Raw genomic sequence first — 110,336 nt, 5'->3', positions numbered from 1 at the left:
GTACCATTTCAAACGCATCAGTCTCTAGCTGTGTCAAAATCTTGGAGCCAGATTCTCTGTCACTTCCACTGGTTTTACATGCTTGCCACTCCATTGACTGGAGCAACAGAGAGAAGCATTGAGTCTTTGGAGGCTTGAATAAGTCAAATGGTGACTTGGTAACCACCTTGCAAAAAACCTGACAACCCTACAGATCCAAACCCCTGCACAATGCTTTCCTTACGGGAAAGCAAAAATGGCTCACACTTTTAACCTGGAGGCACTTAACACTAAAACATGTCTTCATTCTGTGTGCAGAAAATTAAGAGGATAAGAATTAATCTGACCCTCATAGGACAGGCAGCTGCCCAGTGCTGTTAGAGGTCGTTGTTCATAGCGAGTCCCTGACTAATGCTGCTCAAAAGTCACTGAAACCCATCCACAACATCTGGCTGTGGAGATGTTTGTTAGGGTCTGTTTGGCAGTTTATTGTGTATTAGCCAGGTAGCTCAGGCGGTGGGGTGCATCCTGGAGCTCCGTAGCTGCTGAGACTTCTGGCCCCAGTTTCAAATCTCTTGCCTAGTTTCTCTTTGATTATCTGTATCCAGGAGACACATTTATCCTTAGCCAACAGGTGAGCATGAATGGGCCATCTGGGGCTTTTATCAGTATATTGCAAGGCAGCAATCCTAGACTATACTGAAAACATACTCTAACCTCCAGTCACATTTGGTACCAGCCACTGGGCTGCTGGGGGCATCCAGCCAGGTAGTTTGGCAGAGACAACACTAAAGAAAAAGCTGGGGGGGGAGGGACCCCACACAACCTGATGGAAAAATGTCCCCTTCAGTTCTCTTGTGGAATTAAACCACATGTATATGTTAAAAATATAGCAGAAAGAAACAACTCTCCGGCACATGTTTGAAAACAGAGTCTTATTTCAGAGATTTCAGAAATTAGTGGCTGAATGCTGAAACAATATAGCCCTTAGACAAGGGCATTTGGAAGTGATTAACGAGCATGAACTCATACATTCAAAATAAAAGTTGTTACCAGCGTGAGGCACTCACCGTCAGGGACTGAAAATCGGAGCGAGTAAACAAATCGGTCAGCTGGGCAGGGAGAGACGGAGGTGGGAGGGCTGAGGTGCGTGAATGACATGAGAAAGCCCCCCACCCCCTGGCCTCAGTGCTCACAGTTGCCAGGAGACCCCCTTCCACAGTCCACACAGAGTAAGGCTATGGCTGGGGGGGCGGAGGGCATTATTCACAGGGGACCTGGATCGAGCAGGCTACATTTGGCCCAGCAGGGGTGGATCTAGCTCTGCCACAGCCAGATATTTGCAGTGATCGTCCCAGTCCTGACACAGGGAGAGGAACCCAGTTGGGTCAGTGACCACCTACAACAGACACTCGCGCTCTCCTTCACTCCACATAGGAGGCTGCCTAGGAGTGGCAGGGGGCTCCCAATACTGCAGGGGATTGGTACGACCTTCACCAGCTGCTGTAAAATGGTTCTGAGCATGCAGAGCTTTTCACCCACATTGGGGCCAGCTGGCCCCAACCACCCGGTTCTATCTGAAGCCCTATGCTGCTCTCCCTGCCCCACCTCCCCCAACCACTGGCCCTTTCCCGTGACACTCTTTCATTGTGCAGGGAGCTGCACACATATGTGTGAATGGACTCTCCCCTTCAGCCTCTGTGTAGTTCAGCAGAGAAGAGCACGGTGCCCGCTCTTCTCCTACTTAGATTAGGGTCTGAGGGAAGGAAGATCTAGTGGTTAGGGTGCTCCCCTAGGGTGCAGGAGATGTGAATGCAATTCTTTGTTCAGACACTGCTACAATGGAGGCCATAGAAGTACCTTGGACAGACAGTAGGTCGGGCTGACTCCACTGAAGTCAGCAGACTTGCACCAGCATAGGAACAGCATCAAAGGAGGATCTGCCCCCACCCCGGGCACGGAGACCTGCTGGGGAATATCATCACCCCCCGAGGAGGCCTTACTACCTCAAGCACATTCTTCGATTAGCATTGGTGTGGTAGAGCCCAAAGGTCCCAACCCAGCTCAGTGCTCCACTATGTATGTACTCAGAGAAGGCGAGAGACAGCCCATGCACTGAGGAGCTGAGTCTAAACAGAAAAAGATGGGAGACAAAAGGCGAAAAGCCAAGGTGACACAGCAGAGGTAGGCATTGAATTCAGGTCAAAGTCCCGGTTCATTGCCTTAACTATCCTACACAGCCTCCCATTCTTCTCTTGCACTTTATTCTCACCGTCTTGTTTGCTCTTATCTGAACAGGTGATTTCAAGCTTCTTCTGGAAAGCAGGTTTGCTTAAGGAACATCAACAAGAGCCTACAAGCCAGTTTTCAGAGTAGCAGCCGTGTTAGTCTGTATTCGCAAAAAGAAAAGGAGGACTTGTGGCACCTTAGAGACTAACCAATTTATTTGAGCAAATAAATTTGTTAGTCTCTAAGGTGCCACAAGTCCTCCTTTTCTTTTTACAAGCCAATGTGTGCAGTTCTAATGCTTATTCCAAAACGAAACCTTTCCCAGGTTACTGGCTGGACTGACAAGTGCAAGAAACTGTTACGATGTATTTAATGTAAAACACTATAGGAAGTCACAAGCCACAGGGACACAAGCTGTCTTGACACCCTCCACCCTCACACACACACAGACCATTCAAGGTTATCACTAACTCGCACCCAAGTGGCCTTAACTCTGCCCCTGTTACGAACCACTTGACAGTTGCAAAGTGCAAATGGAGATTTATTACTATCTTTTTTAGAATGAGCTTTCTGTGTAAAACACCCTGTTCTCCAAGTGGGTGGATGTAAGAGATTTGAAACTCTCAAATATTTTCTGTGTTGAGAAAAAGGGGAGCACAGGATCAAGAGGTGGCATGTTGACAATTAAACCTGGCTAACTGGAGACTAAGCACCAAATGAATGAGTCGATCTTCTAGTTTCCAAATTCCCACTAAAGATTCTTCTCCTGCTTTAATGCCACGAATTAGCCAACCAATTTCTTCCTTCAGTCAAAAGCCAAAGTGGGCAGAAAACAATGGAAGGTCTGGATTTCACTATGGAGTCACTACCATGCCCTCTTATTAGGTCATGCTGTTGAACTCTGAAGGGGATATTGGAAGCAGCTCTTAGGTCATACGCTCCTCCACATGACCCTAAAGGTGCCTCGTGAATGCTGGCAGGCTGTGAGAAGCAGAGTGATGCTGCCAGGACACACTGGCACAGAAGCAGAGGCCTGGCAGGTCTCCTAGTGTGTTTAATAAAAGGGCATATGACCTCATTCTAGCGCTGCATCCTGCAGAAGACGAGTCAATGGGCGTCACCTGCATGGGGGGTGGGGAGAACAGGTCTCTGGGAGCCACAGCCCATAGCAGCAGGTTAGGGGTTGTTCAGCCATGTTGGGCTGGAGTTTTCAGGGAATTTGCACCTTCTCTTTCAACTATTTTCACGTCTTTATGTGATAGTAAAAAATGAAAATCTGCCCTAACGTGACTCGCTTGGTGGCCCAGGATAAGTCCTGCCAGCTGCACACAAAGGCCCAGAGGATGTGGTAAAGTGCCCCTGACCTTCTGAACACCACAGCGCCGCGCTCTGTCTCTTGGGGACTTCACAGCTTTGCTGTGAGAACAGGGGAATGATTCGCAGCTGCGTTGGTGGTATCAAAATCAAAGAATCCACTAAGCCTCAGTGGAACAGAATTTGACATCTAAACCTGCCAGCTCTGAGCTCCTTTCAGCTGCTGATTGTGCCCAGAAGCTCTGAACTGATAAGAGTTAGGAACGGCTCTCGGCTCTGGGAGCCGGCCCGAAGAGTGACTTATATCAGCCAACCGAACCAGGAATGAGGCGAGTGATGCCGAAGGCAGGCATTAGAAAGCACTGCCTGGGCAGGTATGATGAGAACAGCTCTTCTCCCTCCTCGCCTGCAGCATTTCCTGCTCTTGCAGCCTTAGTCGCAACCTCACCGCCGCCCTAGTTCTGCCAGTGCACCTCAGTTCCGAGATGCAGCCCCTCTGCACCTGCATCCCACCCTCATCCCCCAAGCTCTGAGCCTATGGCTCAGCCCCCGACCATTTCTCATCAGGGACATCCAGCAATCGCACTTAGACAGGAGATCAATTCCAACCACGGCCCTGTGAAATGCAGCCACAGGACCCGCTCACGCCAACCCCTCTCCTGGTGGGTCAGCTTTAGGTTCTGACGAGCCTCTTGGACAAAAAACAAGGAAAACCCTCCAGCCAGCGCTGTACTTTTGTTTCCTTTCTCTCATCTCACTCCTCCCACCCCCCCCCCCATCATTACTCGGTTATTACAGGACTGCCAGCAACGAGAGAGACTATCCCTGCCCTAGAAAGCTTACCCGCTGCGTGTGTGAACCAGAGCCTGTCATGGATACAGCCTTACCTCACTCTCATGGGGAGCTGCTCTCCCAGATGGCTGTCCCCTGCTCCGGATGTATCCATATGTAGATGAGCCCAACCAACACTCACGGTTATTCTGACTCACTGCTCTTGTCCAAGTCCCTCAGTAGACAGGTGCTAGCAGCAGCAGCTGGGGAAGGTGAGCTCTGCGACTAGGCTTGGCAAGTGGGAACAATTTGGATGCACAACCTGAGCTCAGGTGAGGTTTGTTAGCGAAGGGAGGGGGAGCAGCTCAGGCTACAAACACACATGGAAATGTCACGGCTGCTCCTTGAAAAGAGGGTGCATTTCCTTTATACACATAAGCAAGCCAGAGCAGCAGCCTCAGCTGTCAGGGTGTATTTAGTCTTTTAATTCACTCACGCAGCACCCTTCCCCTAGGTGCCCAAGGCTGCTCAGTGGATCAGTGGCAGAGCTCAGAACAGGAGCACCCGAGAATCAGGCTCAGAGAGCTTGATTCACCCCGCCTTGTCTCGTCATTTACACCTGTGCAAAGTGGGAGTCAAATGAGACCAGCTCTGGATGGCAGTGCTTTGCACCACCTGGGTGTTGAGCCTTGCCATAGGGAGCCAGTGCATGGCTACAAGTTTCATCAGTCCTACAACATACAGCAACTAGGGCGCATATTCCTGAGCACCATCTACTGGCATCTTACCCATGAACTATTTACCTATACACAGACAGGGAGCATTCCTGTAACACTGTGCACAGACTAAACTTTCTAGGGCAGGGCCTGCCGCAGTGAAGGCCTGACCTCAGCTGAGGTCACTAGATTCTACGGGCATACATCATGAAACGATATAACCCACAAAGGAAACCTGCGGTCGAATACTTATGGAAACTAATTGCTCATTAATAATCAGCAGACAAGCCCAGGAAAACAACTCTGAATTTCCATCACTCCACACAGCTGGGCTGGCAGTTTATCAGCACATTCATGTGTGTGAAATCTAATGAACTGGTTTTGGCCTGGGTTTGCATGAACCTCTCGGTGCAGCATCCAGGGGCATTTCCTGGCTCCAGCCTTGCTACCTGAAAATGCCACATCCCTGTACAGAGACAAAAGCAGTTCGAGTTTCTTTGCAAAGCCTGCCCGAGCTGAGTCTCTGCTCAGACTAAAATTAAATCTCGGTTTTGTCTCCAAGTGGTGTGAGAAGTTATTTTTCCCGTCACTCCACAGAGCTGCATCAGGCCAAGCAGGGATTGGCCAAACGGCTGGGGGTGCCTGTTGGGAACCCTCAGAAAAGCATGGAAAGACTGTTCACATTAATCCCATTCAGACAGGAGAACGTTATGAGCTTCATCTCTCCTTTGTCATGATCAAAGATAATGGGAAACAAAGATTCTAAATCGCCCTGGAAATAGGTTTCTTATAAAAGTCTCATGTAACCACCAATGTCAGGAACCCACTGCAGCCTGGTCTGGGCCTGGGCATCCTCAGGCTGCATCATGTTCTGGTGAATCAAATTATTTCACAGTGGCTCTGGCCCTTCATCTGACCCCAGATCCCAGGCTTGGCTTAGTGCTTCCTGTCCTCTTGCACCATTGGGGTTCTCTCTCTCTCCCTGGGATTCAGGGTGCCAGAATCACAGGGGAAAAATACATCATTTCTCCAGTGATGCGCAGCAGAAAGAACGTTGTGGCATCGGACCGGAGTCACCAGTGAGTGCCAAGCACATGCTGCCACACAACTCTGCTCCCATTCCCTCCTGCTGCTCCTCTAACTGCTGCTCCCTTTGTACCATCTCCTAGTCTCTTTTCTGCCTTTCCCCCGCCCCCATTCAGCTCCCTCCCACCCACCCTCATTTCATTCACATCTCACCTCTTCCAGTCAGCCCACCAGAGCTAACGCTGCTATGCAGGAGTCACTCTCACAAACGCATCATGGTGCCAGACAGACCTCTCCTGCCATTCACCCCAGGCACAGCGTGTCTGAATCATTGGGGCTGGTTAGTCAGGCTTCATGCTCCTGGGGGCAGGGGCCACATCTTCCTCTGCTCAACAGTATTTATCATTGTACTTCAGTGGCACCTAGCTGTCTGTGAGCTGGGCCCCCTTGCACCAGGCACTGCACTGACATGCGCATTCCCTGCCCAAGGTGTCACAGCCCCCCTCAGGGGGTCTCCTGGGAAGGCAGATCAGCTCTGCATGTTGCAAACGAACGCTGTTGCAAGCATCGCAATGTATTTTGGGGAGGGTCAAAGGTGTGAGTGTGGAGTGAAAGATTTCTTTGCAGGCTGGGAGAGGCCAAAGAAGGAGGGAGAGAGCAGAGAACGAGTTAACTCAACACTTCACCTAGCTCAGTCCGAAGATAAGATGCTGGCTCCAGCTCAAGGAGCTTACAGGCCCCAGAAATGACTGGTGAGAGGCAGTGCTACCATCCCCCTTTTACACAAGCTTGTCGTGTACATGGACTGAACGCACCGCTTGCTCTAGACCTAGATACACAGCCCGGAGCTGCCCAGGCATACATGGGGATGGCCAGTTCTCCAGAGAGATGGGCTATCCCAGGTGAATCTCTGGCACCCTTATTCTATAGCCCCAGCCCTTGCTTCACAGTGCTGCACAGGAGTTGGAAGACAGGCGGATGTGAACTTCTCTATGGGGCTCAAGTCTGAGACTTTAAAAAAAATTCTTTTATGTTTTGAATTTGCTTTGGTAACAATAAATGTTTTCAACGTGACCAACAGCTGTGGTGTTTTAAATGAAGCCAGAACATTCCTTCTCCTTTAGGAACAAACATCTTCAGCGTGGGGAGCCCAGCGGTCCCGTCCCACGCACCCACCCCCAACAAACCAACAGGGCTGAGCAGCAAGCGGCCTGCCAGCCACCTACGTCACAGCTGGAGTGAGTCACACATTACCTGTACCAAAGAAAGCCACAGTCCCTTTCATAGTACATATGTGAACTGCCCACCACAGCACACGGGGGCATGAAAATTATCCCTGGAGCAGGAATTGCCACCATTTCTCCATCTTGCAGAACAGTAATGATGGTAGATTTGGTCACAGAAAGCACATGGTCACTTTTCCCTGTGCCTGGTTCTCCTTCCCACTGACTCCAGGTCCTTTACACTCATCCCCAGAGCCCCGCACCTGCACTGGGAGCAGGCCAGCTCAGTCCAGCGTTCAGTGTTGATTAATTACCCAGGCCCATACACACCTCTACAGGCAGGTATATGGGGTAAGCAATGCACGGTGTGTTTTGCTACACCTTCATCACGTACCATTTGCTGTGAAGGTAATTAGTACAACATTCATGTGCATGCAAGCAGGTTTCTGGTGGAACATCTATACAGGTCTTCATGGTAGCATTGTTAGCTCCTGGGTGGTACAGAAGCAGATGATGTAAGGTTTCCATGTGCCACTACGACTTGGAAAGTAGGAACAATTTGGAGACAGGGTTATCTTGCAGGATGAATGATACGCTAATGCAGTCCTTGCAGCTAGTATGATGAACAATATCATTCTTCATCGTGAGGAGGGTTTGCAGGGACAGGTGCCTCTCAGAGTATAACAGAGCAGGTGCTAAGAGATTCCTAGCCTGTCTCAGCAGGAGCTGAGGACCTGTGGGGAGGCCCAGATGCTGGATGGGTGCTAGGATCGCTCTGTTCGTGATCCCAGGCTCCAGGGGAAGCGTGGTTACTTTCCTCTGGATTCCTCTCTGCGATGGAGAAGTGGGGAAGGGTTGGATGCTCTGGAGACTGATCTATGGGGCTCTGGAATTCTGCTGCTCAGCTCCCTTGCAATGTATCTGTTTCAGCAGCACTCAAAGCGGCCTGGAGCTTGGCAATTAGTCCAGGACTTTTGCCCCTTTAATGTCTCTGTCCCCCTCTCCAGTATGTTTGGGTATGTGGCTTCTCCAGGGTGGGAGGTGATTGTCTGGAGTTTGTTACAGCATTTGTGGTGGTGCTAGAGTGACCCGATGTCCCGACTTTAGATAAGAAAAAGCCCCAAATATTGGGACTGTTCCTATAGCGGCCTATTACCCCCCACCCCCATCCCGATTTTTCACACTTGCTATCTGATCACCCTAGGTGGTGCTGGCATTAGCTGAGGGGTCCAGAGCAGGTTTACAACCTGAGAGTGGACTGGTGCTTTGGCAAAGCAATGATATCCACTCACTCAACCAGATGCTGGCATGTGCATCCTAAAAATCCCACATTTTCCAGGAGAGAGTGGCCCCTATTTTCTAGAACTTCCTTACTGAATCCCAGAGCAGATTTCTAAGCCTGACACATTGTTCTCTGACCAAACTCCCTCCAGCTTTGCAGCCTTTGCACCAGCAGAGGGGCTTCTGTAAGATCTCTTCCCCTTTCTCTCTGCCAGGAAGAGAAGCTGCTTCTCCCCCAGCCCTCGCTGCAGAGAGTTTCCTCTTCTCTTTGAGAAGCAGGATTCTTGTTCCCCTTCCCCTGGATGGTAACCCGCTGGGAGCGGATCCAAGCAGCCCACCGAAAAGGGGAATGCATTGAGATGAGCGGTGCTTACTGAGCGCAGAGCAGAGCGGAGCCGCACAGATGAGCTCTGTAGTCAGGTAGCTGCAGCAGCCCACAACGTGCCCAGCATTTCAGAGCTTTGAAAACAAGGTGAATTCTCTGCAGTGCTGTAGTTTGCAGCACAGGAAGCTAAAAGGTTTTTATAACCAATCCTATAAGAAGGGTCTGCATAGCCCATTCCCCCTATGACCTTTTGTTTGAGCTATGGAAAAATATGACCAGACAGTGCGCTACCAAATGCCCCCTGCTTTTAGCTAAGATGCAGTTTGTATTATTCTGGGCTGGTGACCTCTGCATGCTACACGCGCCTTTCACATAGGGAATCCATCCCCAGACCCCTGAGAGGAGGAGCTTATAACCCATAACAGTCAGAAACCCAGGGCTCTGTGCTCAAACTGGGCAAAGATTTGCTTTACAGCATGGCTGCAGTATCGGTGCTCACAGATTTAGAATGCAACTTTATCTGTTTATGCACGTGGTCCCAAGTGTCTGACTTTAGCCTTTCACGTGGCTTCCTTAGCATACCTGTCTCCTGCAGACATGAAACAGGGGAAACATTATTTTTAACAGCCGAATGCTGCATTCCTTTGCCTCTCTTTGTAAGCACGGCAAGCTTGGTCTCTAGCTCTCACAGGCAACCTGAGTCCGCTCCCCAGGGAGACGCAGTCACTCAGCAATAGCAGCAATCACATACACATGGCCCAATCCAACACACCTTGACTTTCCCTTCTAGCTAGAACTGAGGAGGCCCCCCAGCAGACCACCACGCATAACGTTTAAGGACTGGACCAACTAACCACTTTGGAGAAGGAGGCTCCAAAACGTGGAGTCAAATGTTGAGCTTTGCCATGATGTAGGAATCGGGAGAGTACCCTCAAAAGTACCCTCAAGAACCACTAAGAGCAAGACCCTGGCAGGCAACAGAAATTCCTTCTTTTGACTAAGGAATGAAAGCAGCAGTGCAGAGAATTGTCTAGGAAAAAGGCCAGGATAGTATTTCTGGCCTATAGCAGCATTAGACAGAAAGTCCCTGCTGAACACATCTGAGCCACCACGGCCCCTGTGGCCCCATGTCCCTCAAGTTAATTCTCTTTGTTCTAACTGACTTGTGGGAAGCAGTCAGATACTATAGAGCAAACTTGCAAGGCAGCCTGCAGCCAGCCACGAATGGCCTTCAAAGAGCCAGAGGAGAGCTGGCGGAATAGGGAGGGAGCGTATGCAGTCTTTTACTCAGCCTGTCTCAAGAGCTCCCCACACCTCCTAGAAATGGGGTGGGGGTGAAGGAGACTAACCAGGAGAGTGAGCTTCCCCTTGGCCCAGTGGGTGAGTCTCCCCTTTGCATGACCTGCAGAGGGGAGGAATACAGCTGGGCGCATCACTGTTTTGAGCGAGCCAACAGTTCTGAAAATCACTTTGGGAGAGCCTGAAACCCAACCTCTGCCAGAATTCTGGCGACTTGAGAAGTCTGATCCAAAACGAGTTTTTTCCAAACATAACATTCTGTTTGATTTCAGGCATTTTAACCCTTCTGGGTTTTAGTAAAAAGGAAATTAAATTGTGAACCAAAGGTTGAGATTCACAGAGCTCGGGAGGAGGTGGTGGTGGTGATCCCTTCTACCCAATAGCCCCGTGGTTAGGGCATTCAGCTGGGAGGGGGGAGTCCTGGGTTTGATCTGCATGTTGGAGTGGGAGCTTGAACCCAGCTCACCCACTTGCAGGTGAATGCCCTAACCACCAGGCTATTGGCTAACCCAGGGGATCTCTCTCAGCCTCTCCTGTTGAAGCTGTTCCACTTTGTAGAACAGACGAGAGCCAGGGGCCAGAGAGAGAATGACTCTCTAGCCTGGCAGCGAGGGCACTCCTCTGGGCCGGAGGACCCAGATCCCAGACCTGCCCACTAGGCAGACAGACAGCTGTGCCCTCCATTGCTTCCTAATGGCTCAGTAACTGTGTGGTGGGTCTCAGACCCCACGGACTGGTGCCCGCACCACACAACCCACCCATTGCAACCAGCACAGGCTAGCCATGCTCTGAAAGCACCGTGGAGACTGAGCTCTCCTCTCATCAAGAGAGATGGATCCCTGAGAAGCAGGGGGGAGGGGATGGGAATCTCGCACTGCTGTTGCCTGTTCCCAGGGGGCAGGGTGAGCTGTCCATCTGGCACCTTTCTCCAACACCCATTTTTAATCACTGGGGGGAAAGAAAGACAAAAACTCCGTCTCTCAAAACCCCAGGCGCATCCTGCTTTAAAAACACACTTGTTTCCTGAAGGCCAGCCTGGTTCTGGCCACTGGCCCAATCTGCCAGGCACCACTCTGCCCTTTGGTTCACTCCCATGTGCACCAGGATGAGGTGTCGGCAGGTTGGAGCAGTTCTCAGGCCCGCATCTCTGCTTTGCATCTTGAAGATTCCTGATGCATTTGGCATTGACCCTCTGCTAGGGAGCAGGGCTTTAAAGGGCGCTGTACGAAACCAAAAACTATCAGAAAACATTTCCCAAGCCACTGCTGCAGCCCTTTGACAGAGACAGCATGACTCCTCCTCTGAGAGCACAGGGCATTCTCTCTGGATATTAATCTCATGGCGCATTCCTTAATTTTGTAAAAAAGATGAATTATTTCAAATGAAATATATTCCTCTGTATGACACGAGGAGTTATGAATTGATAAAGGTTTCCTATCATTTTATAAAATCTGCCATGCTGATCCTTCAACTCGGCCGTACCCATAATTGCAAACAGATGGCTTTTCCTGCTGACATGTTAAATAGAAGCAGAAAGACCCACTGCTATCTTCCATCATCAATTTGCACTAAAGCAGAGAACAGAACTGCTGGAGGAGCAGGGAGATTAAATTCCTATAGAACCAGGCATCTAAACATTATGGCAAAACAAGGCATCTTAGGAAAATAATGAACTCTGCAAAAGGCCTTAATCCCAAACTAACCAAAAGCTTTTGTGAAGTAAAATTAATTTGCTGAAATTAATACGGCCGGGGCCTGTGGAAAACTTTGGAACTGAGGTAATGCACTGGGAAGGTTAGGTTATCTGGCTGACATCTTTTTAGCATTAACTCTCTCTCTGTGTATATATTGTATAAGCACTGTTGGCTTTCAGATGTCTATATTAGCATGTGTAAAAGCAGGACAAGTCTCCCTGCACAGGAACAAGAGATGTGCAGGAGGTGGATCAGCCCCTAGCCCCAGGGAGCCTGCCATGCTCAGCAGTGGCCTCTCATCCTGTGTAACTGAGGGATTGTCAAAAGCCCCTGGGTCCCACTCTAACAAAGACTGCTAAAGAGCCTTGCAGCTAGCAGGAAATGCAGAGCAGCCAGGCCATTCAGAGTCAGCCAGCCAGCAAAAATGAGCAGCAGAACCCATTCTCCTCCCAGCTCCCCCAGGATTAGTCATTGTGAACCGTTTATTGTGACAGAACTTGTCCATGTAACAGACATGGTGAATTGTCTTGGTGACTCCTTTGTAGCTAGAATCTCCACTGCATTTACCCGCTCCCCAGAGAAAGACATCTGGGCTTCTGCTGCCCCCCCACCCCCCGCCGTTTGGGAGGTAGGTGATCCACATTCTACTGCCATTCAAACTAGCTTCAGACTCGGGACCCCTCCTGGACCTCGAGCCTGCCCGCCCTGGAGAAGTGGCTCCTTCAGAAGCTAGTGCATCGCCAGGCACCCAGGAGGTGCCAGTTCTACACTGCAGCATGTTCGCTTGGAGTGTCAGGTCAGTTCCCACCAGGTCCTCTTGCTCCCGTGGCATTCTCGGGTGCTCCACAACCAACAGAGATGGGGGGAGGGGGGTAATTTTCCTTTAACAGAACATTAAAAACCATAGGAAAAAAACCCAGCCCTGAATTAACAGACTAAGTCTCTCATGAAAGCTCAGCAAGTTTAGGACACATCTCCCTGACGTTGTATAACCACCCACTTGGACACCAGCAGAATACTTAGCTTATATTAAACACAAAGCAGAAACTCCAAAGAGGGAGGGATGGAAAGAACCAGCTAACCTTCTTTACGAGTCAGCAGTCTTCTCCCTCATGGTCTCTGGGGATGGCTAGAGCATGAGCTGGGATCACAGTTTCGTCCATGCCCAAGCACTTCTCACCAACAGTAGCGTAGCAGGTATCTGACCACAGCCCTTAGTTGCTGGTTTCAATTATAACACAAAGTCTGACCTCAGGTTCATTCTAGCTCATTTTTGTGCGCACTGAAGCTCCGAGCAGTGTCCCAGCCCCCTGATGCTGGCAGAGCCATGGCCCCATTCCCATGGCAGGCTGTCCCCCTTCGGGTGCAAAACGCCCAGACCTGTTGACCTTCTGGGCACAGTGCAGAGCCCACCCACCTGAGCAGCACTGCAGGGGGCTGTGGCCATTGAGAAGGCCAGCTGGCTTTGCTAGCTGCTGATTGGTGGGCAATATGGGGAAGAACAGAGATAGGTGGCTGCTTTGGCTGATTTCTGATTTGTAACTCCCCTGCTCGGTAGCTTTAGATCAGTGCTAGGGTGCTCAGAAGGCTGGCTGGGTGCCTTCGGGGTCGATAAATAAATGGAATCTCTCCCCTGCATACAAGAGACACAGCAGGAAGAAACAAATGTGCTGTGATAACAGCTCTACATCCCACCCTTGTCTCCTCGCTGCCCTGGGTGATCCAGCCGACTGCTGCCTAGCACAGTTCACGAGAGATCAGCTGGGCAGCAGGGAAAACCATCCAGTGTGACAGCGGTGGAGACTGCTGCAATAATGGAGTGCCCCTGAGGCTCCGAGCTGAGCCCGGAGGAATTCTGCAGTGCATGCTTGAATAAAAAATCTAGCAGTGGGAATATATTACCTCACTTGCCGGAGACTGTGAAATGTTCAGGGAGATGAGAGGTTCCAAAAGCAGAAAACCCAATAATAATGGCAGATTTCAGCTATCCTTATATTGACGAGGTACACATCACCTCAGGGCAGGATGCAGAGATAAACTAGACACCATTAATGATTGCTTCTTGGAGCAGCTAGTCCTGGAACCCACAAAGGGAGAAGCAAGTCCTGATTTAGTCCTAAGTGATGCATAGGATCTGGTCCAGGAGGTAAATAGAGCTGAACCATTCAGTAATAGCAACAATAATGTAATTGAATTTAACATCCTTGTACGAGGGGAAATACCATAGAAACCAAACACAGTAGCGTTTATCTTCTGAAAGGGGAACTACACAAAAGTGAGGAGGCTAGTTAAATGGAAATTAAAATGAACAGTCACAAGAATGAAATGCCTGCAAGTTGTATGAAAACATCTTAAAGACACTGTAATAGAGGATCAAACTATACATGCACCCCAAATAAGCAAACAGCAAGAGGACCAAACAAATGCCACCATGGCTAAACAGAGTAAAAGAGGTGGTTAGAGATAAAAAGGCATCTTTTAAAAATTGGAGGCCAAATCCTATTGAAAAAAATAGAAAAAAGGAGCATAAACTCTGGCAAGTCAATTGTAAAAGAATAATTAGGCAGGCCAACAAAGAATCTGAAGAGCAACTAGCAAAAGACACAAAAACTAACAACAGTTTTTTAAAGTACATCGGAAGCAAGAAACCTGCTCAACAATCAATCAGCGAGGCCACTAGGCAACAAAGATGCTAAGGGAGCACTCATAGAAGACAGGGCTGTTGTCAGGGTGGATTTGATTTAAATGATTTAAATCACTAGTCACGAAGACTCAATTTAACCATGGATTTCTACATAAAAGTGCATTCTTGTTGGTTGTTTTAACCTTAATACATATTCTTTACAACTCGGAGATAGACATAGGTTCCATTTTTAGAAGGTACACACTATACAGTTTTAAAGTGATTTATTTGAAAACTTTTCAGATTCATTTTCTGATATGGCTGTAAAACTAATGATTGGTTATTTCAGTTACCAAAGGTAATTGAAGCAGATATTTATGAAGAAGTCATTGGGAGGTGAACTATCTCCAATTCAACAGGTTAATCATTAACATTTGGGGGATTTTCTTGCCATGCTGTATTAGGAGGAGAATGTCACCAGACAGACATTTAAATTGTTTTATTTAACTAAAACAACAACGTTATGTATTCTGGATTTTTTTCTCAACAGCAAACACATAATATTTTAACAAAACAAGCATGTGAATTTTTGAATTTAGTTAAACATTCAAGTTTTTCAAAATCAGGTTTGTTTTTCTTAAAATTGTTAACTAAAATAGTTCAATGAAATATTTTTTTAAAAACAAAAACAAAAGTTAAATCGACTCTTGTCAGCCAGGTCAACATGAGAAATTTAAAATATTGGTTTCTGCAGCTAACTCAGTCGTCTTCACCTTCATTTTCCTGTTTGTTCATAATTTGGGATAGAAAAACAAGCTTTCCTGCTTTTTCAGGTCCCAAACGATTTCTCAATTTGGAATGAATTAGTCCAAAGGAAGAAAATATTCTTTCTACACCAGCAGAAGAAGCTACTGCTGTTAAAAGGGAGATTATCACTTCAACAGTCTCTAAATCCAAGTGCTTAAGTGACTTCTACCAGTTCACTGCTGTGACTTTCTTTAAAACATCAATCAGCAAACATATATTTCTTGAATGGTTCACCCTTAGCTCTGAAGTTTATTATAGTGGCATTATGGAGGGAAGATTGCTGGATGTCCATGTCATAGCCAACTCCTCTTCTTCAGCAGTTAAGGTTTGACCCTGGTACTGAGTATTCAGAATATTTGCAAGAAAATGAGCTGGAGATAGTGCTTGTCCCATTTGTTGTTTTTTTTAAAATGTTTGTAATTTAACTCTTTTGCAGCCTGCTGCCATTATAGGTTTCCCCTTCTAGTGAGAGAATGGTATGGTAGATCTCAAATAATGAAGGCTACACTCAGAAAAACTTCAAGACTTCTGGAATATGCTGCTCAAAGTTTCACTTTTGTTTCTACTGCTTGTCCCTCCCTTCTCACATTTATCTCCAAATCACTTCTCCTTGTCCAGATCTATTCCATCCCCAACAATTTTCTATTCATTGAACTTTTTGAAACTTTGCCCTTTTAGAGAGAGGTAAGGGATTGACTCTGTGTACACAAATTTGCAGAGGGACAATAGGGTTGAGGTCTGTTATTTCTCACCTCTATATATTATTCATTTTAAAAAAATTTTGCTGTTAACAAGCATGTTGTTATCTCTGGAGACACAAATCCACAGTTTGAGAACTGCAAAACTAAGCATCTCTGACGGTATCTTCTAGACTGAGCATTGAGTCCCATTGGGTAGATAGAAAGATTAACCTAAATAATCTATACAGACGCCCCTGGAACCCCATAAGATTGAATCCCTAATCCATGAACTATTGGAACTCATTTACAAAACTTTTCTTAAACATTCCATGAGTATATTGTCTCATACTATAGAACTAGAATATGTAATCCTTATTGCATGATGAGATATCTTTGAGCTATAATGTATCTTTAGATAAAAGAAAAGGAGGACTTGTGGCACCTTAGAGACTAACCAATTTATTTGAGCATGAGCTTTCGTGAGCTACAGCTCACTTCATCGGATCCGGTGAAGTGAGCTGTAGCTCACGAAAGCTCATGCTCAAATAAATTGGTTAGTCTCTAAGGTGCCACAAGTCCTCCTTTTCTTTTTGCGAATACAGACTAACACGGCTGTTACTCTGAAACCTATCTTTAGATAGTATCAGAGGGGTAGCCATGTTAGTCCGGATCTGTAAAAGCAGCAAAGAACTCTTTGCCTATCTTTAGATAGGTTTTTTCCTCAAAAATAAAATTTAAATTAAAAAAAATCCAATTTTTATTTTAAAATCATTGATTTTTATCCACCATAGCTGTTGTGCAGAATTCTTTGCATCGGTCTTCACTGCAGAGGATGTGGAGGGAGATTCCCAAACCTGAGCCATTCCTTGTAGGGGACAGATGTGAGGAACTGTCCCAGGCTGAAGTGTCAATAGAGGAGGTTTTAGAACTAAGTGATAAATTAAACAGTAATAAGTCACCAGGGCCGGACGGTGTTCACCAAAGAGTTCTGAAGGAACTTAGTTAGGAAATTGCAGCTATTAAGCGTGGTATGTAGCACAGGTTCTGGAACTCAGGGTGCTCCTGCACCCTCTGGCTTGAAGTGGTTCCCATCACACACAGGGTTCACAGTTTGGTTCAATGGCTCTCAGCCCCCCCACGGTACACATTGTTCCAGCCCCCCCGGTCTGTAACCTGTCAGTTAAGTCAGCTTCTGTAGAAAATGACTGGTGGATAGCTTATGTAACGCCAATTTTATTTATTTATTTATTTTAAAGGCTCCATAGACGATCCTGGAAATTACAGGCCGGTGAGCCCAACTTCAGTATCAGGCAAATTGGTTGAAACTATAGTAAAGAACAATGGAATTATCAGACACGTAGATGAATATGATATGTTGGGGACAAGTCAATACGTCTTTGTTGAGGCAGGATTTCCCTTTACAAATCTGTTAGAATTCTTTGAGGGGGTCAACAACCGTATGGACAAGGGAGATCCAGTCGATATAGTGTATTTGGACTTTCAGAAGGCCTTTGACAAGATCCCTCACCAAAGGCTCTAAAACAAAGTAAGCTGTCATGGGCTAAGAGGAAAGATCCTCTGATGGATCAGTAGCTGGTTAAACATGGGAAAAGGGTAGGAATAAATGGTCAGTTTTCACAGTGGAGAGAGGTAAATAGCGGGGACCCTGAAGAATCTGTACCAGTGCTGTTCAACACACTCATAAATTACCTGGGAAAAGGGGTAAACAGTGAGGTGGCAAAGTTTGCAGATGATACAAAATTACACAAGATAGCTAAGTCCAAAGCAGACTGTGAAGAGTTACAAATGGATCTCACAAAACTGGGTGACTGGGCAACAAAATGGCAGATGAAATTCAAGGTTGATAAATGCAAAGTAATGCACATTGGCAAACATAATCCCAGCTATACATACAAAAAGATGGGGTCTAAATTAGCTGTTACCACTCTCAAGAAATATCTTTGAGTCTTTGCAGAGAGTTCTCTGAAAACATCTGCTCAATATGCAGCAGTAATCAAAAAAAACTAACAATGTTAGGAACTGCTAAGAAACAGAGAAAATATCATAATGCCACTATATAAACCCAAAGTGCACCCATACCTTGAATGTGGCATGAAGTCTGGTTGTCCCATCTTTAAAAAGATACATTAGAAAAGGAAAAAAATTACAGAGAAGCGCAACAAAAATTATGAGGGGCGTGGAACAGTTTTCATATGAGGATAAATTAAAAAGACTGGCACTGGTGAACTTAGAAAAGACAACTCAGGGGGGATATGATAAAGGTCTACGAAATGATAACTGGTGTGGAGAAAGAAGAAGGAAGTGTTATTTACCCCTTCATATAACACAAGGGCCAGGGGTCACCCAATGAAATTATATGCAGCCGGTTTAAAACGAACATAAGGGAGTACTTCTTCACACAACACAGAGTCAACCTGTGGCACTCATTGCTAGAGGATGTTGTGAAGGCAAAAAGTATAGATAAGTTCGTGGGGGATAAGTCCATCAATGATTATTAGTTAAGATGGTCAGAGCTGCAACTCCATGCTCTGGGTGTCCATACACCTCTGTTTGCCAGAAGCTGGGAATGGGCAACAGGGGATGGATCACTTGATGATTCCCTGTTCTGTTCCTTCCCTCTGGGGCACCTGGCATTGGCCACTGTCGGAAGACAGGACACTGGGCTAGATGGACCATTGGCCCGACCATGTATGGCCGTTCGTTTGAACTTTGCTTTGGTTTTTGAGACAGTGCAAGCTGAGTGATTGACTGTGCTTTATTGTTCATGACAGTGACGGTGCCGAAGAGTGACTCACCACTGGAGCATCCACATGTGGCTGGGCATGGCAGCTGTCTCCGCTCTAGCATCCCCTGCTGAGAGTCGCTCTGGTCCCATGGTGGGCCTGCCTCTTCTGGCCAAGTCTTCCAGCCAGGTCCTGTTTTAGGCCCAGGTACCTTTTCAAGGTAACAGAGCCCAGCACAATAAAAGATTCTTCTGTTGCCCTTCGGCTGTTCCTCAGCCCATCTTTCAGCCCCACCCAGGCTTTAACAGTCCTTATGCAGGGTCTATGGGGAACCCAGGCCTGGTCTGTTCTCTGGGGTCTGGCCCCCATATTAACCATCTAGGTTTGCTCCTGTAGACACACTGCAGTTTGCCTGGGCCAGTTCTGACCTCCAAGCCCCTTGTGCTGCTTCCCTGTGGACTGTGCTTAACACAACCTCTCCTCTGGTGCCCCGGCCCAGCTTCTCCCTAGGCCCGCCGGGCTCCCCTTTTCTTTGCTGAAGGCCAACCCCTCAGGACTGCCTTTTTGTACCTGGCCTCCTCTCCAGAGCCCCCCACAGGGGGTTAATTCCATCCCTGAGGCCTTCTTCTAACTGCCTTCCCAGAGAGCCCCTTCCTCCTCTCTCCTGGCTACCCCCTGCAGCTCTCCCTCCCTCCTCAGCAGGGTCTAATCACAAATCAAGCCTGAGTCACCCTCCAGGTGCAGCTAGGTGGGCTAATTAAGAACTCAGACTCTTGTTAACCCTTTATTCACCTGTGTGGAGTAGACAGCCCTTCACAGAAGGTCTGAGAGTGCAGGCTGGAGCTAGGCAGTGCAGTACAATGCAAGTGCCCCAAGTGCTCATGCAGGTCTGGGCTGCCACGGTTCTGGGGCCTCCACAGAGTCTGGCCAATGCCTCTCACTCCTGCCGAGCTGCCGCCCCTCCATAGCCGGCCCTGCGCTCAGCTGGGGCAGTGGTCCAGTGGATAGGAAGCGTGGTGCTGGCTCTAGCCATCGGCCCCAGGGGCCTTAGACGATCGCACACTGAGCACTAAACTGACTCCTCATCCTGAGTCAGGGCTCCCAGCTGCACCACTGCAAGCTTTTTAGGCCTGGCCCGAAATGCCCCATCAGCTGTACTGATGGGCCGTGGGCTCTTTGCAGCCAGACAGTGGAACAGCATTGCAGCTCACCCACAGGCCAGCTCCCAGCCGCTCCATGCCACCCTGCTGGCCAGCTCACCCCTCCAAAGGGAGTGAAGATCACAGCCCAGCCACAGGCAGCAAGGACCCTTTGCTCCCACACTTACCTCTGAATCCTTAGTGACAGCTGTCCCAATGCTACTGCTGTAGCCACCTAACAGGGGCCTCTCAGCTGTCTGGGGACTGACTGCGCCCAGGGCAGAAATGAGGGTGAAATCATGGGGCAGGTGGGCTGCGGGTGGTGGGGTAAGGGGAGGCAGTCAGATAGGGAGTGGGAGCCAAATGCCAGTCCGTGAAGGACATCTGTACACCAGGACCAGTGCACTCCTTTCTGAATGCCATGCCTAAGCATGGGGCCCGGCTCCATGGCCAGAACAAGGACCCTGTAGCATCATGCACTAGGGTCACGGGATCAGCCAATCACACACACACACAAGTTCCCAGCTAAAACTGGCATGCAGAGTTTAAACCAAGTGTCTTAGAGCTGTTAATCCAGGGCTGATTTGGCATCTTTAAGCCTCCCCATTAATTTTGTCCTTCATGACTGACCTGGGGGCTCCCGAGGCCGGGTGGATGGAGCTAACTGCTCTGCAGCAGGCAACGTTCCCATCTCTCTCTCAAGGGCTTTCAGACAGAACATAAAGCCTCGGCTATTCTGCAGCAGCCCGGGAATTATCACTAGAAGTGGAAGTGACAGGGTGTTTAGCAAACATTAAACCTAGGAAGCTTAAAAGGTCTTTCAGGATTATTAAATAAACATTTAGGATGAGTGAGAGGAAAAGATATGAAATAGCAAAGAACTTGTAAACACTCTGGGCCGGGTGGTTAGGGGTTGTACTAATGCAAAGGGGCAGCAGGGCATTTAATAATTAAATAAGGATCACCAGTAATTACATCTGCAATCTCTGGCAAGTATTAATAGAGGGGGAAAGACTCTTATAAACATTTAGCTTGATATTAACATTTTATTAAGTTCATTTAACAAGAAACTTTAAACATGTCATCTCAGCCTCGCTGGAACTGCAGCATGCTGGCTTTTTAAACTAAGAATCATGGGGAGGCCTCAGCGGGGCCTGTCTCCTCCAGACCTCTGAAGCAGGGAGCACAGCCGTTAAACCTGCAGTTGGATCTAACAGTTATGCAGTTAGCGCCATAAGAGAAGGGACCACAAGAATCATCTAGTCTAACCCCCTGCCAAGATGCAGGATTTCTAACCCCCTGGCAGGATGCAGGACTGACATCAAAGCTAGAAGCACAGTGGTGCTTGGAAGGGTAGGAGCCCATTTCAGCTGCCCCAGGAAGCATGTTGTCTTTGAAAGGAGGGATCAGGCCCACAGAATTCTCTCAGCTGCAGTTAGTTCAAAGACCACGTGAGCAAAATAAGCCAGATCAGCATGCGAGCTGCACACTGCGGCCCTGCAGTGCTGGAGAAGCAGATGGAAGGCCACGCTTTCTGGGTGGCTGGGGATGAGTCTGAATTATTTGCTACAGATATTGGGAGGGCATCACCCACTGGCTGATTCATTCAGTGCTCACAGCGCTAACGCTCCTGTCGCAAGCATCACAACATGGGGCAGGGTAACTTTCAAGGAGCACGGCCGAGTGGGTGCACACTGAATGCACGGGCTGAAATTGTGGAAAAGCAGCGTCACTTGCCCCATAACCTCAGCCGTGCGGAACACAATGCCATCCACAGCCTCAGGAACAACTCTGACATCAGAATCAAAAAGGCTGACAAAGGAGGTGCTGTCGTCATCATGAATAGGTCAGAATATGAACAAGGCTGCTCGGCAGCTCTCCAACACCACTTTCTACAAGCCATTACCCTCTGATCCCGCTGAGGGTTACCGAAAGAAACGACACCATCTGCTCAAGAAACTCCCTGAAAAAGCACAAGCACAAATCCGCACAGACACACCCCTGGAACCCTGACCTGGGGTATTCTATCTGCTACCCAAGATCCATAAACCTGGAAATCCTGGGCGCCCTATCATCTCAGGCATTGGCACCCTGACAGCAGGATTGTCTGGCTACGTGGACTTCCTCCTCAGGCCCAGCACTCCCAGCTATCTTCAAGACACCACTGACTTCGTGAGGAAACTACAATCCATCAGTGATCTTCCTGAAAACCCCATCCTAGCCACTATGGATGTAGAAGTCCTCTACACCAACATTCCACACAAAGATGGACTACAAGCCATCAGGAACAGTATCCCCGATAATGTCATGGCAAACCTGGTGGCTGAACTTTGTGACTTTGTCTTCACTCACAACTATTTCACATTTGGGGACAATGTATACCTTCAAGTCAGCGGCACTGCTGTGGGTACCCGCATGGCCCCTCAGTATGCCAACATTTTTATGGCTGACTTAGAACAATGCTTCCTCAGCTCTCGTCCCCTAAGGCCCCTACTCTACTTGCGCTACATTGATGACATCTTCATCATCTGGACCCATGGAAAAGAAGCCCTTGAGGAATTCCGCCATGATTTCAACAATTTCCATCCCACCCTCAACCTCAGCCTGGACCAGTCCACACAAGAGATCCACTTCCTGGACACTACGGTGCTAATAAGTGATGATCACATAAACACCGCCCTATACCGGAAACCTACTGACCGCTAGATTTATCTACATGCTTCCAGCTTTCATCCAAACCACATCACACGATGGGGGGGAGGGATAGCTCAGTGGTTTGAGCATTGGCCTGCTAAACCCAGGGTTGTGAGTTCAATCCTTGAGGGGGCCATTTAGGGATCTGGGGCAAATATTGGGGATGGGCCCTGCTTTCAGCAGCGGGTTGGACTAGATGACCTCCTGAGGTCCCTTCCAACCCTGATATTCTATGATTCGTTGTCTACAGTCAAGCTCTAAGATACAACCGCATTTGCTCCTCAGACAGAGACAAACACCTACAGGATCTCTATCAAGCATTCTTAAAAATTACAATACCCACCTACAGAAGTGAGGAAACAGATTGACAGAGCCAGAAGAGTATCCAGAAGTCACCAGCTATCGGACAGGCCCAACAAAGAAAGTAACAGAACGCCCCTAACCATCACCTTCAGCTCCCAACTAAAACCTCTCCAGTGCAACATCAAGGATCTACAACCTATCCTGAAGGACAATCCCTCACTCTCACAGATCTTGGGAGACAGGCCAGTCCTCACTTACAGACAGCCCTACAACCTGAAGCAAATACTCACCAGCAATCACACAACAAAAACACTAACCTAGGAACCTATCCTTGCAACAAAGCCTGTTGCCAACTCTGTCCACATATCTATTCAAGGGACACCATCATAGGACCTCATCACATCAGCCACATCATCAGGGACTCGTTCACCTGCACACCTACCAATGTGATATGTGCCATCATGTGCCAGCAATGCCCCTCTGCCATGTACATTGGCCAAACTGGACAGTCTCTACACAAAAGAATAAATGGACACAAATAAGACATCAAGAATTATAACATTCAAAAACCAGTCAGAGAACACTTCAACCTCCCTGGATACTCAATTACAGACCTAAAAGTCACAATCCTTCAACAAAAAAACTTCAAAAACAGACTCCAACAAGAAACTGCAGAACTGGAATTAATTTGCAAACTGGACACCATTAAATTAGACTTGAATTAAGACTGGGAGTTGATGAGTCATTACACAAACTAAAAACTATTTCCCCATGCAAATTTTTCCCCTACTGTTACTCACACCTTCTTGTCAACTGTTTGAAATGGGCCAACCTGATTATCACTACAAAAGTTTTTTTTTCTCCTGCTGATAATAGCTCACCTTAATTGATGAGTCTCGTTAGAGTTGGTACCGCAACACCCATTGTTTCATGTTCTCTGTGTGTATATATATATATATATATATATATATATATATATATATATATCTTCCTACTGTATTTTTCACTGCATGAAACCAATGAAGTGGGTTTTAGCCCACAAAGGCTTATGCCCTAATAAATTTGTTAGTCTCTAAAGTGCCACAAGTACTCCTCCTTCTTTTTACTGAATGCTGAGTACTTGAGAAAAATCTAGCATATCTAGAGCTTCAAAGGGAAAATCTGCGCCCCTGAGGCTGCTTGCCACCCTGGACAGGCTGTCACATTATGCTGCCCAATGATTAGATCTTTAGCCTCTTCTAAGAGGTCTTCAGGGGCTTCTATTATCTCCCTTCCAGTCACCCATATACCAAGAACACATAGAAAGCTCACAGGTTTCAGAGTAACAGCCGTGTTAGTCTGTATTCGCAAAAAGAAAAGGAGGACTTGTGGCACCTTAGAGACTAACCAATTTATTTGAGCATAAGCTTTCGTGAGCTACAGCTCACTTCATCGGATGCATGCTGTGGAAAGTTTAGAAGATCTTATTATATACACACAAAGCTTTGTGTGTATATTCATCCCAGTTTCACAATGACTTCTGCTCTGAACTAAGCCTTTGTCTAATGTCTGTTCTGGCTGAACTAAACTCCCATTTAAACCCATACCTCATTACACGTTGAAATAGTTAGCAGCTTCCAAAAAACAAGATTCAATCCTCTCCAAATCAAAGCTATTTTCATACTTGTTAAATGACAATGACTAAAGAGAACATTTGGTCTTTGTATGTTTACCCACCCTTGAAGATGGCTGTGTGAAGGCATCACATATGTGTTTGGTTATAACACTATAGTTCATAACTTGTTTTGGTTTCATAAAATTATGAATATCAGACACAAGATGCTATGGTATGCTTTCCAAAGGATTTTAGAAGAAAGATTTGCCTAGAGTTGTCATCACTTCCTAGATATCAGCAAAGTGGCAGTCAGATGAGATATTCACTTCCCTTTATCCTTCTGGGGCAATTACTTATTGATAACCAACACTGGAACTCCTAGTAAATTACCCTCACTGCCACATTAATAACCCAAGAGCTTGGGGAGAGTCAGGCTAAGATAATGAACTGTGAAAGCAATGGCTTGCTCACAATATCATGACTGCCTAGTTGAACTAAGAAGATGGAAGAGGAAAAGGCTTTAATCTTAGTAACTGTCAAAGAGTACCATTCAAACTCCAGATTCCTGAAGGGGAAGTAGGAACAGGAAAAAGAACAGGAGACAGGAAAGTTTGCAAACAAGCCCAGATGAGCCCAGATCTAAATATAGATTCATAGATTCCAAGGCAAGAAGGCACCATTGTGATCGTCTAGCCTGACCTGTATAACACAGGCCTTGGAACTTCCCCCAAATAGTTCCTATCGCCAAGAATCCAGACTATTCCAGGAAAAAGAGAGCGTTATAATGAGACGGATAAAGATGATACTGCAGTATCTAGTCTATGGCCTATGTTCTGAATTTCTCTGGCCTGTGCAGTATGCAGAAGGTCAGAATAAATCATCTTAATTCTGGCCTTCCTTGTCCACTCTGGCATTACAAAAAAACTCAAGTAATCTAGATTTGTATGGATAGGCCCCCAAAGCAGTGAGTTAGAAGATCAACTCTGCAAAGCATGATGTGGGTCTGGCATGGAGCAGGGGTGGGTAGGAATAGGGTTATGCCGTTTCAGCATTCATTACTGTTCTGTATCCTGAGGATAACATTTTTCAAGTGACCGATCTGCATTGGGAGAGGTATTTCCTGCACTGAGCAGCAGACATTTTCAGCTTCCTGGTTATCACTTAGGAAATAGGCACTTTATGGTGCATGTCCACAGTTAGTGCCTTGCACACACTCATTGGCGGAGATCATCTTTCCGGTCCATGCTACGGGCTCTCTCACTAGGCAATTGGAATAGGCGGCTGCGGGCACCTGAGATATCTTTTCAAGTTACCTCCTTCTTCCACAACACAAAGGACTGCAGCAGGACATGTGGAGAACCCCCGTAAATGTACCGTTTGTACTCACCCCCACAACCCCAGGGGCGAACCCAGCCTATTACGCCAGGCAGGCTCCCACACCATGTGGCGAGGCGCCAGGGCATTGTTAGGGTTGGGCAAAGGACCAGCATGCAGGTATACAAAGCGAGCCCCAAAGGGTCTAAAGTGCAGCAGTTTTCTGCATCTCCACTATGAAGGAGCAACCTATGGCCCCAACGACTAACACCATACACACACTGGCTGCTCCTGCCAATGGCCCTTCCCATCTGTGCCTTGGCTTTCCCTAACCTCCATGCTAATGAAATGATGTGACAAGTATCTTCGCCTTGTTACAGACACGAGGGGCTACCCGGGCTGTGCACATTCATGCCAAGAAGTGCCGCTATCTGCAGATTGCACGTGGCCCTCAGGACCTGGCAAGCTCTGAGCAGTGCACTGTGCTGCTTGGAGAAGCCAGATTCATCGCTCGGAATGCATGGTTAGGAGACAGGCCCAAGCCTCCTAATGGTGCCCGTGGTCTCTGGCACATCCTGCACATAAACTGCAGGGATGTAACAGACTGTGCTTTCCTAATGAAGACAACATTCCTGTGGCACTAAGCTCGTCCAGAAGAGATTCCACTTTCCCTTGAGAAGGGTCTTGGAACAAGACTCTTATTTTCCAAGCATTGGGTGGGTCTTGTTGTGAAGCAAGCTCCCCTGGCAGGTTGATTTACATGGCACTGCTCACGGATCTATGGGTTGCGGCTTTGCCTCTGGAATCCCTTTGCTGCGGATTCTCTGAAACCGACATGTGCGTCTGCTTTGTAACACATGCAAGAGCTCTGACAGCAATGGTAACCCAGCCACAGAGGCAGCAGACTTACCCCTGCCCTGTTCAAGATGTACATTCCAGCCTGAGTTGGACATCCAGGGCCAATCAAGAAGGAACAGGTTAGCAAGCCTCTTGCTTTCTCAAATGGAGCTCAGTGAAAAAAATAACGAGGAAATATTACGGGGTCACAATCTATGGTGACTGGCGCCTTATAAAACACAGAGAGAGAGAGAGAGAGAGAGAGAGAGAGATTAAATCCACTTGCTGGTGATACAAGGATATTTTTTTTTCACTTGATCTAATGAATGTCTCTCCATACAGCTGGCCCTAGGAGGGTACATACCCAGTGCAGCTGCCTATGAGAGACTTGGCTTCCCAGTTCTCAAATATAGCTGAAGTACCAGAAACCCTAACTCAAGTGGCAATGGTTTCTAAACTCCACCACCGGCTGGGACTGGAGTTTGGCTTTATCGTGTGCGTCCTTCTCGGGAGGATTCGACGCGGCACAGCGAGTGGGTTAGAAGCAATCAATACAAGACAAGGAGTGGTGGTCCTTTGGAGCAGAGAAGAGATCCAGCACTCCCTTAAGGAAAGGTCGCCTCTCTTCCTTCCAAGCTCATCTCCAACATAGACAGTATCCTTCGTGATGCAGCAATGGGATTCCTCTCTTACTCTCTCAGACAGCACTGTCCATTTCTCACACTGACAGAGTAACAAGCACCTGACCTGCATTTCCGTCTGTAGGCAACAGGAAGGAGCCTCGTTAATGCTCATTATTTGCTCCCTGCTGTGGATGTAGTGTTCCACTTGTTGGGTTTACTGGGGCATTTTTATTGCCCCAGAAGCTAGGATGCCTGTTTGTGGAAAGAGAAAAGCTGACTAATGAGAACACTGCGCATAATGCCTGACACCAAAATGACGACTCCAGGCCCAGCTGCTTGCAAACTGATCAAAAATCCATGCCAAGGGCCAAAACCCGAGCACACTATGCATAGGACTAACAGACATCATGGGGGCTTCTCATAACAAGCATTTCTGTTCATTCGCAGAGCTGGCTTTCCCCTTTAATTTACCACCTTCCCTCCAGGTCAGAGGGTTTGCAGCCATTGTTCTTGCTGATGCTGCCCTCTGAAATTCACTCATCCCGCAAATCCTTCATCACCAAAAGAGCCACTTCGTTGTCACATGGCTACTGGCTCCACGTGCCTGTTCCATCTGTGCCCACAAGCCCTCACACAGTGTATTGCTGCTTAGCTGTTATACAGGGCTAAAACTCTTGCTAACCCGAAGGAGCCAGGTCTCCCCTGCTTACTGTTCTCCATCGCCTCAGTGCCCTGGGGGGCTCTCTCTTCCTATTCCCCAGGGCAAGTGTCCCACCGTTCAAACTGTGTGTGAGCATGCGGGAGGGAGTGCGCTGCCTCTTTGCAGGATTGTCTCCCCTCCCTCACGCACAGACAGCCCTTCCACCGGCACTAAAACAAACGCACAAAACGGACCCTGATCAGCAGCATTTATAAAACGTTATTTCTTCAGGGCGCTCGCTGCCTCGCCCTCGCAGCTGCTCTGCCTGCTGGGACGTGCACCAGGCGTGTTTCTTGCCTATCTGCTGTCACATGACACAGACAAGTGGGATGGGCTGCTTTGGAAAGCTCACATTTGAAAAAAGAGAAGAAACTTGCCCCCTCTTATTTCAGCCTCCAATGACGTCCCCCCAAACCTGACCCGTGGAGGATCTGTCCATGGAAAGGGAGATTCTAGCACTTAAATACCTGCTGATTCTTCGATCCCATGCTTAGGGGCCTTTGAAGTCACATGCTTAAAGTTAAAGCACTTTCTTGAATTAGAACCTCAGTTCCCCACCCACCCACCCCCATCTGAAAAACGAAGGTAATAATCCTGTCCTCCTGGGTGTGTGGTGAGACGAGATCATGTCTCCAAAGCAATTGAAACATGAAAAGTGCTATCTAGGTGCTCCTTATTATGATGCTAAATAGATTAGCAAACGGTTGACTTCCAAAGCAAAGCATCGCATGACACAAGCACTGCATCCCAATACCTATACAGCACCAGATCTTTGTTTCGGGAAAAAAGTGTTCATTTGGTTTTCATAGTTTAAAACTCCATTAACATTTCCTAATAGGGCCGCTGCTCGATCAGCAAACTACAGTAGCCAAGATCAGAAAGCTGTCTTCCTGGCTACCATTTCTCTGTTACTCACTAGGATAGAGACTCCTCTTTTCAGCACTTCCTGGGTACCTTGTTCAGCACTGCTCAGTGCTCTGGGACCTCGAGCCTTGACACAAAGCCTTTGATTGTACAAGCAGCCAAATGACTTTTGTCCCTGCAGCCCCGTGTGTTTCTGAGTAGCTGAGGTTTGGCTGACTTTCCATGCATGTTTCCTCTGCTGCTGGTGCACCCGTGTGTGTGGGATGGAACATGGCAAGCTGTAGCATTTACGCAGGTTGTCACTGAACTCTGCTGCCTGCATCTCTAGTGCAAGCACCAGGAGATCAGGGGCAGACCATGGTTGTTTGCTGAGTCACCCCAGGGCTCAGAGTACCCCCCATTTTAGGAAAGGAACTCCAAAGAGGAGCTAACCAAATACGCTCTTGCTGCTTTGTTCTTTTTCCTTATCGAGGGAGGGGTGGAAGCTGGATATGCAGAGTGGCGTGAAATCCCACGGAGAGCTGTTTCCTCCTTTTGGTAGGTTGGGGGTCACCTTTTCTTTAAGGAGGTTTATGAAGAGGCTGCAGGTTTCTCAGCCAGGCCAAAGTGCTGCACTACGTTGTCATTTTGGGAGCGTTCAAAAGGGAATAGAAACATTTGGCAAAATGTTCACCAAATGACTGCAGCATTGACAAGTGGGTGAAATCACAAGGAATTCCAGGGAACAACAATGCTCCTGCTTTGGGGAGATCAACTCATAAATACCTTGGCATCTCCTTCCCTTGCCAGCTCCCCTCGTAATGTACCCCAACAGTGAGTGTGTCCCTCTCCACTGGGGCATGCGGTGCACTTTCACTGGAGAAGAAGCCACGGATCATTGCTAACGGGCTGCCCTTAGCAGCTTGGGGGGCTTAATACTGCACCATTATCACTCCACTTGACGTCAGCACAATGCAAAGGACGAATTTCAGTCATTCAGAAAATGACAGCAATGTGAAGTTACTGATTTGCTGCTACATGAAGGATTAAGCAATGGAGTGAGTTTAGAACACTCTGAACAGTGCTCCAAGCACCGTGATTTCTCTTTCAGGTCCCTAGGTCAGCTGCATTATGGCAGTTTTTCCAAGGTCATCAAATCACCAGTGAATTTAATCGCTGCACATCTACAGACTTCCAATGGCACTAAATGCATCAGAATCCATGGACGTTGTGCAGTGCTGCCCTGTGGAAATTCACCATCTGACTGCAGTGCTCAATTCAGATGTCTGGGGTACCAGACCAGCATGTGCTTATGTGTTATTCAGAATCTCCTGACTGGTGTGATTCTGTCTCCGCTGGCTCTTTCCTTCCCTCCAGGGTTACATGGACAGCTTTTCTTCACTGTTTTTTAACTAGACAGTCTTTTATCATGCCTGATGATTTGAGACACTCTCTCTGCCCTGCTCCCTCGGCATTTGAATCAAACACTCTCCATTCCCCTGCTGAGAATGATGAGGGCCCCTGCTGTTCACACCTGACAGAGCGCAGGAAGATTCATGAGCGATCACAGGGGTAGCGTTTGAATCACTGAGCCCATGAGTGATGAGGACTCTAATGTAGATGCCACTTCTCTAACCAGGTGCAGATGGGCACTTCTCAGCCCTTATCTCAGCACTCGGACAGAGCCTTAGAGGCCAGGGTGGAAGCTGTCAGTGCGGATGAGCCCTCACGTTTAATCCCAGGGGGATGAGGTGAAGCAAGCTGGGCTTTTGGGGCTCAGGAGAAGGGCCAGCAGCTCTGCTGCCCCTTGAGCGGTTGCAGATAGGACATGCAATTAAAGCATTTTACAGCACCAGGCTAGCGGCGTAAAGGCATTGCAGCCTGCACTGTGGATTCCCAGGGATGTGCCAGGTGCTACAAAATGGCAAATGGTTTCAGTGTGAAATAATATGAACCACTGCAGAGAAGCCATCTCAGTCATCCCCCAGGGCAAGGGTCCTTCTGCTCACAGCCCCCCCATCCAGAGCAGGTCTGAAGACTGAGTAATCTATCCTTCCGCCCCCTGTAATAACGCTGCTGAGAGGTAGCTGGGACTGGAGCATCAGTTCTGGGGCACCAGTTCTGGGGCAGGGCTTAGACACATCATTCCAGAGCAGGCAAGGGCTGAGGTTTCTCTGGATACTAAGGAACAATTTCATGTTCCCAGTACTCAGATCTTAAGTTGGTGATATCTAGAAAAGAAAGAGGCAGGTCCCTGCCCCCTCCTTCCCATCCCACCCAAGGCAGAGCCACCGTCCCCCCTGCACTCTCCCACACTCCTCTGCAGGCCTGACTTTCTCTTTCTGGCCATGCTGTGAGTTCCGCTGGTTACAGGCCCCCTGAGAGTAGGAGCAAGGACGACAGCTCTGCTACAGCTCCTTGTCCTGCAAACTATTTGCTGACTTCCTCAGCAGCTGTCTGTCCTGGCAGGGTCCCAAAAAGACCCAGTGGCTGGCTGGCAGACTGGTGTTCTGCACTCCCCAGGAGGAGAAACCTTCCCCTTGATTCGTCCGCTCTTCCGAGTCCCCACTTTTCCCAGCAAGGGTCAAGGCAGAATGCAAATTGCCAGCGATGTGGAAAATTAACTGAGGGCTGGAAGAGGACTTTTGTCTAGCGTGAAAGGAAATGTTGTTTGTTTATAACTCTGCTACAGACTGAAGGCCAGAAACTCAATTAAGAGATGAGACGCAGCAGAAGGAATGCTGGAGGAAACAAAAAATTAAACATTATTGGGGAGGATCAACTGAGTCACAAAGTGATGGCTCTTTATTATGTGCAATAATTCATACCTAGAAGATCCACATGGCGGGCAGCTCCCAAGCTTGAAAGGCCTCTCTTCCCATCGTTTAGCTGCTGCGACCCACACATAAATCAGCACTGGCTTCCCAGTCAGGACAGTGCAATGTCTCTGCTCCAGCTCCGTACAGCTGCTGAGGAATGTGAGGGGGATAGAAAGCCTGAAGTGGAGTTTCCAATTAAAAATGTGGTGGTCTTGACCTTTAAAATGGGAACCAGCTCTGGCCTGTGGTGATGAGTGCTGTGGGGCACAGGATCCATTGCTCCACCAGTCTTTCTCCCTTCTGGTCTCACTTGCAGCATTCTGCTGGGACTCGGTTTGCCAAGGGCTGAAAGACAAAATAAAGTCGTTTTCACCGTTGCCCCCAGGGACTTGCCCAACGCCTGAGATTGCACTGTCAGAAGGCATACAGGACCTGGCTTGCCAAGCCTGGCTATACGCCACCAAGTCTCTTGATTGCTTCATGCTCAATAGAAATTAAGTACTTGATGGCGTTTCTCTTTAAAATGCCCAGTCTCGACTCCTCTGGGTTACAGTTAGCCAGTCAGTCATCCCACAGCAAGGCTTTGCAAATAAGTGATACACTCTCACCACCACCACGCAAGCTGATCTCCAGAAACCAGCTCCCAACCTGCTGCAGCATCTGAAAGTCATCCAGTTTCCCTCTCTCTGTACCAGTCTGTGTTGAAAACTTTGCGGCTGAAGATCCTGCCATACCCACATGGCCAGCCAAGAAGCTGCATCCAGAGAGAGGGAGTCCAGTACCGTGGGATTTGCAGCCCAGAGAAATGACTTGTTTTGAACCCAAATCACCTGCAGTGTATCAAGCAGCTCCCGATGCAGATGTGTTTGTGCTCCCCGTGGGTGCAATCCACCCCAGCGCAGAGGGGCCGGCACAAGTCCCACTGGAGGCTTATTTTCAGCCTTCACACAGTTAATGTTTTCTAGACAAAATCCCTCGGGAAGATCAATCAATTTCCAGTTAATATAATTTCTTTCTAAACATGGAGTGTTTTGGGCTCCTGCTGTGCACGTAGCCGGCTAAGCAGGGGAGGACCAATTTAGACTCCCGTTTAGCAAAGAACTTAAGCGCATGCTTAACATTAAGCCTGTATTTGAGTCTCATTGATCTCAGTGGGATGCAAGCATGTGCTTAAGTGCTTTGCAGAGAACCAGAACTTCAAAGACAATTGGCGGAACGCCCTGGAATCGTGGACGTGGGCAGAGATTGCCCAGACTAAGCAAATTGCACCAATGCAACGGGCATGGTCACTTTGCATTTGCACTATGTGATTGAATTGAGAGAAGGTCAAAAAACTCTCCATGATGATTTTACACCAGATCTCTCAAGACTCATTGGAGTATATAAATGATGAAAGAACAAGGAGACTACATCACAAAAACAGTATATTCCTGTCCCTCAAATGACTCCATTGTCCACATGTGAACAATAAGAGGGAAGCTGTCTCCCAGCACAATAAGGCATTAGTTTAAACTGAGCATATGTGCAGACACAGCCTTTTAAATCTATTTTATTTCAATTTAGGATTTAAACCTGAGATTACAATTAAAATGTAAAAATATGCAAGACAGTTGCATATGATCTGGCATTTCAGCCCCCAGCCTGTTCCAGTTTAGCAGAGCCCTACAGATTTTCTGATTTAACAGTTTCTCATGCTTTCAAATGTCAGCATGTCTATTTGTTTGATCCCTACATGACCTGATATCTCCATGTAACTTTTTCTCACAGCATATTTCCCCCATCGTTTACATTCATTGGGGGTTTCACGTTTCAGTAACTTTTTCTTTCAAGAGAATCTAAGAGAAATATCTCCCATGTCTACCAATATGGCACAGCATGGGCTCTCTGTTTGGCTATTTTAATCCAATAACCCAGAAGCGCACTCTAATTTGGTACCCCACACTTCTGACCAGATGCCACCAAAGCCCTCAGATGAAAAGAGCTGGTCAACACATTTTGAGTTTCAGAACTTTCAGTGAAAAAGGGGCACATTATCTGAGAAAACGTTCCCTTGTCTTAAACTGCTCTGCAAACATACCTGTGACGTTCACTGACATGCCACCCCGATTTGGTAATTCTCTCTTTAAGTAGCAGCTTAAGAAAATCTAACCCTGAAAAACTTAGTTGCAGAGCATGTGATAAACTATTAAAATCCCCAAATTTAAGCAATCCCAGATGCCAACTCTTAATTGTCCTATGAGCAGAGATAAGATAAAACTTCAAAGCCCTTCAAAGCAATAGGCCAGGAATTCTGACCCTTAGCTTTAACTTGCCATAATTTTGATATAGTGTCAGTTCCAGTCTTTCTTGCCAGAAATACTCTATAAGCAGCTCTCTCTGATTTCACTGGGATATCAAAAGCATTGTACATCTGATGCGCACCACCTGTGAACCATCACCATCTGCAGCACGTTCAGATCAATTGACCGTTTCTCTTTAGTGATGGGGAAATAATTAGTTTAATCAAAATGGCCTGAGAGTAGAAGCCTAGATTGAGTTGGGGGGAGGATATGGGGGCATTTTTTTTTGAAAGTTGCCTGCTTTCATTACTGCTAACAAAACAGGACACTCACTGTCTCTAGGAAATTCACTGGCATAGAAGAAGTTTTCCAGATGACACTGTTTGCTACCAAAAGGGCTAGTTGCTTTCTGGCCTTCACATCAGAATATTCAAAAACCAGAGAATTCAGTAAGACTAGGAAGACTATGGTGGCATGAGTGACCAATGCTGAAATGAGGATGTATTTCAAGGTACTCTAAATAAAACCACAGAGGGGTCCTCTCTGCAAAAAAAACTGAAGAAATTTTTATAGGAAGCTTGTGGCTCGTGTTAACAGCTCCAAGTATCCAGCTCTGCAGTGTGTTAATCCCCTGGCACCCACAACACAAATGAGATTTAACACAGTTGTGGCAAAGTAACTCACCAGGCAGAGCGTCCCAGGTTGAGAGGGGTCAGCAAGCCCATCTCTTCTTACTGGTGTCTCCTGCCTAGCGGTTAGTGGGAAGAAGTCTGTCCACCTCCCAGGGCTGGGCCCTTTGGAACTGGGCTTCTCCCGTTCAAGGCTCCTCCTCCAAGATCGTCATGCCTTGCAGGTGTGGCAGGGCAGAGCTTCCTGAGCCCCCAGCAGCTCACCCACTGCAGGGTTTGTACATCCCCTCCCAATGCTCACATACAGTACTTTTCAGTTAAAAAAAAATTAAAGAAGTTTTAACTTCTTAAAGCAAGAAATACAAGCTGTCTAATGGTATAAACAAAAACATTCATATTCAAATGCTCTGAACATGCCTTTTTTTCTTCATTGTCCATGTTTAAAAAGTAAAGCTATAAAAGGCACCTTTTGTGTTTGCAATACGCATAAAATTATGTGTTTAACCCACCTTGTCCAAGTGTGCCAAGCACCTGTGCACTAAACATGCTCTGGAAGCAATGACCCACTGCTATTCTGGGGGCACCTCTCCCCAGAACGTGAGTGGGTACAAGATATCCAGTAGCATTAAGCAGAGTTTCTTTATTGCAGGCTACTGCAGACCATCACTTCATTGTTCTGTTCTGTACTCTTATCCCCACACAACCTTGTCTCTAGTTGTGTAATGCCTTCTTGTTTAGCTAGTGGCTGTTGGCCAAGCCTAGATGATGCTTCTGATTCTCTAATACTTATACTTACCAGATAACATTTCCTAAACTGAATGCTGAATTCCTATGGAAAAACAAATACTAACCACATAAATATCACCGAAGATAATCTTCTAATACTGTCTCCTGATGGAAGTGCAGGAATCTCCATGTAACAGAAAGGATTGCACAAGAACCAACACAGTAAGAGACACCGATATGGAAAAGTGTGTAAGCAATTGCACCGAGACAAATGTGCCACTAGTGAGTCATAATTATATGAACACATCAGTGATTAGGAAGCAATAGCAGCAAATTAAGACATTGATCATTTTACCTCTTGTAAAGAATGTGCAGCCTACTGACGCGGCTTGGGCCTTATCTGGATCAACCGAGCGACTGTGCCTGGGGGCCGTTAAACATGTTGATTTAATTTGTGTAAATTCATATTCTGCCGTTTCTCTGCATGAAGCAAATCACAAAATTCAAATACAGGCTGGCTCCTTTTCTTAACGGCAGCCACATTTCCGACTGGTGGAGAAGACCGGTTCCAAGGGAGAAAATGCCGGGCTGAAGCTTAGGGGTGGAGTATACTGTCAGAGTGGGTAATGCACAGAGAGGCCAATAGCAGGACTGGGAAGAGAACCCACATCTCCTGACTTCCAGCTAGTGCCCTCTCCACTGGGTCATGGTGCCGCACCCGGTTGTGGGTGCTCTGGTATTACTCCAGTCCCCACACATGAAAGCAATGCGGTCCTGTACGATGCTGAACACCCTCAGCTCCCAAGGTGACTCATTCCCTCATAGGACCAGGCTCCTTACTAGGGGCTGCACAAACCGTGTGAGTCCCCTGTCCTGATGCCCTCCCTCTGGCAGGCTGTGCCTGAGAACATGATCTCTGGCCTGCCCTTGGCCAACAACACTATAGAAAGGTTTGGGGCAGCCCCAGGCTGCCAGGGAAGGAGATGAATTGGGAGTGCAGAATTGGAGCTAGTCCAACAGGCCTGGGCTTTGCAAACCCAAACTGGGGAAGATTTGATTCCCGTGAGGGGGCCCTGTTTTATCTGCCCCACCAGAGCTCAGGGATAATAGGTTCTGGCCTCAGTAGCAGGACGTGTGGGGCTTTGCTCTCTGATGAGTCTGATTCCTCCCATGTTATCCACGCTGCATGTACATTACAAACACCCCGAGCACCAAATCTATGAGCTTCTTAGGGGTAACACTTGGGAGTTTGGTGAGGTTAACAGGCACTGTTTGCAATTAACAGCTCACCAGGAGACGCCTCTGCCAGCTGGCAGCTAATTGGCTTTAGCTTTCTCGCTCCATTCACAAATGGGTGAAACACCATGAAAAAACAAGTGCAGTCCATCCCCTGGTATACACACAATGCCCAAAGCCCTGCCTATGCCTGAGGCTCCGAATTGATTGGACAGTTTGTTCTGTTTGGGGATTTTTTCTCCATATTTATTTATTTTCTGGATGGAGGGTAGAACCAGAAACTCTGAAATCCTTCCCCTCAGAAAGGGGTTCCCATGCACAAGCAGCAGCAATGTCCCATGGAAGCACGTTCTTTAGTCTCCCAACGAAGTTTGCAGACTGAGATTTGGACAGGTGAGCTACGTTTCAAATGAGCATCCACACAAATGGATCATCTAAAGGCAGCTTGCCCGCCTCGGACACTGAGAATAAATAATTATTTAATATCAATCCTCTCAATAGTCTTTTCCATCCCCAATGTCTGTGATTTTGTGATCTAAACTTTTATCTGAACTACATTCTGAACTTTCATTTCATCCATCACTGAACAGCAGGGTAGACATGCTACATCTCAAAAGAAAACGGACAATATGATTATTCCACATGAAGCTAACATCTGAAGGCATGGGAAATACCGTCTATGTGGAAAAAGTTATAATAAAGATTGATTTGGTTTCTTTTACATTTGTTTTATGGAGGGTGTTTTGTACCATTGCAGAAGAGAGAAAAGCAAAGCTCAGAAGTTTATATACTGGCTAAAAATAACAACAACAAAAAACAAAGAGGTCCAGATTGTCTCATCAAAATGTACCATTAGAGAACTGAGCAGTACTCTGCCACAGGCATTGTATCTATTGTGACAGGGCAAGGCCAGATGGCTATAGAAAAGTAGTGAGAGAGAGATATATTAGCTCTAGACTAAACAAATCCCTGGTACCAGGATAAGTGAAGTGGCAGCTGCTCCATGTCAATTAAGACACCTGGGGCCAATTAAGAACTTTCCAGAAGGCAGAGAGAACGCTAGGTTGATTGGGACACCTGAAGCCAATCAGGGTCTGGCTGAAACTAGTTAAAAGCCTCCCAGTCAGTCAGGTGGGGGTGCATGTCAGGAGCCGTGGGAGGAAGTTGTGCTGTTGGAGAGGCTGAGTAGTACACACCATATCAGGCATAAGGAAGGAGACCCTGAGGTAAGGGTGAAGTGGAGCTTGAGGAAGTGAGGGCTGCTGTTGGGGAAGTAGGCCAGGAAATTGTACATGTCATGTTTCTAAAAGGTCAGCTACCATAGCTGATACTATTAGGGTCCCTGGGCTGGAGCCCGGAGTAGAGGGTGGGCCCGGGCTCCTGCCCCGCCACCTTTGCCTCCTGATTAATCACGGAGACTGGGAGACAACAGAGACTGTGCAAGGAAGGATAACTTCTCCTCACCTCCCTTGCTGGCTTATGATGAAAATGGCTCACTAGACTGTGACCCTTGTCCCTAGAGAAAGAAGGGTTACGTGGAGGGTCACAATGAGCCTCTGAGGCTAGCGAAATCCACCAGGAAACGCAGGACCCACGGAGGCAAGAACAGAGCTTTGTCACACTATGTATCTTATTTATACCCCAGGTCCCTGACATTGGTCTGGTGGTTTACTTCCACATAAGGGCTCTTTACACAGCCAGGCAGAACAGAGCCGTAGTGCTAAGGAGAACGAGGGCCTATATGTTTTTGTGTCTCTTTCCCATGAAGTATGTCTTTGGGGTGCATTGCTCAGACAACGGACTCCATGTAGTTTGGGCTAATCTAAGATTTACTCATCTTAAAACTCAGAGATCAATGGAGGGACAGGCAGTCCTTAACCAAAGGAAATCTCTGCCAGGTACCAAGCTGACAAGAGCATCTCTCTCCTCTAGGACCTGTTTTAAGCTCAGTGTCAGTACAGAATTGCCTGGGCCCATGGCATAGAACAATTGCACAAAGCCTGAGATCCTTCTGGACATTCTAACCCTGGGCGATTTTACAACTGGCCACAAATTATTCTGCTCTGTGGTATCCAGACAAGTTTAGGTTCAAGGCAGCACATGCCATTCTTCACTCCCCCAGGCAGGAGCACACAGAAGATAACAAAGGCGGTAGTTTATTCAGGTGATGAGAGAAGAATGGCCCCCTCTCAGTTCCTGGGAAAAGCTGCCTCTCCAGACATACTTTGCTCCATTCTGCTTTTGGGAGAGGTTTGCAGTATAGCTAGCTGGGGGCGGAGCGGGGGGGGGAGGGATTATAAAGGACTTCAGTCAATATTCTTTCCTTTATTCCTCACAGATCAACACCCAGTACCACCTTGTTGTGCCTGCCCTGTCCCAGTGAAAAGACTCCAAATATACTTGGCTTATTATACTGTATTCTTCATGCAGATGAAAGTGAGAATGGGTCAGCTTACAGAGTCAGAAAATTACATTTCTCCGGGGATCACCCCCGGTGAAGCAGGGTGAGGTGGTAACTCGTCACTCAGGCTGGGGGAGTGCTGGGTCTGGTCTCCCTGGCTTTGCCTCAGTTTTGTCTGTGCATTTGCAAGGAGCAGAGATTGTGAGCTGGCGTCCATTATTTTTCCTCCAAACCAACGTTATACACTAGACACGCTGAGCTGTTCTCGTTGCTAAAGCAATCCAATGAGGATCCATGGAAGCTTGCAAATGTGGCCGTTTGCACAGTGCCGTACTGACTGTGTTCCCTCCCCACTCGTGCTTGTCGCCCTCTCTTTTAACATGTAGGTGAGAAAATAATTTGTCCTGTCAACAACTCTGTTTATCTTTCAGGAGGCCCAGATTTGTAAAGGTATTTAGGTGCTACTTCAGGCCACTTTGCAACACCTGGTTTAATTTCAAAAGTGAATTAGGCACTTAGGAGCTAAAATCTCATTGACTGTCCTAAATCAGCTTCTAACTCAGTTAGGCATTGCAATGCTAACTGCAGCAATGCCTAAATCCCTTCAAAAATCAAGGCCTAAATAACCTTACAAGGATAGAGTGAAGAACCGCAAAGCATTTTACAAAGGCAGCAACTCTGTACACCGCTAAAGCACAACTGACTCTGAGAGGGAAGACAGCAGCTGTTTCACAGAGCACTCCACCACTTGAGAGCAAAGGGCCCAACAGAGCCAGCTGCGACTGTCCAGGGCTTTAGGGTGTGATGCTGGAGGTAGTTATCTGATTTGGAAAGGAGTTAACAGCCACTGCTCAGAAGGGCCCCCACTCTCTGATGACTGAGTGGGGTTTGGACTTATCCTGGAGCTGGAACCCATCTCCCGTTGGCCTTCACGCTGCAGCCCAAGCCTGTTCGTATTGGGCATAATTAATCATTACAGACTCCTCTAGAGGGCCAGCAGCCACCTGTCCCCAGTTGTTCTCCTGCCAGTGGATCAAAGTATTTTTCTGTCTTAATTCTTTTCCTTCTGCAGGGAACCAACCCAGTTGCTAGCAAAGGAACCATGAAAGCACAGTCCTGTCACCAGGCTTCCTAGTCCACATTCCTGCTCCAGGTGAAACTCTGAAGAAAACCACCTCAAGCTTTCCCAGTTCAGCCCAGCTTCCATGCCCTCAGCAGCCACACAAGCTGAGCCGTGCCACTGGGCAAGCTGGGTGTGAATATTCATTGTAGAATTGGTGCAGCCAGCCTGCCAGTCAGCATGGAACTTACCTTGGTACAGAATGCAAGCCAGAAATTTCCCATAAACCCCCTTTCTGCTCTGTCATTTTCCTGTGTGGAAAAACTCTGTTTTGATTGCATCTCTGGGGGGTGGAATGCAGAGGTGACATTCAAGCGGAGGGATCATAGAATCATAGAATATCAGGGTTGGAAGGGACCCCTGAAGGTCATCTAGTCCAACCCCCTGCTCGAAGCAGGACCAATTCCCAGTTAAATCATCCCAGCCAGGGCTTTGTCAAGCCTGACCTTAAAAACCTCTAAGGAAGGAGATTCCACCACCTCCCTAGGTAACGCATTCCAGTGTTTCACCACCCTCTTAGTGAAAAAGTTTTTCCTAATATCCAGTCTAAACCTCCCCCACTGCAACTTGAGACCATTACTCCTCGTTCTGTCATCTGCTACCATTGAGAACAGTCTAGAGCCATCCTCTTTGGAACCCCCTTTCAGGTAGTTGAAAGCAGCTATCAAATCCCCCCTCATTCTTCTCTTCTGCAGGCTAAACAATCCCAGCTCCCTCAGTCTCTCCTCATAAGTCATGTGTTTCTAGACCCCTAATCATTTTTCTTGCCCTTCGCTGGACTCTCTCCAATTTATCCACATCCTTCTTGTAGTGTGGGGCCCAAAACTGGATACGGTACTCCAGATGAGGCCTCACCAATGTCGAATAGAGGGGAACGATCACGTCCCTCAATCTGCTCGCTATGCCCCTACTTATACATCCCAAAATGCCATTGGCCTTCTTGTCAACAATTCCATCGCACTGAGCACACAAGTGAAGTGAGTGCAAGGACAGTGCTGAGCCTACAGGGAGAAACGGTCCGGCAGGACTCAGTGAAGGCAGCCAAATGGCGCAGTGAGGGATGTGCACTCTAGCACTCCCTCCACTCTGTTCTTTTCAGGCCTGATGCCACGTTGTGGGGCTGAGCCAGAGCACATCGTTCCTGCAAACCAGCAGGTTCTATGCCTCCCGAATGTTCACCGAGAGCTTGTTAAACATAAAGGAGACAGCGCAGCCAGAAACGGGATTTCAACTGAAATACGGGATACGACTAGGAAAACCTGAGTGCCATGCAACCCTGGTGAGGAGTAACCCTGCAATGGCTCCCAGGCACCTCGCTACAGCTCCGAGGAACGGGTATTTTACTCCATGGTGCTCCAGTCCAGCTCACTGCCTGGGACAATACATCTAGATGTATTCCACTGAGCAGTCTACACACCTGGCTAGCGCAGCCGGGAGCGCTGGCAGAGCGAGCCTGGGAATAGCTGCAGAGCTGCGTTGCTGTCAGTGCTACCTCTAACTTTGCAGGCTCCCAGGGAACAGGGACCCCAGCTCCCGCAGCAGCAGCAAAGCACGGGGAAGAACTCTGCTTGCTGGGCTGCATGCTTGGACATCTGCTTCCTGGCATTCATTTAATAGGCTTTAAAATTTGCTTTATTGGGACACCTCTGAGACGCCCTACCACGCGAGTGGAAATATGTGCAATATGTGGGAGAGCAATACAGCGGTGCACAGACAATCCAGGAAGTTTTTGGAAAGTGTAGGGGACAATTTCCTAGTGCAAGTGCTGGAGGAACCAACTAGGGGCAGAGCTCTTCTTGACCTGCTGCTCACAAATGGGGAAGAGTTAGTAGGGGAAGCAAAAGGGGATGGGAACCTGGGAGGCAGTGACCATGAGATGGTCGAGTTCAGGATCCTGACACAAGGAAGAAAGGAGAGCAGCAGAATACGGACCCTGGACTTCAGAAAAGCAGACTTTGACTCCCTCCGGGAACTGATGGGCAGAATCCCCTGGGACAATAACATGAGGGGGAAAGGAGTCCAGGAGAGCTGGCTGTATTTTCAAGAATCCTTATTGTGGTTACAGGGACAAACCATCCCGATGCGTAGAAAGAATAGTAAATATGGCAGGTGACCAGCTTGGCTTAACAGTGAAATCCTTGCTGATCTTAAACACAAAAAAGAGGCTTACAAGAAGTGGAAGATAGGACAAATGACCAGGGATGAGTATATAAATATTGCTCGGGCATGTAGGAATGAAATCAGGAAGGCTAAATCACACCTGGAGTTGCAGCTAGCAAGAGATGTTAAGAGTAACAAGAAGGGTTTCTTCAGGTATGTTAGCAACAAGAAGAAAGCCAAGGAAAGTGTGGGTCTCTTACTGAATGAGGGATGCAACCTAGTGACAGAGGATGTGGAAAAAACTAATGTACTCAATACTTTTTTTGCCTCCGTCTTCACGAACAAGGTCAGCTCCCAGACTGCTGCACTGGGCAGCACAGCATGGGGAGGAGGTGACCAGCCCTCTGTGGAGAAAGAAGCGGTTCGGGACTATTTAGAAAAGCTGGACGAGCACAAGTTCATGGGGCCGAATGCGCTGCGTCCGAGAGTGCTAAAGGTGTTGGCGGATGTGATTGCAGAGCCATTGGCCATTATCTTTGAAAACTCATGGCGATCGGGGGAGGAACCGGATGACTGGAAAAAGGCTAATGTAGTGCCCATCTTTAAAAAAGGGAAGGAGGAGGGATCCTGGGAACTACAGGCCAGTCAGCCTCACCTCAGTCCCTGGAAAAATCATGGAGCAGGTCCTCAAGGAATCAATTCTGAAGCACTTAGAGGAGAGGAAAGTGATCAGGAACAGTCAGCATGGATTCCCCAAGGGAAAGTCATGCCTGACTAACCTAATTGCCTTCTATGATGAGATAACTGGTTCTGTGGATGAAGGAAAAGCAGTGGACGTGTTGTTCCTTGACTTTAGCAAAGCTTTTGGCACGGTCTCCCACAGTATTCTTGTCAGCAAGTTAAAGAAGTATGGGCTGGATGAATGAACTATAAGGTGGGTAGAAAGTTGGCTAGATTGTCGGGCTCAACGGGTAGTGATCAATGGCTCCATGTCTAGTTGGCAGTGGTATCGAGCGGAGTGCCCCAAGGGTCGGTCCTGGGGCCGGTTTTGTTCAATATCTTCATTAATGATCTGGAGAATGGTGTGGATTGCACCCTCAGCAAGTTTGCGGGTGACACTAAACTGGGAGGAGTGGTAGATACGCTGGAGGGTAGGGATAGGATACAGAGGGACCTAGACAAATTAGAGGATTGGGCCAAAAGAAATCTGATGAGGTTCAACAAGGATAAGTGCAGAGTCCTGCACTTAGGACAGAAGAATCCAATGCACCGCTACAGACTAGGGACCGAATGGCTAGGCAGCAGTTCTGCAGAGAAGGACCTAGGGGTGACAGTGGACGAGAAGCTGGATATGAGTCAACAGTGTGCCCTTGTTGCCAAGAAGTCCAATGGCATTTTGGGGTGTATAAGTAGGGGCATTGCCAGCAGATCGAGGGACGTGATCGTTCCCCTCTATTCAACATTGATGAGGCCTCATCTGGAGTACTGTGTCCAGTTTTGGGCTCCACACTGCGAGAAGGATGTGGAGAAATTGGAGAGAGTCCAGCGAAGGGCAACAAAAATGATTAGGGGTCTGGAACACATGACTTATGAGGAGAGGCTGAGGGAACTGGAATTGTTTAGTCTGCAGAAGAGAAGAATGAGGGGGGATTTGATAGCTGCTTTCAACTACCTGAAAGGTGGATCCAAAGAGGATGGATCTAGACTATTCTCAGTGATAGCAGATGACAGGACAAGGAGTAATGGTCTCAAGTTGCAGTGGGGGAGATTTAGGTTGGATATTAGGAAAAACTTTTTCACTAGGAGGGTGGTGAAACACTGGAATGCGTTACCTAGGGAGGTGGTGGAATCTCCTTCCTTAGAGGTTTTTAAGATCAGGCTTGACAAAGCCCTGGCTGGGATGATTTAATTGGGGATTGGTCCTGCTTTGAGCAGGGGGTTGGACTAGATGACCTCCTGAGGTCCCTTCCAACCCTGATATTCTATGATTCTATGTGATGTGTCTGATGTGCCAGAGCTTTAATGGCAATAATACCCAGCTCTTACATTGCGTGTTTCATCAGCAGATCTCCAAGTGCTTCCAAAGGAGGACAGTATCATTATCCCCAGGTCACATATGGAGAAACTGAGGCACAGAGAAGGGAAGTGATGTTCCCAAGGTCACCCCGCAGGCCAGTGGCCAATCTGAAACTAGAGCCCAGGTCTTCGGAATCCCAGTCCAGTGCTTTATCCACAGGTGCTTAGAGAGGGGCTGGTATCGGTCTGAACTAGAGATGGTTGGAAAAAGGGAATCTATGTTTGAAAAATTTCAAAATTGCAAAGTTGTTTTCATGTTGAAAGATTCAAACATACCCATTTTCAGTGCTGCTATGTTTGTTGTGTGGTTTTTTCCATTTTCTTTTTCAAAACTTTCACAAAAACATAATTGTATCAATTGCATGATTAGGGGATTTTATTTTTAAAAGCCATGAAATTTTTGGCAAAAAAAAAATGTTGCCAATGTCAATAATTTCTCTCTGCCTCTCAAACACACATTTTCGGAAAGGCCATTTTTCCAGTGAAATATCTTTTCATCCACAAAGTTTGGGCCAGCTTCATTCTGGACAGAGCTTCATGAGGTGTTTCCCATGTGAAACCTCAGGCTCAGTTATTCCATTCAATTAGTTGGAACGCTCCTCAGAGGCCGCCCTATTAACCAGCTGGGGCTGGATTCACCCGCTAAGCAATCAGGGACCCAGCAGGACTCCCTTGACAAGCCTGATTTCTCCCCATCCCTTGTCCCCACGGCACTCTGGCTCTTTCATCTTTCAGCAGGGAGTGCCCAGGGCACACTTGGCCATGCGATGGCGGCTGGGTTTAAACTCACACACTGTGGTAGAAAACGCACCTGAAAGGAGAAGGAAGCCAGAGGCTGGGCAGCACGGTGGGGGAAGCTTATAGATCTGCCCAGCATGCTGCGGCGCCAACTGGGGAGTGAATGTGAAAGAAGCTCATCCAGGAGTGTGCACATGGGAGAAGCCTTTGTGACAGTTTCCTTTAAGAATGTCAGAACGTCCAAACTGGGTCAGACCAACGGTCCATCTCGCCCACGATCCTGTCTTCCAACAGTGGCCAATGCCAGGTGCTTCAGAGGGAGTGAGCATCATCAGGAATTAACAAGGATCTTCCCCTCGGCTTGACTGTACATTACTTTTTCACCATAAGACTTCAAAATACCAGTTTCAGTGGGTGTTTTGGGTGTGTGAGGAATGCAGCATCAGGACTTATGTGTCACTCACACACACACACACAGACACACACACACCCCCCACAAGAACATTCTAAGCATTTCTGGAAGTTTTGCAGTTTGTGTAAATACACAATGGGTTCTGCTGCAGATTATTCCCAAGTGCCTGATTTAATCCATCCTTCTACAGAGACCATTTGAAAGGCACCAGACCAGGGTTAGAAAACAACATCTCTTTATAAAAAATGGGGGGGGGAGGGGAAATCACATTGTAATTGATTAATTCAGCAATTTTAGTTAAGTGAATATTGATACATGGATGGAAAAACAGGGAAAGCATATGCAAGAATAAGGAACAGATACTGGACTTGCTATTAAACATAAGTCATAACATCAAAACAGCTGGTAAAATAATGTAACATGAATAAAACGCTGAAGTTAAAAAAAAAAGAGGAATGTCAAACATTTTCACAGTATCCTAAGCTTTTATACACATCTTAGGAGAAAGTAGAAGCCGATACTAGTTCTAGGGAAGAGTCAAGCTCCTGAGAGAGGGCCTGAGCCAAAACCCAGTGACATCGGAGGAGACGCTGGGAGACTTCAATGGACTTTGAGTCAGGCCTGGAGCATCTGTGACGTGGGCTAACATGATGTTTAAGTGGTGCATACCGCCTTGTGCATATTCCCTGCACTGGGCTGTTTCACCCTTACTGCTTGAAAGATAGGTACTGCCAGTCCATTAGGATACATCAATTGCTTAATGTATACAGCTAAAATGCATGTGGAACTAAATATATCAACAGCTATTAGATGGTGATTCCTGAAAAAGAGACAAGAACTGGGTTCTGACTTTCGAGAGCATGAAACTTACTGGACCTTTTCTAGGAAGGCATCTTCATCTGAAAATTCAAATGCATTTGCCCGGTCAGTATAGGAATCATTTAAAAATCAAGAACATACCATATGTCTGCTGCTCTGAGAAGGAATTCAAGAAGTACCTATTAGAACTATGCAATGAAGTACATTACAAAAACCAGACACTATTTTCTCATGAAATCATCAATGCATTACTGAGGATTTTCCTTTGGTGCCAATTCTAACATTTTCAGATCATGTCTCTCAGTGAACCCTTCATTTCCCTGGTAGGTTTATTTTTATGATTACATGGAAACACCATAATGTTATCTAGCAAACTGGCATTATAGCAACGATTGTAGCTAAATTCCTGTAACACAAAAACTCTCTCACCATCTGTGGCTTAGTCTGACAGGACTAGGTAAAAGCCTGTTATTGTTCCAACACTACTGAAATGGTTTGGATGTGCTTTTTCAGGTCCTATTTCCAGAATGTGGGGCTGCGTTAGCCTGCACATGAGTGGCTGCAGTATCCTTTTTGTTTTTTGAAAGGTGTAATAATGCTCGTAAAAGTAGAAAAATCAGTCCACTTTCAGGAACAACACGAAAGCCTTGTGTTCATTTTCACAGCCCTTAGAAGGGAGCTCTTTTCAGTTCCAATTCTTTCTAACCTTTTACATTTCACTTCCTCTCTCAAAATCTCTATTTACAAACAAAAAACAAGTTCCCCCCCTCCCAATCTGCCACACTTCCCTAAATTAACGCTCTAAACAATTACATTAAGACAAAATGTAAAGATACTTTCACTGCCCACAAATAACGTGATGTTACATCGGACTCATTTTTTTGGGTGCTGTTAATTTTATCAAAAACTGCACATGCATAAAACAGAACTAAAAAGTCCGACTGACGACCAATCAAACCTAAAAGCTAGATCCATGCAGTCTCAGAATCGCTGACAGTTCACCAAGCAATCTGGCAAAAGGGAAAGTAAAATTACTATTCAGCTCCATAAAAATGTCCAAAACACCCTGATTGAAATATTACACACAAATCTGATAAAAGGATCTAGCTTATCCTCTTTTCAAAGGACTAGAATACAAGATCAGAGAGCTGGTAAACTAACTGATACAGTACCTAGAGGCATACAATTATGCTATGCTTTAAATAGGTAACTACAGTAACAAATTGCTTTTCCACAATGTAACTTTGATAGATGATAGCTTTTCTCGGTCCTCCTATCCCAAGCAGAGCAATACCGTCCCAGTAACCAAGGCACACAGTCTGACTGACTGCAGAACCCCTACCTCGTGCCAACCAACCAACTATGTTCTGGAATCAGATACTTCTTTAGGCCCTGGTCCTGCAAAATGACACAAATGTCTGCTAGAGCTGGTCCTTACTGTGTAACCGACCTGACTTTTACCAGGTAATTAACATCCTGTACAGAATAGTTACAGAGGGAGAAAGAAATGCAAAGAACACATTATCCTTCTAAACTTGCTTCCTTACAGGATTTGTGTAGGAAACTAATTGACACTGCTAAAAATGTAAAAGGATCAGATATTTTGTTTCATGCAATACACTAGAACACTGAAAAAGGTGATGTACTGCTCAGTTCTGTGGCCCCAATTGTCTCTGAATTTGGACTTTTTGGCTCAATATCCATTTTATAGAAATCAGCCAAATTCTGAGAAGTGCCAGGGGGTGAGTGTGAGTTTATATCTACATGAATTGAGTTTCTATTTGAGCTGATGGTTCCTGCTGAAATATCTGAATTTTGTTTAAAACAATCAGCTTTTGCCCATCAAGAGGCATAAGGTACATTCCTATGGCTGAGGCAGTGATGAGAGAAGGCCAATAAAACCAGAGGGACCAGCATGAAAATTCCCATATCCTTAAAACCCTTTAGCATCTCCCTTCTCTGATGCAAAACTAATCTCTTTTCTGTCCCTGTTGCTCTGCCAATGGAAACAATCCTTGTGTAGACTTGGCAGCCTTTCCCCCATGTCCCATAGTGCTTTGCAGACATCTTAAGTGTATGTTGTTTTAAAATAACCTCATCACCTGCTTTATGGCTTATACTCCCGACTGAGCCTGTGTTTTCCTTACTGTTCCACCTCCTCATGGCTCCAGGTTTGTCGCTTCCCCCATGTCCTAACCAATCTATGGCATTCAAGTCTGCAGAATTTAAAAAGCAACTAATGATAAAGTTCTTTATCTAGAATTAGTTTTGCATCAAAGACAACACTGCAAATACTGGTCTAAGATTACAAAGTGGGATTTTCTGCAGCATTCATGTGCTAATTCCACCACCCCATTAGCTTTAAAAGGCCTTTCACCACACTTTGTGGAATTGGCCTTCAGTGAGAACTGCAGAAAACATCCCATATAGGGAATAAACACCCCTGAGCTAAAGAAAAATCAATTTACCCAGAATTATTTCACTTTAGACCAATTCAATAGGATAATCTAGTATCACCCCCCCTTTGCTCTCTTCATCTGACAAGTTCCTTATTTAAATAGATTTGTATATCATTATAGCAACAGGTTACTTCAGACATTGCAGGTGTAAATAGTTTGTGACCTCAGTGACTGTTCTGTATGAATGTGTTGCATTTTCAAACATTCACTTACAGGGAAATACTGAGACTGGGGGTGGAGCTTTAAAGGAAGCCAAAAAAATTACAAAGAAACAAAATTGACTCAGGTACAACATCCACTACTACAGAAGGAGCAACATTTGAACCCCCGAGTCCTAGGGCTGTGCAAGTTCTGGGCCAGCAGGAGTCCCTCTAGCCACCTGATCATTTGAAGAGAGACTGAAACGTTGGACACTCCAGAGTTTTCATTTTCTTCATGAACTTTTTGAACTCTTTGTTTTTCTTATCCCACTTGTGAATGGCCATCAGCAGGTACTGGGTCTTCACTTTGCGGCCCATGATCAGGAAGTGGTTGCTGAGGTTGTCCAGCTGGTGGCAAGGGCAGTCTGCTCCATTCTTTAGATACAGTACTAGCTTCTTGAGGTCTTTTCTCTTGATTGTGCCCAATTTCAGGGGCTTCTTCTTCTTTGGAACAATCTTTTTGTCCCCGTTCTCCTTTTTCACTTCCTTTATTTTCATCTTGAAAGCTGAAAAACAAGAGAGAGAAAACAACTCCTGAGTACCATTTGCGTACATGAAACAGAAGCACTGCAATGCTCCTGGGCCTTCCAAAGTGAACCGAGACAATGCCAGCACACGGCACATCTGGGCCAGGTGTGCTGAGTGCGCTGCTGAGCAATAACGTCTCATCGTTTCCTTGTGCTCCCCCACCTAACTGTCCGTATCTGCCTATTGTCTCCTGTCTTCTCCTTAGACTGTAAGCTCTCCGGGGCAGGAACAGAGGTCCTGGTCCATAATTGCAGCTCCTCAGTGCCATGCAATACAAATAAGGAAGAACAACTAGCCCCTTGCTTAACCTGTACCCATAGAGGCACAGCAGCAGTTACCTCCCTGCTGTGTCAATAGCTATGTACAGACAACAGAAAGCCAAATGAACCAGCACTGCAGATATCCATTCTGCTCCTTTAGACCCTATGTCTGTTCCATCAGTTGCCACTGCTATCCTTGCATCCTACCCAGCCACCAAGAGGGGAAGGTCTGGGTGAAGTTGGGATTTTCATGTCCTTGTTTCAAGCCAGAGAGCAAGGCAGGCTACTTCTTAAAACCATGCTGCATGCTTTTTATTTGAAAGACAGATGTGTTTAGCTGGCACTGCACACAATTTGCTGGCAAAATGTTAGTTGAATAAACAAAGCTATTTCCTTACTTTACAAGCACAAAGAGAGATTCCTGAAAGGGCCAATTAAAAGGTCGACTCAGCTTTTCAAATACATTTTTTTAGTTGCTCCTGGCCCTGGGGTGTCTGTGAAACAAGTTTCCAAACACAGTGAATTTCTGCAGTGAAGTTGAGCAATGAAGCCTCCTTGGAAACAGGTATGTCTAATGGGGACCTGCGGTTTCGGAGGGCGAACCACATTGCTCTAACAAAGGTGCTGACACCTTCCTGTAAGAGAAGGCGAGCTAATCCAATATGACTTCAATGGAAAAGATTTCTCTCATTGTGCTCCGTGCTTTCCTGAGCTAATGGCAACCTGAATAAAAAATTAATGTTCCTTCTCCGCGACCATGCAGAGGAATTTAGTTTACATGGGAGAAAATGATGAAAATGTGTTGTACATTAAAGTATCCCTTCAGTGCCATTTGGCTCTGCCTCTTCTGTTTTTGGGGGAAAAGCACATGTGGCCAAAAATTACTAACATGCTTCCATCGTTTGGGGTTTACTTTAGGGCTGCAGATAGGCAGAGCTTGAATAGTCGATCAATTGTCTTGTGCCCCTTTCCTTTTGCATCTTAAATGTATCTGCAGAAGCAGATAATCAATTTACAGGCACGGTGGCAGCCTTTGGCTCTAGCAGGGCCCTGCACGGGTACATGCTGAGTTCTGGAAAGCAGCTCTGTGGGCCATTCCAGACACAAAGGGAGGAAGGAGATGGTGATGACAATACTGAAAAGGCAGCGGAATCTGTCTATTACCTCCATGCTCCTAGCCACTGCATTGGCAGCGGGAATAATGGTATTTATCCACTTGTGTGCCAGAAAAATCCAGCCCACTTGCCAAGAGCCCTGCTGTGTGATACTATTACCATACAAGAGTGTAATGGAGCTGGAAACCTCAGTTACATTTTCATTCCATTTGTTTTCTGGATTCAGGATGTTTAAGGAGCTAAAGAAATTGACCCAGATCAATTTTCAACGGGTCTGGAAAATACAGGAACCGTTTTTCGTACACTCTATGCTCTAAGACACGAATTGGGCTGCGATCTCCTTCATTATGAATCCCAGTTTCTTTAGCGGTTCAGAATTTTAACTCCATACTAAGCACTGCAGAGGTCTATGCAGGATGAAGGGTCCAGGAAACTTGTATAATCCTAGAGATAATGAATATGCAGGGACTCTTTGGAAATGTCCTGTTTGCAAACTGACTTAGTTATATCATTGCTAGTTTACATCCTTGTTACTAAAGCCCTTGGAAAGAACGCTGCCCCACAGTTAGTGGGGGTTTGTTCTGCTCCAGGCATCACATGTAATGGAACCCCCATGCCTGGGAACCGTCCTGTTCCCAACAGCTGCTCTTCCTTGTTCAATTTAACCAGTGTTTATGGGACAATGATCCATGCTAGGGGGTGACATGTAACCTGCTCAGACAAACCATAAATCCAGGACTTGGCTAAGTCACTGTAAAATCCCTCACCCATGTACAGCGGTCTCTCCAATGTACAGAACTGGGATCAGAAAACAGGGAGATGAGAGGAACAAAAAGGTGCCTGACCAGGGACAAGAATTTCAGTTTAGCAGACTCTGCTGTTCACGGCAAAGACATTCTGGTCATTCATTCTGATAGCAACACACAGAACTTGTAGTTATGTCACGTTAAAACACCATCCAGTCTAACAAATCAGATGCTCCTAGGTTATAGACTCAATGGATATATGTGAAAAAAATGGCGTAAAAGCACCATTTCCTCTCTCCCCTCTGCTGGTGACCTGTATTCTCGCAATTCTCTGGGACGTCTCAAGGTAGATCATTTAATGTCGGATATATTTGCTGGTTGTCAGCCACCTGGGCACTAAGGACACTTTCTGCAAACAGCAGGGCCTGGCCAACTCCACTGCTTTTTGCATGAGCATTGTGAAGGCAATTAGGGATCCTTAGCCTAATGGCTTGATTCATCCCAAGCTGTCTGATGCTGCTGACTGATGCTGCAGGGTTAACACTGGCTATTTAAGGCAGGGCCCCTTGTATTGTGGTTTTATTAAGAAGAAATGCTGTGGCAGTGGAGACCATTGTGCGAATCGTCATTGGGGAGCCCTGTCCTGGCACATACTGATCCCATCCCAATAAACACCTTCACTCCCAGCAACAGGCAAGGAGAGGAGGAGACGGGTTTAAATAAAGTCAGTCATCAGGACGGATTGAATCTTGGCTCCAGGGTCTAACTGCACTGCCAACACAAACAGCTTCCTTCCCTCGGAGCCCCAGCCCTCCAGCTCCCCCAGCATTAAACCAAACTCAGCTTGAGATGGTCTTGACAACCTAATGCCAGATGGGAGTCAGGGAGATTGGGGCTGGAGGAGCTGAAATTGACTCCAGTCCCCAGGAAGCTCTTGCTCACACTGCCTCGGTTTTCAGCCATCTCATGCAGGCAGGTACCGACCCCTGTGAGAGCTCAGCACAAAGAGCTATTTATAGCACTACAGCATCTGCAGCCATTCCCAACCCAGGAGCTGGGCTGCCTGCCCTCGCCTGCAAAGAGAGCATGAGTGGGGACTGGCTGGAGGGGGCTGCTCCAGCCCGAGCCCTGCATCTGGGCAAACTGCTGCCAACTTGCATGATTTTGTCACGAGTCTTGTAACAATTATTGTTTTCCTTAAAGCCCCAGCTCCTGGAGTCAAGTGGGTCTGTGATTATTTCAGCCTTCATTCTTAAAGAAAAACTTAGTTTTTAGCCCTCGTGGCTCTGAAGAAAGCTTCAGAATGTGTCCCCAGTGCACCCTAAGGGCTCTAAAAGCAGAAGGCAATGACACAGAACTCCAAATCTATTATTTTTACATAACCTCATTATTTTTGGTGAGCCCGATTCACGATTTTTGAGTTGGCAGTACTGCCCCACCACTGACCAAGCACGATCTACATTTGCAAAGTGTCTGGGGAGAGCTCCTGCCCCGCTCCCCTCCCACCAGTGACTCAGCACAAGTACTTGAGTTTTACCAGTCAAGTCTGGGAAGGGCTGTGCCCCTGTATTAATTAGTGCAGTGGGACAGAAAACTTCCATGGCGGGGTCATGGCAGGTCACTTGGCAGGAAGAGAGCAGAGACCAGCAGAAGGCTCAGGACCCAGTGAGAAATGCTCCCATCTCCCTGTAACATCACAGCAAGCTAAATGGAGGCAGCTTTCTCCAGTGAGGGACAATGGCCCTGCCCAGCATTTCTTCAGGAGAAGGGGGCGAGTTGCCCACCGACGATTTCCAGGGCAGCCTGGTGCCAGCTCTCACTTAGGAATCAAACCCAAAATGGGCAGGCAGTGCCATGCAGTGGAGTGGCTTGAATTCACATGGAAATGCGCACAAGCCCCTCTCTGTATAGCGGGCCCTGCAGGGCTAGCTGCATGTTACAACCCCCCAGTTGCTGCAGCAGAACCCCCATCATGTTCAGGCCAGCGCTGACCCATTAACAGCTACGTTTCTGAACCCCCCTTTGCCAGTCATGATGGGCCTGGTTTCCAGAGGTGCACAGAGCACCCCCACATCCAGCTGACTCGTGGGAGCACTCAGCACTTTAAGAGTGGCATGGCTCTACAGAACGGACACCTTATTGTTTCTGTTCTCATGTGTTATCTGCACTGCAGCAGTGCCGATAGCCCCAGCTAAGATCCAGGCTCTGCGGTGCTGGGTACTGCATCGACATGCAGGGCTTGTCTACTCTGCCCCACAGCTCGGACTGTGGAGGCCTGAACAGCAATGCGCACCAAAGTGCTGCATTGGAAGGTCCCCCGTGTGGACACTGTGGGCCTGACCAAAAGGCTTCTAGTGTAGTCTGCACTAGTGCGAACTAGGAACCTGTTAGTTCAGGCCCATAGCATCCCCATGAGGCAGTTACAGAGCAGCACTTTGGTGCTTTCTGCTATTCATGTCCCTGTAGTCTGACCTGTGGGGCAATGTGGACATGGCCTTGCTAAGAGACTGTCCCTGCCGTCTCACTAGACAAGCCAGACAAAGGGAGTATCCCCATTTTACAGATGGGGAACTGAGGCGCAGAGAGGCCAAGTGACATGCCCAGATCAATAGCAGAGCTGGGACCTGAACCGGCTGTTTTCCAGCTCCCCTATCTAAGGTATTTCTACAGTGCCTGTAGTGGAAGAGGTGGAGGATTGTATTTCGCAGTCCCTTCCTTCATGGGGGCTCTCTGAAGTGGGACACACCAGAGCTGACCAAACCAACATGATAGCACACCAGCAGATCTGGTACACTTCAGATAGCCATAGTGCCATTGGGTATAGAATCATAGAATCATGGAATATCAGGGTTGGAAGGGACCTCAGGAGGTCATCTAGTCCAACCCCCTGCTCAAAGCAGGACCAATCACCACCCTCCTAGTGAAATTTTCTTTCCCTAATATCCAACCTAAACCTCCACCACTGCAACTTGAGACCATTACTCCTTGTTCTATCATCTGCTACCACTGAGAACAGTCTAGATCCATCCTCTTTGGAACCCCCTTTCAGGTAGTTGAAGGCTGCTATCAAATCCCCCCTCATTCTTCTCTTCTGCAGACTAAATAATCCCAGTTCCCTCAGACTCTCCTCATAAATCATGTGCCCCTGCCCCCTAATCATTTTTGTTGCCCTCCGCTGGACTGTTTCCAATTTTTCCACATCCTTCTTGTAGCGGGGGGCCCAAAACTGGACACAGTACTCCAGCTGAGGCCTCACCAATGCCGAATAGAGGGGAACGATCACGTCCCTTGATCTGCTGGGTAAGCGAGATTAAGAGGGGTATGGGTAGGTGTGGTCACACCAGTATTATTAATGTAAGTCACCATCAGCGCTGTCTGACAGCTGAGCAAACGACATCCACCACCATTCCCAGCAACAAACTCAGAGCTACGGGGAGCCGTCGGAATTAGTGCCCAGTACACAGCAAAGCTTCTGCCCCGCCCCAGGAGAGACGGTTACAAGAAAAGGCCCTTCGCTTGTGCTGCTGCAGTAGTAGAAGCCAGCCACTTTCAGGGCTACACATAAGCCAGTGAAGGCTACTTAAGATCAGGCCATTACACCAGCTCTTGTACACAACATCACACCGCTGCTGAGACGCTGCGTGAGCTGCAATATGAGAACATAAGACCAGCCACACTGGGTCAGAGCAATGATCCATCTAGTCTGGTACCCTGTCCGCCAACAAGGATACGTATATATAGATCTGTGCCATGTTGTTGTAGCCATGTTGGTCCCAGGATGTTAGAGACACAAGGTGTGGGAGCCAATATCTTTTACTGGACCAACCTCTATTGGCGAGAGACAAGCTTTCGAGCTCACACACACCTATACTGACCTGAAGAAGAGCTCTGTGTAAGCTCAAAAGCTTGTCTCTGCCACCAACAGAAGCCGGTCCAATAAAAGACATTACCTCACCCACATTGTCTCACATAGACAGACAACTCAGAGATATGACATGGGGGTCACTGCTGGGTGTGCAGCATCCCCAGTCCTGTTTAGGAGACACAGACAGAGCTTTCTTGGGGGCTGGCCCAAGACTGTGGAATGAACGCCCCCGTAACTAAGGGCCATCCCAAACCTCACCAGCTTCCAATCCCAGTGCAAGGTGCATTTCTCTGACCTGTCTTCTCCAACAGAAACACAGAGCAACACAAATGTGTGTGTGTGTGTGTGTGTGTGAGAGTGAGAGAGAGAGTGTATCTATCATCTCTCTAAAATAAATTCCAAAGCAAGACACTCCCCTGCACACAAACACGTGACAGATGTTAGTCACATCGCTTAATGAACACCTGGAAGGCACTCAGATATTATGGTGATGAGTCCAACATAAGAACCTGTACAGAACAGAGTCAAATTTAGTGTGTTCCTTTCTCTCCAGGCTTGTCGACACTAGAAACTCAACCTCAACCTGACCACAACTGTTCCCAAGCAAGGACGCTGCATAGGACGCTTTCTCACGACAGAACTGGTCCAGGCCTGCTCTAGGTCTCCATGACCAATCCGACTGAGATCAGTGTGTCCCCCTGCACCAGCATTAGTGAGCACATGGCTCCTCACCTCAGCCTCTCTCCCAGAACGCACACACCCTGTGTGTCATTGTTTCCAGATGTTACTTATGTGGATCTGAAAATCCAAATACAATTTTTAAAAGTAGTGTCTGCTGAGAGGACTTGTCAATCAATGTGTGACTGCCCCAGGGAGAGGCGCATGGGGCTTGATGAGGAGATGCAGTCCCAGAATGGAATCTCCCCTGTAGCATGTCCTGTTTGGAATGCCAGAGCCATGATCACTTTCCCAGAATAGGAACGCAAGACCTGATGGGGCCAGTGAGAGTCGCAGAGGGACCCAGCTGGATGTCATTGTTATTATTCATTGGTCATATTAAAAGTGGCCCCGCAACCCAGGCTGGCACGCCACGGTGCTAGGCAAGAAGCAGTCACTGCCCCAAAGAATTGACAGACTATGTGAACAAGGCAGCAGCTAGTAAGCATTCTCCCAGGACCGAGACGTCCCACAGGAACTCAGTGGCAGGCCCAGAATTGAAGCCAGGTCACTGGAGGCCCAATCCAGAGCCCCAACCCCAAGACCAGTCGTCCTCTCTAGTTTGCTGGGTAATTTCCTACAAGCCACCTGTTCCGTGCGGCATTCCAGCTATAAAACCTACTCCGTGCTTTGGCCACAACACAACAAGATACTTACGCACGGAAGGCCCTGGAACTCCTCCCACGGCAAAATTGGGGCTATCAGAACGGCCATACATGGCCGGACCAAGGGTCCCTCTAGCCCAGTCTCCTGCCTGTTGACAGTGGCCCACACCAGGTGCGCCAGAGGGAATGAACAGGACAGACAATCACCGAGTGATCCATGCCCTGTCGCCCAGTCCCATGCTGAAGTGGAGTATTGGGCACAAGGAGTGGTGGTGTTCCTGTTTGGGTTAGGATTTCATTTCATACCAGATGCCGTTATGAAACACGCCGTCCCTGTGAGTACTGCGGTTGAGGCCACTTACTGGCGAGTTATGAAAGTTTACTACTGTGAGCACAAGTTTCCAACCACCCACTTCAAAGCCTCTTCCCAGAATGCCCGAAAGTTCAATCTTTATTCAGGCTGAGAATCATCTGGGGGGGAACGAGGCCAGATTATAGGAATTATTTTTAATCTCAGACCTCAACATATTTCAACCATATTGTTTTTACAACAACAAATTCTAACCCAGGGTATCAACTCACAGGCTGCACCAGGGCTCACCCCGATACAATCCTGAACAGCTGAGAGACTCACCTGCCCTTCCCCAGACCTAGGGTCTGGACAGCAGCTACTAAAAGGACCCAAGCCACAACAGCATAACCAGCAGAGGTGGCAGTGTGACACCCAGGCCCACACAGGGTACGTCTACCCTCCATTTTGGGGTGACTGGGAGCAAGCCGCTGCCCCAGCTGACAGACTCCGGCTAGCAGGACTCACACGAGGGCTCTAAAAACAGCTGCCGAGACAGCACTTTGAAGTTAGGGCTCAGGCGGGAGCTCGGACTCTGATGCCGAGGGAGTGGGGTGGGTTCACAGCCTGCGTGTGTGCATGGAGCTGATTCTCCCCCAGCATCCCTACCTCAAGACACTGCAGCAGGGCAGGAGAGCAGACTCCCACAGACCCCTCCCGGGGGGCTGCTGTCTGAGATGGCTCCAGTCACGATGCTCAGAGCCTCCCTTCCAGAGGGCAGCTGGCAATCGGGAGCCCCCCAACACCCTATGGGTGGGTGAAATCAAAGTTCAGTCCAATTTTCTGCCTGAATAAGGATCTTCGCACCAGCAATGACCTCCACTTGGTTAGACTGGCACAGCCCCAGTGCAGACGGGCTGCAGCAGGCCAGCGCCAGACTTCTAGGGGACTGAGCTACCTCCAGGCAGACCCTGCTTTTCCCAGTGTAGCATGTCCACATTAGTGGTTTGCACTGGGTCACATTTCCCAGCCAGGCAGGCCCTTTGTCCTGCCCCAGCATCCCCCATGGGCCCCTTGCCGTGCCCCGGCATCCCCATCTGGGCCCCTCGCCCTGCTGTGCATCCAGCTTTGCTTTCTACTTTGTCCTTTTGTTTTTTGTCTCACTTCCTGGAGCACAAAGAGCACGTTTGAGAGGGACAAGCCAGTGGCTCTAGGAGCTCAGCTCTGACACCACCATGAATCTGGGTCTCCAGGAGCAGTATTCCTCTGCTAAGACAACATGCAGCCCGGTTAGACTGAAGCCAGGAATTTGGCCTTGACTACAAAGGGCCTGTATCAGATTGTAGCATAGTTCTGCTATCACTAATGCAGATAGAGCAGTAAGCACTGAAGATATAAAAGTGTCCCTTCTGATTTCCGCTCACATGAAACAGGATCTATGAAAATGTTTGTTCACTCAGAATGAAATTAGTCTTGGCAGCGACAGCTCCAGAAAGAGCAAAGGCCCCCAGAAGTTGGTAGGGCTCCAGGCTGCGAGAGTGCAAGACATTTTTCATTGCTCCTGCAATCCTTTATCAATAGTCTTCAAGGCTCAGGCTGTCAAACCCCATCTCCCAAATGGGGAAGGAGGAAACTCAGTCTCTCCAGCAAACGAGATGCTTTGCCTTGGTGCTTCCTGAGAGCCGAGATAAACCTGGCCTCACATTCCCACAGCCCCAGACCTGCCAAATTCCCTTCCCCAGGAAATTCTCTGGAAAGCTGTAGTGACATCTTCAGCACTTGCAAGCACCATGTTGTAAGAAGTGTGGCTGTGCCCAGATGCCCTCTGTGTGGTGGGATGTCTGGTCTGCTTATGTCAGACTCAGCCTGTGCTGGCGGGCAGGTTGGCGACCCCTCCCCAGGCACACCCCTCCGGCTATCTGTCGGTGGCACTTACATGGCCCCCATGGCCGTGTGACTGCCAGAGCACCTCATCACACCCCTGTGAGCACGGAAGGCCATGCTGTCCCACAACGCCCCTTGAGCTGGGATTATCTAGTTTGCTCTTTGTTTCACAGCACTCAGCAGTACCCTCAGTGCGCCACAGGACACACCCAGAAGGCACCGTTCCTGCTCAGAGGAGCTGCCAGTCCTTGGTAGAGAGGCCTGTGATTTGTGAGGAAAAGATTCCTAGGTGAACCGGGATCTGCTGCTGCTCCATTCCCTTCTCCGGATGAGCGCTGACGGCAGAGGGAAGGGGAGGTCGACTGGGACGGGCAGGATTTAAGGAACATTTTTCTCCTCCCTGAGCTACACTTTGTCTTCTGCTTTGTCCCCAGTTCTTTACCTCTTGCCAAAGGAACTGGTCTGTCCAAGCCCCTCTAGCAACCCCTGATAGTCTGGTGACCTTACCCTGTTTGCAATTCTGTGCAGCACCAGAAGCTTCAGTGGGATCCAGCTGCCTTGTGTCTTACCAAGACACACCTTTCAAAGCTCTTCCTCCACCTGGCTACCCCAACGCTGACACTATGGATCTCATGCTCCTTCTACCTCGGGAGGAGGGTGGGGCGTCAGAGCACTGGAGTCTATTTATTCATCTCCCTAAGCCAATCCACTACCATAGCTATGACAGGTTACAGGCTAAACTGCGCTCCTCTCTCGAGTCAGGAGGTAGGCTGGTGAGTGGCCAGGCAAACGCCCCACACTGGGCATGGTAGGGAAGGCCACAAACCAGATGCCTCCATCAGACACTCACCACAGTGAGGGTGAACTAACAGAATGGGCAGCCTGTTCCAAGAGCGCAGGAGACCGCAGTGAAACAAGAGTCCCCCAACCTCCAAGGCTCCAGCTGCGATGAGCCAGGTCTGGTGCAAGACCCAGGCACCTTTGGAACCACAGCCCTCCAGTCCACTGGCGGGGAGCGGGTTTTATAGCGCCCCTGGCTTAACGCTGAATACCTGCGCTGGCCACCTGCCCTGCCCAATCCCCACCCCCTGCCTGCAGAGGAAGCTAATCCTGGTCTGCCAGGGTCAGTAGAGCTCACCTGTAACCTAGTGTTGCCTCCTAAATGGGACGCCCCTCTGACAGAGAATCTCTATGCCAGGAGCAGGAGTGAGGGGCCTGGGCCGGCTCAGCTCTGACGGCAGGATCGGGGGAGGCAGCGACACCCACCTGCAAGCTGGGAGGGGCGAGTCCCAGCTCATATCGATGTCCTTGCACTAGCTCCGCTGGGGCTAGTGCTAAGAAACAGCATTGTGGCTGGAGTACCCGGGGCGTTGGGCTCAAGGCCTCAGGACAGCCCCACGGGGACCCCTGGGTCCACAGCCCCAGCTGCTGCCAGTGCCACCCAGCGACACTGCTTTTGCTCCTGCGCTAGCCTGCACAGAGCTACCCTGGGTAAGCCTACACATGCAGGGAGTCACCCCACCCCACCCCACCCCAGGGAGAGATCCCCTCCCTCCCCTTTGCGGGATGCATGCCAGATTTCTTTGTAAGGATTAACACAAAAAACACTCCAGCCCTAAAAATCTCAGTCAGGTCCCTCTGAGGTAGGTGTTGTGCCATACGGGGAGCTCAGCTGTGACTGGCTCTTCCATCTCTAGTTAGAATCAGATTCTCTATTTACTCACTTCAGAGAGGCTGCAGCCAATTGAACTCCTGGTGGGCCAAGCAGTAGGAGTCAAGGTGAAGGTGATGGCTGTGGAAAGTAACCTCCAGCACAGAAAGCCCAGGCTGCTGTGTCTAGCTATGCTGCTCCTGCTGATTCACTGAAGTCTGGCAAAACAGCCCCACGTTCTTGTAGTTCCCAGGCTCTCCTATACGGTTCTTACGCTCCAGAACCTGTCCTGGCCCTGACACTTGGGTTCCACAAATAATTCTTGGTGAAACTGGTCAAAATTCTTCAATTAAAATTTAAAAATTTTAAAACAAATACTGGAAAATCATTGATGACATTTTCCCAGTTTTTCCACCCTTCTAGAGCTGACGAAAATTCCAAGTACAAAACCAAACCAGGAGAATCACGTTTTCCTTTTTTATTTTTGATCCCAGCTTTAATTCTCTGGGTGCTCTGGCTGAGCCTGCTGATGCAATGTGACACAGGGCCCTTACCATCCCAGGGCTGGCTCCACTGGTCATGAACATTCAAACTCTGTCTGCTCCAGCAAGGCTAACTCATGTGACCTGTGACAAAACCAGCAGCGTGGGCACAGGCAAGTGACCTTGCGATCCCTCCCCAACACACGCCTCTGAATATAACACAGAGAAGGCTGAAAGGAAACTCAAAGACAAATTTCAGAGTAACAGCCGTGTTAGTCTGTATTCGCAAAAAGAAAAGGAGTACTTGTGGCACCTTAGAGACTAACCAATTTATTTGAGCATAAGCTTTCATGAGCTACAGCTCACTTCATCGGATGCATACTGTGGAAACTGCAGAAGACATTATATACACAGAGACCATGAAACAATACCTCCTCCCACCCCACTGTCCTGCTGGTAATAGCTTATCTAAAGTGATCACTCTCCTTACAATGTGTATGATAATCAAGTTGGGCCATTTCCAGCACAAATCCAGGTTTTCTCACCCTCCGCCCTCCCACACACAAACTCACTCTCCTGCTGGTAATAGCCCATCCAAAGTGACCACTCTCTTTACAATGTGTATGATAATCAAGGTGGGCCATTTCCAGCACAAATCCAGGTTTTCTCACCCCCCCACTTTTTTTCCAAAAACCACACACACAAACTCACTCTCCTGCTGGTAATAGCTTATCCAAAGTGACCACTCTCCTTACAGTGTGTATGAAAATCAAGCTGGGCCATTTCCAGCACAAATCCAGGTTTTCTCACCCCCCACCCCCATACACACACAAACTCACTCTCCTGCTGGTAATAGTTCATCCAAAGTGACCACTCTCCCTACAATGTGCATGATAATCAAGCTGGGCCATTTCCAGCACAAATCCAGGTTTTCTCACTTTCCCCCCCCCCACACAAACTCACTCTCCTGCTGGTAATAGCTCATCCAAACTGACCACTCTCCTTACAATGTGTATGATAATCAAGGTGGGCCATTTCCAGCATAAATCCAAGTTTAACCAGAACGTCTGGGGCGGGGAGGGGGGGGTAGGAAAGAACAAGGGGAAATAGGCTACCTTGCATAATGACTTAGCCATTCCCAGTCTCTATTTAAGCCTAAATTAATAGTATCCAATTTGCAAATGAATTCCAATTCAGCAGTTTCTCCCTGGAGTCTGAATTTGAAGTTTTTTTGTTTTAAGATAGCAACCTTCATGTCTGTAATTGCGTGACCAGAGAGATTGAAGTGTTCTCCGACTGGTTTATGAATGTTATAATTCTTGACATCTGATTTGTGTCCATTTATTCTTTTACGTAGAGACTGTCCAGTTTGACCAATGTAAATGGCAGAGGGGCATTGCTGGCACATGATGCATATATCACATTGGTGGATGTGCAGGTGAACGAGCCTCTGATAGTGTGGCTGATGTGATTAGGCCCTGTGATGGTGTCCCCTGAATAGATATGTGGGCACAGTTGGCAACGGGCTTTGTTGCAAGGATAGGTTCCTGGGTTAGGTTCATTGGGTTGCTGTAATAACAAGCAACTGGGATTCCTGGGAAGCTCTGGGTACTAGAAAACACAGGGCTTAGCAGCTAGGGAAGGCAGGTAACTACCCTAGGTCTAATGCTGACAGCATGGCAAGTGCCCAGGTGAAAAGAGAGATTTGCTAACCACCAGTACGTTCTGCTAAAGCCAAGTCTACACTAGCTATGTCACAAAAGACTTAGTGTCAGCTCCCAGCCACAAGCCACCAATCTACAGAAGAGTCAAGTGTACCATGGCTTACTGTGACCCTGCAGCTAAACTATTAGCCCTGTGGCATTACATGCATCTGCAGTCCCTGCCGTTGTCCAGAATGTGGAGTCAGGCACTAGGGAAAATCCTCCTCCATCTGCTGCAGTTTCCCAGTGCGTGCTGGCAGGGCCCCACTCCAGCACCACTGGGGGTGGGGGAAAGAGAGAACGGAAAAACTCGGCTTTTCCTTCAGCCTAACTGCTCCTTCCTTTAAAAACCACTCAAAGCAAGGAAACCTGCCAGGAGACACATTAGGACTGTAAGAGAAGAAGGCTGCAGGCAAGGAGCTGTCAGTCAAGGAGGAAAATAAATAGAGTGTATTGATTTTACTCCAGTTGCCACTGCAATCAGAGCCACGGGTTCAGCAGGATCCCCTCCCACTCCAGAGAAAGGGCAAGAACAATAAATAAAATCACCCAGAGAAACAGACCCAGGAATCAGAGTAACAGCCGTGTTAGTCTGTATTCGCAAAAAGAAAAGGAGTACTTGTGGCACCTTAGAGACTAACCAATTTATTTGAGCATAAGCTTTTGTGAGCTACAGCTCACTTCATCGGATGCATACCGTGGAAACTGCAGCAGACTTTATATATACACAGAGAATATGAAACAATACCTCCTCCCACCCCAGACCCAGGAATGAATCCCAGGAGGCTCCAGGATTGGCCCGACCCGAGTGAGGAGTGAGAAGCGAAGTCTGGTCACATGCAGGGGAGCGAGATTCCTGGGAGGAGTTGTGGGAGGCCCAGGAGGGCATCCCTGCATTCCAGCCTTCATTTGTCAGTGCCCTCCGCATGGTGGAGGCAGACTGAAACGTAAGCAGCACTTCCCCCGAAAGTCTCTGACACGACCAGTCCTGCAGCTGGTCTGTAGCACAAGCAAACAGTAAATAATCTCATGCAAGTCTTTGCTGCCTTCCAGCTCACGGTATCCCCAAGCCCTTTATAGGCACAATAACCCTGCGCTGACCAGGTCCAACCCACAGCAGTTGTTTGGCCCACCACTGACAGGCAGCCAAGCCCAGGGTGGGACATGGCAGCAGGCTAACACAACCCATGAGAGGTTTCAGAGTAACAGCCGTGTTAGTCTGTATTCGCAAAAAGAAAAGGAGTACTTGTGGCACCTTAGAGACTAAGACTAACCCATGAGGTTAGCAAGGGAAGTGAAAGAGCCCTCTCTCCCAGACTCACAGCAGGAGCTGAAGGGAGGCTGCTGGCGCGGCAGGATCTGTAGCCATGACTCCAGAAGCTAACACATCTGCTCCTGTGAAGGGCCCTGGATGGGCTCTCGCACCCAAAGCTCAGCATTTTACCCACTGGGGGTGGGAAGCACTGAAGGGGGAAGATGACTTTATTGTTAGATTTTATCTCCCAGCTGGGGCAATGACCTGCAGTGCTGAGCCCTTTCAGGCTGGGACCAGCCCCGTTAACCAGGCACCTCCTCAGGTTGATATCCCGTCAACTGGTAGCTCGCAGGAGTTTGTGACATTCCAGTGTGTAAAATGATTGAGCTCCCAGCTGGTCTCGCCATCCCCTGAAATGAGGAGAGATGCAGGGTCCTGATGGGGTAGGAAGAGCAGGGATGGCTGGGTGCATGGGCAGGAGTAACGGTGCCAAGACTCTGGCCAGGCGGTGGCAATAAGGGCTGAGATGCTCTCGGTTTGTGCCTTCAACACCAGAGTGCACTGTTTGGTCAGTGGTGTTGACAGGAGACACGCATCTCATTTTATGAGTTGTCCTTTTCCCCCACTTTGAACCTGGGACCCATTCTGCTGGGAAAGGCACTCAGCACCCAATGCAGTGCAAATCGCTGCTCCGTCTCTGACTCCCCTACTGCTGCCACCTGTACCCACAGTGCTCTCAGATCCTGCCTACCATGCAACGTCCCCCTCCTCAGAACCCACTGCTGCCTGCCCACCCCGTCCAGGAACAGCCCCACTCTGCTGACCTTGTGCTGAGCACGCTGCAAACACAGTCCCTCTCCTGGAGAGCTGACAGCCTAATAAAAGCAGAGCTCAGAACTATCAGAGACTAGAGCTCCAGGAAAGAAGTCCCAGCTGTCGGCAGGAGCTGAGAAATGACAGTTGCAACAGGGGAGGGAGAATGGATTTTAAGGGAGACCCTTCGATTACCAAGTTTGGTTGAAGAAGCTTCCCAATGCTCCCATCTTGTCTCCTTCCAAAAACTCTGAAGGATCATAGAATCATAGAATATCAGGGTTGGAAGGGACCTCAGGAGGTCATCTTGTCCAACCCCCTGCTCAAAGCAGGACCAAACCCCAACTAAACCATCCCAGACAGGGCTTTGTCAAGCCTGACCTTAAAAACTTCTAAGGAAGGAGATTCTACCACCTCCCTAGGTAGCGCATTCCAGTGTTTCACCACCCTCCTAGTGAAAAAGTTTTTCCTCATATCCAACCTAAACCTCCCCCACTGCAACTTGAGACCATTACTCCTCATTCTGTCCTCTTCTACCACTGAGAATAGTCTAGAACCATCCTCTCTGGAACTACCTCTCAGGTAGTTGAAAGCAGCTATCAAATCCCCCCTCATTCTTCTCTTCTGCAAACTAAACAATCCCAGTTCCCTCAGCCTCTCCTCATAAGTCATGTGTTCCAGACCCCTAATCATTTTTGTTGCCCTTCGCTGGACTCTCTCCAATTTATCCACATCCTTCTTGTAGTGTGGGGCCCAAAACTGGACACAGTACTCCAGATGAGGCCTCACCAATGTCGAATAGAGGGGGACGATCACGTCCCTCGATCTGCTCACTATGCCCCTACTTATACATCCCAAAATGCCATTGGCCTTCTTGGCAACAAGGGCACACTGCTGACTCATATCCAGCTTCTCGTCCACTGTCACCCCTAGGTCCTTTTCCGCAAAACTGCTGCCGAGACATTCGGTCCCTAGTCTGTAGCTATGCATTGGGTTCTTCCGTCCTAAGTGCAGGACCCTGCACTTATCCTTATTGAACCTCATCAGATTTCTTTTGGCCCAATCCTCCAATTTGTCTAGGTCCCTCTGTATCCTATCCCTGCCCTCCAGCGTATCTACCACTCCTCCCAGTTTAGTATCATCCGCAAATTTGCTGAGAGTGCAATCCACACCATCCTCCAGATCATTTATGAAGCTATTGAACAAAACCGGCCCCAGGACCGACCCTTGGGGCACTCCACTTGACACCGGCTGCCAACTAGACATGGAGCCATTGATCACTACCCGTTGAGCCCGACAATCTAGCCAACTTTCTACCCACCTTATAGTGCATTCATCCAGCCCATACTTCCTTAACTTGCTGACAAGAATACTGTGGGAGACCGTGTCAAAAGCTTTGCTAAAGTCAAGAAACAATACATCCACTGCTTTCCCTTCATCCACAGAACCAGTTATCTCGTCATAGAAGGCGATTAGATTAGTCAGGCATGACCTTTCCTTGGTGAATCCATGCTGACTGTTCCTGATCACTTTCCTCTCATATAAGTGCTTCAGGATTGATTCCTTGAGGACCTGCTCCATGATTTTTCCGGGGACTGAGGTGAGGCTGACTGGCCTGTAGTTCCCAGGATCCTCCTTCTTCCCTTTTTTAAAGATTGGCACTACATTAGGCGCACATTTGATCACCCTGGAAGCACATTTCGGGGTTCTCCGCAGATTCCCTCTCCGGGAAGGGCTTTGTGAAGGAGACGAAAGGCAGTTTCTGGATGTTGCTGATATAACACAAATAAAAACCAGTGCTAATCTCCAGGCATCCAGCTGCTTTGAAGGGATGATCCCCCATGGCTCCTGTGGCAATGCAAACCTCAAGGTCTCATTAAGTCGCTCCAATGAATCGAGGCCTCCATTGCCAAGGGTCAGAGCCCCGCTCCTTCTGTGGATGAGGGGGACGCCGACCGTGGCGGCAGAGAGCCGCAGTCCTGGTCCCAGTGAGGACAGGTCCGCTGGCCAAGGCTGGCCAAGGCCACATGGTACCTCAAGAACCGTTGTTGCTCTGGAGCCACACACCAGGACTGAAACCAGGACTGCTGTTACTCCTGGGCTCGTGGCAGGGGACATTTCCCCACTGATCCTCCGACAGTCTGAACCGCCCAGTAGCGAATTTTCCAGGCGCTCGCAGAGCATCAGGGCTTGAGCCGTGCCGTGCCAAGTACTTGGGAGTTCAGGTACTGCAACACACGCTCTGCCCCCTCCTGCAGAGCTGTGTCTCCGCCAGGGAGAACGTCCACGTGCACTACAGCATTTCCTCTGCTTCAGAGAGGGCTGCTTGCTCAGGACAGGACCCAAGAGTTCCTGGTGGGTCCTAGGCCCAGCTGTGGCACAGATGCTCTGCTGGTGACCTGCTCTGACTCAGTTTCCCCCCTGCAGAATGGAGCTGTGAGGATGATTGCAAAGGGCACTGAAGGCATGGAAACACTCCATGTCACCATCTCACACAAAGCGGTCACCATTGATTCATAATGGAGATTGAGACAAATGCTGCTCTGCTGCCTGGAAGTCAGTGGGGTTGGCACAGGGGCAACCTGAAGGCACCATGTGGCCTTGGGACTCAGAAAGCCTCTGCTTTGATGGGAACTGCGCCTTGCCTGGCTTTGCCAATTGACAGTCTGGGGCAAAACTACTGCTATGACTTTAAAAGTCCCACCTCCCTTTCTCGGAAGGTCTCTCCTCACTGCCCCAGCCCCTCCAGGCCCCTCTGCATACCCCTCTGCTCCCTGCAGATCTCTGAGACCTGATTTAAAAACACAGAGCCAAAATGCCCCTTGCTACTGGCACACAGTGAAAGCCAAAACAGCGGGTCTGAGAGGCCCATATCACAGAATCATAGAATCCTAGAATATCAGGGTTAAAAGGGACCTCAGGAGGTCATCTAGTCCAACCCCCTGCTCAAAGCAGGACAAATCCCAAACTAAATCATCCCAGCCAGGGCTTTGTCAAGCCTGACCTTAAAAACTTCTAAGGAAGGAGATTCCGCCACCTCCCTAGGTAACCCATTCCAGTGCTTCACCACCCTCCCAGTGAAATAGTGTTTCCTAATATCCAACCTAAACCTCCCCCACTGCAACTTGAGACCATTACTCCTTGTTCTGTCATCTGCTACCACTGAGAACAGTCTAGATCCATCCTCTTTGGAACCCCCTTTCAGGTAGTTGAAAGCAGCTATCAAATACCCCCTCATTCTTCTCTTCTGCAGACTAAACAATCCCAGTTCCCTCAGCCTCTCCTCATAAGTCATGTGTTCCAGTCCCCGAATCATTTTTGTTGCCCTCCACTGGACGCTTTCCAATTTTTCCACATCCTTCTTGTAGTGTAGGGCCCAAAACTGGACACAGTACTCCAGATGAGGCCTCACCAATGTCGAACAGAGGGGAACGATCACGTCCCTCGATCTGCTGGCAATGCCCCTACTTATACATCCCAAAATGCCATTGGCCTTCTTGGCAACAAGAGCACACTGTTGACTCATATCCAGCTTCTCGTCCACTGTAAACCCTAGGTCCTTCTCTGCAGAACTGCGGCCGAGCCATTCGGTCCCTAGTCTGTAGCGGTGCATTGAATTCTTCTGTCCTAAGTGCAGGACTCTGCACTTGTCCTTGTTGAACCTCATCAGATTTCTTTTGGCCCAATCCTCTAATTTGTCTAGGGCCCTCTGTATCCTATCCCTACCCTCCAGTGTATCTACCTCTCCTCCCAGTTTAATGTCATCTGCAAACTTGCTGAGGGTGCAATCCACACGATCCTCCAGATCATTAAGGAAGATATTGAACAAAACCGGCCCCAGGACCGACCCTTGGGGCACTCCGCTCGATACCGGCTGCCAACTAGACATGGAGCCATTGATCACTACCCGTTGAGCACGACAATCTAGCCAGCTTTCTATTCCCCTTATAGTCCATTCATCCAGCCCATACTTCTTTAACTTCCTGGCAAGAATACTGTGGGAGACCGTGTCAAAAGCTTTGCTAAAGTCAAGGAACAACATGTCCACTGCTTTCCCCTCATCCACAGAGCCAGTTATCTCGTCATAGAAGGCAATTAGATTAGTCAGACATGACTTGCTCTTGGTGAATCCATGCTGACTGTTCCTGATCACTTTCCTCTCCTCTAAGTTCTTCAGAACTGATTCCTTGAGGACATGCTCCATGATTTTTTCCAGGGACTGAGGTGAGGCTGACTGGCCTGTAGTTCCCAGGATCCCTCCTCCTTCCCTTTTTTAAAGATGGGCACTACATTAGCCTTTTTCCAGTCGTCCGGGACCTCCCCCGATCGCCATCAGTTTTCAAAGATAATGGCCAATGGCTCTGCAATCACATCCGCCAACTCCTTTGGCACTCTCGGATGCAGTGCATCCAGCCCCATGGACTTGTGTTCATCCAGCTTTTCTAAATCCCGAACCACTTCTTTCTCCACAGAGGGTTGGTTACCTCCTCCCCATGCTGTGCTGCCCAGTGCAGCAGTCTGGGAGTTGACCTTGTTCGTGAAGACAGAGGCAAAAAAAGCATTGAGTACATCAGCTTTTTCCACATCCTCTGTCACTAGGTTGCCTCCCTCATTCAGTAAGGGGCCCACACTTTCCTTGACTTTCTTCTTGTTGCTAACATACCTGAAGAAACTCTTCTTGTTACTCTTAACATCTCTTGCTAGCTGCAACTCTAGGTGTGATTTGGCCTTCCTGATTTCACTCCTACATGCCCGAGCAATATTTTTATACTCATCCCTGGTCATTTGTCCAATCTTCCACTTCTTGTACACCTCTTTTTTGTGTTTAAGATCAGCAAGGATTTCACTGTTAAGTCAAGTTGGTCGCCTGCCATATTTACTATTCTTTCTACACATCGGGATGGTTTGTCCCTGTAACCTCAGTAAGGATTCTTGAAAATACAGCCAGCTCTCCTGGACTCCTTTCCCCCTCATGTTATTGTCCCAGGGGATCCTGCCCATCAGTTCCCGGAGGGAGTCAAAGTCTGCTTTTCTGAAGTCCAGGGTCCGTATTCTGCTGCTCTCCTTTCTTCCTTGTGTCAGGATCCTGAACTCGACCATCTCATGGTCACTGCCTCCCAGGTTCCCATCCCCTTTTGCTTCCCCTACTAACTCTTCCCCATTTGTGAGCAGCAGGTCAAGAAGAGCTCCGCCCCTAGTTGGTTCCTCCAGCACTTGCACCAGGAAATTGTCCCCTACACTTTCCAAAAACTTCCTGGATTGTCTGTGCACCGCTGTATTGCTCTCCCGGCGGATATCAGGGTGATTGAAATCTCCCATGAGAACCAGGGCCTGCGATCTAGTAACGTCCATTAGTTGCCGGAAGAAAGCCTCATCCACCTCATCCCCCTGGTCCGGTGGTCTATAGCAGACTCCCACCACGACATCACCCTTGTTGCTCATGCTTCTAAACTTAATCCAGAGGCAATCAGGTTTTTCTGAAGTATCGTACTGGAGCTCTGAGCAGTCATACTCCCTTACATACAGTGCAACTCCCCCACCTTTTCTGCCCTGCCTGTCCTTCCTGAACAGCTTATATCCATCCATGACAGTACTCCAGTCATGTGAGTTATCCCACATCAGACTGAGGCTTTCTCTAAAGCTGCACAAAGAAACGTCTTTAACACTGACAAGTACATTCTCCAGCCTTGTTACCAGCCAGTAAGCAATCCTCCAATCCAAACGTCACCCCCGCGTGGGCTAGTGAACCTGTGCTCATGTTACACGGGGATCTCAGAGATCCCACACAGAGGGTTCACCCCACGGCAGATACAGCAGTACCAGCCCCAGTTCTGCCAACTGCCTTCCAAAAACACAGGCCTTGGACCAAGCGCAGCGCTCGAGCCATGAACATCTAACCGCAGCTGCACCCACACGAGGCCTGTGTGTGGAAGTGCACAGGGAGGAGCCTGCTGGACCTAGGGCCGTATCATCCCAACACACCCCAGTTACACTGGGGCTGCCTGGCTTGCTCCCCCCACTGCTCAGGGAGAGGGGAATGAATCACAAAGAAGCGTCTATTGCAGCCCGGGACCCAGGAGCTTGTCAGAAGCGACTGGGAGTCAGGGAAGAGCAGCCTGGATCAGAGATTCACCCCTGCCAAGAGTGAACTATTCCCCCTCTTCCAACCTCACTCCCCTCAGACAGCTCTGGAGTGAACATCAGCTCGGTCCCTGAGAAGTGGCTAGCCAGGGCGTGGCTCTCTAGCTCTGCTCCTTGGCGGGTTGTGCTTCTCCCCTTGGATACGGGGGAGAAGTGTCACTCCATGACAGGGTCCCACTCCACTTCCCGCAATGGAAGAGTGAGGACAGCACAATCCCAGCCACAAGCAACTGTTAACACATCAATGTTCACATGACACCTGTTTCCAGAGCTGGCGTTCCTTTGCAGGCACAGACTGTAACATTAGCCGCCGTTCCCACACACAGAACACCCCAGTCCCATGCCATGATCCCACTAAACTGCCACCTTGTGGAGGTTACAACCGTCCCTTTGTCCTTCACACGATTGCTGCAGTTAGGACCACACGCCCTTAGCAGGTGGTCAGGGGGAAAGCACCTGCTGCTGAGGCAAGGCTGATCCCATGGGCCACTTTCAACAATCCCAACCTTGACGGTGGTTGTTAAAGCTGGGTGCAGCTGCATAACTGAGATGTTACCCTTGCACAGAGAAACTGCGAGCTGCCTGGGGCAGGGCCAGGTACTCCGTAGTTCAGGGTTTGTCACAATGGGGCCTTGATCCCTGAGACGGGTCTTTAGATGCTACCGTAATAACAACAATAATAATCACAGGTGTTAAGGAATGAAGTCCCACGTGCATTACAAGGGCTGGAAGAACCATTCAAAGCCCCATTTCTTCCCAGCAGCACTGATGTTACGAGAAAGGACATTAGGAAAAGCAGCTCAGCTTAGCTTAGCTGTGCATGGCCCTGCCTTTGACCTTGGGATTCCCAACAGGAGCCGGGCTTTGCAGCCAGGTGTCACAGACAGGCTGAGTTGCGAATGTTCTCCTTTATCTTCCCACTCCTATGAACCATGCCAGGCCCTACCTTTCAGAACTCCTTCCAGGCTCGACTCCTAGACCCAACGACTCTCCTCTTCGGAGAGTTGTGAAGTATTTTGCCGGTTATTTCACCATCATAAGAAGGTGAGGAGGGGAGAGCTGTTCTGGCAGAGCGTTTGCCATCATAGCTGGAAATGTGTGAGCACCACTTTCACACCACCCAGCTGCTGTGGAAACCTCACCCGCCATCAGCCTTCTGGTTACACAGGGAAATGCTTCCTATTCATAACAAGGAAAAAAAATCATATTTTGCAGTGAAGCTATTCAGTTCATTGGGTTCATCAGGGGTTCATCGCTCAAGGCTGTGTGAAAATAGACCCCAAAGTGCCAACAGAAAGCTCTCTGGGCAGCCCCTGGGAAAGTACAGGGGGCTGTGACCCCATCAGACATCAGAAGTGTAGCAAGGTCTGGCTGCACCAGAACTCAGAGGAGAAGCCTCCAGGGAACCGTCGGCTCTCCAGGAAGTGGTGCTTCCCAATGAGTCAGTGCTGGTGTTAGGGGGCTGCTGGAGGTGCCGTCTTCCACATGAAATGCAACACTGGGCTCCTCACCACTTGTGCTCATAAAAGATCCCCCTAGCACTTTTTCCAGGCCTCAGCGTGTGAACCCCAATGTCCTGACTCCCTATCATTCCTCCTGTGGTTTCAAATGGATACAGCGTTCTTCACTCCATGTCCTAATTAGCTGCATAGTGTTGCTGTGTGCTGTTAAACTGCTGCTGCCTCCCACCCCAGACATGACTGCATTTCAGCAGTGGGTGAGACAATGCTTAAGCCTAGTCTGTAAATGCCATGGGGATGCAGGCAAAGCTTTAGAAGTGTAAACTAGAATTACAAGAATGAATGGGAAAAGGCTGCAGAGAGCAGAGAGGTGTGGTGGACCCAGTGACAGCTGCCCTTTATAGCAAGCTTTAGTTTAAACATTTATTGTATGCGTCTGGCTTTGACAGAGAATCTGTAACCTGCCAGTTACCAGTGTTTACCTTGGTGGAAATTCACGAGAAATCTCAATCTGAACAGTTTAGAGTTTATTTTAGTGCCAGATAAACAGTTCTGCTTGATAAATCACCCATGTGACAGTACCCCTCAAAGACTAAACAAAGATCTCAAGCACAATCCAGAGCTCTTTGAGGAACTTTCCAAAAGCTAATGCATCCTTAATTGGTTGCTCTTAACAGGTTGGAGCAGATGCCCAGGGCAGGATCTGAAATGTGCTGACACTCCTCCTGTCACTTTCCTCTCTGTTAAAGCCACAGGTAAGATTTACTGTTTCTAAATGGTGCTGCTTGCCAAGGGGGCTGAAGGTGTTAGCTAAATACCAGGAACATCTGTGGGGAGAGAGGAAATGAACTTACACAGTTCCAGGGATGGAGAGGACGAGAATCAAGAACATTAGAGCCATTCACTGAAAAAATGACTTGCCCTCCAAAGTCTTTCTTGTAGGTGAACGGGAGAGACCTCTCTGAACAGCTAAGCAGATGCCTTACCTATGGTTGGGCTAAAAAGAAAGGGCTGGATAGATGAAGAAAGACATTGCAGATAGATGTGACGGTGCGATTGGGGCTCTAGGCACTTTTGAAAGTTCCCAGCTTTTCTTCTGGAGAGGAAATTGGTAACAGGCTCATGTGCTGTTTGAAACTGTGCACCTAAGGCAGGAGCAGCAAGATGCTAGGACATCTCCTCCTGGTGCCATGGGAAGTATTGAAGCCAATTGCCTCCGTGCAAATCAGAATCCTGCCTCTGTGTTACCTTAACATGCCTGGCAAGTCTTTAGTGACACCTGTGACAAAGTTCCTCCTCTACCTTGCTGGGTCTTGCACTTATCAGCGGATTTGCTTGCCTTGCAGCTTCACGGCAGCCCTCAGCTTGGCCGTTTTTCTGAACCCACAGTCCAGGTCAACTCCTCCTGCGTCTGACCAGGAGTTGGGAGGTTTGGGGGGAACCCGGGCCTGCCTTCTACTCCGGGTTCCATCCCAGGGTCCTGTGCAATGCAGTTGTCTAAAGTGCCTCCTGGAACAGCTGTGCGACAGCTACAACTTCCTGGGCTACTTCCCCATGGCCTCCTCCCAACCCCTTCTTTATCCTCACCATAGGAACTTTCTCCTGGTGTCTGATAATGCTTGTACACCTCAGTCCTCCAACAGTCCGCGTTCTCACTCTCAGCTCCTACTGCCTCTTGTTCCCAGCTCCTCACACGTACACCACAAACTGAAGTGAGCTCCTTTTTAAAACCCAGGAGCCCTGATTAGCCTGCCTTAATTGATTCTAGCAGCTTCTCAATTGGCTGCAGGTGTTCTAATCAGCCTGTCTGTCTTAATTGTCTCCAGAAGGTTCTTGATTGTTCTGGAACCTTCCCTGTTACCTTACCCAGGGAAAAGGGACCTACTTAACCTGGGGCTAATATATCTGCCTTCTATTACTCTCCTGTAGCCATCTGGCCTGACCCTGTCACACACCAAAAAGACTTTTATAAAAGTATAACACGGTAACCCAGGTCCTTGCAGAAAGCCTGGCTGGGTAGTCTGCTATCCCATGACCAACCACTGCAAGCTCCCTTGTCATTACAAGTAAATGACATAGACAAAAGACAGTCATTGGTCAAAACAAGGACAAGCCATGAAGTGAATGGCAGGATGGATAAAGACGACTGGTGGATTAGCTTCACCTGCTGCTGACCCTCTTTCATGCAAGAGTGGCCAGAGTTGAGCCAGAGGTCCAATGCCCAGACCTCCCTGCCACATGAACAAGGGAACAAGACACGAAAGGTTCACGTCCCCTCCCGCTATGGCATGAAGTCATGGCAGGTGTTCACAGAATTCCATCCTGCCCCCCTTCCCCCTCCCCAGTATGAATGGAACACGCTGCCCACCAGCACATTTGCAGCTACCTTGAATTAACTAAGTCGTTAAGTGTCTCTTATTCCCACCCTCCTGACTGGGCAGATTTGGAAGCAGCATTATTAACCCTCCTCAGGACTTCCACCTAATGGAGAGAAGAAAACACACCAGCAGGAGTTGGAACATGAACTACAGCTGCATGAACCGTGAATCTGTCCCCGGAAGAACAGCAGTGAAAACGGACATGGTCACGAACGGATATAAAAACCCGGCCACCTTCCCATTGTCACTGAGATTCACCAGCTTCCAGGCAGGACCAGGAAACTCATCCACAACAGGTTTCAGAGTAGCAGCCGTGTTAGTCTGTATTCGCAAAAAGAAAAAGAGGACTTGTGGCACCTTAGAGACTAACCAATTTATTTGAGCATGAGCTTTCGTGAGCTACAGCTCACTTCATCGGATGCATACCATGGAAACTGCAGCAGACTTTATATACACAGAGACCATGAAACAATACCTCCTCCCACCCCACTCTCCTGCTGGTAATAGCTTATCTAAAGCGATCACTCTCCTTACAATGTGTATGATAATCAAGTTGGGCCATTTCCAGCACAAATCCAGGTTTTCTCACCCTCCGCCCCCACCCACACAAACTCACTCTCCTGCTGGTAATAGCCCATCCAAAGTGACCACTCTCTTTACAATGTGTATGATAATCAAGTTGAGCCATTTCCAGCACAAATCCAGGTTTTCTCACCCCCCCTTTTTTTCCAGAAACCACACACACAAACTCACTCTCCTGCTGGTAATAGCTTATCCAAAGTGACCACTCTCCTTACAATGTGTATGAAAATCAAGGTGGGCCATTTCCAGCACAAATCCAGGTTTTCTCACCCCCCCTTTTTTTCCAGAAACCACACACACAAACTCACTCTCCTGCTGGTAATAGCCCATCCAAAGTGACCACTCTCCCTACAATGTGCATGATAATCAAGGTGGGGCATTTCCAGCTCAAATCTAGGTTTTCTCTCTCCCCCCCCCCACACACACACAAACTCACTCTCCTGCTGGTAATGGCTCATCCAAACTGACCACTCTCCTTACAATGTGTATGATAATCAAGGTGGGCCATTTCCAGCATAAATCCAAGTTTAACCAGAACGTCTGGGGGGAGGGGGGTAGGAAAAAACAAGGGGAAATAGGCTACCTTGCATAATGACTTAGCCACTCCCAGTCTCTATTTAAGCCTAAATTAATAGTATCCAATTTGCAAATGAATTCCAATTCAGCAGTTTCTCCCTGGAGTCTGGATTTGAAGTTTTTTTGTTGTAAAATAGCAACCTTCATGTCATGTAATTACAGATAAGCTATTACCAGCAGGAGAGTGAGTTTGTGTGTGTGTGTGTTTGGGGGGGGGGGGTTTGAGAACACCTGGATTTGTGCTGGAAATGGCCCACCTTGATTTTCATACACATTGTAAGGAGAGTGGTCACTTTGGATAAGCTATTACCAGCAGGAGAGTGAGTTTGTGTGTGTGGTTTCTGGAAAAAAAGGGGGGGTGAGAAAACCTGGATTTGTGCTGGAAATGGCTCAACTTGATTATCATACACATTGTAAAGAGAGTGGTCACTTTGGATGGGCTATTACCAGCAGGAGAGTGAGTTTGTGGGGGGGCGGAGGGTGAGAAAACCTGGATTTGTGCTGGAAATGGCCCAACTTGATTATCGTACACATTGTAAGGAGAGGTTTCAGAGTAACAGCCGTGTTAGTCTGTATTCGCAAAAAGAAAAGGAGGACTTGTGGCACCTTAGAGACTAACCAATTTATTAGAGCATAAGCTTTCGTGAGCTACAGCTCACTTCCTCAGATGCATATCGTGGAAACTGCAGCAGGCTTTATATATACACAGAGAATATGAAACAATACCTATTCCCACCCCACTGTCCTGCTGGTAATAGCTTATCTAAAACTAACCAATTTATTATTAGATAAGCTATTACCAGCAGGACAGTGGGGTGGGAATAGGTATTGTTTCATATTCTCTGTGTATATATAAAGCCTGCTGCAGTTTCCACGATATGCATCTGAGGAAGTGAGCTGTAGCTCACGAAAGCTTATGCTCTAATAAATTGGTTAGTCTCTAAGGTGCCACAAGTCCTCCTTTTCTTATTGTAAGGAGAGTGATCACTTTAGATAAGCTATTACCAGCAGGAGAGTGGGGTGGGAGGAGGTATTGTTTCATGGTCTCTGTGTATGTAATGTCTTCTGCAGTTTCCACAGTATGCATCCAATGAAGTGAGCTGTAGCTCACGAAAGCTCATGCTCAAATAAATTGGTTAGTCTCTAAGGTGCCACAAGTACTCCTTTTCTTCATCCACAACAGACACCAGTCATGTGCTGATCAGCTTATTGGAACCTTTCCTAGACTTGGGAGAGCATTTTGTTTTCAAATAGAAACAGTTTCTGGGACAGCCAGGGGAAAGAGGCATTGGGAAAAGAGAGGAGGGGGTTGCACTTCAGACCTGCAACAGCTTCAGCGCTTGTTTAAAAAATACAGATACACCTCAGAGTCATGCTGGTTTGGGAAACAAAGACTGACTTCCAGGTGACTTGGAATGGCTGAAAGAATTGTCCAACCCAGGCTTGGGAGAGAAAAATCCACCAATGACAACATGGGGAAATACACTAGTATCTGGTGCCAGATGGATGCATTCACGACGTTATGATGTAACAGAGCTCCTGTGTGATGTCATTGCTAAAACAACTTTCTTTCAGATTACATTTGCGACCAGTACACACTAACCCTATGCCTCTTTCCTGTACCTGGGACTAACAAAGAAGTTGAAAGTATGCTGCAGTAGTTTGGTGTTGTCATGATGCTTGTTTTATTCATTTAAATATCTCGCTCATTGCATTGGTTTGATTTTGCATTTTTCTTGAAAAATTAATAAAAAACATTATTTTTTAAAAATGGCCAGACATGGCACATGTATTTCCATAATAGTCCAGTCTATGAAAAGTTCAGGCCAAATAAAATGAGTCCCAGAGACTATATTATCCTGCAGCCACACACACTGCGGTGGGTTTACAGATCTGGTTATTGAACTCCAAATGATCTGGGATCCTGAGGACACCAGGAATTCAAGATCTGTCAAATCACAGTAAAACTGCAGGATCTTACAGTGCTCCCCCCACCTTCCACTCCCAAGTGATTTATATATTTTATACCCCAGAATAATATCTGAGTAGAGCCAATAGGAATATTCCTGAGAGCTGCTGGTTGGGGCATGAGCCCTCTGGCAGCACCTAAGAGTCTGCCTACACTGCAGTTAGACCCCCGCAGCTGGGCAGGCTCATGGGGCTCTGGCCAAAGGACTGTTTAACTGCGGTGTAGACGATTGGGCTCTGGTTGCAGTCTGAGCTTTTGGACCCTCCCACCTCGCAGGGTCCTAGAGCCTGTTCTAAGTTTAACCCAACTGCTTCATCTCCCCACAAACACTACGAGACCTGAGGGGAGGCAGCTACATGGGCAGCCCGGCCCAGGAAATTGTCTCCAAAGGAGTATTTCCGCCCCATGGACTCTGTTGCAACAGAGTTTCTCAATAATCAGACTGCTATATGGGTTAGTTAATGTCCTGGGCTGCTCCACTAAGGGCCTGAATACTTCTGGTTTGGCCACCCTGGTGTGTTGTGTAACCATCCCAGCATTTGGGAAGAATATTCAGAACAAGACACTGATGACAAGCATGTGGTTAAAAGTTTATTTCCCTTCCCACTGTTTGCCCACTATGGAGATGCCATAATGGCTCATTCCCACATTCCAGTCTCTGTGGATGTAAGGTGCATTGCAGGGACTTCCAGGAACAATGAGAAACAGTTGTTCTGAGCCTGCCAGCCCGACTTCAGGGGAACAGCTCTTCCTCCCAGGTTTATTTATTTTTGCTCTGAGCGAAGTGGGTTTCTAGATGCTACACTTTCCCTTTAAGTGCACCTGCTCTGGTGCCAAGGCATTGCTTGTAGCTGTTCCCTGCACTCAAACATGAAGTACAGGTTGGCGTTCTGGGTTTGCTAGCAGTTGCTTGGAAGTTTCTTTGCTGACTCACTACTCATGGGGCTCAGCAGGCATGGACCCCTCCTCTCTTCTGGCAAAGCCATAGCTAGCTCTAACAAAATACCATGGCATTTGCTTGGGTCCCAAGTGGAGTCTGCCCCTTTCCAAACACAGACTAAGCAAGAGCAAAGACTGGGTGTGCAATGTAGTGCTGGCTCCAATTGCTGCAGTCAACTCAGCGGCTGAGTTGCAAAGTCCAGAAGTGCACCTGAGCCGCAATATAAAGAGCGGGCATGATCAGTGTGGGAAATAGGATTGCTAAAAGACAAGGGAGACGTCTGACAGCAAAGAAAAGCCTCTGTTTATGGACAGAGCAAACCAGCCAGCAGGCAGCAAGTGCTGCTGTCTGAGATCAAGCCCAGCAATGAGGAGAAGCTGCATCTGAGACTCGATGGGAGAAGGATGTGACACACCTCTGGGAAAGCTCTATCACCATGTGATGCTAGAGAGGCCAAAAGGGAATTGCTGAACAGTGGGAGAAGATAGACGGAGTCGACAGTCCAGTGCAGAGACATGATCTTATGGGAAACAGGAATGACACTTTCCATATTCCTCTCCTGGGATAAGGAAAATTATAGACGTTGGTATTCAGCTGCTAACGATCATGTAGCCTGATTTCTAGGACCACAGAAATCTCCAGACCAGATCAGACCAGGGCCCCATCTAGCCTGGTATCCTGTCCCTGGCAGTAGCTGGTACCAGCTGCTCCAAAGCAAGGTGCAAGAACCCTGCAGTGTGGGAGTGATGGGCTAACCTGCCCCCAGGAAGTTTCCTCCCTACCCCCAATAGCCAGAGAATGGTGCCTGCCCTACAGCAGGAGAGTTTGTATCCCTTCCCAAAATTTGTTCAATATTTACTGCAACAGCTCTAGATATTAGTTTCACCTGTATGAATATAAATCCCTTTTTGAATGCTGTTAAACTCTTGGCCACAATAATATCTTGTGGCAGTGAGTTCCACCAGATAACTGCGAGTGTGAAAAAATATTTCCTCTGATCAGTTTGGAATTAGCCTCCTTTCCATTTCCTGGTTCCAGTGCTTTGAGACAGGGACAAGAGACAATCCCCAGCAGCCTTCTCTGTCCCATTATTTATTTTGAATACTTTAACCATGTTCCCCCTTATTCATCTCTCTCTACAGTAATCAATAGTCTCAACATGAAAGTCAGACAAAGCCCTGGCTGGGATGATTTAGTTGGGGATTGGTCCTGCTTCGAGCAGGGGATTGGACTAGATGACCTCCTGAGGTCCCTTCCAACCCTGATATTCTATGATTCAGGAGACTGAGAGGAGATCCGTGCAATGGAGCAGAACTCAGACTGCCTTCTCTCCCCTGATCAAGCATTTCTAAAGACAGCAGGCTTGCAGGCTGGCTGCCATATTGAATTCAAACTCCACTTTGGCTTCCCCATCTGTTACTTGATCTGGTCTGAAGCATATGCATTCCTGGGAAACGATTACATAGGTTTTCCTGTCTGTTTTTCCCTGTTGGAAAAAATCTGCCTTGAACTTGGGACATTTGGCCAATCAAACCTGCGGAGAGTCACGCATTCATTGCCAGCAGAAAGGATAATGAGGCCTGCATGCTGAGCAGGTTTGGGATTGCATAGCACCCTTTGGCACAAATGTTAATCCCTGCGGAATGCACACCTTGTTCATAAGGCCTTTAAGAACCTTCCAGGAAAGTTACGTTTACCAGCAAAGATGTCAAAAACAGTTAATGCTGGTTTGATCTGAGAAAACTAATATTTTTCCCTACACTATTTTTCATTAAGTTCTGTTTAGCTATGATTGTCTGCCTCACATCCTAAACCACCAGCTCTGCATTCTTTTCCTCATTGCTCAACACTAGCAACATAAGGGCTTATTTTTGCTTTCCATAGCTGCAAAAGTTGCACATGGGTTTGGCAGACGAACGCAGAGTTGATAAAAGGAAGCCAGCAGAACAGGCCACCATTGGGGATTTGCACTCGCTCATTGCTGCAAGTTTGTGTCTTGTCCACAAAAGCAAGAATCAAAGCTGGAATGTGACACTTTGAAGTAGATAATGGAGTGAACCAAATTCATTGCACAGCCACGCCCGAGCAGCCACTCAGGACAGGCCTCCCTCTTCATCTCCCACCCCAAGCCTACCACAAGCCTTCAGGAGGCTCAGAAAGTCTGGTGTGGTATTCCTCCTTCCTGCCCCAAAAGGGGCAAGGGGGAGCAGCACAGCACAGCCTTCTCAGCTAGTGTCCTCTGCCTAGATATCTGAGCACGAGGAGGCCTTGCAAGTTCTGAAGAGCAGTCTGGCAGGCCAAAGGAGCTCAGAGAAGCATCCAAACTTTTGGGTGCATCTGGATGACTCTGAAGTTCTAAGCCAGGCTGTCACCCTGCAGCCCCACTCCCCATGGGAGCACCTGGGCAGATGTGCTAGGCAATGCAAGGAGTCATGGGACAAGGCAACGTAGTTCCCCTGACCCTGCTCACACTTGTCTGCATTGCACTAGCCATGTGGCACACACTTGCCTTGTGGGCTTTAGGCTGCATATTGTGGGACCAGCTAGCAACAGACGCTAGACTCTTCATAGACTCTAAGGTGAGAAAGGACCAATATGATCATCTAGTCTGACCTCTTGCATCACACAGACTCACCCAGGAAAGCCACTGAAGCCCTATCAACATCACAGCTCAGCCAGCTGGAGTTACAGCCACATTCGAGAAACCCACATTTGAGTCCAAACCTTCACACACACACCCCCATTCAACAATGGGGACACCTGCCCTAGGACTTTTGGACGATGTCTTAAAGCAATAGTTTAAAGTACCCAGCATTCTGGGTTACCAGGTGCCGGGGTAGGGCAGGGGGTCGTTTGTGTGTCTCCTGGGGTGTTATTCATTTGAGGACCAGAGGAGAAAGGCAGAGTGACCCACTGAGGGGAGCCATAGGGAGATCTCTCTGTCTCTCTCAGGCAGGGGCAATGCTGATTGACAGCTTCCTCTTTTTACCGAATGAGGAGGAATTATCACAAAGACAGTGGCCTGGGAGGATCTTTGGAAAGGCTGTGGTTCCTCTGCTCTGCGCTGGCTCCATAGAACTGTCCATCTCAGCGCTGACCGGGATTGTGCCTGGACACCCCTGCTCCCCGGCGCTGGTGAATGGCCGGCCAATCAGATAACTGACTGGCTGAACCTTCCTGACCTCTGGCTCAAGGCAGAGACGGGGGCTCTGTGAGCAATAGAGCAGCTATTGTAAACACACAGGCTGCCCCATGGGGCTGCAGGAGGAGGGGGCTGAAGTCTGGATGGCTCCTGCAAATGGCAGAGGACGGTGGCCAGGGCAGTTTGGAGGGGAAATGCTGCATTTTACATGAAAATGGAGTAACTGAGGACACTGGCTGGCTCTACGATGTGTCAGCAGCACCAGCCTGTCCCACATCAGCCAGGGAGCTCAGAGCATTCATTTCAACCAGTCCTGGACTCATCGGCCACCTGACGGGCACACCTGAGCCCCTGAAGCTCTAGACTGGCCAGCGAGGGTGCAGCCCAGCACAGACAATGGCCCCGAACCAACCACTTTGCTGACAGCCTGGCTCTGTCCCCTCCACTTCAGCCGGACCAAGCTGGCCTCCTCTCTGCAATGGCCAGGGAAATCTGCTAGAAATCCTGCAGACTCCTCCCCTGTCTCACGCATGGCCAGGGAAACCTGCTATAAGTTTACTCTGTAAGAATCACTGGTGACTGGGAGGCATCTGGAGGGAGTTTCCTTCCCACATGGGTCAAAAATGCTCCTGCTTGAACAGTGAGCAGTGCCTGAGCTCCAGCAGAGCGTGGGCGCTGGGCCCCTTCTTTGCAGAGCAGCTCAGCCCAGCTGGGAGGCTGCATCTCTCTGCGTGGGGAATACGCTCTTCCCCTCTCCTCCAGCCAAGGCTGCAGGTGCAAGACTCCTGGGATGTCACTCGCAGTTACTAATCTTACTTACGCTCCAGGCAGAGAGCCAGCTCAGCTCCGCTGAAGCCTTCCCCAAGGCAGACCACAGGCTGACTGGCCGGGACACAAATTCCCCACACGGATGGCTTTAGAGCCAGAGACACTGTCAAAACAGAAATGTGCTAAGGCTCCGGGGAAGCCACGTTAACCCTGGAGCACCGAACAATCTTTACAGCAACCACCGAACCCCCTCCGCGCCCTGTGACCAACACAGACACTAGGCGATGTCTCCTACAGCGCAGAGTTAACAGGGTGAGGAGGTGTTATTCAGGAGGGGCTGCCCCATTTCTGCACAGGGGACCCGCCCGCGCTAGAGGCAAGGCCATGAAATGCCCCTAGCAGGGTCTAGTTGGGATGCGCAGCCTCCCAGGGAGAGCCCCCAGAGAAAGAGAGAGGCGAAGAGTAGGGCCTTCAGGCACGGGCGGTGGGGAGGCTGTTGGGTGAAGGAGTAGAACCGGAGCCAGGCCATTGCAGCTCTGGAGAGACAAGGGAAGAAGTAATCTGGGTGAGGTGGGTGATGGCTGGGGTTTGCAGAGTGGCACAGGGAACAATAAGTGACTTCTGGCTGTCAGAGACCTTATCAAGTCCTGTGAAATCACAATAGCCAGGTCAGAGAGATTGCGAGACCCCCTGCTATTCTTGCCTCTGCTCCAGGCGAGCAGGCCCCGGGACTGCATGTAACTGCGCAGAGTGGAGGACTCTGCAGAAAAAAAGTCTTGGTTTTGGATGAATAACCACAGGGCCCTCTGTGTAAGGCGGAGAAGGGCAAAACACCACAGGGGAAACCGAGTTCTCTCCCCCCCGAACAGGAGTGGGGGAGTTTCCCCCTCCACAATCCCAGCCCCAAAACTCAGCTGCACGTGGGCCCAGGTTAGCAAAGCCAGGCAGGATCCACGATCTGGGAATGCGCCCCTTCCACTTCCCACTGCCGCCACCTCCCCAGCTTCCCTGTGTCGCTAAGTCTGAGTCACTCAAACTCCAGGGCCCAGCTGTGTCCCGGCTGTAAGCACCCGAGCTCTTTATCCCTCACTGCCTGCCCTCCCGTTAGCCTCCTGATCTCTCCGCTCCCCTCTCCCGGCCTCCCACAGCACAACAGTGACATCTAGGGGCATGTCCATTTACTAGAGAGAAACCTGCCACCCAAGTGCCTCAGGGAGGCCCGGCTGGGGTGACATTGCAGCTTCCTGGGCCGGCGGGGAGGCACCCCAGGGGGCCAATCCCCCACTGCCCTGCTACTTGAGTGGCCATGCTCCCCACTGCCAATTTGGGATGCCATTCCGCTGCTCCAGGCCAGTAGCCCTGGGCACTGGGGTAGATGATGACATGGGCAGAGGACACGTACAGGGTCAGGCCCTGCTCCTGGGTGCGATTAGCTCTCTTCTGCACAGCTCAGAGGGAGCAGTCCCAGACTCGGCTCCATGCAGCTCCAGCACCAAAGACACTTTGTGGGCAGTGCACTTCCAGTCTGATAATGAGACTCAGCGGAACAGCCATGGCCGCCCCAGGGGAACTTCCAGCCGGGCTCCTGCTGGCTCAGCAGGGTGGATCCACATTAGTTTTTGATGCAAGCACCAGAAAGAAAAGGCAAAGCATGATGGCCCTGCAGCAGCCATGCAGTGCTCCCAGCATGCTAGGAGGGAGCTGCTCCTTCTTCATCGAATTTACTGCACCATGGCAATTCCTAACCAAGACAGGAAACTGTCAGTAATTAGCTGAGCAGCCCAAGGAGAGGGGGCTCGGCATGATATCGAGTTTCTCCTCCCTCGTGTAAATGAAACTCTGAAAAGGGAGAAGAGGAGGCCGGAATGTTTCCTTACCGAATTCACTGGCACACAGGTGTTCAATGATGGCGTCCGACTTCATCTCGTTGTCACAGGGGGGACACACAGCCGTTCCTAGCCAGGGAGGAGAGACGGGATCAGTACAGAGCACACTCAAACTGGAGAGATTTGGTGCCAAACTGGTTACATTCTTAGACCAGTTCCCACCAGGGCTACCCTCCCACAAGGCATTCTCTATGCATCCCATGACGTGCTGAACCAATGGCCCAGCCTTGGGGAGGATCTGAGGCCTGGGGAGCCCATGGGAAGGCCTAAAGGAGCCACTTTCAGATGGATGAGGAGCCTGGCTTGGTGTGCAGGTAAAAGGCTGGTCTACATTTAAAACACCACAGTGCAGACACTACGTATGCCGACAGGAGGGGTTCTCCCACCCCAGAAGAATTCTTCTGGCTCCTTCCAAGTGCTACACAGGGACTTAAATTGGCTTATCTACATTCTTCCAGGGTGTGGATTTTTCACACCCCTGAACAACGTAGCTAATTTTCTAGTCTAGACCAGGCCTAAGGAACTCTGCTGAAACAGGTTCCCAGAGCCCTGGCAGGGAACTTTCTGTGGTGAAGTGGGGCTTACAGCTACAGCCTCCTGCAGACAGGAGTTCTCTGCACCAACTTCCTTCTGCAGTTCCCACCTCCCTGTACAATGGAGCTGAAAGCTAAAGGCTGCCGGCTGGGATTGAGTCACTGCTCAGCGAATGGGCCAGACCTGCCACTCTTGTGGCTGACTGGTGAAATCCTGCCTGGTAAGAACAGAAGCTATGGAACCGGAAATGTATGGAGTTATTCCATCTACATTAATACCACCTTTTTGGTGGCCCAACGTGGGACATAAAGGGTTACCCAAACTTGTACAAAGCTTGTTACCCAGTCAGAGGTTTGGTTTTAGATTTAAAGGATGGAGGGGAGGAAATTATTTGACTGAGATGTGGCTTTTACCTGTTACTGGTCCTATTGCAGTGGTGCTCCTTTCCACAGGCTTTGAGGAGAAATTCGTCAGGGTGACTCAGCTCACTCCCCTCCCTCCCTGAGCAAACAAAACCCTTTCACCGCTAGCGTGAGTGTGTGTTGGGGGTCTGTGTGTCACACAATATCTCTGTGAGTCAGGAAGGTTTTAGCACCGAGTCACCTGCTGAGCATGTCCCCTCTGAGCATGTGTCAGGAATTCCCACCAAGTACAGGCGAGCTTGTTTATTTGAGAAGTGGAGGGAAGCACAGGACCCATTGTTTCTCCTTTTGCACGGCACTCACACCGTCCCTCCTTGTTATGAGCCATGCTCTGGGCTTTACTGGTGCTTCTCTGCCCCTCCCCGCCCTCGAGCCCTACGGCTGTGCTCTTGAGAAACTAGTCTCTGCTCCTGCTCCTAAAGGTCTGACTGCACTTGGGGTTCTCTGCTGCAGCAGGGGCACAAGGCCCTCCCCAGGGGTGGCCTAAGAGCGATACAGTGCACCCAGCCAAGACACGCACAGAACAGCGGCCTGGCTTTGAGCTGCTGGGCCAGGTGAGGAGCCGGCCGGGGAAGGCTGCTGCCAAACTGGCAGGGAGAAGCTGCTCTGGGGCCAGACCCTAAGCAGTGTCACTCCATATTGCCTCCAACGCTTCCAATGAATGGGGGGAAAGGGCATCCCCATAAGTGACATCCTGGAGCTCACCGGAGCCCCAAACGGGCAGCACGGCTCCGCCAGGTAAGATCCGGAACTAACAATGCAGAGGAAGAGTGAGGCTGGACTCCCGCAGCGGGGGTACATGTCAGAGGGGGCCTGCGGGTCTGACAGCCCTAATGGCTGGAGTTTATCCCCAGAACAAGCCCACCCTGGGTGGCAGCAAGGCAGCTACGCTCCTCCCACCCACATGCCTCACTCTGAGCCCTGGCTTCGTCCTGGATTGCAGCGGGGCTCTTAGAGGAGGGTGGGACATGCCATCCCGGGTCATTTCCTGAGGTCCGCCCTGTGATGTGGTGACACTGTGCCCTGACCTACAGCCCTGTTTCCAGGTCCTGCAGCCAGCTCTCGGCAGATGGGCTGTGGTCACCCAGAGCACAGGTGTACGCCGCTGACGGGTACATTTATCGAAAAGGGAGACCCTACTTCTGCTCTTGGTCCAGCAAACTCGAGGGCCCTTTTCCACGGGAGAGCGATTCCCAGGGAATATAAGAACACACCTCTGCCTGGTACAACGTACAGCGAGAGTAATTCACCAGTAGAACAAGTCACTGAGGGTCAGGGTGGATTCTCCCTCACTGACCATTTTTAAATGAAGACTGGCTGTTGCTCTAAAAGATCTGCTGCGGGAGTTATTTTGCAGCAGGTCTCTGGCGTGTGCTACCCAGGAGGTCAGACTAGATGATCACAGTGGTCCCTTCTGGATCTGGAATCTGTTACTCTGTGAGGGGATGGCTTTTCCCCGGGCTCTTGAGGGCAGAAGGATGGGCATCCCTCCTTGACGAACTTCAGGATTATTGGACAAAGAAACAGACAGATCCCAAATGAAGTGAGGTGTAAACTCAGAGGAGAAGGATGGTCTTGTGCTTAAGGCACTGTCCTGCCACTCAGGAAAGCAGATGGTCAGTTCTCTGCCACTGTCTCCCTGGACAGCCTCATCCAAGTCACATAGTACTTCTGTCCCCCTCTGTTAAATGGGGATGATAAACCTTCCCTTTTCTATGTAGGTTCTAAATGCTTTAAGTCAAGAACTGTCTGTTACTATTTGCATGTGCAGGTCCCTGCCCAATGGGGCTCTGATCTCAGTCAAGTTTGTAGATGCTACTGGGGAACAAATAATTAACCACAGTGTTCATATAACATCTAGAATTTAGCTCATCTCATGATCCAGGTGTCCATGGATTCTGTCTCTCTTTCTCCACCACGGGTGGGAGGAGGAGTGGGCAGGGATGTATGGTGCAGGCCCCTTGTGAAACAATAATATGCAATCACTACTTCTATCTTTTCAATTTACAAGTGACTTTGATAGGAGCAGGATCCAGCCCTCGCAGCTTTAGCCAGGGCCTGTTAACTCCCCAGGAAGTTATTTTCCAATAAGCAGTCAAGGAAGATTTCCATCCAGCCTCCAAACGTTAATGAACTGTATGAAATGGACAAAGGAAGCCACAGGGTCTCGCCAGGGCATTCTCCTCCAAGTGCTTGGACTGAGAGCCAGGAGGCCTTCAGCCACATGTTCCAAGAACAGCTCAGAGCTGGGAGGTTAGTCGCACAGCTGAATTACCCCTATTCACACGTACCTCCCACATATTAGTTCACACCTGGAAACAGCTGTGTGGCGAGGGCAGTGTGTCATTCGCACACCTGTTAATGGGCTGAGGCAAACACTGGGGGGAGCTGAAGAGTTAAGCCAGTTAGCCCATATGAAAACCACAATTGCCTTGTCCACGTGAGGATTTTCCCATGTGTTAACCCAGCTCTTCCCTAGTGAGGGCAAGCGTCCGTGTCACTGGAGCCCCGGAAACTCCCCATTGTGCTGGGTGGTGCACAGACCCACTGGAAGAGTGGGGAGGGAGGGAGGCAGAGCAGGGCAGTGACTCGACCACAGTCACAGTCACAGAGCAGGGCAGGGTAGAGATGAGACCAGAGCCCAGAGCTCCTGAATCTCAGCCCAGTGCCCTGCGCCCTGGACTCCCCGATCCTCTTGCTCAGCGTCTGTCACTCAATCATTCCGTGTGACTTTTCCCTGCATTCCTCCTGTTCGCAGACTCACCCCCAAAAGGCTGGTTGTAAAAGATGTTTGCAGCAGAGCTAGATTCGCTGCAGGGTTTATGGCAGCAGAATTACCTGGTGGCACGAATTACCCCAGGGGCCAAGTGCACAGCAATTGTGCAAGGTGCCCCCTACACCAAGGGCCCAGAGCCAGCAGAAAAGTCCTAAAAGTAACTGACCCTTTGGTCAGTCTGCTGACTCAGCACGTCCCCTGTGCAGCCTCTACCAAGGCAGCTCACTGTACTTTAAAGCTGCCCTCCCTTGCTGGAGCCCACCTGGAGGGTGCCAACACTATTGTTGGGTGGGGGCGAATCAAGCCAATTTCTACTTGTTTCAATCGAGAATGAGCTTGGTAGATAAGAAAACATCTCCAGCTGGCTTCATGGAAAGTCCCAGCCAGCAGCAGACCCGGACACAGGCTGCAGCCAGCAAAGCGCTGGCTGAGAGGGAATCTGGTGCCAGAGTCCTTCCCGGTTCCCATAGAATAACTGACCTGTGAACAGAGGTTTCACCTACACTGGGGCTGCCAGTGGACCTTCTACTCTCCTGTTCTGTCCACCGGCTTTCCTGGGTCTGGTCTCACTGCACTTTAATCCATTTTCGGGCCAGCCCCCACAGCCCTGGGACATGCATGCAGGTAGGTGTTTGAGGTGCAGGGTGAGTTCAGAACCAGCCTCACACCAGCAGGTGCACTCTGCTTTGTATCTTGTGGGAGGTGCAATCTGTGGGGTGGAACGTACAGGCCCCCTCTCACTTCCAGCACCTGCAGAATAGCTTCTAGTCTGACTTTACCCAAAGAAAGCAGTAGTGGCTTGAACACTAGCCTAGGCCTTAGGAGACCTGGGTTCTAGTCCTACCTCTACCAGTGACCTGCGCAAGTAATTTCCAATCTACATGCCTCAGTTTCCCCATCTGTAAAATGGGGTTAATGATACTGACTTCCTTTGTAAAGTGCTTTGAAGCCTACTGATGATAACCGTGAGGAATAGACAATAGCATCAGTGTCCTCAGACCATTACTAAACTTCCTGCTGGTTCGAGAGTGAATGCAGAGTGCTTTCCACTTGGTCAGAAGCTCCAGGAGTTACTTCTACAGCGTGCCCACAAAAGAGGGGAACTGTTGAGGAACATGACACCAAAGCTGAACATAGGAAAGCCCAAAGAGCAGCTGCTGCTCTCTGTGGCTTGAAGGGCCGGTGCTGTGGGGAGCCATCAGGCTCAGAAGGATTAGATTTTTATCAGTAAGTGTCAATAAACACTGATTTCACCGTACACAAACAACTGACCACAAACATTTCCATCAATAATAATCGAAATTCACAGCTAGGCAAAGTGAAGAAAATGCTGCACGAGAACTTGTTAGCGTTTACATGGTCTATTTACACATGATGTTGACAATTTGTGTTTTAATAGGTTTCAGCGTAGCAGCCCTGTTAGCCTGTATTCGCAAAAAGAAAAGGAGGACTTGTGGCACCTTAGAGACTAACCAATTTATTTGAGCATAAGCTTTCATGAGCTACAGCATCCGATGAAGTGAGCTGTAGCTCACGAAAGCTTATGCTCAAATAAATTGGTTAGTCTCTAAGGTGCCAGAAGTCTTTTCTTTTTGTGTTTTTCTTTTTGTGTTTTAATAGTTATAAAGCGTTAGCTTTTTGAGTCTCAGCATCTACTGTCATTAAATAATTGTCTGACCCCCCCCATAATTTCCCACAACTGTGAAAATTTAAATGATAAAAATTGAAAAAACAAATCCTTAAAAATAAACATTGATGTTATCCATCAATACTGTATAAAAAGCAGTGAATTCTGCCAAGCCTATCTGTGAGCTAATTGTTGATAATATCTGCCCCCAGGGGTTGTCACATAGTTTCACACAAGCCATGTTTTGGTTCTTCCTGGGAAAAGGCTGCCATCTAAAGGCAGAGCAGCGCCCAGAGTGCCTCATGGAAGTTAAGATCTTTCGGCCACATCCCTTTCAACATCCCTCCTGAAAAGCAATTACCAGCTCTGCGTAAGCTTCCCCGCATGGCAGGACGCAGAACAGGGACTGTGCAATCCCCATGCTGGAAGGTGTGGCAGAGAGGAGACAAACCAAGCTTGCACACACACACACACACACACACACACACTCACTCTCTCTCTCTCTCTGCCTGGCTTTGGCTGCCACATGCTTAGCCCCACCCCCACCAGCACTAAGACCAAGCGCCTCCATGGTGTTTCCTAATGATAGCTCCGTTTTCTCCTCTCTTTCTCGCCCACCCTTAACGGCCACGTCTCCCCATCCTGTGCACAGACGGCTCCAATTGAGGGGAGAAGGCCATCACATCCCGTATCCAGGACCCTGCTGGAGTTCACCCTGCTTGCTTGTCAGGCCCCTGAGGAGGGCAGAGGCAGGGGCCCGAGAGGTGCAGGGTAAGGTACGGGATGTGCTGTCCTGTGGTTATCAAATGGTATTGCAACCCACAGAGAAATGCACATGGGAGCCAGCTATGTACTCATCTCTTCATCACAGATATAATAGCAGAGACCAGAGGTCCTAGTCCCACTGGCCCCCGGGCATGCGCCTGGATAGGTCACCACCCCGCCCTGTGCCACCAACTCCCCTCGGGGTTAGTAACATTTACCTGCCTGAAGGGATGGCGTGAGGATTTAATGTGACTGTTTGAACAGCACTTGGAGATCTCCAGCTGGAAGGGGGAGAGAAAGGTGATGGATATTCCTGTACTGGCAGTGATTAATTGGTGCCAGGGCTTGGCAGGGCGGAGCCCTGGCACCTCTGGGCCTGGAGGTTCACAGCCCGGCAGTTCAGAGCCTGGCACATCTGGGCTTGCCACGTCAGTTATGAATGTAAAAAAATTGCGTGAGACCCAGCCCCTCTTTCATTACAAATTAAGCACTGTGTACTGGTAACACATATTCAGAAGCTGGCACTTGGCTGGCTCCCAGGAATGGGTTGCGTGGACACTGTGGGGCAGGGCAACCCCACAATGCCTGAGGGACTCGGGTGAAACAAGTTACTTGTTATCTGGGCCAAACAGGATTCCCAGGCGTTGTGTCTCTTAACCCCCTGATGCCATGGGGGAGGGAGCATGCCCTTCAAGGACAAAGGGGACTCTTCAGACTCCGAGACTCCTCGCTGGGCACTTGTGAGAGCTGTCTGACTTTGAACAGTCACCAGCCCCCCGGCTGCTCAGAATGTGTTCAGTAACAGGACCGAGTCTTTTCCTGCAGCCCATAGCCCAGCTCCACTGCCCCTGCACAGGGCCCAGAGCAAACTGGGGAGCAAGGCAACATGGGCTCTGGCGTGGACCAACATCCAGCAGCACCAAGGCCCTGTCTGCACTCCGAAGTTAAGTCGGCCTAACTTACATCGGCATACGGCCCCCGCAGTTATTCAATCTCGTGTGTGCACACTTGCTCCTGGTGTCGGCAGTGCGGGTACTCCCCATGTAGCGACGGTACTGTCAGCGTGGGGCATTGTGGGATTGCCCCTGACAGTCAGTAACAGTCGCCGGATGCAACGCGGTGCCTACACTGACACTGTGTCGACCTAACTGCATCAACTGTGACTCTCCGCCGCTTGGGGAGGTGGAGTTACCAAATTTGCTAGAGAGGCACTTACGTCGTCTGGAGCCAAATTTAAGTGAAGACACTTCCACAGCTAGGTTGATGCAAGGCAGCTTACGTCAACCTAACCCTGTAGGGCAGACCTGGCCTAAAATAACACTCTGGGGCTGCAAGGAAATTGATGCTGGCCTGGGGTCCCGGGCTACACAGTGAGTTCAGATCACCGGAGGCCTGGACAAAGCCTGGCTTGGGCATCTCCTAGCTGGTATGAATTTTGACTGGGCCAACACGCTGTTTTCTGCATTTGACAGCATTTCTGAACACAACCTCAGTCTGTTCCCAGCCTGGTTTTCCCCTGCTGCCCGTTTCCTACCGCTCAGCTTTCAAGCAGCCTTACTCCAGGGGCAGGAAGAGGAATGTGTAATGCTATATTAATCTGTGACTCCCCTGATGCATCCTGTAGGCCTGCAGGCTTTACCGCCTCCTACTTAAGGAGAAAGGAATTCAGCAGGTCAGCTCTTTGAGAGGCAGAACCAAATTCCAGTGCTAAGGTGTTAATGGGGAAAAATACTGAAAGGGTTCGTACGTTTTTATTAATATGGGAGGGGGGAGCAGTGCTGGGCTCTGACCTTATTTAAGTCAACAGGAAACAAGTCCCAGCACCTGAAATCTAAGGGGGCTCCAGTTTAGTTGTTTTTTTGTTTTTTTTTTTTAATAAAAAGAAAAATCCGAAGAACAAAATCTACCCCCAGGAGCAGAGGAGCCCAGCAGCCCCAGCGGTTCAGCAGCAGAAAAGCCCAGGCTGAGCTGGTGTACTGCAACTGACTCACCCCCCAGCGGTCCATTATCAGCCCATAGCTGGGAGGCTGGGGGCTTTCAGAGGGTGCTCTGCAACTCGCTCTGCCGTGGTTCTTTGCAGGAGTGTGAGGTGCTGGGAACTTGCAGAGGCTCAGCACCCTGCAGGAGCAGGCCCCTGCATTTATTGATTTCAGGCCAAGGTCCAACTCTTTGCTAGGAGGTTGGGTACGAGACATTGGCTGGGGAGGGGTCCCAGAGTTGCTGTAGGTTGGGATTAACTTTCAAGTTCACTCTGCCTGTTAGCTCTTTGTTTCTAATAGAAGGGGGCAAACAATTCTTAGTAAATAATGCATCTGGGAACCTGAGCCCACTTCGCTGTTTGTCAGTTACCCACAAAGAGACTGTGGGCCAGCCCCCACTGCTGTAAATCACTCCACTAAGGTCAGTGCAGCTATATTAAGCGATACCAGCTGAGGATCAAGCCCTCTGAATGTTGCAAAATGTTCTCTATTTGAAACTATGTGCCTGATGCAGAAATACCCTGCCGATGGGACAGGCACAAAGCAGTCACTATTTGTTATCCCTGGTGGATGACTGGTCAGCTACGTCACATCGTAGTTTTTCTCCAAATGGACACAACTAAAACCTTACCAGCAGGAGCCAGGAAAGTGAAAGGGATTTCAAGATGGCTGCAGGAACTTTCCCAGCACATGCCTTCATGTGAACACACTTTTACATGAGCGTTCAAAGACTCTTGCTTTCTGGGAATGTTTTTGCAAACAAACAAAATCAATTGTATGAACATTCATGGCAAACAAGAGTGTGAATGCCATTTAACAGAGATGTAGGTGTAGCTGAGGACTTCGGTACTTTCTTTCCACAACTTGCCCAACCCTAGTTACTAATTTGTGCTTTTAAGTGAACAGTCAATGGATCCAGAAGCTCTTGTGATGGGCATGTTTCTGAAGTGCTGGTAGGACAGGGCCATGTCTACACTTTGGGCACTACAGAAACACTGCTATGGTTCCTATACGGATGGAGGGGTCTTTCCATCGCTGTAGGTAATCCACCTCTTCAAGAGGCAGTAGCTAGGTCAACAGAAGAATTCTTCCATCAACCTACCCACTTCTAGGTCGACCTAACCAGAGCACTCAGGGGTGTGAATGTTTTTCACTCCCCTGAGCACTGTAGCTATGTTGAGGTAACTTTTAAGTGCGGGCCAAGCCTAGATCCTTTCTGCAACCCACAGAAAAGGATTCACAAATGCTTGGAACCAGAGTTGACATCATTTATTGTAACAAAGTCACTTTACTGATTACCGTGATTAGCATAATGATATTTATATTGTGTCGGCGATCATGTTAGAAATGGTTAGAGAGGGACAGTTCTCATCAGCACTGCCCAGGGGAGGGTGCTGAGTTTTAAATCCTGTGTTTATCCGAAACTATTTTTGGACATTTCTATAGCTATGTCTACACCTAGCACTTTTGTCGGTGAAAAAAAGCACACCCTTCTGACCGACATAAGTTACACCGACAGAAGCAGCAGCCCAGAGAAGCTCTCCTGCCAACGTAGCTACCGCCGCTCATTGGGGATGGTTTAATTATGCCTACCGGAGAGCTCTCGCCTGCCAGCATAGAGCAGGTACACGGGAGACCTTAGAATGGCGCAGCTGCAGCAGTACAGCCGAGAGGCTGTAAGGTCTCCCGCGTAGACATGGCCTAACCTATACGGGAAAGCTGAGCAGAATTGGTTTGTTTGGAAAGACCTTCTTTCCTAGCCCTTGAAAACAGCACTGATTTTAAAAGAAGAAGTTGGGAAGTGCTGAGTCTAGGCTGACCCAAAGCAGTGGCAATCTGTAATGACAGGGGTTACCGCGGAAAGCACATGGGGACAGCACTACACTGGGGATTCCAAGAGGCACAGAACAAGTCCTCCTACGTTCTCAGAAGACGAGAGCACAGCTCTGCTGAGTTACCGTAGCCTTTCAAGACAGTGATTTCACAGCCTTCCTTCAAAGTAAAGGACTTTTCCAAGAGATAAAGTTGGGTCAAAACCCCGAAAAAGCCAGAAAATTGGAGACTGTGCTCCACAAATCCCTGCTGTTCCCCCATGTCCTGCCCCTTGCACTCACCCATCAGGTGGGACTCTCAGTGTACCTGGGAACTCACTTGGGCTGCCCAGCTTGCCTCGACTGTGGGTGGAGTGGTGGGTTCCCTATGGGGACGTGACAGCAGACTAAGAGCCTCTTCCCCCCAAACATTTACCAGCCATGGCTGGACCTTGCAGTGCATGTCATGCCCCACATGCTGATGTCCAGACAGATTGCGCTGGTGCAGCTGCACCAGGGCCCCCCTGAGAGATGGTGTCTCCCCCCCACACTCCTTGTCACACATTGTCACCGGGTCAGGTTTGTCACCCAAACATGGCATCACTCTGCCCTTTTCCACCTAGTGTTAAACTGAGGGCTAAGATGCTCTAATTCACAGCAGCAGGGACGATCCAGCTCCCTGTTCTCCAAGGAGCCACCCTCCCTCCTGCCAAGGAAGGCTCAGGAGATCGGAAACTCTGTGGAAGCCCCTGCTGCATTGGGACAGGGATGGCGAAACGGGTCAGTCCCATCCCTGCTGAAGGAAAGCACCAGAATGCTCACTCTTTTCCCTAGCCGAGCAGCCCCCGTGTTGGCAGGGGCTGGGATCCTAGCTGCGAATGGACAGGGAGAAATGGACACAATTCCACCCCCCTGCTCCCCACTCTTTTCAGCAATCAGAGTTAACGGGCCAGTGCCTCTCTCTCTGCAAGTGCTCCGTGCTCTAATTTTTACAGACACGCTGAGGATGTTACTCCTTGATTCCAGACTGCGCTCATTTCCTGCCCTAGAGAGTGGAAATTAAATGATAATTGGAGGATTCTGGGCAGTACAGTTTCTGGTGTGGAAAGTAACATAATATTATATAACCCGCAGTGAGAGGAGAAACCCAGGCTGGCTGGGCAAGGGCTCTCCCTCAGCACTGAGCAGAACATAAAGTGCTTTGTTTGCCAAAGGTAACTGCACTTGAGCAGCTATAATGAATGGCAAATTTATCTTCAGATGAACCCTGGACACACAGGGAATAAATCACTGGAATTATTCCCCTGGCTGCCACGAACTCCCTTCAAAAGCAGCTCAGGAAAACCAAGTGATCCTGTCCCTTCCAAGTGAAGCTAGAGGCACCAGAAGAAGAGAGCTGCAAGCCCTTTTTAAATACATTGTCTTCATTTTTTAATATTTTCTTTCCTACTGACCTTTGAAATACTTTTAGGATCCAGAACTGGAGAGCTAAACACCTGGTCCTCTATTTGTTTTAAAAGTTTTAAGCAACAAACCAAAGATTAGTTTCAGAGTAACAGCCGTGTTAGTCTGTATTAGCAAAAAGAAAAGGAGGACTTGTGGCACTTTAGAGACTAACCAATTTATTTGAGCATGAGCTTTCGTGAGCGACAGCTCAATCCCCCAACTAACTAAACTTTGCATCCGATGAAGTGACCTGTAGCTCACGAAAGCTTATTCTCAAATAAATTGGTTAGTCTCTAAGGTGCCACAAGTACTCCAAAGATTAGTGTAACTCAATCCACACAAGTCCATGGAATATCAAATAGATCTGCTGTCCAATAGAATCAAACAATCAGTTTGCCTCTGCTTTGTCCAAACAACTTGGAAGTCTGTTTAACTTACAATAAAATTCTTGATCAGAAATGTTGCCCCGTACAAAACTCCAGCCCCAGGTCCAGGTTTACAGCCCTTACCTGAAATGAACAGGATTTGTTTTTCTAAATACGTGTAACCTGCTGCACTGAGGCTGCTTTGTGGCATGAGTGAAGCAAGCCCATCCAGCCTCAAATTTCAGCGCTGCTAGGAAAACAGGGTGTTCTTGACAGGTTTATTTTCACTCCTTCCCCAGGTTAGCCCAGGTTTAGATGTGTGGCCTGGGCTATTACTCTAAAATGGTTCCATGAGACTTAGGAATGCGAAGAAAGGTCCATTAGAACAGAGGCAGCAGCCGTCCCTTTCACGTCACTGTCAATAGTGGTAGACGGGTCCCAGATATCAATACTAGGCTCCGGTCTAAGAGAATCAGAACCACCAGGAAGGAGCCCAGCCCGGAGGAGAACATTTACATGCTTAGAGGCTGATCCTGCTAGTGTCTAAGACACTGAACTTCGGCAGAACGCTTGCTGCAGAGAGGGGACACTCAGAGAGAAGAGTTGCTCGCAAAGTGGTAGCTGGGGCAAGTTCTAAAGGGAGAACTTGCTTCCCTTCTCTTCCCCCCTCTGTGGCTGGAGGAGGGGCGGCTACCCTGGAGCAGAGTTCAGGTGATTCGTGCTACCACTTCTGGAGGGAGCTCTTCTTCGGACTGGAGCTGCATCTCCCTCAGGCCAGCCTCTGCTCTGCTAGGAAAGGGGGGAACCCAGGGGTTAGTAGGGACAGGGTCAGCACCAGTGAGTCTTACCTTGGGGCTTGGAAGCCTCTGTGGCGTTGGGAGTGGTCATCGCAATGCAGACGTCGTCCTGGGGGAACTGGTCGCACTTGAGCATTTCTGGCCAGTAGAAGCCAAAGAACTGCATGACGGGCTCGCAGGAGTCACGCACGGCCTCGCAGAGCCAGCGGCAGGGGTAGATGGGCCGGTCCAGGCACACGGGGGCAAACAGGGAGCAGAGGAAGACCTGGGTGCCAATATGGCAGTTCTTGTTGAGCAAGGGCACCCAGCTGCTGGCCTGCTGTTTCACCTCGGCCATGGTCTCGTGGTCCAGCAGGTTGGGCAGGACCATTTTGTCATAGCCCACGCTGTGACAGAGGCGCAGGTCCGCTGGGATGGCCACGCACTGCGGGGGTTTGGTGTAAAATCGCCCACTTTGGTAAGAGCCTATGTCGGACTGGAAACTCACATAGTCATATTCATTTGCATCACTGCAAGCAAAGAGTCCGGCTGCCAAGGCCAGCAGAGCCCCGGCTCCGCTCCAGCTGGGGCCTCCTGAACTGTGGACTCTGCCCATTCTTTAAGCTGAATGAAATCAAGTTCCAGGAGCTTTCTGCTTCCTTTCCCCTCCTGGGTTGGAGGTCTGCAGAGAAATCCTCCCGCCCGGTGCTAGGCAGAGGTCTGCCCTCCTTCCCTTGCCTCTGAGTGCCTGAGCAAAGGAAGCAGCCTCTCTCGCCTGGTGGCTGTGCCTGGAGCACCTACTCTGGAGGCAGCCAGACTGAGAATGGCCAGAGCTCTTGTTGGAGAGAGTTTCTGAGCCTCACACACCAGCCAATCAGCACTGAGCTGCTCCTAGTGCACTCATTTACAAGTGTCAGTCACAGACTCAATTAGCCAATCACCTCCCTAGCACGGGCTCATTTGGGTATAAGCTAGATACAGGTCAACTCCCCTTAAAACAAAACCCAAAGCTGCACAACAGAGTGAACTGCATCTTCCCTGCAGGAAGCAGCAAACTTCTCGGATGCCAGCTAATGGAGACAGCTCATGTTTTACCTTCAGAGTCGCACACACTGACTCACAAATCAACCAAGTCTTAGTTCCCTACAGCTCCAGGCAAGCGAGCAACATGTCTGAGAGGCTTTCTGAGTGCCGTGAAACCTGCAGACCACAAGCCCAGGAACTTTTTGCTCCTTACAGAGTCTGCTGTGCTGCCCAGTGGAGGAGTTCTCTTGTCAGAGCTTCCTGAAAGGGTGAAGATATGGCAGTTCTGCAGTTAGCATTGTCCAGCAGCCCAGAGAACAGTCCACTTGTTCTTGCAGTTTGAAACCAGCACTGGCTTCCCTGCTGTCCTCCCCCAAATAATTACTGCTGGATGGGACGCAGGGTGTTAGAGAGGCAAACATTAAAAACACACATTAGCTCATCGGAGCTACTTGTATAAATCTGACAAGCCTGTCGCTCAAACATACATTTGAGTCCAATTTGTTACCTAAGTCAGCAATTCTCTGGGGCTGTTCAGCTTCAGAGCACCTAGCCCGGATCAGTAAATGGTCCAACACCTTGCAGCGCAGGGCAGCTTTATTCCCCCGTTCCTGAGGGCTGATAAGTCTCCCCTCAGGAGAGAAATCATTCGGAGGAAGCTGATTGCTAGAAGGTTCCCAAAGGCTTCAGTCATGGAGGGGAAAGGAGAGGTGGCTCTACACCTGGTCCAGCTGGGTTCACAAGCCCCTGGGCTTGGGCTTTGTGGAATAAACAATTCCAAGCAGTTTTCTGTTTTGCAGCAATTCCCTTTGTCCCCCGACAATGGCTCCACGCGCTGTTTCCTTGGTTTTGTGCAGGAGGGGTTAATTCAGAAGTAGTTTTATATTTGCCAGCCACCTCCAGAGAAATACGGGGTCAGAATCGGAAAGGCCAGTGTCATGGGGTCACCGGGCGATGCTCTGGAGCTGCTCCCTTGGAAGCCAGGCAGGACTCTCGAGGAGCCTCTTCTCTGGGAGCAGACTGTCTCCAGGGCAAGCTCACACAGCATCGACCTTCCTGGATCTGACCTCAGAGCATTCAGCCTCCCCTGCCCCTCCGTGCGCTTCCCGCAGCACATCCGCACAGGCCAGGCTCCTGGGGAAGCCAGAGGGCCCTGCACCCCAATTCCACAGTCAGACGTGACTTTCAGCCAGCCAGTAAAACAGAAGGTTTATTAGACAACAGGAACATGGTCTAAAACAGAGCTTGTAGGTGCAGAGAACAGGACCCCTCAGTCAGAACCATCTTGGGGGGCAGGGAGGCCAGAGCCCCATCTGGGCCTCCCTCCATTTCCCCAGCCAGCTCCAAACTGAAACTCTCCCGCCCCTCCTCTGGCCTTTGTCTCTTTCCCGGACCAGGAGGCCACCTGATCTCTTTGTTCTCCAACACCTTCAGTTGGCACCTTGCAGGGGAGGGGCCCAGGCCACCAGTTGCCAGGAGACAGGGTGTTGGCCATTCTCTGTGCAGACACCATCACACTGGCCCTCTAGGGCTCTACAACAATCACACACCCTTATCCCACCACCTAGATACTTAAGAAATGCCTAGGGGAAACTGAGGCACCCACACAGTAGTCAGAGAAAACATTAAGAACATTCCCACTTCGTCACAGCCAGTCAGATGTGTTAATTTGTGCGACTCTTTCTATTGACTCTGCCAAGCTGTGCTGCAGTGAGACAGAATCACTGTGGGGCAGGTTTTTTAAACCAATGAGAGTTAGGGATCTATGCACATGAGGCACCTAGTCTGCATCTTGAGGCACCTAGATATCTTTAAAAATCTGGCCCTAACTGTACAAGGCCATGTGCCCCATGCCATTAGGGAATCTAGGGTCTATTTGAAACTCTCAGCTTTTCTGCAAACAGCATTTCCAAAGCTGCAAAATGTTTCTGGGAACCTGGTCTGGACTCTGCAAACCTTACTTCCCGATGGATGAAGTCCAAGGAAAACTATGGTATTGGCAGAAAAAGTCAGGTTGTTTCTTAAAGAGGTATTACCCATAATGAAATTCAGCTGGGGCTTAGTGTGGGCAGCTATGTGACAGCAGTGACTTTGCGGCTTCTCTGAACCTCAGCTGCACTCTTTCCTCTTTCCTCACAAAAAGGGACACAGTAGGGAAAAGTAACGTTGGTAGCCAGCAGCTTAACTCTTCTGCTGTCACAAATGGTCCCGTTCCAGCAGCCTCCGTGGCTGTCCTTTGGAATGTTCATTCTTAGCCCCGGTCTACACTACGAGTTTAGGTCAAATTTAGCAGCGTTAGATCCATTTAACCCTGCACCCGTCCACACGACAAAGCCGTTTTTGTCGATTTAAAGGGCTCCTCCCGACGAGGGGATTAGCGCTGAAATCGACATTGCTGGGTCGAATTTGGGGTAGTGTGGACGCAGTTTGATGGTATTGGCCTCCGGGAGCTATCCCAGAGTGCTCCATTGTGACCCTCTGGACAGCATTTTCAACTCAAATGCACTAGCCAGGTACACAGGAAAAGCCCCGGGAACTTTTGAATTTCATTTCCTGTTTGGCCAGCATGGCGAGCTCATCAGCACAGGTGACCATGCAGTCCCAGAATCGCAAAAGAGCTCGAGCATGGACTGAACGGGAGGTACTGGCTCTGATCGCTGGATGGGGAAACGAATCCGTGCTATCAGAACTCTGTTCCAAAAGATGAAAGGCCAAAATATTTGCAAAAATCTCCAAGGGCATGATGGACAGAGGCTACAACAGGGACCCACAGCAGTGCCGCTTGAAAATTAAGGAGCTCAGGCAAGCCTACCAAAAAACCAAAGAGGCAAACAGCCACTCTGGGTCAGAGCCCCAAACATGCTGCTTCTATGATGAGCTGCATGCAATTCTGGGAGGGAGGGGGGCCCTACCACTACCCCACTCCTGTCCGTGGACACCTGCAAGGGGGGAGTCTCATGCAATAGGGATGAGGATTTTGCGGACGAGGAAGATGAGGATAGCGCACAGCAGGCAAGAGGAGAAACTGCTCTCCCCGACAGCCAGGAACTGTTTATCACCCTGGAGCCAAGACCCTCCCAACCCTCTCAAGGTGGGCTCCCAGACCATGAAGCCAGAGAAGGCACCTCTGGTGAGTGTACCTTTGTAAATAAAATACATGGTTGAAAAGCAAGCGTGTTTAACGATTAATTTGCCCTGAAGACTTAGGATGCGTTTGCGGCCAGTACAGCTACTGGAAAAGTCTGTTAACGTGTCTGGGGATGGAGCGAAAATCCTCCAGGGACATCTCCATGAAGCTCTCCTGAAGGTACTCCCAAAGCCTTTGCAAAAGGTTTCTAGGCAGGGCGGCCTTATTCTGTCCTCCATGGAAGGACACTTTACCACGCCAGGCCAGTAGCACGTAATCTGGAATCATCGCATAACAAAGCATGGCAGCGTATGGTCCCGGTGTTTGCTGGCATTTAAGCAACATCCATTCTTTAGCTCTCTGTGTTATACTCAGGAGAGTGATCATCCCAGAGAATTGGTGGGGGGGGTTAGTTGGGTTTGTGCTGCACGTTAACCCAAAAACCGCAGCCCCTCCTTATAAATGACCAACCCAATGGGTGCTTGGTATGGGAAAGGAGGGCGCTGCTGTTTGAAATCATTCCCGCATGTTATGAAGGTTGAAGAAGCCGAAAGGCTGTGGCTTACCATGGCTGCCTGCAAGTCGAATTCTGTTGCCTGGCCCTGCGTGTGTGATCTGTCACACCAAACCAGCAGGCCCTCAATATGAGAGGCAAAATGCGACCTTGTTCTGAAAGCACATGGGCTATGTAATGCTAACAGCTTAGTTCACTGTGAAAGAGTCTACCCATTGTTCTCTAAAATGTCTCTCTTTAAATACTACTCTCCCTTTTTTTCCTCCTGCAGCTGCAAAATGTTTCAACGCTCCCCCTATCATCTCTGTCCCAGAGGCTAGCACAGATAAAAAGGTGAAAAAACTGCACTCATGATGAAATGTTCTCTGAGCTCATGCAGTCCTCCCGCACTGAAAGAGCTCAGCAGAATGTGTGGAGGCAGACAATGTCAGAGTCCAGGAAAGCAGAAAATGAATGCGAGGGCAGGAGGGATGAGCGAGATGAGAGGTGGCGGGAGCAAGATGAGAGGAGGCAGGATGCAATGCTGAAGCTACTGGGGGATCAAACTGATATGCTCCGGCATCTGGTGGAGCTGCAGGAAAGGAAGCAGGAGCACAGACTGCAGCCCCTGTATAACCGCCTGCCCTCCTCCCCAAGTTCCATAGCCTCCTCGCCTAGATGCCCAAGAACGCGGGCTGGGGGGCGCTCCGGGCATCCAATCACTCCACCCCAGAGGACTGCCCAAGCAACGGAAGGCTGGCATTCAATAAGTTTTGAAGTGCAGTGTGGCCTTGTCCTTCCCTCCTCCCCTCATCCACCACACGACCCGGTCCTTCCCTCCTCCCCGACCCCTCCCAGGCCACCTTGGCAGTTATCCCCCTAATTGTGTGATGAATTAATAAAGAATGCATGATTTTGAAACAACAATGACTTTATTGCCTCTGCAAGTGGTGTTTGAAGGCAGGAGGGCGGTTGACTTACAGGGAAGTAGAGTGAACCAAGGGGGCGGGTTTTCATCAAGGAGAAATAAACAGAACTGTCATACCATAGCCTGGCCAGTCATGAAACTGGTTTTCAAAGCTTCTCTGATGCGCAGCGCGCCCTGTTATGCTCTTCTAATCCCCCTGGTGTCTGGCTGCACGTAGTCAGTGGCCAGGCGATTTGCATCAACCTCCCACCCTGCCATAAACATCCCCCCCTTACTCTCACAGATATTGTGGAGCACACAGCAAGCAGCAATAACAATAGGAATATTGGTTTCGCTGAGGTCTAACCAAGTCAGTAAACTGCGCCAGCACACTTTTAAACATCCAATGCACATTCTACCACCATTCTGCACTTGCTCAGCCTATAATTGAACAGCTCCTTACCACTGTCCAGGGTGCCTGTGTATGGCTTCATGAGCCATGGCATTAAGGGGTAGGCTGGGTCCCCAAGGATAACTATAGGCATTTCAACATCCCCAACAGTTATTTTCTGGTCTGGGAAGTAAGTCCCTTCCTGCAGCTGTTCAAACAGACCAGAGTTCCTGAAGATGCAAGTGTCATGTACCTTTCCCAGCCATCCCACACTGATGTCGGTGAAACGTCCCTTGTGATCCACCAGTGCTTGCAGCACCACTGAAAAGTACCCCTTGAGGTTTATGTACTGGCTGCCAAGGTGGTCCAGTCCCAAGATAGGGATATCGTCTATCGCCGCACCACAGTTAGGGAATCCCATTGCAGCAAAGCCATCTACTATGACCTGCACATTTCCCAGAGTCACTACCCTTGATAGCAGCAGCTCAGTGATTGCATTGGCTACTTGGATCACAGCAGCCCCCACAGTAGATTTGCCCACTCCAAATTGATTCCCGACTGAGCAGTAGCTGTCTGGCATTGCAAGCTTCCCGAGGGCTATTGCCACTCACTTCTGAACTGTGAGGGCTGCTCTCATCTTGGTATTCTTGCACTTCAGGGCAGGGGAAAGCAAGTCACAAAGTTCCATGAAAGTGCCCTTACGCATGCGAAAGTTTCACAATCACTGGGAATCATCCCAGACCTGCAACACTATGCGGTCCCACCAGTCTGTGCTTGTTTCCCGGGCCCAGAATCAGCGTTCCACGGCATGAGCCTGCCCCATTGCCATCAAGATGTCCAAATTGCCAGGGCCCGTGCTTTGAGAGAAGTCTGTGTCCATGTCCTCATCACCGCGCTGTCGTCGCCTCCCCATCTGCTTTTGCAGGTTCTGGTTCTGCACACACTGCAGGATAATGCACGAGGTGTTTATAATGCTCATAACTGCCGCGGTGATCTGAGCGGGCTGCATGCTTGCCATGGTATGGCGTCTGCAGGAGAGCAGAGTTGCAGCAGAAGCGGTGGCTGATGACGGATGCCACGAAAATAGATATTTATAGAGAACGACGAGAGGACCTGTGAGGTGGATTCATGAGAGCAGAGTTGCAGCGGAAGCGGTGGAGGATAACGGTTAGCACCACGCACATTTCCCGAGGAAGAACACACGTACCCAGGAGCCCATGACAGACGACATGGGGAAATTCGCTATTGAGACAATAGCAGCAGAGCAGAGCTGCAGCAGAAGCAGTGTATGACGACGGTTATCAGTTCTACTGCACCGTCTGCTGCCAGCAGCATCCAGGACACAACAGCGGCGGAGCCGGTGAGCTGAGCTGAGCGGGCTGCACACTTGCTGTGGTATGGTGTCTGTGCGGAAAAAAGGCGCGAAACGATTGTCTGCCATTGCTTTCACGGAGGGGGGGCGACTGAAGACATGTACCCAAAACCGCCCATGACAATGTTTTTGCCCCATCAGGAATTGGGAGCTTAACCCAGAATTCCAATGGGCAGCAGAGACTGCGGGAACTGTGGGATAACTACCCATAGTGCACTGCTCCATAAGTCAATGCTAGCCACGGTAGTGAGGATGCACTCCGCCGACTTAATGCACTTAGTGTGGACATACGCAATTGACTGTATAAAATCGATTTCTAAAAATCAACTTCTATAATATCGACCTAATTTCATAATGTAGACATACCCTTAGGACTGTCAGAATACTTGCCCCGTTCAGAGTTTCTTGCACCTTCCCTACCAGTACCTGGTACTGGCCATTCCTGGAGAGTAAGCTGCACAGATCCCTGGGCTGGGGCACTGGGGCAGTCTGGAGGCCCCAGGTCACATGAAAAGGCAGCTCAGCTCAGTTTGCTCCCGTTGTGTTTCTTTTTCTGGAGTTGGCCAAGCCTTCCACTCCAAATCCAGCTGTGACTGTTGTTTAAAAGTCACATGTCTGAGAGGAGTTACCCCAAAGTGAAATGGAAAAGCCTTGGAAAGCCCCTGTACACTGTTCCCTCTAAGCTGTGCGCGTGTGTGCACGCACACAGATCCTAAACCCCGCATACACGGCAAAACACCACGCACACAAAAATTTGCACAGAAGAAATTTTTTGCGCACACAGCCTGTCAAAAATTAGAGGGAACATTGCCCCTGTACTGTCTGGATTCCTATCCCCAGTGTGGGGACATCAACAGGAAATGCAGCTCCTGCATCTGGGTAAGATGGTGGTGGTGAGGAGGGAGAGGAAAGAAGTTTTAAGAACTAGCTGCCACCCCAACAGCACCCTTGATCCAAGGCACCAGTGCCCACAGGATCCTTCCTGGACACCCATGTAGCTATGGCTGCAACCAGCTTCCTCCAGCCCCCAGAGCTGTTTCCACTTGTCAGACACAATATGAGGCACAGGGATCCACGCTTCCATGACCTCATCAGACCTAGCAACAGAAACAGTGACAACCAAAGCTTCCGTTCGCCCAGAATGGGGCAGCACAGGCTGCTGAGAGCACAGCACCCTGGTATGCTGCTCCCAGTGCCAGACCCAAGGCTTCATTCCTAGCCTTGAAAGGTCTCTTCTGGAGATCACCTCTTTCTGTCCCCCTGTGACTATATCTTCCCACCACGGTTACATTAATCAGGAGACACAGACCCATTAGCTCTCAGGGTGACACTTTAGAGAGGCAGAGAGAGTCTGACTGGCTGCTGCTCCATGCCTATGGAACTCATTGCCACAAAGAATCAAGATGACCTTGAACCTTGCCTCTGTCAGAGGCCAGCAGTGTGGGAGTGCAGGGAGACAGGGTCTGTGAGGGGACAGAATTATTATTTGTGCAGGGCTGTGGCCCTTTACAAAAGCTCCTTGGGCAGGGCCCTGTCTGTTGATCTGGGATGGCTGTGGTATAAACAAAGGGCAAGGTGCCGAGATGGGAGCAGAGTGCCATGGCTGATCCCTGGTTGGAAAGGGAGAGAGAGATGGAGACATACATGGAGCAGCCTGGGTGGGGAAGGGAAGGCACATACCGAGTGTTTTATGTACGCAATTTTTTACATCTCAGTCACACAATTCACTGCAGGCCCTTCGTTCAGCTTTAAACTTACAAACATGAGTCAGAGGACAAAGAGAAACCCCTGGTATCTCTCATTTAAAGCAGGGAGCCTGGAGAGTGGGGCCATTTTTCAGATCACTTCAGTAAGTGGAGCTGAATGTAAGAACAGGCATGTGTCCCCAGGAATCATCTCTCCTGTATCCGGCTGGTCCTGTCCCCAGGCCAGCCGATGATAACAGGGGTTAAACACATCTCTGTGGGAATTACACTTTCCTGGACTATTCTGTGGGGCTGGCAGCTCTTTTTGTTTTCCAAGGTCTTGTTGGTTTTGTGATAATCGTTAGGACTAAGAAAGAGGCGGTATTGTTTAGGGGACAAAGGGGGAAGCATGTGTATCCCGGGTGCAGGCAGCCCAGCATTCCTGTCTTCACCCTCCTCCAGCCCCAGAAAGCTATTTTTCCAAGTGGGAACTAGCCGGGTGTCTCTATGTCTCCCCTAGCAATGACGAGACCCCTGGGACCTGCTGTGGTGAGGTGGGTACAATAATGGCACATGGACTGACATTGCTGGCCTGCGTTCGGAAATCACTGCCCCAGCTCCTGTCGCTGGGGGTGGACCTGACTCCGAGCACCGTCTGCCTGTGATTTATTCCTTCCTGTCTCCTGCACCACCTCAGGCCTGGCCCGGCTTCTAGGTGAGCTGGTGCCAGCAGTAACCCTCAGCTCTGGGTAGGCATTTGCTGACTGCAGTATGAGTGCTCACATCGGGTGCTCCAGCAGCACACCCCCCCCCCCCCCCCCGCCATGCTCACAGTGATTCATGGGGCTTCGGGGAAATGCCTCAGCACGCAAAAACTGAGCTGAAAACATTTCTGAACTCCTCCAGCGGTGCCCGGCCATCCCATGGCACTGGGAGTAAACGCCTCCTGCCCTAGGGCCCTGGCCACAGGGGAGAGGCAAAGAGGGGTCCAGCTCTTTCATGCCCACATGAAGCTCCTTGCCCAGGCTGGGGCCAAGGCCCATGGATCTACAGCGACACACTCCCCTAGCCCCTTCGCTGCAGCATGAGAGGCGCAGTAGGTGTGGATAGTCCTGCAGAAGCACCTGATGACCAAGCCAGGAGTTTGGGCTGTACAGCTAAACTCAGTCCTGAATCCTCCCTTCCCTTCGGTTCAGGGTCCTGAATTCTGGCTGCCAGCTCCATCAGAGCCAGGAGGGAGGGACAATCCTGCCCTGCACACAGACCATTTGATCGTGAGCAGCAGTGGGCAGGCACCGGCGCCTGATCTCCATTGCTCCTGCCGTGCCACATCCCATGCCTGCCCTCATCCCCCAGCACATTGCTTTTGTGCCCCACTCGCCCCGGGGAGCTGGATTTAATTATCTTTACTACATGCTATTTTTATTATGTATTATTTTTTTACAGCCGGAGCCCCAAAGAAGCCAGTGGGATATTGGCCTGTTTCAAAGAGGCTTTGCATATGAAAAATAATACCGAGTGATAGGTGATTGGCGTGCAGTATGGACACTGGAACGCAAGGCACCCCACACCAAGAAGGCAAGCGTAGCCATGCATTTGCCATGGAAAGAGGGTGCACCACGGACAGCCGTCTGACCCTGCAGTTGTCCCATTTACTGTATGACCTAGAGCTTGCAGCGTATGGCCATGGTATACCGCATGAGAGGAGACCGGCAGCCGGAAGCCCCTCTTCTTGTCCTATCACTGCTAACAAAGGGGCAGACCAGGAGCCACAACCCCTGATTATAACACAGATGATCTGAGCGAGGAGGGAATTCAGCATCAGGGACAGACTGATCTTCAGAATGAACGATCCCTCCTACAGGGCTTTGGGATGACGTATGACAAGAAAATGGCAGGCACAGCCACGTCAATATGTACACCAGGCTTTCTACTGGCACGGAATAACCTGGCCTCCTCTGCTTCCCTTCAGCCTGACTTTTGTCCTTCTCTAAAATAACACTCCTTTGGGAACCCGAAGGAACTCAAGGCAGCGGATGGGAGGAGTGGCAGGGGCACTAGTCAGCTGGGGTATGAGAGTGCAGAAGAGCTTGGCTCTGTCAGGTTGCAAGAGTCCCCGAGGGTCACTCATCACTCAGACCCATTGTGGCACAGGATGGAATGTGTGCAGATTTGCCTCTACATTGAATATAGCCCAGATAGTGAGCACGTGCTAGGTAGCATCCTAAGCCATCTGTCCTTGCACCGTAGGAAGGAGGCAAGTGGTCCTTCTGTTTCCAAGGGGCAGGTTATTCCTTGCATGCATCCCCTATTGCACCATCAGAGCGCCAGCAACAGTTGGCAGGAGAAAGGTGAAGCCAATGTATTGCGTAAACACTACCTGTAAGGTGTCCAGGACTTGCTGCTATGCTAACGTCTGGGTCTAAGGAGAAAGACTCCTTTAAAAGAGAAACAGCCAGAGAATCAGTAAACATCCTCCCCCACTTTGTGTGTGTCTGCTTGTCTCTGAGTGTCAGCAAAGCACTCAGAGCTCCTCAGAGAAAAGAGGCTATGAATTCAAATGGTTATTTTCAATCAGATGGCAATGAGACTCCACTGTGTGTCATGCTGGGAGCATGGTGCTGAAGTTGAAAGCCAGCTGGGCACTGTCCATACATCCCAGCACCCAGGAAGCACAGACCGGCTGCCCCAGGACATGGTATATTGTAATGTTAGGCACCTTCGCTCTGCACTGCCCGCGTACCCAGACGTCTGTGCTCTACAATCGTACAAAGCTCCTGTTACTGCTGCTGCCTTTTGCTTAAACAGCTTGTGCCATTTAATACAGGAACTACACCTCATTGAGAAGTAAATGCAAGAAGCTCTGCAGCCTGGAAGCGTGAAAGAGCCACTTTCACCGGAGGCCTAAGAGAAGAGAGGAGCCAGTTAGCACCACTAATGAAGTGGAGAATTCAGCAGTAAACAAGAGAAATCCTCCCCACAGCGTGCCATTGGCTGCAGGAAAGAGGCATAAAGTGAAGCAGTTGGATGGAGTGAGACCTTTCCTGCTGCTCCGGGCTCAGGAAATGGCAGTGAAGCAACGAACACTGGTTGCAAAATGGAATTTCTGTCCAGCAGGAAATCCCAACATTTTGAAATTTTGTTTTCATCCCAAATGCAGACAAAGTCAAAATCGTGAAGTATTTAAGTTCAGAAACATTGAAATTGTTTCATTTTGATAGATTAATATTTCAACATTATCAAAACAAATTAAACAATGTCAGAAAACAAATCCCAATTCTTTCCCAGTGCTGCCTGCCAGAACTCAGCTTTTATAGCCTCTCTGACTGAAGCTGTCACTAGCTCAGACAGATTTTATTTAAATTAAATAGATCTATACTCAGCAGCATGAATGACACTCTCTCTTGAGATCTAATGCAAAATCTGTACAATCTTTGCACTCCACCATGTTTAATATCTGCATTTACAGGCAGATGATACCCCTCATCAGAATGCTGGAGTAAATCAGAAACCAAACATGTTGTGTTTGTCCATCAAACCGTTTTTTCGTTCTTTTCCCCCCAACTCTGGTCTAGACCACTAAATTGCTTAATACACAGAATGAGGCCCCATAAGTAACAGTTCTGCCCAAGAAGAACTGCTTTCCCTAGGAACTCTTTCCAAGTTCGGCATTAGCTTCTCCTGCATGAAGCCTACCCAGCCATTGCAGTTCATAAATATGTAACCAGCTGTTTCTTAAATTACCGCATCATCTCTAATATCATCATGTAACTTTGTTTTACTGCCATTTATTGCTGGCTTGCCGACAGGAGCATGATGTATCCTCACTGCATAATGAAATGTTTTGCAACATCCATAATTTCAACAATTTGCAGTCCTCAGCTTGTTTGTTCCTTGGAAAGCTTTGTCCAATTTAGCATGTTTATTTCTGCTGGTCTGCGGTTCATCTGTTACCTTGTGCAGCTGAATCCGAGTTCTTGCTAAATGATCACGGGCACCCATAGCTCAAAGCCTGTCACACCTGCTCCAGGGACAGAGGGCTGGCCTTTCAGGAGAATCATGGCCAAAGCTGCTGTCAAATCAGCACAACAGCCCAGTCAAGGGAGTCAATAGGGGACAATCTACATTTGAACTACAGCTCAACCTGAAAACCCACATAAATCAGGAAACAATGTGACAGGGGCAGTAAATAACATCCACCTGGGTCTGTCCTCACCACTGCAGCTTTGGAGAAAGCTTTGCCTGTCCTGCCATCCCCAGTAACTATCTGTAGACCTATGTCCCATCCTATGCCTACCACTGCAGCTTCT

At 49.0% G+C, this 110,336-nt stretch overlaps 1 protein-coding gene across 2 annotated transcripts; it reads right to left on the bottom strand.

Annotated features, from left to right (window-relative positions):
• Positions 1-31,541: 31,541 nt before the first annotated feature.
• Positions 31,542-97,865, bottom strand: SFRP1 (secreted frizzled related protein 1). 2 transcript variants are annotated; one of them, XM_084615229.1, is made up of 3 exons: positions 97,101-97,865; positions 84,519-84,596; positions 31,542-31,922 (listed from the first exon to the last, which is right to left on the bottom strand). In XM_084615229.1, the coding sequence occupies exons 1-3, from the start codon at positions 97,642-97,644 to the stop codon at positions 31,687-31,689; spliced, it is 858 nt and encodes a 285-aa protein (XP_084471355.1). In that variant the 5' UTR covers positions 97,645-97,865; the 3' UTR covers positions 31,542-31,686. The 2 variants fall into 2 exon arrangements, with proteins under 2 accessions (XP_084471355.1, XP_084471354.1); XM_084615228.1 differs by lacking the exon at positions 31,542-31,922 and adding an exon at positions 45,513-49,278 and having other exon boundaries at positions 97,101-97,864.
• Between the last annotated feature and the right edge of the window lie 12,471 nt (positions 97,866-110,336).

The sequence above is a fragment of the Lepidochelys olivacea genome (assembly GCF_965140295.1).
Source record: "Lepidochelys olivacea isolate rLepOli2 genome assembly, chromosome: 26".
Classification (NCBI taxonomy): Eukaryota; Metazoa; Chordata; order Testudines; family Cheloniidae; genus Lepidochelys; species Lepidochelys olivacea.
Note: the sequence above shows the minus strand (reverse complement) of the source record. Positions and strands in the feature narration are given on the sequence as shown.

What these genes read in the sequence shown, in the direction of transcription:
- SFRP1 (XM_084615228.1), bottom strand. Translation starts at nt 97,644, where the DNA reads ATGGGCAGAGTCCACAGTTCAGGAGGCCCCAGCTGGAGCGGAGCCGGG. An exon ending in AGAGGCTTCCAAGCCCCAAG is followed by an intron (nt 84,597 to 97,100) that starts GTAAGACTCACT and finishes CTCCCTGGCTAG; the next exon opens with GAACGGCTGTGTGTCCCCCC. An exon ending in CCTGTGTGCCAGTGAATTCG is followed by an intron (nt 49,279 to 84,518) that starts GTAAGGAAACAT and finishes CTTGTTTTTCAG; the next exon opens with CTTTCAAGATGAAAATAAAG.